The sequence below is a fragment of the Hemiscyllium ocellatum genome, chromosome 35 (genome assembly GCF_020745735.1).
Source record: "Hemiscyllium ocellatum isolate sHemOce1 chromosome 35, sHemOce1.pat.X.cur, whole genome shotgun sequence".
NCBI lineage: Eukaryota > Metazoa > Chordata > Chondrichthyes > Orectolobiformes > Hemiscylliidae > Hemiscyllium > Hemiscyllium ocellatum.
In genome coordinates, this window is record NC_083435.1 from 14,164,124 (window position 1) to 14,296,216 (window position 132,093).

Consider the following 132,093-nt stretch of genomic DNA (forward strand, 5'->3'; position numbering starts at 1 on the left):
AATGGAGACTTGTGGTAGGATCTATCCATCTGGACCAGGAGGCCCGGTTCAAGTCCTACCTGCCTTGGAGGTGTTTCATGCCATGTCCAAACAGGTTGGTTAAAAGAACTTTTCAAGCATCCTTTACATTGCCTTCAAATTGATTACATAATTGATGTTCTTGGCATAATGATAATGTTCCTATCTCTTGGCCAGAAAGCCGTATTCAAGTCCTCCTTACTTCAGAGATGTGTCATAACATGTCAGAGCAGATTACTTAAAAAATGATTATAACTAGCAGGACCCCTTTATACCAGAAGCCCTGGATTTTTAATATACCCTTTTACCATGCACGCATAGAAGAAAGTCATTCAATCAATTATGTCTGTACCAGCTCATGACAGAGCTGTCCAAGAGTCTCACATCTCTTCTGATCTTTCCTCTGCAAAGATTTCCCCTTTAAATGTTTATCTATTTCCTGTCAGAAGATTGTGTTTGAGTGAATCCATATTAAGTGCAGAAAGGCATTCCAGGAGCAGCACCAGGCATAACTCTACATGCGATACCTCATGACGTTACAACACAACTGCTTGCATGGTGAACACTGGTAACAGCATCCATTAGCAGAGCTAACCAATCTCTCAACCAATGGATTTAAAGCTCTGCTGTTCTTCACCCAGTCTTGGTCAGTAATGGACATGCTATAATAGGAGGAGCAATCTTCAAAAATATCCCATCGTCAATGGTATGGGAGCCCAGCAATTTGATGCAAAAGGCAGTACAGATGCATTTGCACTTAGCACCCACTGAATGTATCATGTCGATGATCCATCTCAGCCTCCTCTTGAAGTCTGCAGTATCAGAAATGCCTTAGTGAAAATGAGGACGGCAGATGCTGGAAAGCAGAGTCAAGAGTGTGGTGCTGGAAAAGCACGGCAGCTCAGGCAGCATCCGAGGAGCAGGAGGGTCAACGTTTTGGGCAAAAGGCCTTCATTAGGAATGCACCAAACCAGTCTAATCAGCATCGAGAGCGGTTTATGACGCCTCTGATAAAAAAAAACCAAGGACTCAGTATTCTTGAGAAAAGGACAGCCTTTAGAAAAAAGGGACCAGCTTTGTGACACCTTGTGAACCATCAATACCAAAAGATGGCTTCATTTTTAAAACCTTTCAAAGACCCGATTAGTAACCTAAACACACATATACACTATACTAACTATAAACATGCAAACATACATAACCACATGCAAATTCAGGCCGTGGCATAACCACCATTGAACATCTCCATATCTCATTTGAGCCTCAATAATGCATTGACAAACACGTTTTCGTGACTTGCCACATGCACAATTGTCAAACAACAAGCTACATCTAAACAGTCTGGTATCTTTGTCCTTAAATCTTTCCATTAATGTCAATGGGATATGATCAGTGTATACGATTGTGTTAGATGCATTGCTGGTAATATAGACACTGAAATGTTGTACTGCCACTACCAAGCTTAATATCTCTTTCGCCACCTTTGAATATTTCTGTTGATGAACGTTCAACTTCCTGGGAAAATACCCGATGGGTCTTTCTAGCTCCTTATCATCCTCCTGCAGGAGCACCGCACTGACACTGACATCACTTGCTACGATAGCCACCTTGAAAGGCTTTGTGTAATGCAGTGTGGCTCAGACCGGGGCAGTGGTGAACACAGCCTTCAGGTTGTCAAATGCCTTTTGACAGTCCACTGTCCACTGAAACTTTCTGCCCTTTCTTAACAATTCAGTGAGTGGAGTAGCCTCACTGCTAAAGTTCAGCATAAACTGTCAGTAAAATTTACTCAATCCCAGGAACCGTGGTACTGCTTTTTTCATCAATGGTGTGGGAATTTCCCCAATTACTTTTTGTTTTCGCATCCTGTGGGGCTATCTGTCCATGTCCAATAACATGGCCCAGGAAGTTGACTTGGGCTTTGGGAAATCCACTTTTATCCAGGTTTACCACCAAGCCTGCCTTCCAATCGAACAAGTCCGGGAAATGCTGTAAATGTTCCTTCCATGAGTGACTAAAAATCACCAGGTCATCAATGTAAACAACATAATTGGGTAATCCAGCAATGACCTTATTAGTCAGTCTCTGAAATGTGGCTGGAGCATTTTTTTTACATCAAATGGCATGACTTTGAACTGATATCATCCATTTGGCATTACAGCTCTATTTAATTGTTCTCTAAAATTTGACACATAGTCCAAATGGGTGGTCTCTGAATTTTTATTTATTAATTTCTCCTTCATCAATTTTAACGGCCCTCTTATTTCAAATGGACTGAATTTGATTGATTCTTTTGGTGCATCTTCTGATCGCAAAAAGTACAAATGGAACTCCCTTCTCCCAAGCATCTGGATAATCCTGACCATAAGCTCTCAACATGGTATTTAGTGTTTGGTGCCATCTCTCTAGCGTCCCCTGCGATTCCGGATGGTTCTCAGTCAATTTGAATTGCTTTATCCCAAATTATCCAAAACCTCTTTGAATAGTTTGGATGTGAAGTTTGATCCTTGATCTAACTGGATCTCTATTGGTAATCCGTATCTGATTTTTAAAAAATTAAATAATCCTTCTACAACCCTTTTAGCGGTGATGTTGCTTAATGAGATTGCCTCTAGAAATCTAGTCGACATATTTATTGTTATTTATTTATTGTTAATAAATACTTATTCCCACATTTTGTTTGAGGTAGGGGATCTACGCAATCAATCAAGACTCTTGTGAAAGGTTCCTCAGATGCTGGAATATGTATTAAAGGTGCAGGTTTTATTACTGCCTGCGGCTTTCCAATTAGCTGACATGTATGACACGTCTGGCAAAATTCAAACTACATCCTTTAGTAGTCCCAGCCAGTAAAAATGTCTTTGTATTTTAGCTGGTGTCTTCCTTACCGCAAATGACCTCCAAGTGGTAGCTCACACATCACTTGCAGCACCTCCTTTATATACCCTACTGACAAACAATTTGATGAATCTCTGCCCATTTCTCATCTGCTTGAATGTGTGATGGTCTCCATTTCCTTATTAAGACATCATTTGTTAAGTAATAACACACTGGAATGCATTCACTCTCCTTCTCTGTAAATGCCTTTTGATACAATTGTTTTAAGTTCTCATCTTGCTGCTGTAATTCGATAAGCATTGCAGAGCTAAAGATACTTCCATGTTTATCTAGTTGCCCTGTTCTGTCCCACTTACCTGATCAAAAAAAATCTTGAATGAAGCTATGTCAGTTTCCTTACCTGTGCCTTTTGATCTCTCCTGCTTCAGCTTGTGACTCTGTGATCTCGTGACCTCACAATCAGGGAAAATTCCTGAATAAAGATCCTTCATTTCTTCAGTTGCCTGCGCCTCCCCTGGCGTTTCAACTAGAGTAGGCAGCATGCTATGTCATTTGCAAGGACAAATTGTATTCCTGGAGCTGAGAGTTTGTCCAGTACTCCTGCCACAAATTCTCCACTCTTCTCTGGATTCCCTAGCCTCACTTTACATAACTGAGCACTTCTTGTCTCACCATGAATTTCTGTTACCAGTACCCTTTCTGGCAATAGACCCTCAGGAATACATGTCTCCTCATCCTTCAGCATCACAGAACTGAGAGGATCCTGTGTCTCTTAATATTGTAACTTCTTTACCTGCTCTTCCTGGCCTTTGAGAATAAACTTTACTCTTGCATGTATATTTTTAAGCAAATCTGGCACTTCCTCCTTAATCAATCTCTAATTGTCTTGTACACTCTGAGGCAGTTGTCTAACTTGCCTTGTGCTTTTTGTTACTAGTCCGACAAAACTCCCAGGATCGTCTGGTTTCCTACATCTGACTTTCTCCTAGCCCACCAACACTGTGATTTTGTGTGGCCCACTTTATAACAATGAAAACACCGGAGCTTCTTAACTTCTTTTTCCCCCTCAAGGGTTTCTTTTTTAACTCTGTAGTAAATGATCCTTATGATCTTCACTGAAATCTACCTTTCCCTTTCAATGTGAAGACTTCTCTTTGCCCCAATTTGCATCCCTCATGGACTGAAATTGAATCTGGAAGTCAAACCGTGTTTTATGGACCAGTTCAAAATCATCAGCCACTTCAGCTGCTAACCTTGCTGTTTTAATTCTCTGCTCTTCCACATGAGCTTGTATTACTTCAGGCAATGAATTTTGTGAATTCCTTCAAAATAATCTATGGGCATCATATAGGCTTGCTTGATTTTTAAAGCTCTTATCTATCGATCGAAATTATCCTGTTTGATCCTTTCAAACACAATGTAGGTTTGACCTGGGTCCTTCTAGATTCCTGAAACATTATCTATAGGTTTCTGGTACAAGCTCATTTGCACTTAAAATGGCTTTTTTCACCTCCTCACACTCCCCAGATACCTCCTCTGATAGGGATGCAAATACCTCACTAGCCCTACCTACAAGTTTCGTTTGGATCAACAAAATCCACATTGCTGCTAGCCACTGCATTTGTTTAGCCACCTTTTCAAATGAGATGAAAAAGACTTCCACATCCTTGTCATCAAATTTAAGCAACATTTGATCATATGGGTGCATGGAATGCACTGCCAGCAGTGGTAGTAGAGTCAGAGATATTAGGGGCACTGAAGCGACTGCTGGACAAGCACATGGACGGCAGTAAATTGAAGGGTGTGTAGGTTAGGTTGATCTTAGATTAAGATAAGTGCTTAGCACAACATCATGGGCCAAAGGGCCTGTACCGTTCTATGCTCCTCAACCAAGCTGTGGGCATAAGCTTAATCCAATTTAAACGCTGTGTTTCCCAGTTTAGTCTTAATTTTTCTTCATTTTTGTAAAGACTTGATAGAACAAAGAATTTCTACTTCAAGCATCCATATGCTTAAATCTCAGTGACTTCTTTTCCATTATTAAAAACCTTAGCAACTTCAGTTCTGACATTTCTCAATTGATCCCTCACCCCCCCCCCCCCCCCGCCCCAGTCTCCTCAATCGTTTTTTGTGTCAAGTTCCATATACTCAACAGCCTCCAGTTGAAGAAATATTTTCAGATTTCAGCCCAAAAGGAGCTGGCTGTAAAGTTAACGTATATAAGTTAACTTATTTGCTCTACGAATTCACTATACCTCCCCTGTTCGCCTTTTCAATTATCAGTGAAATGCAAGCTGTAGTCTTTGAAGCCAACTGTTGAAATATTAAAAGACCTAAATGAGGAAGGAAACTCTGAGATGGAAAAAGACTCTTGGCCTAAGCAGCCCACACTTCATTTATCCTCAGGTTTGTCACTGTGTGTGTCTCTTACCGTAAAGCATCAGCCTTCGGAACCTCTCTGATCCTTTATCTTGTGACTCCAGAAGCACAATATAATCGTCACCGTCTTTCACGAAGATCTCCGTCTTCTGATAAGGCCGGCCTCAAATAAGGAGACAAATGGAAAAGATCTGTAAAAATCAAACTGGAACCAATCTAGGGTTTTGACAAGTGTGGAGGCTCTTTCATTGATCTCGTCTAAACCGGTTGCCCTGCACAATCCCAAAGAGGGAAAGGATAGACCCACTGACCCACCCGGTCCTAAAAGGGTTCAGGACACTGTCTGACTCACTGTCCCACCGAATGGTAATGACATTGACCATTGTTTGGGTGTGGTGAGCTGAGATTCTTTGCCATTTTCATGATTTGCCAGCAGGGGTCTCAAATTCACTACCCTATCCCATCCTCTAGGAGGAAAGGACAGTTTCTGATGCACTGTCCTATCCGATTACAGACAGCAAAAGGAGAATAGTTGGCCCATTGCACCACCAAATCCCAGAAGAGGGAAAGGACAATATCTGATGGATTGCACCACCCAGTGCATGGGGGAGTTAAAACCATTAAATATTCATTGGAGGCAGTCATTTGCTTGCATGACACTTTCACAGCATGAATGGTGCTTGCAACTCCTGACTCTAGGTATGACTTTTTTTCCACATCTTGCTACACATGGGTATAGACTGCTTCTGACCTGAACACAGAATCACTGCAGTGTAGTAAGGCTTTTTACCATGGCTAGCCTGCACATTGTTTGAAACTATGGGGCAATTTTTTTTCAAGCATAGTCAATCCACCCAACCTGCACATCTTCGGACTGTGGGAGGAAACCCACCCAGACACGGGGAGAACATGCAAACTCCACAAGCGAGTCACCCAAGGCTAGAATCAAACCTGGGTCCCTAGCGCTGTGAGGTAGCAGTGCTCACCATTGAGTCATCCCAAATATCTGAGGAGTTGTGAATGGTACTGAACACTCAATCACCAATGGACTTCTCTAATGCCAGTTTTATAATGGAAGGAAGGACATTAATGAAGCTGCTGAAGATGATTGGACCTAGGACACAATCACGAGGAGTTCCTGTGGTGCTGGCCTGGGGCTGAGATAGTTAGCTTCCAATAATAATCACCACTGGCTCTAAATATCCTATGTGTATTCTATAACAGTACATTAAGCATGAGAGATTGTGTAAGCTAGTTTTATGTCACAAATATAAAATGTTAAGGATGTCCACTGGTGGATTTAATATGGGTGATGGTCTGTTGCTATTATGGAGAGGGGTTAGGAAATACTTATTCATGTAAAGGATAATAGATTTTAGAAACACCTTTTAAAAAAATGTTAGTTCATTTAGACTGTAAACAACCCCACAATCCCTGACACTTAGAGGGACAAGGGCAGCAGATAAATGGGAATATGACTCCCTGCAAGTTCCCTCCGAAACCACACACTATCCTAACCTGGAAATGAATCACCATTCCTTCTCTTAGGCAAAATCCTGGAACTACTTTCCTAACGGTACTGTGGATGTTTGTGTATCTCAGGGTCTGCAGTGGTTCAAAGAGGCAGCTCAGAACACTTCCTCCAGGGCAATCAGGGATGGGAAATAAATGCTGGCCCAGATTCTCTTGAACAACTGTTTAATAAATAATGTCAAATTGGTAATTTATAGGTTTGTGCAAAGACACAGATTAAGCAATTTGGACCCATAATCATAATCAATGATGGAACAGATTCAAGGAGCTAAATAGCTTCCTCTTGTCTCTGAGTAGAATGCTCCCACGTATTTAAGAGAATAACACAGCACTAATATTGAGAACTTATATGAACAAAGCTTTTGCCTATATAAATCTATGTTCTGTCTATGGCAATGCATCTGCAACTTTTTTTTATTCACTCATGGGACGTGGGCATTGCTGACTGGCCAGCATTTATTGCCCATCTCTCATTGTCCTTGAGAAGGTGGTGGTGGTGGTGAGCTGCCTTCTTGAACCACTGCAGTAGGTTAACCCACAGTGCCCTCAGGGTGGGAATTACAGGATTTTGACCCAGCAACAGGGAAGGAGTAGCAATATGTTTCTGAATCAGGTGAGTGGCCCAGAGGGGAACTTGTAGGTGATGGTTTCTCCATGCATAGGTTGCCCTTGTCCTTTTAGATGGGAGTGATCGTAGGTTTGGAAGGTGCTGCCTGAAGATCTTTGGTGAATTTCTGCTGTGTATCTTGTAGATAGCATACACTGCTGCTACTGAGTGTTGGTGGTGGACAGAGTGGATGTTTATGGATGTGGTGCCTCTCAAGCAGGCTGTTTTGTCGTGGATGGTGTCAAACTTCTTGAGTGTTGGTGGAGTTGCACCCATCCAGGCAAGTGGGGAGTATTCCATCACAATCCCGGCTTGTGCCTTTGAAATGGTGGACATATTTGGGGGAGCCAGGAGGTGAGTACTTGCCGCAGTATTCCAAATCTCTGATCTGCTCTTTTAGGCCACTGTGTTTATGTGGCGAGTCCAGTTGGATTTCTGGTCAATGGTAACAACAAGGATATTGACAGTGGGGAATTCAATGATGGGAACACTATTAAATGTCAAGGGATGGCGATTGGATTCTCTCTTATTAGAGTTGGTCATTACTGACATTTGTATGACATGAATGTTATTCAATATGAAGAGAAGGTTTGAGCTGCGAAGACACTGGTGGAGTTTCCTTTGTTGTATACTTACCTTCCAGGATCATCTCTTGTGTCTTGTTGTTGATGTGATAGATCCACTGTCGAGACAAACACTTCATTGACCTACAAAGCAACATTAAAACGTCATATTCTGTTAATTACGTTCTGTTAACACGCTGTTACCTCGCTCTTGCTCCTCGTCTATTGACAATGCTGAGACTCATTCTCTCCTCTCTAGCAAAGGCAATAATCACTCTCTTTCCTCAGTTAATAGCCTGATCACTATCTACCCCCATTCTCAGGATGAGGGGTTTCAGTTATCGAAATTATTCAAAGCTGAATTTGATTTTTTTTTATATAGACAAAGGATATGGGGAACCGACGAGAAAGTGGAACTGGGACTACAACCAGATCAACTATTATCACATTGAATATTGGAAGAGGCTCAAAGAGCCAAATGGCCTATTACTGGTTCTCAGTCCCATGCCCTATGTTCCTTCATCGAAGACCATGATCACTCTCTCTCTCTCTCTGTTGTCCTCTGCTGAAGACACTTGTCTTTCTTTCCTGTATGGAAGATCATGTTTACTCTTTCTAACTTTGTGGAGATTAACCAAAGCCAATGATACAGGAGGACAGAGTAATCAGTGACATTCTCCTGACTACATATGAACAAGGAATGTAGTCTTGTTTGAGTCTCCTCCGCCATTCAATAAGATCATGTCTGAACTGATTTTAACCTCAAATCAACATTCCTGCATATCCCAGATAATCAATAATCTATCTACCTCTGTCTTAAAAATATTTAAAGATGCTGCACACACTCCTTTTGAGAGAAAAACGTTTTTCATCATCTCTGTCTTACATGGGTGAATTCTTGTTTTAAGCTACGACCCCTAATTCAAGATTCTGACACAAACGGAAGTATCCTTTCCATATCTAACTGGCCAAGTCCTCCTAAGTGAAACCCCCTCATCCCTAGAATCAGCCCAATGAGCCTTCTCAGAGCTACTCCCAATGCAACCTGTCTCCCTTCTTAATTAAGTGACGAGAACTGGACACAGTACTCAAAGTTCAGACTCACCAATGCCACTTGCAATTGTAGCAAGATTTCCTACAATATCTTTATACTTAATTCCTCTTACAATAAAAGACAACATTCCATTTGCCATAATAAGGACCTTTATCAAAAAAGGTAGATGAAGGTAATGTCTTTGCAGTTGCTCTTTAGTTCATCTGGAAAGAACCGCAAAAACTTATGAACAGAATTCAATGAAACTTGGAACACAGAAAGGACCAGGCTCAAGAAAGATTGATTTGTTTTTCGTAAAGACGCAGATCCAGATGCTGGACTTGTTTTTAAAAAGATGATTCATTGACATTGGGAAATAGGGGGAAATGCTTATTTTGTTAAAGGACACGGTTGTTTTAGAATGTTATGGATTGTTTCAGCTTCTGTGCTCGGATTTGTCCTAAGTGTCAAAACGTGAGCAGGTTGTTGGATGTGGATTTGCCAGAGCCTTCCCAATTGAGATGGAGGCACATAACGATTTTTTCCCCCTCTCTTAGCATTCTAGTCACGGAACATCACTTGATCAGTTAAAAGCCTAACATTGAGAGGTACGCCTGCCCAGATGAGCAGCGAGTACGCACTGGCTGAGACGGATCTCTCCTCGGAGGAGCAGCTTCTGCTCTGCCTCCATGGGTGTGAGCTGGAAGATGTTGCTGTCCATGGCCCTGAACTTGAGCAGTGAGGCATCCGAGTCCGCTGCCATCATGATGAAGTACCATTTGCCGGAATACTGCAGAAGGAAAAGGACAAAGGAAAACGCCTTCAGGAAAAAGTCGGTGGTGATTGTAGGAAAATTTGTCTTGGCAACAAACAAAACTCACTAAGTATGACAAAATATCTCCAACCACAGTTTGTTTGGCTCAACAGTTTCCTCTTGCTATCTACGACTCACCCTCACAGACTGGCTTTCTATTAATTCCTTCCTGGTATACTCATCTAGGTTACCCCTAGATGTTTGCAACCATTACTTATCTCAACTATCCCTTGTGGTAGGGAGTTCTACATTCTCAGCACGCTCTGGGTGAAGATATTTCTTCCGAATTTCCTGTTGGATTTATGCGTGCTCCCTTATCTTTACGGTCCTCTCATTCTTGTCACTCCCTACTCCCCACTCCTCGACCTCCTCAAACTTGCCCTCATAAAGTTAAAACACTCTTCTTAGATTACTCCCAACCTTCTTTCTTCTGGAGAAATGAGTGCCGCCCTTTCCTGGGAAGAAGAATCCCTGGGTTGCAGTGTCATTCTATTAAATCCCACATGCACGTCCTCCAATGCCTCTGTCTGAGCAGGGATTCAAGGCCTTTAACAGAGGAGGGCAGGAACACATTTCAGAGGAAGGTTTGGCTAGATAAACTCTGAGACAGCTACTTCAACAACAACAAAAAAAAATGAGAAACACAGAAATGCCATAAAAATATAGGCCTGGAATTTTCATGGCAAACATAAGCAATGATCGAACTAGGGTGAAAGAGATATTCCAATGTCCTAATTTATTCCAGCACATAATCTGTGGCCAAGTATCTGTTACTCTACTATCTACCTACTTGATTAGCTTCCAGCCAAGAGGTCATTGCTGGATATTGTTATGAGAAGATACGAGTGAGGAGTTCTTGTGGTGCTGTGGTAGTGTCCATATCTCTGGTTCATTAGTCCTGGGTTCAGGTTCCACTTTAGAAGAGCAGATTGATTAGAAATAGTGCAATTTTTAAAAAAAAGGTTGAAGAGATGCAATCCAAATTGTAATGAACAATAGGTGGACAAACAGGTTGAGAGCAGAATATTTCAACCGGGAACTATGCATTGCACTTGCTATTATTTACAGGGTGAACTGCTGAAAGCCCAGTTCAGTTGTCCCGGTACAGCAACAGAGATGATTAGCAAGGTGAATTGTCTGTGTGATACCCCGGATGATTAGCCGGCTGTGTCACATCCACACTACCACAGCCCAATGGAGGATACACAAGCAAAGGTCTGCCAGGCAGTAAAGGACAGTGAAAGGTGAAAAGGATAGGGAAGATAAAGCAGGAAGAGGCCCGGACAATTCTCAAATTGAAACTACTACTGTTTGGTTAGTGAACACAACTATTAGAGAGACTAGACACTGTGCTGCCATATTGAGATGTGGTTAAAAATCACCTAACACCAGGTTATAGTCCAACAGGTTTATTTAGAAGTACAATGCTATGTGCTTCCCACCTCAAGTTTGTACCAAATTTCAGCACTACAGTTACTCCATTGTCAGACTTGTTACAGACGAAAACTGATCTACTATGTTCAGGGGAGTGACAAGCACCTTTTGAGAAGTTGAAAGCCAGCTTAGTATATGAACTGGCGTAAGCTGCCCCAAATTTCACAAAGTTTCGATGAGATCTATCCTCATCTTTCTAAACTCCATCATGTATAGATTTGGAGTTCTCAACCACTCCTTATATGACAAGCCCTTCATATCTGGGTCATTCTTATAAATCTCCTCTGGGTCCCCTCCAAGGCCAGCACATCCTTCCTTAGATAAGGGACCCAAAACTGCTCACAATTGTTTGAATGCAGTCTGACCAGAGCCTGAGACAATCTCAGCAATACAGCTCAGCTCTGATATTCTAACCCTCTTGAAATGAATGCTAACATTGCATTTGTTTGCCTACATGTTAACCTGAGGAGAATCCTGAACTAGGAATCATAAGACCTTTTGTGATTCAGACTTCTGAAGCCTCTATTCTTCCTACCAACGTGCATAACCTCACACTTTGCCACATTGTATTCCATCTGCCACTTCTTTGCCCACTCTCCTAGCATTTCAATGTCCTTCTTCAACTTCCTGACCTCCTCAACACGACCTGTCCCTCCACCTATCTTTGTGTAATCTGCAAACTTAGCAACAATGCCCTCAGTTTCTGCATCCGGATTGTTGATGTATAATGTGAATAGTTGTGATCCCAAAACTGACCCCTGCAGTGCTCCACTGGTCACCAGCTGCCATCCTGAAAATGACTCCTACAACCCTACTCTCTGCCTTCTGCCAGTTAGCTAATCCTTTATCCAAGTCAGTGACCTGATAGAGGTTTGTAAAATTATGAGGGGCATGGATAGGATAAATAGACAAAATCTTTTCCCTGGGGTGGGGGAGTCCAGAACTAGAGAGCGTAGGTTTAAGGTGAGAGGAGAAAGATATAAAAGAGAACCTAAGAGGCAGCTTTTTCACTCAGAGGGTGGTACATGTATGGAATGAGCTGCCAGAGGAAGTGGTGGAGGCTGGTACAATTGCAACATTTAAGAGGCATTTGGATGGGTATATGAATAGAAAGGATTTGGAGGGATATGGGCCGGGTGCTGGCAGGTGGGACTAGATTGGGTTGGGATATTTGATCGGTATGGATGGGTTGGACCGAAGGGTTTGTTTCTGTGCTGTACATCTTTATGACTCGATGACTCTATACCCCTAACACCATGAGCTCTTGTGTTTTTTAGCAGCACTCTGTGTGGCACCTTATCAAAGGCCTCCCCAAAATCCAAATAGATCATGTCCACTGGCTCTCCTCGATCCAACGTGCTTGTTACCTTCTCAAAAGATTTTAACAGACTTGCCAGGCATGACCTCACCTTGACAAAGCCATGCTGACTCAGCCCTATTTTACCAAGCACTTCTAAGTAGTCATCGTTAATAATATTACTAAACCTTACCAACAACTGAGGTCAGGCTAACTGACCTATAGTTTTCCATTTTCTGTCTCACTGCCTTTTTAAACAGGGATGCTACATTAGTCATTTTGATGTCATTTGGGACCTTTCTTGACTCCAGTGAGTCCTGAAAGATCACCACCAATGCCTCCACAATCTAGCATTGTTGTGGATTATCTGAACACTAAGATGGACAAGAAACACCACACTGCTCCTTGAAAATGGAGTAACAGGTAGACAGTGTGGTGAAGAAAGCTTTTGGCATGCATTCTTTCATGGGTCAGAGCATCGAGTATAGGAGTTGGGATGTTTTGATGCAGCTTAACAATACATTGGTAAGGCCACATTTGGAGAACTCAGTGCAATTCTGGTCACTCTATAGAAAGGATATTATTAAACCAGAAAGAGTGCAGAAAAGACTTACTAGGATGCTGCTTGATTGGAAGATTTGAGTTACAATGAGAGGTTGGACAGCCTGGGACCTTTTAGCTGGAGTGTAGGAGACTGGCGGGTGACCTTATGGAGGTCTGTCGAATCATGACAGGCACAGATGAGGCAGACAGCAGCTTTTCCTCATGGAAGGGGAGTCTAAAACTAGAGGGCATAGGTTTAAGGTGACAGGGGAGAGTAACAAAAGGGGTGGTGTCTCAAATGAACTGCCAGAGGTAATGGGGGAGCTGAGTACAATTTTGTCATTGAAGAAACATTTAGACAGGTACATGAATCGGATTGTTATGGTGGGATATGGACCAAACACAGGCAAACGAGACTATTTTAAATTGTGAAAACTGAGTGGCAGGGACAAGTTGGGCCAAAGAGCCTGTTTCCATGCTGTAAACCTCAATGACTCGATTAGTTGGACTGAAAGAGTGAATGATTGCACATGTGTTCCTTATTTTGTGTCTTCCCTTATATTTTGACACCTTGCAAATGAAACCTCTAAGCTAGATTGTGTTTCTTCCAAGGGTGAAAGTATGAAAAGGAGATGTTATCCAAATATTATTTTAAAATGTGGACCCATATAAATATGTATTTTACACTCTTAAACTAAAGGTGCTTCACTAAGGAAAGGCACTGGGTACAATAGCAACAATGCTGCATCGGTAAGGGAGTTCACATGGCATCGTGCAGTCTGGGGAACTTCCAGAGAGATGACCCATGGACCAGTTTGTAAGCAGGATCAACCTTTCTGAATGTTACAGTAATATCTGAGACCTACCTGCAAAGTAACAACTCAATATTCCCTTTCTCCGACCTTTGCAAATCCTCTCAGCAAAGTAAGAGAGCTGAAAATTCACTGACAGTCATCTTTACCACTCAGAGAGAGTTCCTGAAGCGAAGTTCCTACCCCACTGCCTGAAGCAAAGACCTTCTAAAACTGTTCTAGGAAAACATGCTTGAGGCAGCAGCTTGGGTATATGCAGAATGAGTTCAGAACCAGAACAACATTCAGGGCATTCCATGACACAACCTTTTTCCCTGAGGATTTGTTAATATTAATTCATGGGAATGAGGACATCACTGGCGAGGCCAGCATTTATTGTCCATCCCTAATTGCCCAGAGAACATTGCTGTCAGTCTGGAATCACATGTCGGCCAGACCACGTAAGGATGGCAGTTTCCTTCCCTGAAGGACATTTATGAACCAGATGAGCTTCTCCTGACAACTGATGATGAATTTGCGGACATCGTTGGACTCTTAATTCCAGATTTTAATTAAATTCAAATTCTACCGTGATGTAGTTTGAAACCCCAAGTTCATGTAATGTTACCTGGGTCTCTGGATTAACAATCCACAATAATACCACTGGGCTGTCATTTACCAATGACTTCACCTTTAAAGTTAACACTGACTAGAGTTTGCATTGTTCATTTTCCTTAAACGTGTGTCTGTGTGATGGTTATTCTTAAAAAGTAGGTATTATTTGCATAATCCAAACTATTAGCCAGCAATATTTGTATTTTATTTAAGTATGTTTGCTTTTGGTAATAAGCTAGTTATTTGTTTTTTTTACTAAAGAAGCCTGCTCCTCATACTGCTCCCCAACACAGTCTAAGAACTACATAATTGTCAAAGACATTGAGTTGATTAAAACTTGAAAACCATTTTGGCTGATAGAGGAGTGGGAATAGAAAGTGAAACATGCCACCTTGGTTGTGGCAATTTGTAGGACACAAATCTAGGAGTGTAGATACATCAGTCCTTGAAGCGGGCAAGGGCAAATTTAGAAGACAGATTCTTAAAAAGTGGGATCCTTGGCTTTATAAACAGAAGTGGTAGGTGTGGACCTTATAAAATTCCTGGAGTCGTATTTGGGATCACAGCCAATGTACATGAACTCTATTTAAGTATCATTTACTCTTTACTGCCACAACCGCGCCATATTGTGGCAACAAAACATTTTTCACTGTATCTCTCAAGATATTTGTGACAATAAATCATTTGTTCATTAAAATACCAAAGCAAGGCAGTCTTTCAAATTTTGTATAAATGAGGCACCCATTGTGACTATTCTGACAAATTCTGGACATTGCATTTTCAGAAGAAGGTGGAAACATTAGAGAGTGTTCAGATCAAATTTCACAATCAACACCTTGGGGAGTAACCATTGACCAAAAAACTGGACCAGTTGTATGAATATCATGGTCTCAGGATCAGATCAAAGACAAGGAATCCTGCAGCAAGTGATTCACCTCTTGACTCCCCAAAGCCTGCCCACTATCTATAAGCCACAAGCCAGATCAGAATGTGATAGAATACTCTCCACTCCTTCATAAATGCAGCACTAACAACACTCAAGAACAAAAACAGGACAAAACACCAACTTGATTGGCACCACGTTCACAAATCTTCATTCCCTCCACATCACCAACACACAGTGACAGGGGTATGTAGAATCTACAAGACGCACTGCAAACATTTACAAGGGCTCCTTCAGCGGCACCTTCTAAACTGATGATCACTACCATCAAGGAGGACACAGAGCGGCAGATACGTGAGGAGACCACTCACCACCCTGAGCTAGAAATATATCGATTGTTCTCTCAGTGTGACGAGATCAAACTACTGTTTGAGGCCAAACAACTGTTTGGGTATCCCTACACAAAATACATTGCAGTGGTTTAGGAAGACAGTTCACCAACTATTCTCAAGGGCAACTAGGGACAGGCGATAGCCATCCAGCCAGTGAAGTGACATACCATGAATAACTAAATAAAGCTACCACAATGACACTGGACATGAAGAACACCAGTTGTGTGGAGAGAAAAGGAAAAATGGGATTGTTCTCCTTAAAGCAGAGGGAGGTACAGTGAGATTTAAAATCTAAATCACAGAAGATTCTTCATAGCGGAAGTAACAGAAACTGTATTCAGTGGCAAAAGGACTGGTAGCTCGCGGACACAGATTTAAGCCCATTGGCAAAGTAAGCAGAAGGGAAAATATTTAATGCAATGGTTTGTTACAATATAGATTTTACTCACCTCACAGAGTGCTAGAAGCAGATTCAATAACAGTCAAAAGGAAATTGGAACAATACCTGAGAGATAGTAATTGGCAGGGATTTGGGAAAATAGCAGATGAGGAGACTAGCTGGACAGACCTTTCTTTGACCTGCGCAGCCACAATCACCTTTACATTATTCAAAAGATAATCATCTGAGCCCCTTGATTAAATTCCAGTCTGTGACCCACTCCCAGTTATCCATTATTCTATATATAAACCATTTGAACCCTCGATTAGATTCCAGTCAGTATCTCTCACACACACACACACACACACACACCGATTCTCTAGTTGTCACAGGTCCATGTAGCAAACCATCTATGACGTTATTTTGCTAGATGATAAAAAGGCATGCTTGCAACTATTGATAGCAACTCCCCCTCTATTTATAAGTAACTTATTGGATTGCTTTCTGTAATCAGCAGCTTAGAACCAGAGGTCACGCCACACTGTTGAAGACTTTGGAAGGTCATTCTGATCTGATTATAGTCTACACTAGTATCTCCTATTCCAAATATAGTCAGTAATTGGATGCTAAAACTAGGAAAACACATGTTTGAATCCCAATTCTGTATTCCAGGTACAGCATTGAAAAATATAATTTGAAGATTTAATGAAACTTCCTCTGGCCCTCCCGATAAGAAAAGTCTATCCTGCATTTATATATTGCCTGACATGACCTGAGAATATACCAGAGAGCTGCACAGTCAACGATTGCAGTGTTCAATGAAAAATAAAACACAGCAGAACACCTGAGGACTGCAAACTGTAACCCAGCACATCTGACAGTACAGCACTCCCTCGGTACTGCACTGGAATGTAAGCCTTGATTTCCCAGTGCATCCTCTCTTGAGTGGGGACCCCTCTGACTCAGAGGGGACAAATACCAGGGGAATGTAACGCTCGGTCCCTTTGCCAACACAGATCCTCCGTGACCTAACAGATGGGCCAGATGGCTCTTCATCAGACATAACATGGTCAACGCTTATCTTTCAATCAAGAAGTAGACCAGCCTTTGTCATCCTACCATCACAACATGAAGCCTTTCGGCCCATCGTTCCTGCAGCAGCTCTTCAAAGGAGCATCACCAAATAATCATCCAAAGGCCTCATGAATGCCTCCAACATTGTTGCTTTCTGCAGAGTGGAACATGGCCAGTGCATTTCCTACGGTTATTACAGTCGGTCTCCCTCCTGTCAGAAAGATGTTGTGAAACTTGAAAGGGTTCAGAAAAGATGTACAAGGATGTTGCCAGGGTTGGAGGGTTTGAGCTATACAGAGAGGCTCAATAGACTGGGGCTGTTTTCCCTGGAGTGTGGGAGGCTGAACATCTCTACGACTGCACTCCGAAGCCAAAGCACCCTACTGGATGTTACTTAGGCTGTGACCTACCGAGAACGTGTAAGTGGCTACACAAATGCAATTTTCGTTTCTGTCTTTCACTTCACCTCCACTCTCCAGACCAATCTCCATCGGTTCCTGATCAAGGGTTTATGCCCAAAGCATGGATTTAGTGGTCCTGCGTAAGGAGTTGGAATTCCCTCTCTCTGTCTCTCCTTTATGCTATTTCTTAAAGCCTACCCCTCAGGTCCCAGTCCTGATACTCGTGTGACTGGGTGTCTGCTTTTTACGAATGTCCAGCAACCTCTCCCCCTCAGGCGCCACACAAACATACAAAGTAGGGGAACAAGACGGCCGTTCGTCCCATTGGACCCAGTTTAAGGGATCATGGCTTTCAACACCACTCTCCCTCTCTCTCTACGCATCCCTTGAAACCTTCAGCCTCTGGAAATCTTATCTACTCTTTTCTCCAACACATTGACCCCCTCCAAGGGAGGATGGGGGAGGAGGGGGGGTAGTGTTGGTAGAGAATTCTGCAGGATATTGCCCCCTCCTGTCACTCAGAAGTGGCTCCCTTCCTGAGAACCAAGGCAATTGGAAAAGCCCATTCGTTCATTCCAGTCCCATCCAAAAAATGCAAGTTTCTGTCACCGTTACAAAACACCCAGACTTGCCCCCAGGTTCAATCCCTACCCTATATTTAATAAAACAAAAACAAAAGAACTGTGGGTGCTGGAAATCAGAAACAAGAACAAAAGTTGCTGGAAAAGCTCAGGTGGTCTGGCAGCAGCTGTGCAGAGAAATCAGAGTTGATGTTTCGGATCAAGTGACCCTCCCTCAGAACTGATGGGAGCTAGGAAAATGTAGGTGTAAATGCAGCAGACAGAGTGGGGATGAGCGACTAAGGACTAAACGAGAGGTGGGATAAAGCTCAAAGAGAGGGACAGCAGTTGGACAGCCAAAGGAGTGGATAATGATCTGGCTAGGAGGGTGAATAGCTACTAATGGGAAACAAGACCAGAAATTGCTGGTAAAGCTCAGCATCTGTGGCGAGAAATCAGAGTTAATGTTTCGGGTCCAGTGACGCTTCCTTAATGGGGACTGTTCGTGGCAAGCAATGGGCTAGCCATGGTCATAGCAGTTAAAAGGTGTGGTGCTGGAAAAGCACGGCTGATCAACATTGACTCTCCTGCTCCTCGGATGCTGCCTGACCTGCTATGCTTTTCCAGAACCGCACTTTCTGACTCTGAGTCTCCAGCATCTGTGGTCCTTACTTTCTCCCTGTATGTAATAGCAGACTGTGATAACAGCAGACCCTGGAGAGTCAGAGTCAAAACGTGTGGTGCTGGAAAAGCACAGCAGGTCAGGCAACTTCCCAGGAGCAGGAGAGTCGACATTTCAGGCATAAGCCCTTCATCAAGAATGTGCATATCATTATGTGATAACAAGGCCTGGTGTGTGTGTGTGTGTGTGTATGTGTGTGTGCGCGCAAGTGTATGAGTGTGCACGTGTATGTATGTGTGTGACTGTGTGTGTATGTCTGTTTTGTGTGTGTGTGTGTGTGTGTGTATATGAATGTGTATGTGTGTATATGTGTGTTTATGTGTGTATGTCTGGTTTGTGTGTGTGTGTGTTTATGTGTGTATGTATGTGTGTGACTGTGTGTGTATGTTTGTTTTGTGTGTGTGTGTTTATGTGTGTGTGTATGTATGTGTGTGACTGTGTGTGTATGTCTGTTTTGTGTGTGTATGTGTATATGTGTTTATGTGTGTATGTATGTGTGTATGTATGTGTGTGACTGTGTGTGTGTGTTTATGTGTGTATGTATGTGTGTGACTGTGTGTGTATGTTTGTTTTTTTTTGTGTGTGTGTATATGTGTCTTGGGGCAGGAGCTGGGGGTTGGGGTAAGGACACGGGAGAAGCTCAAGGCTTGGAGTTATTGAACTCAACATTGAATCCAGAAGGCTTCAGGGTACCCAGGCAGAAAACTGACTTAAGAAACCGCAGTTTCCCCAAGTGCCAGTCAGTTCTGAGGAAGGGGCACTCAGCCCCGGAACGTTAACTCTGACTTCTTCTCCTCAGATGCTGCCAGAGATTCTCCGGCAATTTCTGCTTCCCCCGCCCCTGCTCTGTCCAGAGGAGCGAGATGGGGAGCAGGTTTGCACGGTTTGCCCGCCCCTGATAGCGTCCCGAGTGCATGAGGATACACAGACCTTGCAACTGCAGGCAGAGACAACACACCGTCCCTGCCTCAGCTGCTTGTGCAACCCAGAGGGCTTACCAAATCCTTGGATCAAAAGAGTCAACGCGTGGGCGAGGTGGTGACCTCCGGGAGATAGTGAAGGGGGGGGTGGTGGTGGGCCTCTCTGCCAACTGGAAATGAACAGGGAAGGAGGGCACCCCCCAGCTCTATCCCGGCTGCTATCACCTCGATGTGGTACCTGTTTTAGCAAAGATATGTGGCTCCACTCTTCCCTTGTTTTTTTTCCACCAAATAGACTCTTTTTTTCATCTCTCCCCTCTCACTGACTCCCACTATTTCCACCTCCCCCCCCTCCGCGGGGGGGATCTTTATTTTCTCTCCCCCCCCCCAGGAAGATCTTCCCACTGTCCATTCTCTGATGTTTAGACCTGTCCCGCTAAATGATAGCCTTACCCCCACCTCCCTATCACCACCACCTCCCGACCACCCTGGACCATCTCTCCCCAACTGCTTTCCCCCCGCGCTCCCCTCCCCCTCCCCTGAGAGGGTGGGCTGGGGTCCCAGGCGGTGGCTGCGACTGGGGGCTGGTCGAATGCGGAGGGCATCACCCATGCACCCTCTCTTTTCCAACCCATGACGGACTCAGCCCCGCTCCCTGGGTGACTCCCCAGCAACCCCAGAGGGGGAAATGTCAGGGATCCCAACCTCCCACCCCCTTCCAGGCTCTCCATCCCCCACACCACCCCTGGCACCCCATCCCTAACAGACTTCATTGTTTTCCCCCCCATTTTCTTACCTGGGTCTTGTTAAGGCTTCCAGCAGCCACCTTATCATCATATTCACAATTCCAAAGGACCTGCAGGGTGAGTCCGGAAAGGTACATCATCCACGACCACAGCCTCTGATACATGACTGCAAAACCCAGAGAGAGAGAGAGACTGGGGAGAAAGACCCTTTCCAAAGTTAAAGTTGCTGTTTGTGCCTGATTCCCAGAAGTAGAGCCCTGACAGATCCAAGTGGACTCCCAGGGCTGGACGCTCAGACCTGGTTATTATGTAATCACCAGGCAATTATTAACCATGTTACCCAATCAGTTCCAACATTCAGCAGAACCGGGGGAGGTGGGGGATGACCAGGAGAAAGCAGGCAAGGCCTCTCGACCTGTTCCCCGTTTCCTGTTCCCTCTTTGCTACGTTCTTCATGCTGAAAGCACAGCGAGGGGTGGCTCAGTTGGTAGCGTTGCCACCCCCGCAACCCAGCACCAGGGACCCAGGTTCGATTCCAGCCTTGGGCGACTGTGCAGTTTCCTCCCACGATGTGTGGGTTAGGGCGGACTGGCCGTGCTGAATTGCCCCATACTGCCACATCACAGGGATGTGCAGACTGGGGTGGGTTAGCCATGGGGGAATGTGGTGGGTGCGATACTCTTCAGACCGTTGGTACAGACCCAATGGGTAGAATGCCCTTTCCCGGTGCTGGTTGGGATTCTATGATTCTGCAACCTCATTCTCTGTACCTCACTCCTCATTTCTCAAAAGTCCATACCTTCTGCAAAGCTGCCTTTTGAGTGAATAGGTACTGGTCGAAAGACTGCTTTTTCTTGCAAAAAAATCCACCACAAAATGAGGGCTAAGGTGGCACAGGGTTTACTCTCCATAATCCACCCCCCCCCACCCCACCCCCCGCAATTCAACATCTCCCCCGCCCCCACCGTCAACCTCACCAGCTCCTCTGGATGACAATGGATACAACTCTCCACAAAGAAACAAACACAAATAAAACAGGAGGAAGTCACTCAGCCCCTCAATGGCTGCTATCCCATTCCACATGGTCCTGTCTCTGTGGTTTCCTATCTGTACCAGCCTCAAATATACTGAACGATGAAGAGCCTGCAACATCTTGAGGCTGACAGATACGAAGATTAACAACCCTTTGGGTGAAGACATTTCTCCTTATCCCAGACTGATTGGCCCCTTGTCCTAAGACTGCTGGTTTCACCAGTCGGAGGGGAAAGCTGACATGTTCAGTAAGTGACTGTGTACTGACAGGCACAGAATGTGTGCACAGTGAGTGTGTACTACCAACGAATGACAATAACACAAGGAATGTGTACAGTCGATCGCTGTGTACAGTCAATAAATGTGTACTGACAGTAAATGATTGTGTACAGTGAGTGTGCACAATCAATGAGCTTGTATCCACAGTGAATGACTGTGTACAGCCAATGAATGTGTACAGCAACTGGCTGTGTACAGCTAGTGCATATAGTCTGTGACTGACAGTGTAGAGTGACTGTGTACAGACAGTGACTGTATACAGAAAGTGACTGTGTACAGACAGTGAGTGCATAGAGTCAGACTGTGTACAGACAGACAGAAACTATATATACAGAGTTGAGAGTGTGGTGCTGGAAAAGCACAACAGGTCAGGCAGCTCCAGGGAGCAGGAAAATTGATGTTTCGGGCATAAGCCCTTCCTCAGGAACTCAGAGACTATATACAGTCAGTGAGTGTGACTATGTACAGTAAGGGTGACTGCATACAGGCAGTGAGTGTGTACAGACTGTGTACAGTGAGCATGAATGGATACAGGCAGTATGTATAGACTGACTGTGTATGGTGAGTGTGACTGTGTGCAGAGAGTGACCATGTATAAAAATTGACTGTGTATAATTAGTGAGTATATGCAGACTGTCAGTGGCTGTGTACAGTGAATTGATGAGTGCATACAGAATGTGCACAAAGACAGGGACTGTGTACAGTTAGTGAATGTGACTGTGTTCAGACAGACAGTGAATGTGACTGTACAGACAGTGTGAACAGTCAGCAAGGGTGACTGTGTACAAGCAGACAATAACTGTGTACAGACAACAGTGTGTAGTTATTGTGTACAGAGTGCATTCAGAATATGACCATGAACAGTGTGCACACACAATGAGTGTACAGTGTCAATGTACAGCGAGTATGGCAGCATACAGTTAGTGAGTTTGAAGGATCTGTTTCTGTGCTCTATGACTGTGTACATCCAATGAGTGTGGCTGTGTACAGAGTGAATGTGCAGTCAGTGAGTGTGGCTGTGGACAGACAGTGAATGTGTACAGACAATACTATTGGTTAGGATTACTGTGTACATACAGTGAGTGATATTTTACAGACAGTGATTGTGTACAGCCAGTGAGTTTGTACAGGCAGACAGTGACTATGTTCATTCAAAGCGTAACTATATAAGACAGACAATGACTGTACATTCAGTAAGTGTGTACAGTTAGTGACTGTGTACAGTCAGGTAATATGAATGTGTACAGGCAAGAGAGTATGACTGTGTACAGGCAGTGAGATTGTACAATGACCACGTGACTGTATACAGACAGACAATGACTGCACAATGAATGTGTAAATGCTAACAGTGATTCGACAGTCAGTGAGTGTTCATGAGTACAGTGATTGTGCCTGTATATAGACAGTGAGTACATTGAAACAGTGTGTGTACAGACAGACAGGGATTGTGTACAATCAGTGACTGTGTACAGTGAGTGTGAACTGTGTACCAATAGGGTGGTGCTCGTCAGGCAGCATCCCAGGAGCAGGAAAATCAATGTTTCGGGCGATAGACAGTGACTGTGTGCAGACAGTGACCGTGTACAGACTGACAGTGACTGTGTACAATGAATGTGCCTGTGTACAGTTAGTATGTACAGACAGTGAGTATGTATAGTCAGTGTGTGTACAATCAGGGTACACATTCACTGACTGTACACACTGAGTGTGTACAATGAGTGTGTACAGCCAGTGAATGTATACAGTGAATGAGTAACAGTGTGTATACAGTTAGTAGTTACGTACAGAGCAGATCCGGTGTATGCGTAGGGCTTGTCCATAGGGAATGGCTGTTTTAATATGTTTTGGGTGGAGGCTGGAGAAGTGTATCATTGTGAGGTTGTCTGTGGGTTTGCGGTAGAGTGTGGTGCTGAGGTGTCCATCCTTGATGGAGACGCATGTGTCCAAGAATGAGACAGATCGTCGAGAGTAGTCCATGGTGAGTTTGATGGTGGGATGTTGATGTCACTGTGTAGTTTTATCAGTGACTCCTCGCCATGGGTCCAGAGGAAGAAAATGTCGTCAATGTACCTGGTGTACAATGTTGGTTGGAGATCCTGCATTGAGAAGAAGTCTTGTTCGAATCTGTGCATAAAAATGTTGGCATATTGGGGTGCAAATCTGGTCCCCATGGCTGTTCCATGCGTCTGGATGAAGAACTGGTTGTCAAAGGTGAAGACGTTGCAAAGTCAGTGTGTGTAGTCAGTGAGTGTGTGTGTACAGTAAGTGTGTACAGTCAGTGTATAGTGAGTGTGAACTGTGTGTGTGTGGTCAGTGAGTGTCTACAGTGTGTTAAATCGGTGAGTGTATAGTAAGTGTGTACACTCAGTGAATATGTACAGTCAGCAAGTTTGTGCAGTGGTTATGTACAGTCAGGGAGTGAGTGTGTACAGTCTGTGTGTGCAATGTGTGCGTACAGTGTGTACAGTGACTGTGCCTGTGTACAGTTAGTATGTACAGACAATGAGTATCTATAGTCAGTGTGTGTACAATCAGATCACACATTCACTGACTGTACACTGATTGTACACACTCAGTCAGTGTGTACAGTCAGTGTACAATCAGTGAATGTGTACATACAGCCAGTATGTACAGTTAGTGAATGAGTAATAGTGTATATACAGTCAGTAATTGTGTACTGAAGAAGGGCTCATGCCCGATACGTCGATTCCCCTGCTCTTTGGATGCTGCCTGACCTGCTGCGCTTTTCCAGCAACACATTTTCAGCAGTAATTGTGTACTGTCAGTGTGTGTACAGTGACTGTGTATAACCAGTGTATACAGATTGTGTACAGCCAGTGTGTACAGTGTATTGACTATGTGTGTACAATCGCTGAGTGTATACAATAAGTGTGTAAAGTCAGTGTGTGTACAGTCAGTGAGTGTGTACAGTGTGTGTATACAGTCAGGGTGTACATTCGGTGTATAGTGAATGTGTACAGTCTGTGTGTGTGTGGTCAGTGACTGTGTACAGTGTGTGTATACAGTCAGGGTGTACAATCAGTGTATATTGAGTGTGTACAATCAATGTGCATGCGGTCAGTGAGTGTGTACAGTGTGTTAAATCAGTGAGTGTACAGGAAGTGTGTACACTAAGTGAATGTGTACAGTCAGCATTTGACTATGTACAGTCAGTTAGTGTACACTCAGTGAGTGTGTGTAGTGGTTATGTACACTCAGGGAACGTGTACAGTCTGTGTATACAATGTGTGTGTGTACAGTCAGGGAGTGTGTATGTGTGTGCATACAGTGATTATGCACAGCCAGAGTGTGTACAGTCTGTGTGTACAATGATTATGTACAGTCAGTCTGTGTGTACAGTGAGTGTGTACAGTGCATGCAGTCAGTGTGTACCGTCAGTGAGTATGTACTGAGAGTGTGTACAGTCAGTGAGTGTGTGTAGTCGGTGTGTGTGTACAGTGAATGTGTGCACTGTGAATTTGTACAGAGTGTGGACAGGATGTATACAGTGAGTGTGTATAGTGTTTACAGTCTGTCAGACTGTGTGTACAGTGAGTGTGTACAGTTAATGAGTGTGTAGTGTGTCTACAGTCAGTCAGTGTGTACAGTCAGTGATTATGTACTGAGCATGTAGTGTGTACAGAGTGTGTGTACAGTCAGTGAGTGTGTACAGTCAGTGAGTGCGTAGTGTGTGTGTGTACTGTCAGTCAATGTGTACAGTGATTGTGTAGAGTCAGTGAGTGAATGTGTACAATAAGTGTGTACAGCGAGTATGCATAGTGTGTAGTGTGTACAGTTAGATTAGATTACGTTTTTTAAGATTAAATTACTTACATTGTGGAAGTCTATGTGTACCTGTATCCGTGTGTATGTGTAGGAATATCTCTGTGTGTGTGTGTAGTGTAATGGTGATCACCTGTAATGTGAAGAGTCAGTGAGTGTGTACAGTTAGTGAGAAGGTGAAGAGTCAGTGAGTGTGTACAGTCTGAGTGTGTACAGTTAGTGAGAAGGTGAAGAATCAGCGAGTGTGCACAGTCTGAGTGTGTACAGTTAGTGAGAAGGTGAAGAGTCAGTGAGTGTGAACAGTGAGTGTGTACAGTCAGTGAGAAGGTGAAGAGTCAGTGAGTGTGAACAGTCTGAGTGTGTACAGTTAGTGAGAAGGTGAAGAGTCAGTGAGTGTGAACAGTGAGTGTGTACAGTCAGTGAGGTGAAGAGTCAGTGAGTGTGTACAGTGAGTGTGTACAGTCAGTGAGGTGAAGAGTCAGTGAGTGTGTACAGTCTGAGTGTGAACAGAGAGTGTGGGTATGATCAGGCGGGAGCGGGGCAGCCGCGGTCTCCATGGTGACGGGAGGGGTCCTGGCGGACTGTGCGCATGCGCGCTGCCTCCCGGGACAGGGCCGGACTCGGTGACGGTCCTAGAGACTCAGGGAGAGGGAGAGGGAGCCGCTCGGCGCCGCCAGCAGCAGCAGCTACAACAGCCGGCTGCCGGGGATTTCCGAGACGGCGGAGAGCCCGGGCCAGCAGCGTGATTTACAGTGAGTACGGCACGGACCGCGGGCCGGCCCCGGGACAGGCCTCAGGCAGTAGGCCCCGGGCTCCGAGCGAGGGGGGGGGGCAGGGAGGCCGGTATGGCACCTACCCCCACCCCCACCCCCCCCCCCACCCCCACCCCCACCCCTAAACCCACCCCCACCCCCACCCCAACCCCACCCCCACCCCCCACCCCCACCCCCCCCACTCCCCCCACCCCCACCCCTACCCCCACTCCCGCCACCCCACTCCCCCCCCCACCCCCACCCCCCCCCCCCCCCCCACCCCCACCCCTACCCCCACCCCTACCCCCACCCCCACCCCTACCCCCACCACCCCCACCCCCCCCCCACCCCCCACCCCCACCCCCCACCCCCACCCCTACCCCCACCCCCCACCCCCCACCCCCACCCCCCACCCCCACCCCCCCACCCCCACCCCCCCACTTCCCCCACCCCCACTCCCCCCACCCCCACCCCTACCCCCACTCCCCCCACCCCCACCACCGCCACCCCCACTCCCCCCCACCCCCACCCCCCCACTCCCCCCACCCCCACTCCCCCCACCCCTACCCCCACCCCCACCCCAACCCCCACCACCGCCACCCCCCCCACCCCCACCCACCCCACCCCCCCCTACCCCCCCCCCCCCACCCCCCCCACCCCCCCACCCCCCACCCCCCCACCCCCCCACCCCCCACCCCCCCCACCCCCCCCACCCCCCACCCCCCCCCCCCCCCCCCCCACCCCCCCACTCCCCCCACTCCTACCCCCACCCCCCCACCCCTCCCCCCACCCCACCCCCACACCCCCCACCCCCACCCCCACCCCTACCCCCACCCCTACCCCCACCCCTACCCCCACCCCTACCCCCACCCCTACCCCCACCCCCACCCCTACCCCCCACCCCCTACCCCCACCCCTACCCCCACCCCTACCCCCACCCCCACCCCCACCCCCACACCCCTACCCCCACCCCACCCCTACCCCCACACCCCTACCCTCACCCACACCCCCACCCCGCCTCACCCACACCCCCCACCCCCCTCACCCACACCCCCCACCCCCCTCACCCACACCCCCCCCACACACACACACACCCCGTCACCCTCCCCCTCACCGCCCACCATCCCCCTCACCACTCCCCTCCCCCACCCCCTCCTCCTTCTCCCCCTGTCGCCCATTCCTCCCACTCCCTTTCCCCCCCTCTCTTGCGCCCCTCCCCTCACTCGCCCCCACACCGCACTCGCCCCCTCCCCCCACTCCCACCCCCACTGACCCATCACCCACTCCCACACACTCTCTCCTGCCCCTCACTTAGTCCATTCCTCCCACCTTTCCCACAGCTATCCCCTCCCCTCATGCTGTAATGGGGAAAGTCATTTTTGATTTTCTAAGACATTAGGGTATGTGCTTTCAGGAAGGAGATCTGGTTTGGATACAATTCCAGAGCCTCAGCAACATGGAGGCCTTATGTAATGTGCAAGCTAGCCATTCACTTATATTCAAGAAAGTGGTTCATCATTGCCTTCTTCAGATCAATTAGATATGGGCACCGTCTTCTGCTTGTTTTGAAGGCAGAATTTTAATACACCTTCCTCTTCTCTGCCCTCATTAAAGATGCCAAGGAATGGAAATACTACTTAAATCGAGCCGCCGAGTATGTCAGATCATTGCAGCAGCACCTTCTGAGATAGTACATGGGAGAGGAAAGAAGAACAAGTTGCTTTCAATGTGGCATAAATATGAGGGCAGTGTGTAACTTGAGAAACATTAGTTTAGCGTTTGGTATTCAAAACCATTGATAATGCTGAGTGTTTGGGGATATGGTGGGTTAAAAAGAAATCCTTTGTTTTGGACCAGGTTGGGAAGTTTCCTCATCCAGCATAGAATTCTCTAGCTCAGAAAGTTGTACCTGCTCCAAATGAGGATACTGAAGGTTGAGATTGGTGAAATTTTGGTCATAAAGTACATCAATGTACAAGGGGGTCCGGACTGGAATGTTGAATTTCGACAGAAAAACAGCCAAAAAAACCACTGGCAAAGCAGGCTTGAGGCATTAAAATAACTATCTCGCAGGATGCCAATGTTTGTCGTCTACCTCTGGTTGACCTTAAACTGAGTGGTTTGCTGGGCCATTTCTGAGGACAGTTAAGAGTCAAATGGATTGGATCTGGAATCCTATAGAGGCTAGACCAGGTATGGGTGACGCATTTCCTTCCCTGAACCAGTTGGGTTTTTACATCAATCGAGTGTTCTCATGATCAGCATTATTTCTGCATTTATGTCCGACCAGCTACTGTGGTGAGATTTGAACCCGTCCACCCAGAGTCATCGTTATTGCTAATTTGGTGATGTTATCAATTCAGTACTGCCACCCTGCTAAGAGATAGTATCTCCCCCTTTAATGTCCTGCAGTGGTATACTTATCAGGAAAGGATTGCTAGGTGTCCTGTTTCTTCTTATGGAGAAGAGTATAGCTAGAAATCCTCAAGACAGTCACCAGGAAATCCAACAGGAAAGAAATATTTTTATCCAAAGTGTGATGAGAATATGAATGGTTGAAATGAGCAATATGTAAACTGGACAAGTATTTGAAGGGGAAGGAATTAGTGGGTTACAGTGGGAGATTTAGATGAGGTAAGATGTTGCAATGGGGTATAAACTCTGGCACAAATCAGTCATGTTTCTGTGCTGCATTATCCCATGTAGTTAAAAAGTCTCTCAGCACCAGGTTATAGTCCAACAGGTTTATTTGGAAGTACTAGCTTCCGGAATGCTGCTCTTTCATCAGGTAACGAATGGGGCAGGATCATGAGACTCATCTTTTGTAGCAAAAGATCACAGTGTCATGCAATTAAAATGATATGTTGAACAAACCTAGATTGCTGTTAAGTTTTGATCTTTTAGAATAGGTTGCAGGTCTTGGTTCATTAATATGTAAATCCCAGAAATACTTCTAAGTCGCATTCTTGAGATAACTTGTGGTTTTATATAAAAAAAGTGACATCTCAGCTCAGATAATGCACTAAAAGTGTGAGGTAAGAGTCTGTCTGTATCCCAATCTTGCGTCAGACTGGTGTATATGCCCTACTAGGTGTAGGAAAGAATTAATCTCTGCTGGACCTGAATTGGACAGTGGGTTTCAGGGAATTCTGTACCGAGAACAGCATTCTGGACACCTAATAGCCAGAATTATGTTGAGATTAGTTTGTTCCAATGTGTGGAATTAGGAATGGGTGCCTGCAGCTATGCAGCAGCAGTGTAGGTCAGGCATTCAAAGGTTTGCTTCCGGTAATGATGATAATTCACCAGAAAATTTGGCTTTTGTATTTGAGAGTCACCAAGCCAGCCAACCTCGCGTTTGGGTGGATGTTTTGGTGAACAGCTCTTTCCTGCTTTTTAGATTCAGGAATGCACACAATTAATGTTGATCTTGTTTTGTGCACCCCCTGTTCAGTGTAACCTGTATACCTCACGCTGTCTAAGCATCCAATGATATGTATGTCCTTGCTTACTATGATTTTCGTATAATGCTCGCAAGCAATGCTTTTTGCTGTACTTCGGTACACATGATTACAATATATAAAATTAAGCAATAAATTAAATCAAATACTGCAGTCATGCATTGGTGGGACATCTATTGTTTCGGCTGCAGAATTGGCTGGCCCATAGAATACTAGAGGGTGGTAGTAGATGGAAAGTATTCAGCCTGGAGCTCGGGGACCAGTGATGTTCTGCAGGGATCTGTTCTGGGATCTCTGCTGTTTGTGATTTTTACAAATGACTTGGATTAGGATGTGGGAAGGTGGGTTTGTAAGTTTGCCGATGACACAAAGGTTGGTGGAGTTGTGGGTAGTGTGGAGGGATGTGGAAGGTTGCAATGGGACATTGACAGGATGCAAAGCTGGGCTGAGAAGTGGCAGATGGAGTTCAACATGGAAAAGTAAGAAGTAATTCATTTTGTACAGTGGAAATGCAGATTACAGGGTTAAAGGCAGGATTCTTGCCAGTATGGAGGAACAGAGGGATCTTGGGGTCTACGTCCATAGATCCCTCAAAGTTGCCACCCAGTTTGATAGGGTTGTTACGAAGGCACATGGTATGTTGGCTTTCATTAGCAGGGGGATTGTGTTTTAAGAGCCACAAGATTATGGTGCTCCTTGATTTCACACTAGTTTAAACATAGCCTTAATATCTAGGGCAGCCACTATCACCTGACCTCTGGAGTTCAGCTGTGTTGTCCATATTTAGAACAAGACGGTAACAAGGAGCTGAATGGCTCTGGCAGAACCTAAACTAAACGTGTGTTAACAGGTTATTGGAAAGCAAGTGCTGCTTAATATTACTATTGATGACATCTTTACTGATGATCGAGAATTAATGAGGCAGTAATTGGCTGGTTGGATCTGTCCTCCTTTTTACGTACAGGACATAACTGGCAATTCTCCACATTGTTAGATCGATGCCAATGTTGAAACTGTCCTGCAGCAGCTTGGCTAGGGGCATGACAAGTTCTGGAGCACACGTCTTCAGTCCTGTTGAGGCAGATGCCATATGCTGAAGCATTCATACATATTTGATTCTTGCAGTCAGAGTCAAAACACTCCAGTTTAAACCTCTGATGTCTTTGTCTGTTCTTTCCAGGTCATTTGATTTAGATTTTCTTCCTTAATAACTCTGTCAATGTGCCTATCCTTGTTGAGTTGTGGGAAGTTTGTCATATCAGTAGTTGTCTCATAATTAAAGTGATGCATTAAGTGTTAGCAGGATGCATGTAGCAAAGTTCGCGTTTTTTGAACTATGTTGTATAGGCCCAGTCGTCTCGGACTCAAAGAATTAGCTCTGTTTATCTCTGCATCTGTGCTGCTGAGTTTCTCAAGCAGTTTGTTTTTATCCCAGATCTCCAGCATCCATAGTGCTTTATTTTTACTTATGCTAGATATTTTTGTGTTGTTTTCTGCTCACGTAGCCTGGAGTTTGAGCCTTGGGAAATTGTGCTATGTTTCTGCAAAGAGAGAGGCCCATTGTGTCGACAGGTTATTGGCTTCCATCAATTGTGATCAGTTTTTAGAATGAGTTCTTCAGTATAAGGACCATGTCAATTGTGAACAATCTGTTCTGTTGCAGAGGGAGAGGTAAATGCCAGGCATGGCTACGACAGAAGTTACAGTGAAGACTCTGGACTCCCAGAGCAGAACCTACACAGTTGAAGAAGAGGTAAGTAATAGTTGTTGCTGACGAAGGGCTTTTGCCCGAAACGTTGATTTTCCTGCTCCTTGGATGCTGCTTGACCTGTTGTGCTTTTCCAGCACCACTCTAATCTAGATTCTGATTTCCAGCATCTGCAGTCCTTACTTCTGCCTGTATCTGCAGAAAGTGTTCTTTTGTTACCTGCTTTCTCAGCTCCCCATCTGGTTGTTCTGCGTCTCATTGAGGAGAAGATTTTTTTTTGTGCTGAAGCTTCTACTTTGTGGCTTATTTCTTTCTTTCCCAAAGACCCAACAGAAGCATGAGGGACCGAATGGTTGTCTAATCACACAGACATTATGGTGCAGAGGGAAGGCATTCATCCCACTGATCTCCTCGCCACTGCTTGAAAGAGCAAACCAGTCAGCCTCATTCCCCCTCGCTGTAGCCCTGTAGGTTTATTTCCCTCAAGCACCTATCCAAATTCCTTTGAAATCATTTATTGTCCCCACTTCACCAGTCTCAGGCAGTGATTGTTATCGCTTGCTCAGTAAAGATCTTGTTTATGTCCCACTCGCTCTCATCTCTTGCCTGAAACTTAAACTTGCTCCCCAACCATCAGCTAATGTGACCAGCTTTTCTTTGACAGGCTTAGACTAGGTAGATATAACCTTGTACACCACGGTCATACCTCCTCAATCATCTTCACTTCAAGATAAACAGCCTCAGCTTTTCCAGACTAACCTCGTTAAAATTCCTCATCCCATTCAACCATTGTAGTAAATCTACTGAGTCTTTCGAGGGCCCTCACATCCTTCCTAAAGTATGGTGAGCAGAACTACAAACAAGTTCAGTATAAGTTCCCTGCCTTAGGATTCAATGCCTCTGTCCATGAAACACAAAGTCCCATTTGCTTTGCTGATTGCTCTCTCCATATATTCTATCACCCTGTACTCTGTTTTGTCATCCAAGGAGCCCTGGCTTTGAATTCTTGTCTGATTGTACCTAGCCTGTGCCTTAATCATCACTTTAAAGATTATCCATCTCATTCATTAGAACTTTTTCTGTCAGTCTTTGGATTCATTTTGTCCTGACTATATTCCCTGTCATCCCATCAAAGTTAGCCCTCTTCCAATTGTGCTTTAGATTGGTCTTCACTCCTCTTCGCTGCTAATTTAAACATTAGGATACAATTAGCACTCATACTCATGTGTTCCTCCCCAGACACTTCCCACTGTATTCTCCAGCATCCATTCCAGCAACGAGAGCATGCTAGTAAAGGTAGTTCTTTTGCACACATTCAAGAATTTCTTTCCTCTCCTTACTGTAGCACTATACCGATCAATATATGGATAATTAAAGTCACGCAGTATCACCACCCAGATCTCTGAATTTTTAAATAAATTGCTCTGTATCTCTCTCGCTCTCTGCCTCTCTCTCGCTCGCGCTCTGTCTGTCTCTCTGTCTCTCTCTCTCACTCGCTCTCTGTCTCTTTCTCTCTCTCGCTCGCGCTCTGTCTGTCTCTCTCACTTTTCCTACCCCCCCACCCCCTCTCTTTGGTGATCTGTTGTCATGCCTAACTGGTAATATGCTGTAAAACAAGTCCCAGAGTCATTGCAAAAGTTCAAGACTTCCCCAATTTTGTTGTCTTTTGATTCCAGGTTGACAGAAAGGATGCACCAGGTTTCTGTACTTAACAGGAGTGACTGCCTTAAATTCTAATGACAAATAATTCTGAAACATTGGCATTTAATTCTGCTAGTTAAAGCTTGCGCCTTTATAAACTCCCACTCTTAGCAGAGACCAGACCAAAGTTATGGACATTATGGGCAGAGGGAAAGACTAGAAAGTAGTTCAGTGGTCCCTGTTCACAGGATTTGCTGTGTGATCCTTGTGCTGGGCAGAATGCTGCTCCTCGATCTTCCATCTCCAAAAGCTTTCACAGGTGAACACTCGGCTGGTTCACATTTATAATATGTGTTTTTACAACAATTAGATATGAGGCTAGCTTTTAATTTCTGAATTTTTATTGTCACAGTGAGTTTTGAACCCATGCCCCCAGGATGTAAGTCTGAGGGTCTGGATTGCTCGTCTAATGACATGACCACTATTCCACCATCTCCCATTCAACCTGCAGCTGTGGAAACATCACTGACAATGAGTGTTGGGTTGCTTGCATTCTTAAAATGCAGCATCGAAAGACAATCCTTTGTTTTTTGAGCAGGTCTTTTCCCATTTCAGTCCACAATAAAAGTTATAGAAGGTATGGGTTTAGAGTGAGAGGGGAATGTTATAAAAGAGACCTAAGGGGCAACTTTTTCATGCGTGTATGGAATGAGCTGTGAGAGGAATGGTGGAGGCTGATACAATTGCAGAATTTAAAAGGCATCTGGATTGGTATTTGAATAAGAAAGGTTTAGAGGGATATGTGCCAAGTGCTGGAGGTGGCACTAGATTAGGTTGGGATATCTAGTGGGCATGGACGGGTTGGACCGAAGAGTCTGTTTCTGTGCTGTGCATTTCTATGACTCTAAAAGTAAAAGCAAAAAAGAAATTGAATTTACACAGGGCAATGTTCCCGGAAGTATGATCAATTACTTTTTTTGCTTTTAACTGGAACTGAATGGAATCTGTCACTGCCCTCTAAGGGGTGCCCTCAGTTTCTCACTCTGTAATCCTTTGCAGTGCTGATATGTCACCACCTGTTCCAGTTTTTCTGTACATTCTGAACTATGTCCTGAATCATTTTATGACAATCCAGGCATGGCCTGTCCTTCAGTTTTTTTTTTCCCCTGTGGAAAGCACTGCATTTTTGTTTTTGGCAGATTCCTGTAGTAACATTGGTGAGGTTGAGCACATTAAGATTATTAAAGGATTGGACACTCTGGAGGCAGGAAACATTTTTCCGCTGATGGGTGAGTGCCGAACCAGAGGACACAGCTTAAAAATACGGGGTAGACCATTTAGGACAGAGATGAGGAGAAACTTCTTCACCCAGAGAGTGGTGGCTGTGTGGAATGCTCTGCCCAGAGGGCAGTGGAGCCCCAGTCTCTGGATTCATTTAAGAAAGAGTTGGATAGAGCTCTCAAGGATAGTGGAATCAAGGGTTATGGAGATAAGGCAGGAACAGGATACTGATTAAGGATGATCAGCCTTGATCATATTGAATGGTGCTGCAGGCTCGAAGGGCAGAATGGCCTCCTCCTGCACCTATTGTCTATTGTCTGTCTCAACATAAAGCTGCACCTCTACTGCACTGCTCACATCCTTTCCAGTCTTGCTTTTGTGCTGAATCTGTGAAGGCGTTTTCCTCGAGTTGTCGGGTGTTGCAGCCCATTTTGAGCTGGTGTTTTATTCTCCTTCAGCTTACAGTCAAAGAATTCAAAGAACACATCTCCAGCTCTGTCAACATCCCAGCTGACAAGCAGAGGCTCATTTACCAGGGCCGAGTTCTGCAAGATGACAAGAAACTTAAAGATTATGGTAAGTATTAATTTTGACATTCACCTTCCTTTTAGGTGTTCAACTTTATCTCTGCCCTGTAGAAGCATAAGAGAGACAGAAAGGAGTAAACCATTTGGCCATTTGACCTAATGGTAGTTGGTCTTTTACCTCAACATCACAAGCCCTGCAGTATCTCTGTATCTCCTGTAATCTTCAATATCCAGAAATATGCTGATCTGTATTTTGGATATACTCAGTATCTGACCCTGTAAAGCCCTTTTGAGGAAGAGAATTCTAGAGATTCACCACCCTCCAAGTGAAGAAATTCCTCCTTGTCTCTGTCTTAAATGGCCTGCCCTCTGAGAATATTCTGAGACTGCCCTCTGGTCCAAGACTACCCCAGCCTGAAGAAACATTCTTCCTGCATCCATCAGTCGAACTGTGTAAGAATTTTAAATGCTATAGAGAGATAACCACTTATTTTTTCTGAACTCAAGAGAATGCAGGACCCACCTCCTCAAAACCGTTGAACCATGCTGCCTGGTTATTCTTGTGACCCTTAGTAAATGAAATGTAGGTCTGACATAGGCTCTTTGGTCCACTTCGTCTAAAGTGAGGACTGCAGATGCTGGAGATTAGAGTCAAGACTAGAGTGGTGCTGATGAAAAGTTCCAACATGAAGCATTGACACCACTTCTCCTCTTGTTAAAGTACCTGTTTGACACAGCTCAGGGAATCCCTGATGGACTCGGTCTGTAGCCTCTCTTAGTTCGTCCCAGAGATCGTACTGTGTGATAGTCTGGAACATAAAACTCTTACAGGCGGTTTAGTTTAAATTATTACCTTCATTTACCAATAGCATCAATGTTACACTAATGCACAGATACCTACAAGCCAGGCTTGATCTAAGGTTCTAAAACCACTAGCAGAGTAAGGGCACCAGCTCTTACCTGTAAGAGTTCTCTTAGGCTACTCCCCTTACTGCTGCAAACAGGCTGTCTTTATGCAGAATTTGGTATTAAAATTACAAAAATGCCACATGTCCTTAATCAGATAAACAGCAATAAAATGGCAAAAGGAAGAGAAACTCATTGACAGGTCTGAGTACGGCTGACTAATTAAGCTACATGCACATCCAAGTGGGAACCCTGGATCCAGCCAGGTACCAAATGGCCAATTGCTTTGGCTAGATAACCTTCCCCTTTAACAATACATCACAATGAGGGACTAGTCTAAACTATGTGGAAAGGTCATGAGGTAACTTTGCTCAGCTAACATGTCCAGTATCATTGTCCTACAAAATGGCTTTTTCTTTTCAAATTGTCTTAGATTCCCAGAATGCAAATTAAATTCATAACATCCCCGGATCTTGAGCTCCAGGGAACAACACAAACATTCAGTCTGTGACTAGCGAGTGTTCACTCAAATCGGACCACAAAGAGTTAATCTTTCAACCAGCCTCCATCCTTTCTGTGTGTGTGTGTGTGTGTGTGTGTGTATGTATGTGTTTCTCTCTCTGTCCCTTGAACTCTTTGGTCAGTGTATGTAATTTACAGAAGAATGTTTTCTCTCTCTCACTCACACATGAACATCTTCCAACTTCCTTACAATGTCAGGTTCAGCCTTCGTGTTTTCCCGGCCTGACATTCACACTCCAGACCAGCCAAGACGAGGGAGCTGAGCTTCATAAATTCAAATCAGTTCAGTATGGTATATATGAAAATGTATCAGGATTGTTCTATTATATGCATATTCCACTCAACTTATTAAATTACAACTTATTTCCTGTTGAGTGTGAGTTTTGTTAAGAGTCTTCAATATAACCAGAATTTTAGTTATCTGGCATCCAGCTGTGAAGTATTTGCAATCTTCCAGCCCCTGGCATGAGAAGGAAGTACTGCCACACGTTCCACAATTGAACAAATGGTATCACCTTATTTACACTGATCCACTGACACTAAGGGCAGATGCCCCAGATCCTTCTGAACAAATGTGCCACTCACTCCCCTCCAAGGCCAAATACATCCCAGCGTATCCTGTCACAAATGTGTCATGTGTAAGGCTACAAGCTTTCTCACTCTGCTGCTTGACCTGCTGTGTTTTCCCTAGCTCAACTTTTTATCCAAGGCCAAGCATGTTGACAAGATATCCAATGATGGACGAAATGCTCAGCATCCTGAACTCGTATGAATCATTTTACGACAGCCCAGACATGCCCCCTCCTTTGGGGTTTTTTTTCTCTGTTAACGTTTGCTGGCAAAATTCTAAAAAAAACTACTTGCTTTAAAAGTCAAGAGTTTTGCAGGTGTGTGCCTGCCTGAAGATTAACCTCTCTCTTTGAATTTACTCAGAATAAACAAGGAGTATCTGTTTCCAGTAGCAGACAGTAACCAGAGGGCACAGATTTAAGATAATTAGGAGAAGAGCTGGAGATGACATGAAAAAATATTCAACTCAGTGAGTTGTTGTGATCAGGAATGCTGAGGAACCGCGTTTGTCCGGCATTCAATTATCCCAATATCGGATTATCCGGCAAGATCGCAAGGTCCCGATGTTTGGCTGAACTATGTACTCTTCATTTGATTATACAGAATCCAATTAACCGAACAAAATACTGCCTGCCTGTGTCATTCGGATAATCGAGGTTCCTCTGTACATTGCCTGAAAAGATGGTGCAAGCAGGTTCAAGGGTAATGTGCGAAAAAAAGTTGAATAAGTATTTGGAAAGGCAAGTGCTTGCTAGACTTTGGGAGTGAGGCGAGCTGAATGACTCGTCAGCACAGGCGATAACAGGTGCTATGACCTCCCATACTTTTTTTATCAAGGTAAAGTCATTTGCCTGGAGAGGAGGAAGTGATTACAATGGAATGTGTGCCCCAAGAATACAGGAGACATGTTTTTGGTGAAATCCTGTTCTCCTTTGTAGTCTCCTACTTACTGCCCTACTAGGAGAGAGTGAGGACTGCAGATGCTGGAGTACTAGAGTTGAAAAATGTGGTGCTGGAAAAGCACAACAGGCCAGGCAGCATCCAATGAGCAGGAAAATCGACGTTTCAGGCATAAGCCCAGGGTGAGAGGCCTGTCTGTGCTGAGATGGCTAACAACTGATCCCTCGAAAGCAGTATTAATCATGACACTGCGTTAATAACACCATCAGCAGGTGGTAGTGCTCCACAAGAGCCGCCTTCTGTATGCCTTCATTTCGGCTTGTTGATATTAAAGCTGATATGGTTGGGCAGAGGAATTTATGCACTGTATCTCAATTCTCCACAAACTTTATTTTGATCTTCTATTAAAACTGCGAGTCTGGGTCTTATGAAGAAAGATTTCAATTAGCGAGTGATGTCTGTTGCCTCTGGTTACTGACTGGCTCAGCTATGCATTCCAGGAAATACATTCAGACCCCAGGTTCCGTTTTCTCCACTGTTTGTGCACTGAAGGGTGGTGAATACTGACGATCTACCTGTTATCACCGTAGTACGTTCTCTAAATCAGCAGGGTGTCTGACTCCCTGTATTGCCGCTACATCTTGTCCTACCTTTCCTAAAAGTAAGTTGCTATTCCATCTCTAAACCTTTCCACCCAATCTCCTTCCTCCCCGTTCCCATTCCCGCACCCTCCCATACATACCCTGTCCGCACTCTCGCTCTTTTCATTCTCTCGTGCTCTCTTTTGCTCCGCTCTCTCTCGCTCGCGCTCTCTCGCGCTCTCTCTCCTCCCCCCCGCCACCCAATGACCTCATTGACCCAGCCTTTCTCCACGTGACATCTCCTTCCATAGCTTCGTGTCACATTTGATTTAAAATTTGATATCGATATCAAATTAGTTGTGGATTACATTGAATAAAACGACCTGTGCTGTGTCCGGGCTTGCACTGAAATAACAGCCAGTTTTGTTACCTTAGTCAGCACCTTTGGGACCATACAGTTTCCGGGGAGAAACCTTTTGGGATTTGCGGAGCGTTTCTGTTGTAACAGAGGTATCAATGTTTGCAGTCTTGGCAGAAAAACTTCTGCCACATTTTCTCTCTGGCCCACCTGTACTGAAATTACACAGTGAAGGCAGATATCGTGCGTCACTTGCTGCCGAGTTTTAACTTTCTTCCCTTCCGGCTTCTCCTCAGACGTCCACCACAAAGTCATCCACTTGGTCGAGCGCGCGCCACCACAGGCACAGCCAGCGTCAGGAGGTCCTTCCTCGGCGGGCTCTTCCATACCCCACCCGGGGGGCGGGCGAGGGACTTCAACTGGACCCCACGACAGGAATGCCAACAGTTATGTGATGGTGGGCACCTTCAATTTGCCAGTCAACCTTCTAGACCCTCAGCAGATACAGGTCAGTGGTGGAGAACTTGAGAGTAAAGGCAGTGAGTGGAGCCACCTGTTTGGAGGCAAGGTGACGCCCCCTCCCTTCCCACTATGCTGCCCAGCCATTCCCCCCCCCCCCGCCAAAACCTGCCGCCTTCCTTTCCCTTCCCTACCAAAAAGAAATACCCTTACCTTAAGGTGGCATGTCAGGCTTTATGCTTCCTAATTGTCGTGGACTGTTAGCACGTGTACCTCTTTCCAAAACAATGCAGAGCACCTCCCTGATGCCGACAGCAGGCTGAGTGTATATTGCAGTCCATCTCTCCACCGTTGACCCTTATCGACTAGAGCTATTTGCATTCAGTCAAGTTTCTCTTCGGTGATTCTCTATGAATACGGGGTGTAGCAAAATGAGTGCCCAGTCAGGAAGAGGGAGTCCAGCAGGGATGGTCAAAAATCTGGGCAAAGATTTCGACAGGCCTCTTATTTAAGAGGAGGAGATGGCAAGGCACTATGGGGGTTAAGATTAGAAAGTAGGATAGAAATACCTTAAACATGTCATCGCACAGGATGGATGAAGATGCTTTTTTGGAGGAGGGGTTGTGCAGGCTGTAAGCCCAAGTTCCTAATGAGTTGTGGGCTTTTAATTGGGATGCAGTGTGGGGGGGGTGTGAGTAGAATGTGTGAACAGGAGCAGACGTTCCCTTTTTGGAGTTTTCCCAGACTGCACGTTCCAGCCGTATCATCCCAAGAGAATCTCATTGCTCTGCAGTCATCCTACTCTGGCCTGGGTATACCGGTTGCGAAGCTTTGCTGGTGTAATTGTGTGCATTTTCGTTCCCAAGGTTCAGACTTGCCGCATGTTGTTACGAAGTTAGTTGTGTGTTAGTGGCAGTACGGGAGCCAATCAGCTTTAACGTGCTTCAGTTAACATTGTGTGCAATAGCTTATCTAAGCCTTCAATGTGCCTGTAATTTGCAGCAGTTCAGCCTAGCAAAGTTTCTTGTTGAATATAAGCAGGTTTGAAAGGACAGAATCGGTTCTTGTAACTTAGACATTTTCCCACAACTCAGTTGCATACAATGCACTTTGAGGTGCCACGTGTTTACTGTCAGACTGTATTAATGCTGTTGTCACTCTAAAGGGGTGAGCAGCACTGCACTTGATCATCCAGTAGTATGAAGCCTTGACATGCCCACCAATTCCATCAGGTTTTCATAGAGTGTATGTTGTACATGTCAGATAGTAGCCAAGTCTGCATATTAAATAATCATCTTCTGCAAACTAGCATGGTGGAAGTTATCTCACGTTCATCTAGTAGCCGTGCTTGCTTTTAGGAAGGCTCCCTAGTAACTGCAAATGCATGCACGCCCACAAAGGCGTGTCGGTCTTTTTTTATTTGTTCCACGTGTGCGTGCGTTCCCCGATGACGGACACTGATTTATGGTGTGGGGTACATCCACACGGGTGCTGCACTGTTGTCCCGATGATGTTTCCTTTCCGTATTGTTACAGCAATCAGTGCAGCAGGTGATGGCAGGTTTGGGTGAGGCTGGTCGGAATACACGAGTCACAACTTCCACCGGGGTAAGTGCAAGTGTGTGTCTTTGACTGTACTTACTGAGGTGGGTGTGGGGAGAGGGGCTGTCAGGTACACAGGCTGACTGGCACACGTCCAACCTTTTATACATGTATCCTTTTAGTATTGAAGTGCTTGCCAGGGCTCCCAACCCTACAAAAATCTCAGAAATTACAAACTGCCAGCTCGATTGCAATGTCCAAAGTTTAATTGATTGCCATTTTGGTCTAGGCTGAGTATTTTGTCACGTTTGCACACGGTTATTGCAGGTGGCATGTCTCTTGGAAAGCTGCACACTGCATATCGTTTAAGCTCCGGGGTATTAAACATTTACGTGGCTGGATGGGGTAATAGAATGACCAACTGTGTAAGAATAATGTTTGATGTGATCCCACCTATGAGCCAAGCGACAAGGGTCATAAGTGGCACGAGAGGAATATACCATTCGGATGGTAAGAGAGATGCGTCGCAGGAAGAGTAAAAGTAAAAGGGGGTAGATCAGAGTGATGACGGATAGCATCTATCATGCTACTGTACATATTAACTCTATATGTCTGTGATCAGGGCTTATATCTTGAGGAAGTATAATCTCTATGACTATGACTCGAAGTTGTTGAGAATTGGACTGCGTTGCTAGGAAGCTTGCAAAGCACTTGGGCACAGGCAGACAGGATTTGAAGATCAGATTAAATACGCACTTGAAATATATTACGCTTGGAAGTCATATATTTTAAAAGGAACAGAGAGGGGATTGTTTTCGTCTTGTGGTGATGGTGCAGGTTGAGGTGGAATTCAGAAACTTCGTTGTCGGGGATGGGGGTGGCATCAAAGATGATCTTGTTCCCTATTAGCTTGTTCCCAGCAATTTTGTGAAAGCCATTAGAGAAACAACAGAAGTAGTTCAGAGTACGTTAACATGGTATGTTTTTTGAAACTTCATTCAACTTCGGGCACGCAAGGCGACCTAGTGAAATTTTCAAAATTAGTGAATGATTGATTTGTTTCCTTGCCTTGACGAGCAATGTACACAAGAGGGTACAGATCAAGTAAGTGCATGACTCTTGGGGAAACAACTAAGATCCCTCCATCTGCAGAGTTCCAAAAACCTAAAAGCCTTGCCATGAGCCATTGCCGGAAGGTAATTAGATTGCTGCTTGGTGTGTGGGTCAGGGAAGGTGGTGAAGAAGGAATCTTTGAGGAGGTTTGTGTCAGCGTCCAAGTGGGATTGGGTTCGGAGGCCCCCAGGAAGCAAGAAATGAGCACGGAGCTGAATGGGTACCTCTGTCACGGGATGTTTTAGGAGCAAGTAATAAAAGCTTCAATATTTTCCAACCAATAAGGAAGTTTTTTTTCTTGTGTATTGTGCAGTTAAGTAGCATATTTCCTGTCTTGAAAGAAGTGACCCTCAGTGTAAACTGGTTGTGTGGAAATAGTTGTCTCTGTTCGGCTGTCTATCTCTGTTGACTAATGGGTAGATCTCTGCTTGAGAGGGATGGGATTAAAACAAGAGCTCAAAGACTGAGATGGAATAGGAAGGCAGGCCCCAATTGAGTTGGGTCAAATGGCCTGTATATGTGTGGTGTATTTTCTTCCTCAATGACCATTTGTCATTTGTGAGCTTAGACTGAGAGTGTGATTGAGCTATTCAGTTATGAAAGAAATTTGCAGACCAGGTTGACTCTGAAGGTTCCCATCATCTAAAGAGCTGCAATTTGCAGCAGAGGTCACTTTAAAAAGCAGCTATGGAATCCTTGAAAGTAGTTTTCTTGTTCTGCTGCCCACCAAAATTGATGCTTTCGGTAAATTTTTTTTTGCACATTGTAATCTGTTGGAGAATGATGCACCTTAATCTATTTGTGTCATTGACTTAACGATACAAAGCATTTTCCAGCTTCATTAGTCAATCCATTGCTGCATTAAAATTTCTGCCACTAGGTGACATAGTTTACTCGTTTACTGCAGATGCTCTGTGGTTTAAGATGCAGGGTGTTTGCTCTACGTTGTTGAAAAGAAATTGCCTGCTTATTGTGTCAAGGTGCATGGGCATTACATTGAAAGTGAAATCGTCGTGGTAATCTTTTCATCGACGAAGGTGTTAGGTGTGCATCAAATAATCCTTCTCAGAGGGGCTGCCTTCATAGCGTGCACATTTACCCTAAGCGCCACAGCTTTCAAGAAAGCTGTTGCTTTCATTGGTGCCTCTTCTGAGTGGTTGTGACCACCAGTTGTTTTGGTGCAAGTGAGCCCATAGGAGGTGGAAATCTCTGGCATTGTCAGCCAGTAACCCCCAGATATGTGATAATTGATGACTAGGGCCTTCATGTCATGCTTGCACGCATCTTTGAAGGGAGCTTTGACCAGCCTCCAAGCTGTTTGGCTCTGGTACCTCACCAAGCAGAGTTTGTATGCCTGTATCCTGTGCATCTACCCGAGAGTACACAAAGCCATTTTGATTTGACAAGTGCTTGTGGTCTTGGGGAGTTCTGCATGCAAGAGAACTCCTGCATTCCTGATATTGAGAGACCAAAATTTGCCCGCAACATGCCACAACCAGCAAAGATGGAAACTTACTGAGCTATCTTTTTTGGATGGCTGTCAGTCATCCATGTTTCACAAGCCCTCAATAACATGCTGACATCTAGACCCTAAGGGCTGGATTGATATTTATCCATGCTTTGTAGCTCCTTTTCCTTCTGGCTCCATCAAGGGATAGATTGTCCATCACCATAGCCCAAGGTAACAGAGTTAGTCAACTCCTATTCCATGTGATCGCGATCACCCATCTTCTATGAATATGGATTTCTTTACTCTTTTATAGTCGGGGAGACACAGTAACAGGCGTGAGAGAAACTGCATGCGAGACCTTATAGCCGAGCTAAAGGATTCTGGGTAATCCAAGATGGAGGACGAGAACCATTTTTGGCTGTAACAGGCTACTCCTTTTTTGAGGTATTTTAGATGTTGGAGGTGATTTCCTCGAATTCCAAGGGTAGCAATTACTGTTTTATTTGTTGTTGCATTGTTTTGGAACTTTGGAGGACCAAAAAGTCAAAACAACTGAACTTTTAAAATGGAGAGGGACAGACAAAGACAAGTACATGGTCAGGTCAGTGCAAGAAAGAAGGAGAAAACTGACACTGCTCCCTGACACAGCAGAGAAGCTGCACAGTTACTACCTTGCTGTTTGAATTCATGTATTGCCCGACATCAGAGTGCATCTTGGAATATTACAAACAGTGCAATTCACAACTGACCTTGGAGAAACCTGTTTGACAGAGTTCACAGCACAGAAGCAGGTAAGTGAATAGTTTTAAGTATAGTCTTGCTGTAAATATACAATAGTGAGTAGAGTGGGTTCTTTCTTGTTTATATGTTTTATTGAGATATGTTTCTTGATTAAATTTAAAAATATAAGCCATAAGTATTAAGTTAGCCTGGAGCAGTGTTTTGTAGAGGAATAAGATGGTGCTATTTTCTGGGTCTGTAGATTGGAAGAAGCAAAAATGGTCCTTAGAGTGATATGCTGCTCTTATCAGATGTGGGAGTGGCGGGAGAGTTTACGTGTTACTGAGGATTATATCTGCAATGAAGGCTATTGGTTGTGAATCCTATCAGATCGATTGGACCGGTTGGAGAGACAATTAGAGGCAGTGAGAAATTTACAAGAGCAAGGGGATGTGATTAATGGCAGTTATAGGATGGGAGGAGAAGTTGCAGATACAGTCACATAGAGAGGTTAACTCCAGGAAAGGTAAGAGTGGGAGGCAGGTGTACAGGAGTCTTCTGTGGCTATCCCCATTTCAAATAAGTATACTGTTTTGGAAAATATGATGGATTCTCAGGGGAATGTAGCACCAACAGCCAAGTTTCTGGTATCAAGACTGGCTTCAAAGCAATGAGGGGTACGTCGGGTTCCAAGAGATCAATTATGTTAGGGGACTCTCTCGTCCGAGGCACAGACAGACGTTTCTGAGGCCAGCAGTGAAAAATCAGAATGGTATGTTGCCTCCCTTGTTCCAAGATCAAGGATGTCTCAGAAAGGGTGCAGAATGTTCTCAAAGGGGAGAGGGGCCAACAGGAGGTCATTGTACACATTGGAGCCAATGACATAGGAAGGGAAAAGGATGAGATTCTGAAGGGACAATATCAAGAGTTAGGCAGAAATTTAAAAAGGAGGTCCTCGAGAGTAGTCATATCTGGATTACTCCCGGCGCTGTGAGCTAGTGAGGATAGGAACAGGAGGATAGATCAGATGAATGCATGGCTGAGGAGCTGGTATATGGGAGAAGGATTCACATTTTTGGATCATTAGAATCTCTTCTGGAGTAGAAATGACCTGTACAAGAAGGATGGATTGCACCTGAATTGGAAGGGGGTTAATATACTGGTAGGGAGATTTGCTAGAGATGCTCGTGATGATTTAAACTAGTAAGGTGGGGTTGGGACCCAGGGAGATATTGAGGAAAGAGATCAATCTGAGACTGGTACAGTTGAGAAAAGAAACAAATCAAACAGGGCAGGCAGGGACAAAGCAGAGAATAAGGTAGGACTGATAAATTAAACTGCATTTATTTCAATGCAAGAGGACTAACAGATGAACTCAGGGCATAGTTAGGAAAATGGGACTGGAATATCATAGCAATTACAGAAACATGGCTCAGGGATGGGCAGGACTGACAGCTTAATGTTCCTGGATACAAATGCTACAGGAAGGATAGAAAGGGAGACAGGGGAGGAGGAGGAGTGGTGATTTTTTAGGGATAGCATTACAGCTGTGCTGAGGGAGGAAATTCCCGGAAACACATCCAGGGAAGTTATTTGGGTGGAACTGTGAAATAAGAAAGGAATGATAACCTTATTGGGATTGTATCATAGACCCCCTAAATGTCAGAGAGAAATTGGGAAACAAATATGTAAGGAGATCTCAGCTATCTGTCCAAATAATAGGGTGGTTATGGTAGGGGATTTTAACTTTCCAAACATCGACTGGGACTGCCATAGTGTTAAGGGTTTAGATGGAGAGGAGTTTGTTAAGTGTGTACATGCCAATTTTCTGATTCAGTATGTGGATGTACCTACTAGAGAAGGTGCAAAACTTGACCTACTCTTGGGAAATAAGGCAGGACAGGTGACTGAGGTGTCAGTGAGGGAGCACTTTGGGGCCAGTGACTATAATTCTATTAGATTTAAAATAGTGAAGGAAAAGGATAGACCAGATCTAAATTGGAGAAAGGCTCATTTTGACGGTACTAGGCAAGAACTTTCAGCCATTCACAGGTAAAGGGACGGCTAGAAAATGGGAAGCCTTCAGAAATGAGATAATGAGAGTCCAGAGACAGTGTATTCCTGTCAGGGTGAAAGGAAAGGCTGGTAGGTACAAGGAATGCTGGATGACGAGAGAAATTGAGGGTTTGTTTAAGAAAAAGAAGGAAGCATATGTTAGGTATAGACAGGATAGATCGAGTGACTCCTAAGAAGAGTCTAAAGGCAGGGAAAGCAGTGGGGTGAAAAGGGGACGTGAGATAGCTTTGGTAAATAGAGTTAAGGAGAATCTAAAGGGTTTTTACAAATACATTAAGGACAAAAAGCTAACTGGGGAGGGAATAGGGCCTCCCAAAGATCTGCAAGGTGGTCTTTGAGCTGCAGGAGATGGGGGAGATACTAATTGAGTCTTTTGCATCAGAGTTTACTGTAGAGAAGGACATGGAGGATATTGTATTTTGGGAAATAGATGGTGACATCTTGAAGAATGTCCATGTTGCAGAGGAGGAAGGTGCTGGACGTCTTGAAACGTATAAAAGTGTATAAATCCCTGGGACCTGATCAATTTACAAAATAATACATGGCTTGGAAAGGGTGGACCCTAGGAAATTGTTTCTGTTAGGCGAGGAGACTAGGACCTGTAGACACAGCCTTAGAATTAGAGGGGATAAATACAGAGCAGAAATGCGGAGATATTTCTTCAGCCAGAGAGTGGTGGGCCTGTGGAATTCATTGCCACGGAGTGCAGTGGAGGCCGGGATGCTAAATGTCTTCAAGGCAGAGATTGATAAATTCTTGATGTCATAAGGAATTAAGGGCTACGGGGAGAATGCAGGTAAATGGAGTTGAAATGCCCATCAGCCATGATTGAATGGCAGAGTGGACTTGATGGGCCGAATGGCCTTCCTTCCACTTCTATGTCTTATGGTCTTAATTGTACCCTAGAACTCTGTGGGAAGCTAGAGAAGTGATTGCTGGGCCTCTTACTGAGATATTTGTACCATCGATCGTCACAGGTGAGGTGCTGGAAGACTGGAGGTTGGCTAACGTGGTGCCACTATTTAAGAAAGATGGTAAGGACAAACCAGGGAACTATAGGCCAGTGAGCCTGACATCGGTGGTGGCGGCAAGTTATTGGAGGGAACCCCAAGGGGCAGGATGTAAGTATATTTGGAAAGGCAAGGACTGATTAGGGATAGTCAACGTGGCTTTGTGCGTGGGAAGTCATGTCTCATAAACTTGATTGAGATTTTTGAAGATGTAGCAAATAGGATTGATGAGGGCAGAGCGGTAGATGTGATCTATGTGGACTTCAGTAAGGTGTTCAACAAGGTTCCCCCTGGGAGACTGGTCAGCAAGATTAGATCTCACGGAATACAGGGAGAAGTAGCCATTTGGATACAGAACTGGCTCGAAGGGAGAAGGCAGAGGGTGGTGGTGAAGGGTTGTTTTTCAGACTGGAGCCCTGTGACCAGTGGAGTGCCCCAAGGATCGGTGCTGGGTCCACTACTTTTCATCATTTACATAAATGATTTGGTTGTGAGCATAAGAGGTATAGTTAGTAAGTTTGCAGATGACGGCAAGGAAGGTTACCTCAGATTACAACAGGATCTTGATCCGATCGGCTGAGAATTGGCAGATGGAGTTTAATTCAGATAAATGTGAGGTGCTGCATTTTGGGAAAGCAAATCTTAGCAGGACTTATACACTTAATGGCAATGTTCTCAGGAGTGTTGCTGAACAAGGAGACCTTGGAGTGCAAGTTCATATCTTCTTGAAAATAGTCTCAGATGGTAAGATAGTGAAGAAGGTGTTTGGTATGCTTTTCTTTATTGGTCAGAGTATTGAGTACAGGTGTTGGGAGGACATGTTGTGGCTGTACAGGACATTGGTTAGGCCACTGTTGGAATATTGTGTGCAGGTCTGACTTCCTTCCGACCAGAAAGATGTTGTGAAACCTGAAAGGGTTCAGTCAAGATTTGTAAGAATGTTAGGCCAAAGTGAGTACTGCAGATGCTGGAGATCAGAGTTGAGAGTGTGGTGCTGGAAAAACACAACACATTAGGCAACCAAGGAGCAGGAAAATCGACGTTTTGGGCAAAAGCCCTTCATCAGGAATTTGATATAAGGATGTTGCCAGGGTCGGAGGATTTGAGCTGGAGGGAGAGGTTGAATAGGCTGGGGGTCGGAAGCTGAGGTGTGAACTTAGAGGTTTATACAATCATGAGGATCATGGATAAGGTAAATAGACAAAGTTTTTTCCCTGCGGTGGAGGGGTGTCCACAGCTAGAGAACATAGGTTTAGAGTGAGAGGGGAAAGATACAAAAGACACCTTAGGGGCAACTTTTTCATGCAATGGGTGATACGTATATGGAATGAGCTGCCAGAGAAAGTGATGGAGGCTGGTACAGTCACAGCTTTAAAAAGGCATCTGCATGGGTATATGAATAGGAAGGGTTTAGAGGGATATGATCCAGGTGCTGGCAAATGAGACTAGATTGGGTTGGGATATCTGGTCAGTGTGGGCCAATTGGATCAAAGGGTCTGTTTCCGTGCTGTACATATCTATGATTCCACCCATTGGCTGATTAACTCAACTTTATCGGTGTAGTTTCCTGATCAGGAAGCAGCGTGTTTTTGTCTTCGTGTTTGCTCATGAAAGATGGTCGGACTTTGCGGTCTGGCCTAGCGAGCAAGTCCTTGCTGTCAAGGTGGTGGGCAGCTGAAGAGCCTGAGCAGACAGGCTGCAATAGCTTAGGGCCATGTCTGGCATTAATGTGCTGGGTATTGATGATTGGGAGGGACATGTTGACTGGGCAGAAAAGCTGTTTTCAAGTGGGGCTTTTCTTGAGATGGGAGTCAGAGCTTGCAGGGCCAAGGGAAGTATGTGGATGCATTGGCAGACGAGTCACTGTTTAGAGTTGAGGATGGGGTCGGTTTGCTCCTTGATTTCAGCAATTTGGGGGAGATATTGTCCTCATGCTTAGGGCCCAGTGAGTCTGCTGGGAGGCCTCATGTGCCTGGGGGCGACATTGCTATTTACCTAGTGGCTGCATGATTCCAGCCTGTCTTTTTTTTTAGCATCGAGTGAGGAGCAACTTATGGCATTTTGTGTCATTAGACAAGTCATTCCTATTTGTGGCTCGGCTGTGTTTCACTGGTGGGCACCAGATGACACCGCAAAAGAAGTCAAAGATTGGTACACCTCAAGAGCGAGATCTCAGCCACATTTGTGGTGATGTGGGCCCTGTTTGTCAGATTTTCAACATTATCAAAAAACGCAAGTTTACTGAAGTGAAATCACGTTTTCATATCAAAATAATTCATGTAAAACTGGGCAGGTCAGAGCGATAGGATTGACTGTCTCAAACTTTTGTGGATAGTATTATAGATTCAACATTTTTAAACAATGTGTGGAAAGAAATACCAAGAAGGTCAATGCTGGTTAAAGAGACTAACCACCAAAGGCGATGACAGGCAAGGGACAGAGAGATAGTAACAGGACAAGTGTAGAAACAGTAGCCTGGTCTGGAGCTAAATGGCCACGGCAAAACCCTTACCAAAAGCTATTGCCCTGAAAAGAAAAGTCATGACTTGGAATGTTACAACTTGCTGCTGTGTTCAGAAGGATGTTGAGTGCTTAAGCATTATAGGCAGGAGATTTAAATATGCACATGTTCAGAGTTGTGAATGACAAGCTTAGTCATCATTTCTGTCGACCTTTTTATTGCCAAAACATTTGAGCTCATATCAGAAACCACGAGATGCTGTAATGGAAAGATGGTTGGCTTAATGTTCTAGAAGGTTGAAATTAAAATTGTTGATAGTCCCTTCACTCTTCAACCACATCTTGTGGTTAGTATGATTGTCAGCTTTACCTCAATGGCAGCGCTACTTCCTTTTGAGACTGAAGGTTGTTTATTCAGGCCTCTGTCAAGACCTGGGCCACAACCCAGACTAACGTGTCAGTGCAGTACTGAGGGAGTGTTGGATTATTGTACTCTGTTTTGGATATCTATTAAACTCAGTTCCCACGTACCACCTCAAGTGACTATTGAGTTCCACGGGCATGATTTGACGAGCTGGGAGTTTGCTTAGTGTCCTGACCATTATTCTGCTCTTGAACAGCAAGGTGGACAGACTGGTGCGAAATACAAAATGTTTGTGATATTACCTTTGACTGGCAGCAGTACCACAAAAAAACCCTTGAACTTCAAAATGGCTGCTCGTTCTGTGATTGTTCTTCAGCATGAATGAAAATAACTTTTTAAGAGTTTGCGTCAATTGTACTAAACGAAATAAGGACATGCAGAATAGGAGGAGTAGGTCACCTGGCCCCTTGAGCCTGCTCCACCATTCAATAAGGTCATGGCTGATCTTTTAGTGGAGTACAGAAACTCCACAGGTCTGACAGCATCTTTGGCAAGAGAGAGACAGTTGATCACCTCAAGTTCAGAATGACATTTTCAAAGTTGAAAGATGTTGGGAAGTTTTTTTTCATAGTTTTGACAGAAACAGAGGCACAGGGCAAAGACGAGTTTTGATGCTGGAGAAGGAAATCAGGGAGGAATTGATTGAGTGAGAAAGTGAGAGAATCCTTCATTACACAAACTGAGTTGGAAAGACTAAGAAATTGCATGTGGTTCCTCATCTGTGAAAGGATTAATATGATTGTTTCAGGTTATGCAAAATCTATCTTTGTATCATTAGTTTAAATATAGAATTTTTTGTAGCATTTGAATGTAAAGTAATTTAGTTTGTGTTAGTTCTAATTTATGTTAAAGTAAAAGCTACATGCAATGCAATCCTGTTGGTCTATCTTCATCTGGAAGTCACTCAGTAAATTTGGCCCTTTTGGCTCCTCGTTCCCCAAAGGGGAATCGTAGAAGTCTGCGTCAGTGACTGCCCTTCACAGTAATTCAGAGTGAAGTTAAGCACTGAGTAAAGTGAGTTAAAGGTTTGAGAACCAATGTGGATTTATATCCTGAGAATTTCCTGTCAATTTGAACAATGTCTTTGACATCGATAAGATTGCGGTTTGGGCAGCAGTGATGGGATGAACTTTCTACCGCACATGTCTTGCTGCACTGGAGTTGCTCATTCCAGAAGATGATGATGATGCACCATGTAGTAAGTGTGAAGATGTAACCTCTTCATCCCTGAACTGAAAATGTGTTGCTGGTTAAAGCGCAGCAGGTCAGGCAGCGTCCAAGGAACAGGAAATTCGACGTTTCGGCAAAAGCCCTTCATGAGGCTTTTGCCCGAAACGTCGAATTTCCTGTTCCTTGGATGCTGCCTGACCTGCTGCGCTTTAACCAGCAACACATTTTCAGCTCTGATCTCCAGCATCTGCAGATCTCACTTTTTACCTCTTCATCCCTGTAATGCTCACGCATCAGTCCTGCAGAAAAGGCTAACTGCCCATGCTCATGAAAAGGTTCGTAGTCAAACCTTCGATCAGATTGGAAGGTACAGTTTATTTCCAGCTAAGCTGAAGAGTGAAGGGTGTAATAGAATTGCAAGTACATTTATTGTCTCATGTATGCAAGTTACAAAAGAACAGGAGTACAGTGAGGTGTGTACTATGTTGCCAAGCCACACTGTTATCTGAAGTACAAACCTGAGGTACAAAACCGAGAAAATAAAGAAAAAAGTTACACAACATTACAGATTTACATTGTACAAGTTAGGAAAATAAGAAATAAAGCTAAAAGGTTAGACATTAGTCTTTCTGTAAGAGTTACCTTGTGGTCTGGCCAGGCGCCACCAGTTCTCTACAAGGAGCCATCCCTGCCGCCTCCTCTCTTCCCCCCCTGCTCCCCCCCCCCCAAACAAAGGACACTAACCACTGATCCTGCTCTGGGCCACTGGACACCCACATTCTGCTCCGGGCCGCTGGGCACCCACATTCTCCTCCGGGCCTGCTCCCCGTCCCTGCTCCACTCCGGGCCGCTGGACATCACTCCCACTGCGATCTGCCGGACACCGACCCCACTCTGTGCTGGGCCCACTGAATTGTAGCATGGGAAAGGAGCTCGCTGGTGAACCAAGCAGTATGGAACTTGGATGAATGATCTTTTTTGCCCAATTTTATTTGCCTTGCTCCTGACCTATTGTATCAATTAAACAAAATATTCTCTCAAGTTTAATGGCATGAGTCACTCCTGTACAGATCTCATTCCTTTTTGTAACTGCGAATGCACTCTTATTGGCTAATATTCAGTTAAATGTTAGCAATCGTGCATTTGTTTGCACATGCCTAATTTCCCTTGAACTGAATAACTTGATTGGGGTTTTTTTTTCTGAGGGCAGTTGTTTGAAGGCCAACTCGGTACAGTAGATTTTTTAAAAAATTCACTCCTGGGGTGTGGGTGTCACTGGCTGGCCGGCTTTTATTGCCCTTTCCTGTGATAGATGCCAAGTTGTCCTTGAGAAGGTGGTGGTCAGCTGCCTTCTCGAACTGCTGCAGTCTAGATGCTGGAGGTAGAGTCACAAAATCCAGGATTTTGACCCAGTGGCAGTAAGGAATGGCAACATAACAACACGACGGCTGGAGGAGGAGCGCCTCATCTTCCGCCTGGGAACCCTCCAACCACAAGGAATGAACTCAGATTTCTCCAGTTTCCTCATTTCCCCTCCCCCCCCCACCTTGTCTCAGTCGGTTCCCTCAACTCAGCACCGCCCATCTAACCTGCAATCTTCTTCCTGACCTCTCCGCCCCCACCCCACTCCGGCCTATCACCCTCACCTTGACCTCCTTCCACCTATCACATCTCCATCGCCCCTCCCCCAAGTCCCTCCTCCCTACCTTTTATCTTAGCCTGCCTGGCACACTCTCCTCATTCCTGATGAAGGGCTTATGCCCGAAACGTCGAATTTCCTATTCCTTGGATGCTGCCTGACCTGCTGTGCTTTAACCAGCAACACATTTTCAACTGTGATCTCCAGCATCTGCAGACCTCATTTTTACCCATATTTCACAGTCAGAGTGTTGAGTGGCTTGGAGGCCAGCTTGCATGTTGTGGTGTTCCCATGCATGTGCTGCCCCCGTCCTCCTAGATGGAGGTGATCATGGGTCTGAAAAGTGCTATCTAAGGATCTTCAGTAAATTTCTGCAGTGTATCTTGCACTGAACAGCAGTAGTGCAAGGAATGATATTTGTGGCTATAGTGCTCATCAAGTGGGCTGCTTTGTTCTGGATGGTGTTAAGCTTGTTCAGTGTTGTTGGGGATGCACCCATCCAGGCATGTGGGGAGTATTCCACTGCATTTCTGACTTGCGCCTCATAGGTAGTGAACAAGCTTTAGGGAGTCGGGAGGTGAGTTACTGGCTGCAGTATTCTTAGCTTCTGACCTGCTCTGTGTTTATGTAGCAAATTCAGTAGATTTTCTGGTGAATGGTAACCCCAAGGTGGTTGATAGTAGGGACTCAGTGATAGTAGCACCATTGAATGTCCAGCAGTAGTGATTATGTTGTTACTTAATGGAGACGGTCATTGCCTGGCATTTGTGTGGTATTAATATTGCTTGTCACTTGTCAGCGTGGCTTGGATATTGTTGCATTTGAACATGGATTGCTTCAGTACCTAAAGAGTCACGAATGGTGATCATTGTGCAATCATCAAAAATCCCCACTTCTGACCTTATGGTGGGAAGGTCATTGGTGAAGCAGCTGAAGATGGTTTGCCCTTGGACACTCCCCTGAGGACCTCCTGCAGAGATGTCCTGGAATTGAAATGACTGACCTCCAACAACAGTAATTGGCTATCAGACGTGGAATAGAAAGTCGGAATAAATGGAGTGGAGTGGAAGACAAGTGGTATACCACAGGATCAATGCTGGGGCTCCAGCTCTTCACTGTGTGTGTATGTGGGTGAGAGAATCAAATGTCATATTTGCACATTTTCTGACAACATAAGACTTGGCTGGTTTGAGAGTGGCGAGGTTATAGAGAGGTTTCAGGGCAATTCCATTGAGTCAGTAGTCCTATATGTGGAAGATGTGGTACAAAGTGTATTAGCATCAGTTGACTACTTTGGTAGGAATGCAATTACAGTATTATTTCAATGGTGACAGATTGGGAAATTCTGATGTACAGAAGGGTGTGGGTGTTCTTGTACACTTGTCACGGAAGCAAGCATGCAGGTACAGCAAGTAGATAGGAAGGTAAAAGGTATGTTGATCTTTGTTGCAAGAGGATTTAAGTACAGGAGCAAGGAAGTCTTAGCATTACAGGGCCTCAGTAAGGATGTACCTAGGTTTGGTGCAGGTTTGGTCTCCTTATCTAAGAAAACCTGCTTGCCATACATTGCAGCAGAAGTTGACTAGACTGATTCCTGGGATAGCAGGTTTGTCCTATGAGTTAAGACTGAGTTGTCTGGACCTGTATTCAATGAAGTTTAGAAGAATGAAAGAGGAACTCATAGAAACAGTCTGTATGGTTAGTAAGTTTGTAGATGCCACCAAAATAGGTGGTGTAGTGTGCAGCGAAGATTATCTCAGAGTACAATGTGACCTTGATCAAATGGGCTGAGGAGTTTAATTTACATATATGTGAGGTGTTGCATTTTGGTAAGGCAAACAAAGGCAGGATTGTATAGTTAATGGTGAGTGATGCTGAGCAAAGAGACCGAGGGGTGCAGTTGCATAGTTCCTTGAAAGTGGAAATTCAGGTAGATGGGGTAGAGAAGAAGGCTTTTGGCAGAGTATTGAGTATTGGAGTTGGGATGTCATGTTGTAGCTGTAGAGGACATTGGTGAGACCAGTTGTAGAATACTGCGTACAATTCTGGTTGTCTTTCTATAGGAAAGATGTTGTTAAACTTGAGAGGGTGCAAGAAAGATTTATAAGGCTGCTCTGGAACTGGAGGATTTGTATTGTAGGGACAGGCTGAATAATCCGGGCTTTTTCCCCTGGAGAGTCAGAAGCTGGGCTTATAAAGATTGATAAAAACATGAGGGTTATGGATAGAGTGAATAGCCAAGATCTTTTTCTTAGAATGGGGGAGTCCAAAACTAAAAGGAGTAGATTAAAAGTGAGAGGGGTCAATATTTAAAAGGGGCCTTTGGCAACGTTTTCCATGCAGAGGATGGTGTGTGTATGGAATAAGCTGCCAGGGGAAGTGTTGGAGGCTGGAACAAGAACATTTAAAAGGCATCTGGATGGGTACATGTATAGGAAGGGTTTCGGGGATGGATATGGACCAAATGCTGGCAATTGGGAATCGGTGAGATCGGGATGCCTGTCTGTACAACCAAGGTGAACCAAAAGGTCTGTTTGCGTGCTGTACAACTCTACAAAACGTAACATTCTGGCCAGGCTGATGTTTCTCCTCACTGGGATGGGTACACACAGGGTCATAGCGTTGCATTATGCAGCAGACCATTTTGAACTGAGGTGAGGAACAATTTCTCCATTAGGTGAACCTGTGAAATTCTGTACCACAGAAGGCTGAGGAGGCCGAGTGACTGAAATGTATTTCAGGAAAATAATGAATAAAGTTCCAGATGTATGGGGAGAGAACAGGAGTATGACATTGAAATTAAGGATCAGCCCCGTTGAAAGGCAGGTTAGGAACGATGGAGTGAACGGCCTACTCCTGCCCCTATTTTCTACGCTTCCATGATGCAAGCGTGATAATTTCTTGGGATCTTACCATTGTTTCAAGGTTACTGTAACTTGCATATAGTTTTTGTCAGTCCATCCACTAAAGATAAAATGGCTCTGCTTTTTCCATTTTCTTTCTGCATTATTTGTCAACTCCTGCTTGGCTGGCTTGGATTGAATTCCATATGTGCTAATTCTAAAGTAACAGTTACTGTTGAATATTAAATTATTAAACTCAGGCAAGGCATGTAGAATCCAAATTGCCAAGTTGGATTGAAGTGGTGGCTGAAGTCTTTAATATTTCTTGATGGGATTGTTCCTTGAATTTGATGCACCTCTGCACCTTCACTTTTGATTAGCCCGGTTATGGTATTGCCACAGAGTTAGGTTTCAGTACCCTTGTCCTCTTCTTTCTTCCTAATGAGGTGAAGTAAAGCACCTACAGTGGGGAAACTCTGGAATCCTCAGCACAAGTAACCGCGAGGACACCAGTAATCCTTCGGATTTGGAAATTAGACTTCACCCTCTCTACCTTTCCCTTTGCATGTGGGTAGTGTAATTGCATTTGAGATGAACCATTTAACATACTTGAGCACAAAGCCATATCAGATTGTTCTCAGCGATATGCTGGTTTGATTTTTGGAATGACTCTTCAGAGAAGTATTCTTCGAATTGTTTAATGTAAGCTGTGTATCAGCATCTGTATCTGTCTGTCTTTGGTTCATGCATTTCTGCTCCATTGCAATTCGAGTGTAGCATTCCTATCGCTGTAAGGTATTTCAAGAGAACAGGCGAGCAGTCATTTGGAATGTACAGATAGCTGTCCAGGAACAGTGTGTTCTTTAGTCAGAATTTTAATTGATGTTATCCAGCCTTTTCTAAGAGAAAACAAACTACTGGTTTTAACCTGTAATTTGAATGAGGTAGTCTCGTGTGTAGTTGGCATCGTTTGGTTGGCTGGCCTTGAAAGATTCCTCTGCTTCACCTCAGCAGAAGAATGATATATTGTGAATGACCATCTAACAGTCCTGGAATGGTAGACTGTCACAGCACAAATGGGCTCATCTCCCAACAATTCTCCCTCTTAATCTCTTCATTCTCATCTTCTATACACTTTCCTCTTTTGTTTTAAGAAGCCAGTTTTATTCCCCCTTTAAAAATGTCAGTGGACTCTGTCAGTGGTGCTTTGTGGCAAAACATTCTGTATTTTATCTAAAGATTATATACAAAGATAACAATTCCGATTGCCTTCAATGGGTGCACTTTGTCGAACAGGCGTTTGATCACTGCTTCCTCTTGTAAACCTTCATAAGTGTGGTGGCATGACCTCTGGTTATGTCCCTCATTTGAGCCAGATGTGTTGAGGTGGAAGATTGTGGAACTGATTTTGCCCTTAATGGACATTGTCATCATCCTTGGTGTCTCCATGCTGGGCTGGACAATGTGAAGATGTAGCAATAATTTGTATTAGGGCCAGAGCTTAGTGACAACTGCAGCAAGCATTTGGTGATGGGAGGCTTGGTCTTGCTCTTATTGACTCGGCAGTTGATGACCCTTCCATTTTCACTCATGACTGGAGAAAGGCCATGTGGCGGCCACATCTTCCTCAATACAACGAAAACTGCCACATCTTCCTCACTGCAACAGCAACCTTTTGTTTGTCGAGTGTCATCAAACAAAAGCCTGCTGGCGACAGAAGTGGCGTGCATGTGAGAATGTCATCTATTTTCAGAAGGAGAGTGTGTTCATGAGAGCCAAATGATAGATGCCGGGCAGAACTTCAGAGGAAGCTATTTGGGGAGAGGATGCGAAGACATTAGGAGAGTCTGAGGCTGTGAATGGATGAATGTGAATGGAACAAAGTGAGTGTGGTCCCACCCAGCTGGACAGCGGAGGAGAGATGTATGAGCTGGACCCTGTGATTAACCACAGGCAGATGTAGACTGGTCGAGAGGAATGAGTGGGAAACATTCATATTGGCCAAAACTGCAATATAATTTGAGACTTTGATTTTATAAGGATGTGATACCCCCGCAAGATGTGAATCAATGGAAGGGGGAAATGGGAAAAGAAGGAACAGGCAGCTGCTTTAATAAAAAAGACTTGCCATTTCATGAAACCAGTGGGGAATCTTTTCATTGTTCTGTTGCGAAATTTATTGCCAGTAAAAGGAACTGGGTTGGACTGATTCATGGGAATTGAAGTGCTGCTGATTGGATCCGAGCAAAACTGTGATGAAATTCACAAAGAAATAGTTAGCTTAAAGGCCAAAATCTTGCCTAAGCAAGTAGTCTATCCCCACACAGGCAAACACAATCCATTAGGCAGGCGTCTGCAACTTTTAAAACAAGTTCTGAGATGTAATTAAAATTTGTTTTTTCCACTTAATTATTTCTCCTGCATTGTGAAACCTTCCCACGGGCTAGAGGCACACATTACAAAATGCCACCGAAGATGAGAACAGAAAGGAACAGGGAACAGATGGAACATAAAATCTGAGGCTCCAGAAAAATGTTGGTTTGGTTTTGTAGAGATGAATTAATGGAAATATGGTGGGAAACTGCAGCAGTGGCCTCTAAACTCAAACAGTCGCATTACTGACCAGAGCTGCCTGCTGACTGAAGTTGCAGAAAGCATGGTTGGGCATCTGCTGGTTACAGTACCAGCAGTGTGATGAAACTGAAGACTAATACTCATTAGAAACGCAGGAGTAGACTATTCAGCCCCTTGAGGCTTGTTCCACCGTTCACTGAGGTCATAGCTGATCTGTAGCCTTTGCAGTGCAGGAGAAATGCCTGTCTTCAACCCTTTGCTTAACAAAAAACAAATCTCAGATTTAAAGTTAACAACTGATCTTGCATCCAATTTCGTTTGTGGGAGTGAGTTCCAAGCATCTTCCGCCTTGTGTATAGAAATGCTGCTAACATTTCTCTTGAATGGTCTGACCGTATTCTCAGAGTATGGCCCTAGTCCTAGAAACCTCACTAATGGAAATAGCTTGTCATGCCAATGCCTTGAAGAACTTGATCCCATTGCTCCTTATCCTTCTAAATTCTAGAGAAAGCTGGGCGAATTTATATAATTTCTCCTCATAACTTAACCCCTGAAGTCCAGGTCTCATTCTTGTACACGTAACAGTGTAGTCCTTCCGAGCCCAGTGTATCCTTCCTGAGCTGTGGTGCTCAGATCTGTTCCCAGTACTCCAGGGTTTTGTAGATTGCAGCATAACTTCTGTGACCATGTACTCCAGTCCTCTAGACATCAAGGCCAACGTTCCATTAGCTTTCTTGATTGCTTTCTATACCTGTTCATGACATTGTAAAGATCCACACACCTGAGCCCCCAAGTCTCTTTGGATATCCACTGATACTGTTGAACATCGCTTTGGGGGTATGTAACAGAGGTGTTCAAAATCATGAAGGGTTTGGTCAAATAAGCAACGTGAAAAAAGACTTGAACAGAGCTGAGGGTAAAACCAAAGTGCTTCACAGGCAATTTGAACTGTGATAATATGGAGCCCCACCCACAGAATAGAAATAATAATGACAAGATGGTTGGTAACCAGAGGACACAATGGCCATTTCTTTACTGTGTTCATTCCCAACACAAGAGCTGTAGTAATTCAGGAGGATGGCTCACCATCATTTTCTTGAGTGTAGTTACGGATGAGCAACAAATGCTTGCCTTGCCATTGTTGTTTATATCTTAAAATAAAATGAATTAAAAAAAATAGAACCAGCCATGAAATGAAGACTTTTCCTTTTGTATTTAAGTTTACAACCTGAAATAAGGGACCTGAAAGGAGGGTAGAAGCAGATTGAAAGGCAAAATTCTAAAGACTTTTTGACTGTATGTTTGATTGGGAAGTGTTTGCAGGGCAATGGAAAAAGAGCCAGTACATGGGAGTAATAGGATAACACTTTCACCAAACATGTGCAGTGAGCTATATGAAGAAAGACAGCTTTGATGCCTATTTTGGATGAATCAGCAATATATTTTAGGGATAAAAGCAAAATATTGCAGATGCTGGAAGCCATAAATCAAATAAAATGTGCTGGAGGAACTCAGCAGGTCTGGCAGCATCTGTGAAGAGGAAAGTAAGAGATAAAGTTTCGACTCCAGGATGACGACTTCTGAACTAAAAGGAGGTGGAAAATTGTAGTTTTTAATACTGTGGTCTAAAGGGGAGGAACAGCAACAACAGATTCTGAAGTGCCCAGTGCAAAAGGCGAAGGCTGTTATACTGGAGGTCAGGGAAGATGCCGCACCAAGCAGTCAGGGGTATGGCCCAAGTGCCAGAAGATGGGATTAGAGCAGTTAGGTGTTTGCTTTTGACCAGTGCAGAGTTGATAGGCTTCAGGGCCGTTTTTCTGTGCTGTAGACTTCCTCTGGCTGTACGAGGAGTTCATTTGTAAGACCGGTGTAAATGTTAGCTGTGAAAAAAAAATGAGGTTGGAGTTTTGTTTGAGTGAAAAGGAGAACCCATTAGAGAACCCCAGTGGAAGAAATCTGGCCGATGGGGTGGGGAAACTGGGAAAGTGGAACAGACTTTTAGTAGGAAGCAAGGTGTGGGAAAGTGTATTTAAGGTAGTTAGGAGTGGGAGTTAGCTGTGGGAGTTAGGAGACTTGGAATGAGTATCAGTGGAAAGCCTGTCCTCAGAATTTGTAGGTTATTAGCCTCTGTAAAAAATTGACCTTGTAATATAGCACCAAATTATGAAAAGGTAAAAGAAAGGCTTGTATTTAAGCAATGTTTTATTTTGACTATTGGACCTGTCAGAATGTTTTGCTGCCAATGTGATGTGGTCACAGTTGTTGTGAAATCTCATGGCCATCCTGTGCACCAGCCATGTGATAATTGTTGGTTGATTTTATTTTGTGACGTTGATTGTGGGATAAATATTGACTGGGACTGAGGAGACTTCCCAGCTCTTGCTGAAATTAATGTCCTGAGATTTTTTGAAAAACCACCATGAGAACAGCTGAACAGGGCCCAGGTTTAACCTTTGGCCAGAAAGACGGTTGTATCTAACTCTGTGCAGCGCAGGACAGCAATGGAGCGTCAGTCATGCAAGCTCAGCTCTTTGAGTGGGACTCTAACACATAGCTTTGTGATTCATGAGGAAGAGTGCCACCAACTGGGGCATGGCTGATGCCTTTATTAGTGTGGGAGCCCCCCTTCTAGGGGTTAAAGGGAGTGAGTTGATTGATTCTGGGATACAATTCTGGGGGAGCCTTGTGGTCACAGGCAAGGGATCTGGATCTACAACTACTTTTGAGTCAGCTATCAGTATCACAGAATACTGATCCTGCAGCCAGCTAACAGATTCACAAGGAGAGGCGGGAGATGAGAGCCCATGGTCGGCAGATTTTAAGATATACATCCTGGATATAGGACATAGAAAAATACAGCGCAGTACAGGCCCTTTAGCCCTCGATGTTGCGCCGATCCAAGCCCACCTAACCTACACTAGCCCACTATCCTCCATATGTCTATCCAATGCCCGTTTAAATGCCCATAAAGAGGGAGAGTCTACCACTGCTGCTGGCAGGGCATTCCATGAACTCACGACTCACTGAGTAAAGAATCTGCCCCTAACATCTGTCCTATACCTACCACCCCTTAATTTAAAGCTATGCCCCCTCATAATAGCGGATACTTTCCCCACTTCTTATCGGGGCCACACAATTTTCAATTAACTGCAGTTAATTCCCGGGTGAACTGGCCCGGCGCCACTGTGTCACATTAAATGGCATAGAAGGGTGCCAAGAATAACAGCTACTGCCAGCATAGAATCCAGCCAAAAGTAAAAGATCTCAATCTGCACATTCTGCATTTACCACAGAGAGAGAGACATTCTGAAGCAATTTCAGGGCAGAATCTTAATCTTGTTAGCAGTCGACAACTCGGCACTTGGCATAACTTTGCTTGTTTGTATTATCTGAACTCTTGACTGCAGATTTGTGCCAGATAGTCATTACTCAATATGTAAGGCAAATTCCTTTATTAAAACCCAGTCTATAATTCATTCTCCAGAATCCATTTGTAAAGTATCTGAATACCCTTGATTAATGTCAGTCTTCCTTTGGCAGTTTTGAAACACAAATGTTTGCAAACCCATTCTCTCAAAATTCTGAAATTGCACAGTGCAAAGAATTGAGTCAGTAGATGTGAAGTACAGTGCTACTGTGATGTAGTACAGTTGCCTGCAGTGTCCTTTACAATTATTTTGCTGTATTTGACAAGAGAGTGAGCCTTAAAAATCAATTTAATTTCAGGGATATATGCCATCACTGGAGTGCACACATGGCTTGCATTTGCATCTTGCAGCACAGGAGATCATTCAGCCTATTATGCCTATTCCAGCTCTCTGAAAATAGTACCTAACAGCCCCATAATCCCCTGCTGTTTCTCCATACATCTGCACATGTCACCTTTCCTTTTTTTAAAAAATATATATTGATTTGCTTATCAACAGATTATGACTGGAGTCTCGAGAACAATGAAGCACATGTCTCTTGGCTGGATTTCCTTCTCCCCTCATTTATCAATCCCTTTTCATTCCACAGACATTGAGAGCCTGAGCTGATATAGTTTCACTGAGGCCAGTATCCTGTTGCCCTTCATTTACACATGGAGAGTCCTTGACACTGATCCAGCTCCCTCAGAGCTCTGAGTGAACAGGACCTCTGACACTCTTGTTTATATCTGTCCGACAGGGCTCCCTGATTAGACCAGATTAACAAGCCCAGTCAGGGAACTCATTCTGTAAGGTACACACAGCTGAACTTGTTACAATCACTACATCCCTCTCTGCTAAGTCCACAGCCGTATCTTTTTGTGGCTCCTCCTGGAGCGTTTTAGTATCGGGTCAGGTTCCTCCAACTCTGCCTTGGGATACAAACACAGTAACTCACCTGTTGCACCGAGAGCATCTCCGAAGAAATTCATTCTCCTTGTTAGATGGCAAAGATGTCGAGGCAGTGACACCCGCTGTGTCCATCTCAGACTCTGAGGTTACTTCTACACTTGACGGAAAGGTAGAACCCACAGGTTCCAGAACAATCAAAGGTAGTCAAGGGCCAAAGCACATTTTGCTCTTGCAAGGTTTGTGAGTTTGCAGCATCTCTGGACCTGACCTCATGTCGGCCATACCTCTTCCCCATGCAGGCCCATTCCCATGGTTCCGACACCAAACTTTGCTCCCTGAAGTAAACTGTGTCTCTCACTTAGCAGAGCCTTGTGTCTGCCATTGACCTTCCTGACGCTGTCTGTCCCTTCCCAGTCTGGCAAGGGTGTCCTCTTGCATGAGAGTACCCTGTAACTCATATACTATGTTTACTGCATTTTCCAATGATAAAGCCAGTTGTAGTGCCTGGTTAAAGTCCAGTTGGGCTTCAGCTAGTAGGAGCTTTTGATCATTAATCCCACATACTAAATGGTGCCTCAGCATCTCATTAAGGGTTGAACCAAAGTCACATGCTTCTGCCAGTCATCTTAACCTAGTCAAAAGTCTCAACAGGGATTCCAATTCTTGAATAGCCTTGTGAAGCTGGTAGCATCACAGAGTTAGAGACGGCATGGGGTCATAATTTTTTTTGACTAAATCTGTCAGCTCTTGAAAAATATCTGGTGCGAGTGGGAAAATTGGGCTCCTAATAACCAAAAAAGCTGCCAGTTCATGAGTTATCAGGAGAATCACTCAATGCTTTTTGTCAGCCCGAATGTCTCAATGCCCAGAAAAAATAATGCATTCCCTTGGATCCCAGTTTTCAAGAACAAACAAGTCGAACTTCCCAGATCACTGCATGATGCCACAAACGCTTAACCCAGCTCAAAGTTGCAACTGTTACAAGCGAATTTCTTCAGGTGCGTGCTTTTCTGTCGTTGCCACTGAAGAAGCTCCATGGAGGCCGACATCCTGTGTCACCAAATTGCCCTTACCTACATACGGGGAATCCATGACACTGGTCCACCTTCCTCAGAGCTGGCCCTCATTGTGAGCGGGGATGTCTGACACTCCTGTCAGCCAGGGCTCCCTGATTGGAGCAGGTTAACGGCCCCAGTCAGGGAACTCATTCTTTGGGCCCCATCTGGCTGACTTCATTCCAATCACGACATCAGCTACTGCCTTGCTTCAGAACACATGGTGAATTATGGAAGACCATTCTACCCAGTATTGCTGATGCATCCATATGGCCTTTATTTCATTGGAGCAATATATCTCAGCAAATGTATTTTGGAAGGTACAATATAGAATGTTCTAAACTGAGCTCTCCTTACTAAATGAACAATTCATTGAACCTTAAGCAGTGTAATACTCCTTGTCAACCCCCCCCCCCCCCCCCCCCCACCGCACCCCACTCCCGTTTTGTGGTCTGTTTTCATTACAGTTTCAGAAAGATAGGTGATGTACGAGGCTCAAGACAAAATGTCAAAATGTATGAATACCCTACAAGGCGTTGGTCAGACTCTATTCACTGCATTTGTAGCATTTCTGGTCACCTCATACAAGTGTGTTCCAGCTATTGAGGATAAAATGCATTTTTTTAAAAATCCAGTAACTTGCACCTCTGAAAATAATGCCTTCCTTGGGGTATGGTTTCACAGATTCTCTCTAACAGAGTATTGAATACAGGAGTTGGCAGGTCATGTTGCAGTTGTACAGGACATTGGTTAGACCACTGTTGGAATATTGCGTGCAATTCTTGTCTTCTTCCTATCGGAAAGATGTTGTGAGGCTTGAAAGGGTTCAGTAAAGATTTACAAGGATGTTGCCAGTGTTGGAGGATTTGAGCTATAGGGAGAGGTTGAATAGGCTAGGGCTGTTTTCCCTGGAGCGTCAGAGGCTGAGGGGTGACCTTATAGCGGTTTATAAAATCATGAGAGGCATGGATAGGGTAAATAGGCGAAGTCTTTTCCCTGGGGTCGGAGATTCCAGAACTAGAAGGCATAGGTTTAGGGTGAGAGGGGAAAGATCTAAGAGACCTAAGGGGCAACTTTTTCATTCAGAGAGTGGTACATATATGGAATGCGCTGCCAGAGGGAAGTGGTGGAGGCTGGTACAATTGCAACAATTAAGAGGCATTTGGATGGGTATATGAATAGGAAGGGTTTGGAGGGATATGGTCCAGGTGCTGGCAGGTAGGACTAGATTGTGTTGGGATATGTGGTCGGCATGGACGAGTTGGACCAAAGGGTCTGTTTCCGTGCTGTACGTCTCTATGACTCTGTCTTGCTGCAAGGGGCCATTGTTCATGCCTCAGTGTGAAGAGTGAGCATCACATCGTTCCATCATATTGGCCAGTTCTCTAGATTCTGATAGTTATCCTCGATTACTCATGCCTCCAGAAGGAATCACCATATAGTGATGATTGGGGAGCTTTTACCAAGTTCCTCACATGCAGGCCAGCGATTCTGAGAAAGCATCTTGTGCTCGGCTTAACATCGCCGTGGTGTTGCAATCTAGGAGCTCCCTGTGCTGAATGGGATTTAATGAACCCAGGACCAAAAAAGGTTAAGACGACATCATGATGTCTTCTGTGGAGTAGAGCAGTGCAATGCTGTGATGGAATGGAAACGTGCAGGATGATTCACAGCATTTCTTTGAGGAAACTTGCGGGTCACCTGTCAGGGTTGCCAGTTCTGAAGCAGTAAGTTTAGAATTAGAACATTTTCACTGAAAGAACAAGATAAATTTTGCGATAATTTAGAACTTGGCTTGTGCGAACGTTATCACCTGCAAGTTCTCCAAGCCATGCACCATTGTGACTTGGAAATATATGGCCATTCATTCACTGTTGTTGAGTCAACATCCTGGAATTCTATTTCAGTCAGCACTCAAACAGCCTCCACCACATGGACTGTAGCAGTTCAAGTCAACATCCCAACACTGAATTAAAGAAAGGAAGATTTTTTTTTCCTTAAGAAGGGACATGAAGATGTAATTAAATGTGATTGCTATTTGAAAGGAAGGAGAACTTGTTAAATCTAATCTATCATTTCTGGTTCTGAAACATTGATGAACTCCTTGAGATGTTTATCAAGTAATCTTTGTATTCTTTACAAACATGAAAACAAATTGGCCAAACTGCTTAAAACACATTCTGCTGGATTCCATGAATCATTCTGAATTCACCTTCCACTAATTTAAGCAAAAGTATTCCAAGAATGCACAATGTTGACCATTCTGTAAAAGAGAGCTTTGCTGTGACAAAGTATGTTGTTTGAAACCTTAAACCTTTCGAGATGATAGCTGGCCTGTGCACAAGCAGAATTGTCAGTGGTGTTTTAGTTGATATTTCAGCCTCACTTTTTCTCTTTGATTCATTCATTCAGCTCTGTCAGTTGTCATTTCTCACTGCCTTCTGTAAGTTTCCTTTCTGAATTTTCTCTCTCCTAATCCAACCTTTAGATCAGAAGGCAGCGTCCATGTGATGTTAGTTCTGCACTCCTTTTTTCTTTTTACACCTACTTCACATATCTAATTCCTCTTTACCATTATTGTTCACCACCTTGGTCTTTTGCTCTGGGCATGTTCACAGTCCGTTCCACTTCCTCCTCCTCGTCCCGCTCTATCTGCTGCGTTAAAAAACACCATTTTCCAGCTCCTTTCAGTTCAGATGAAGTCAAACTGCACTTGAAGTTTTCAGTCTGTTTTTCATTTGAAGGCATTACCTTCACTATTTCTGTATTTGTTGTTGAATATATTGTGCTTTTTTTTCACACTCACTGTTCTATATGTGGTTGAATTAGGTATGCAGGCTGAAGCATCATTCCAAAGACTTGAATGAATAATCTATGTGCGCATTCCTAGTGCAGTGCTTGAGTTAGTCATCTTTGGATCAGATGTTAAATTGCAATTCTTCCCTATCAGGTGGATATAAAAGATCTCAAGGTAGAGGATATGTCCTGGTGTCCTGACATACATTCATCCCTCAAACATCTCCTAAAGCAGATAATCTGGATCTAACTTGATGCTATTTGTAGGAAGTGGCACTACGCAAGTTGTTAGCTGCATGTTTCCACATTACAGCAGTAACTACACCTCCAGAAGTGCATCAGTGGCTGTTGGACACTTTGTAAGATGTCCTGAGGATGTGAAATGCACCACATAAATCTTTGTGGCAGTTTATAAGGCAAAATAATCCCAGGCAGTCTTTATTGGGAAGGGAGGGTCACAACAATCTCAAGCAGTCAGCAGTTGGCTGTTGCTGCCTTTGTAAGGACAAAGATACTACCGTTAAATGTGGAATTGAAGGAATTAACTAACCTTGGCCAGTCCAAAACTATGCCTTGGCTAGAGCTGGGTGATATAGAAAAGCATGCATGTGCCGTTGGGCAATGAATTGATTCAGCTGCCTTGTTATCAATGCTGCTGTTTCAAATACAACAGCAATAGCAAACACTCCATACCTCACTGAAAACCTGATGACAATGGAATTGTCTCCTTTGACAGAATTGTCTCCTTTCACTTCATACCTGATGGTGCAGTCAGAATGTGAGGTAAACATACATTTATACAGTGACCTTTCACTTTTCCCAGATGTGTCTGAAATTGCAGTCAGTTTTAAAGCTCATTCACCATTGTCCATGCACGTGTAAGAGAAATTGTATGTTCTTTTGATAAGGCAGTATTGTGCAGGGGCTTCAGGTAAAATTGTAGCTTTTTCATAACTGCGTTGACCAGCTGCACGCTTCAACTAAAAGTCTGAGGTGACTTATTCCCTATTCCTGGAGAGGAATGTTGATAGTGCCTGAGAGAGTGCTCACTGCACAGTACATGTGCGGCTGCCTCATGCTCTTTTCTGACTGCGCAGGAAGCCCTGAGCTGTGAGCCATGCTAACGTGTGTCTATTGTGCTGTGTACAGTTTTGATCTCCTTACCTAAGGGAAAATAACCTTGACTTAAAAGTGGTTTACTTGACTGACTCTGAATTAGCGCATTACCTTGCGAGGAAGATCAAGTCAGTTAGGCCTCATTCTTCTGCAGTTTGGAAACGTGAAAGGTGATCTTGTTGAATCATGTAAAATTCTTTTGGGCTTGATAACGTAGATGCTGGGGGGGCATTTCATCTAAGCTAGGGACACTCTCACCGCTTTGGTAAGTGGTTGGACGTTCAGGGCAGATGGGAAGAAAAATTTTCTCAGTTGAAAGGTGGTGAGTTTTTGAATTCTAACCAAGAGATCTGTGAATTCTCAATTCTTGAGCATGTTCAGGTCAGGTTTCGTTGATTCCCTTTGTTTCTAAAATAATGGAGATAGTATGAGAAGGTGGAGTTGAGGTGGAAGATCCAGCCTGTTTTTTCATTCTTGTATGTGATAGAGTCCCTCTTGCTAGCTGTACCAGTAACCTAGGCTGAGATTCACAGGTAGGGTGCTCCTTAAGCGCATCGAGGCTGGGAGTAGCTGCTTATTTTGTGATTGGTGCTTTTTTCCTTCCTTCCTTCCTTCCTTCCCTCCCCCTTGCACTCCTGAAGAGTGATGGATCGTCGATGGATGTGCACATCAATGTGGAACAGAGTCCCATCCAGGTAACTTTGTGTTCTGTCTTTTCTTTGCCCTCTATGTTTCACTGTGTCTTTTCTCCTTCCTGTGCCATCTTGTTAATCCTACCATTGACCCATGCTGCTGCTGCTTAATTCATCCATGCTGTTTGTAGTTAGCATGTAGGCTGAGGATGTACAATTCTTAGAGAAAGTACAGTGCAGCAAAATGTAACTGAGCTCAGTAGGCATGTATGTCATTCCCTGGCTGCAGCTCTCTAAAGGAAATGGGGTGGAGAATCAGTTCGGGCAATGATTTGCTGAGGGGTTGGGAAACAGAAATCGTTCACCATGTATTTAACGTTGAAATCATTTGTGCTGTGGCTGCGCCTTGCCTTGTGCATTTCCAGCAACTTAACATGGACGCTGATCAATATGTTTTGAGTTGAGTGCTTCAGGTACTTTCATTGTGTGTCTAATCTGGAATATATTGTAGTTACAAACCTGCACTTGTCATATTTGTGCACCCCATTGGCACATCTATCACTAATATTGAGGTTACTCTGAATATTTTTTCTCCTGCTCCGCTTCGGAAATTACTTTGTTCTTTATAAGTCTTCTGAATTATGGGAGGAAATTCTAACAAGTGTCTAGCTTAAAAGCATGAGGCAGTGTGGACGATGAGAAGCTCAGACATCAAACCAAGGTTCTGATCAAGATTTCTCTCCCTAAAATTATCACTTCAAAACAAAATAGGTCAACTAGGCTTGATTTCACTGCTGTTTGTGTGCTGTTGTGCACAAATCAGCTGTCATCTTTCTTGCTTTTCGGTGGTGACTATAATTGAAGTGTTCTTAATTGGCTGCAAAGCATTCTGAAGTTGTGAACTTGTGAAAAGTGCTATATAAACAAGTCTTTGGTACTTTATTAAGCTTTTTAATACAAGTGTTGGATTCTGGGGTGCTTAATATTTGGTGCAAGTGGAACTCAAATATTTCCTCTGCAAGTCACTTAATTCACTCTTTCAGATAATACTCTCTCAAACAAAACACTCTCTTGTGCCTTCTGAAAGGCAATGTTACTCTCTCCACGATGGAAAGAAACTTACTTGAGGTGTGCAGCAATATAATGTGTGAACAAGCCAACAGAGATGCTACAGAAATCTGGTGGCCTTGCTGACTTCCCCAAGATGTTGGATTTACACACAGGTAGACACTATTTGCTTTGAGTTGAGTTTGGGTAGGTGAGCAACAATTATCTTGATGCTTCTGGGTTAGCGAGGAGGAAAGGGACCAACATCACTGCCTGATTGCGTTCTGCTTTTCGTGGTATCTCGCTCAAAAACGTGTGTGCAGGTGCGCATCAGATTTTTTTTTGGGATAGCTTTGCAAGGTCTGCTGATGCATGACAAACTTTGTAAGGGGGCAGTTGAGGGAGCTATGCGTTAGAGCAGAGTAGAACATCGAACATAGAACAATACAGCACAGAACAGGCCCTTCGGCCCACGATGTTGTGCCGAACATTTGCCATTTGAGAGGAGAACAATATGACATTGGAGGAGAGGAGAGAAACCACAGTTGAATTTGGGCGTTACTTACAATTGTCGGTTGTAAGTAACTTCTCGTTTAATTCACTGGTGGATATGGGCCGGCAAGTCATCCCCTGGATACAACTGAGTGGCTTGCTAGGTCATTTCAGTGGGGGGGGTGAGGAGGTTGAGAGTCGGCCACATTACTGTGGATCATGAGTCACATGTCGACCAGACTGGATAGTTTCCTTCCCTAAAAGACTTTCATGAATCAGATGGGTTTTTCTTAAGAACAATCAACAATGATTTTATGATCATCATTAGATTTTTCATTTGAGGCTTTTGTTGAATTTGATCAGTGGGATTTGAACCTGAAATCCCATAACTTTACCTGGATCTCTGGATGACAAGTCTAGCAACAATACCACTGAGCCATTTCCTCCCCTTGACTGAAACGTTGCTTTCTCATGACAGCTAGGTTTGTTTGTCAGTGGTTCTGCTAATTGTCATTTGCAGGCTGGTGTATTTCTACCTTTTTATAATTCCATTGGACAGAGAGGTCGTGTCACCTCTGACTATCAACACATGATGCTGGGGCGTTTAAAGCTTTCAAGTCATCCTGTGGTGGTGGTGGTGGTGGTGTTTTGAGAACTGATTAAAGGAAATGAGCATTTCACTGGTGTGATGGTTGATATTGTCACATTGAGTAAAAAGTGAGGTCTGCAGATGCTGGAGATCACAGCTGAAAATGTGTTGCTGGTTAAAGCACAGCAGGTCAGGCAGCATCCAAGGAACAGGAAATTCGACGTTTCAGGCAAAAGCCTCATGAAGGGCTCTGGCCCGAAACAAAGAATTTCCTGTTCCTTGGATGCTGCCTGACCTGCTGTGCTTTAACCAGCAACACATTTTCAGATATTGTCACATTGTCAAACTTTCATCTTTCATCAAAACTTGCAATCTTTCATTTGATTCCCTTCTCACCCAAATTGTACAGAGAGAGGGAACGAGTGCAAGGGAGCCCTGGTTTCCTCTGTAACCTTGCCCATTCTTGCATTAGCAGGAAGATGAGTACAACCTGTCTGGTAGGCGGTAGTGAGGCAAGTCCAGAATCGGTGGAGGAATAGCTGGCCTTTCCTTGCAGGATGAGGTGCAATTTGCTGCTATTGTCTCTGTCTTGTGTCTTGCACACTTCAAAATGGAGAAAATACTCAGTGCCCTCCAATGCCATGGCTAATTTCATTGTAGAACCATTACATAATGTTGTATAATTAAATTAATGTGGAGTAGGAGGACGTTGTGTGTTTGTCCATTTGAAAGAGATGCAGGAGGCATCTCTGTGAGAAGCAGCAACATTATTTTAGCCACTCCTCAGTAATAATGGAGGCATTAGACAAGGTGCACAAAAGCTTTACAGGATGGTACCAGATGTTGCAAGTTATGACCATTTAAGGAAATTCAGGGAAAGTTAAAGTGTGACCTGAATGACACAGTTAAAACACGCAATTGATTGATAAAGCAGATGTACTTGCTCTTGTGGGGGAAGTTTAGAACTAGAAATACGAAATGGAGAAGCAGCTTTACCCACAGAGTGATTAAGACATGGAAATTACTACCGCAAGGAGTGCATGGGACCAGTAGCACAGAAGGGGTAGAAGAATACATACGTGAGGTTCCACAGATGAGAAGAAGCAGGATGGTGGTTCATGTAGTACGTAAATAAGCACATAAACACAGGGTCAAATGGTCTGTCTCTGCTGTAATTCTTAAGTAATTGGGTTGATTGGTGATCCTGACACTGTACTAGTTTTCCCCACAGTTTTATGCAGGCTGTTATTCTGCATTTGGTGTAACAATGCATTTTCATCCCAATGACTGCGTGCCTCCCTCCACAAACCCCTGCCCCCAAAGAAAAACCAGCACCACCTTTTACCAACAAATGGGAGCCTTTCTCCTTTCACTCTGGGAGGCAAACTTGCAAGTGGATCAGCACCAGTAGCCATTTCTACTTGGGTACCCACGGCACAGCTCCTGGCCAGTTTGTCTCTGCAAACGCACTCCGTTCTCCCTTTGTCTTTGCTGAGATTCACAGACATCACTGATATGCTCAGGGAATGGGCTGAGTCCAGACCAGACTATTCTGGAGACAACCATTTCACGTGTGTGATCTCGCTCCCCTCATGGCTACGTCACCGAGTCAGCCTCGTTGTCTTTTCTCTGTGGTGCTTTCAGTTGCAATTGGTTTGTGACCAGAGGAGCGTGGAATGATGAACTGTCAGTGAACCATTTTGATTCAGCAATACTGGGGTTTGCTGCCTTGAAATCAGGACTGGCTTATCTTTCAGCTGGTGGGCCACAGCTTCTCTCGTTCTTTGAATACTTAATGAGTAAGATGAAAATCAGTCGGCTGTGCTATGGTGATCAGAACTCTGCTCGATCTTGTGCTTATGGAGAATTTGATTAGAGTACATTGAATCCCAGGTGCAATAGTCCAGCATCATTCTGTACTGGTGGCAAGATGTGTTAGCAGAGAATCTAGCCCCCACTGACGTGGGGTTCCAGGCTCACCAGGGCATTCTTCACTGATGGAACTTGTCTTTTCTGTTTTCACAGAGTGAGCCGAGAGTTCGCCTGGTACTGGCACAGCATATGCTGAGAGACATTCAGGGGATCTTGAACAGGCTGGAGGTGAGGAGCACGCTTCTGTTTCGGGAAATACCGTTTGACATGCCGCCCTTTATCGATGCAGGGGTGTTGCCGTTGGGAGTTCAGTAAAACGAAATGAGTGAAGCGTCCACTGCGAGAGTCAGCTGTGAGGGAGTGCGTTGAGGCACGTGTGGTTTTAAAAAAACAAATAGCATGGGTGAGAGGATTGGATAGAGGGTCATGAGTAGGGAAGATGAGAGAGTTCTTGGATTGGCAAAAGTGTAGCTTCCAAGGATGTGTGTTGAGCTGTCTATTTGAAAAGACATAAAAGGAATGGTATTATGGTCTGATGAACTTAGAAGCGAGACCAACCAGAAGGAGAATTGATGTTGCCGGAACGTGTTTGTCCAGTGAGCAAGTATCAAACAATAGAGGTTCAGAGTGGACAAATGAAAAGGATAATATTTCTGTGAAAAACATCAGAATGGATAGATCTGTGTGCTAAACCTTGTTCAATTATTAATTGAATAGAGAAATGGGGTGCATCTGCACAGGTTCTTAAAAGTGTAGTTGTGAACATTTTTGAACAGGCAATTAGGCTTTATGGTTGGCGATATTAAACATGAAAGCAAGGATGTGATCAGTCTGTACAACGACATGGTGTCAGTTGTGGCGTTCCTGGCATTTATTGCACACAGGATATTGGAGCTATGATACAACAGATTTATTAGGATTTATAGGAGTGATGAAAGGCTTGTGGTTCAGCTGACAGAATGCTGCCTAAGCTTTCACATGCTCTGTCAACACCAAGCTTTACATCACCACCGCCTCCCTTACCACTTCCACTGTTGATAAATTATCAGTACTTGTATATTCAGACATCTCCACTAATTAAGTTGAGGAAGGCTGAAGCCGCTAGTTTCCTTTCCCTCCCTGTTCCCTATAGTAACCGTTCCCATCCTTATACCTGAGACTGAGTCAGTGTTTGCAATATTGGTCTCATATCTGAGCCTCCCAGTCTCCCTTGCCACATCTCTACATTCACTTATTCCCACTCTAACTTTGCTTGGTTTAGCTCAGTACTGTTGAAACCCTTGTCCAGGCCTTTTGTTACCTCCTAGATTTGATTTTTCCATGCACACTCGGCTCCAACATTCTGTCATAAAGCACGGAGGTAGCCCTTTAACTCATCAGGTCAACACCGATCTATCTACACTAAACCCATTTCCAGCTCTTGATCCATAGTCTTGAATGGTATGACACTTTACCTGCTCATCCCTGTACTTGATAAATATTGCGAGGTTTCCTGTCTCTGCTACCTTCTCAGTCAGTGTGGCACAGATTACCACCGTACTCTGGTTGAAACGATTTTTTTTCTCAAGTCTTTTTTTAACCTCCTGTCCTTCACCTGGAAATGATGTTCCCCTTGTTATTGATCTCAAGGGGAACAACCGCTTCCGATCTACTGTGTCCCTGCCCCTCATAATCTTGTGCACCTTAGTCAGGTTCTTCCTCACCTTTGTCTGCTCTAAAGAAAACAACCCAAGCCTATCTAGACTGTCTTAGTAGCCAAAGTGCTCTAACCCAGGCAACAGCATCTCTTCCAGCATGATCACATATTTCCCTTAAACCTTAGGGTGTCCAAGTCTCACAGCAAGACTGATTCCTCTGCCATACTTGTGTTCACTGACCTACATCAGGTCCTGGTCAAATACTGTCTTGAATTTTGAATTCTCCTCCTTGCTTTAAACCCCTCTGTGGCCTTCTCCCTCAATTTTTGTGATTTCTGCCCTCCTCTCCTGTAATTTACAATCATCCAAAGTGCCTTCACTGCTCCAACTCCAACCTCCATCCCAATTTTAATGGCTTCCATCATTGGTGAATGCATCTTCAGTTGCCTTGATCCTCCACTCTGGAATTCCCTCCATGCTGCTCCACCGAAACACATTTCTTTAAAGCATGCTTCTTTGATCAAGCTGTTGAGCCATTTGACACAACAACACAGGTCTGATTCCAGCCTCAGGTGACTGTCAGTGTGGAGTTTGCACACTCTCCCAGTGTCTGCGTGGGTTTCCTCCGGGTGCTCCAGTTTCCTCCCACAATCCAAAGTTGTGGAGGTCAGGTGAATTGGCCACCCTAAATTGCCCATAGTGTTAGGTATATTAGTCAGATGGAAATGGGGACCGGGTGGGTTACTCTTCGGAGGGTTGGTGTGGACTCGTTGGGCCGAAGGACTTGTTTCCACATTGTTGGGAATCTAATCTAAAACTTGTGTACTTAATTCAGTGTCACACTTTGCATAATGCCACTACCAAGTGCCATGGGGGCTCTTACAGTTTCATAAAGGTGTGATAGATGTGTAGGTTATTTTTGTTGTGGGACTGAACAGACTCTGGCTTTATTCACTGAGCAAGGCAAGGTAAAATAGGATCTGCTAGAGGCATCAAATTTACGAAGTGCTTAGGTGGAGGAAGATTGGTTCTGCTGATTAGTAAGTCTAGCGAGAGCTAGATGATATGTACAAGGTGGGAAGCAGCCAGCTGACATGATAGGGAGGCAGCTTCCATCTAGAATTGCTTGCACAGTTTCATTGACAGCACTGTAGTTACAGATACTATTCCTCCAAGCTTAGTTTATGCCTGGGAAGGATGCTATGGATTGCATGACGCATGAAAGCTGTCACTGATCATAGGAGAAAGTCTAAGGAGTTTAAACCACCATGCAAGGTGTTAAAAGAGTTTAGATGTTGACTTTTACTTTCCCTGTAGTTTACAGGTGCTGATGAGTACAGCAAGTAATGGGTGAAAGTGAGCTTCCACCCAGGAAACATGCTGTCTACTGCCTTCTGACTTTTGGCAAGCTTTTGTTGTGCTCTGGAGAGAATCCTGTATCCTTGCCAGCGTGAAAAGGCAGGTCTCCAAACAGTTGACAAGTTTCACAAACGTTTTCCCTGATGTCAAATGGGGAGGCTGTGACGTTCACGCACACTCAGATTTTGTTTGCTCAAAACTATTTTGCATTAGATTGTGTGAATGCAGGAAATGCATTCAAAAGTCAGCCACCTGGCATTTCAAGCCTGTCATGCCATTTAGTAAGATCATGGCCAATCTATCCCTTTGGAAATATGGTAGCATCTTCAGTCCCCACTTTCTCCTAGTTGATTTTAACCTTACTGCGAATCCTCTTCCAAGTATACCGAGCTTGAAGAAGTTCTCCTCCTCTCTTACAAAGATCTCAGTGAGTCCCTCTCTCACTATACCTCCCTCCTTTACCAAGTCCTCTCCTTTGCCCTGAACATTTCTGATGAAGGGCTTATGCCCGAAATGTCGATTCTCTTCATCAGATGCTGCCTGACCTGTGCTTTCCCAGCAACGCACACGCGACTCTGATCTCCAGCAGTCCTCACTTTGTCCTAGAAATAATTATCTCTGTTGTTACATTGGCTGAAAGCTTCATTTCATTTCTGGATCATGATTCTTCCACGGTCAAAAGCTGAAGTTCAGTACCATCAGCCTCAAGATTACATAGTTGCTGCTTTTCAGCCAGTTGCTTGGAGTGATCTGACACTGAACCTCTGTCACTACCTCACTGGAGACCATCACTGCTTCTTTTGGGTCTGCCTTTTATGGGCGGATCAGGAAATTAGAGGCCATCAAAATCATGCAGGTAGGAGGTGAATTTAATATTTTGTTTGGGGTGGGGTAAGATTGCCCCACACCAAACAATTATAGGGGCAGCATCAGAGGAAATGGCCAACACAGAAAAGAATACTGGGAGCAAAAGGCAAATGCTATAAATCCAAAATCACATCATAGATTGGAACAGTGTAGGAAGAGGCTATTCAGTCCATTGTACTTTGGACAATAGGACACTCCAGTTAATTCCAATCCTCTGATTTCTATTCAGAACCCTGTAGCTTATTTTCCTTTGAAGTTGGCAGAGCAGTAGATGTGATCTATATGGACTTCTGTAAAGCGTTCGACAAGGTTCCCCATGGGAGACTGACTACCAAGATTAGATCTCATGGAATACAGGAGAACTAGCCATTTGGAAACAGAACTGGCTCAAAGTTAGAAGACAAAGGGTGGTGTGGAGGGTTGTTTTTTAGACTGGAGGCCTGTGACCAGTGGAGTGCCACAAGGATCGGTGCTGGGCCCTCTACTTTTTACATAAATGATTTGGATGCGAGCATAAGAGGTACAGTTAGTAAGTTTGTAGATGGCACCAAAATTGGAGGTGTGGTGGACAGCGAAGAAGGTTACCTCAGATTACAACAGGATCTGGACCAGATGGGCCAATGGGCTGAGAAGTGGCAGGTGGAGTTTAATTCAGATAAATGCGAGGTGCTGCATTTTGGGAAAGCAAATCTTAGCAGGACTTAAACACTAAATGCAAAGGTCCTAGGGAGTGTTGCTGAACAAAGAGACCTTGGAGTGCAGGTTCATAGCTCCTTGAAAATGGAGTCGCAGGTAAATAGGATAGTGAAGAAGGTATTTGGTATGCTTTCCTTTATTGGTCAGAGTATTGAGTACAAGAGTTGGGAGGTCATGTTGAGGCTGTACAGGACATTGGTTAGGCCACTGTTGGAATATTGCATGCAATTCTGGTCTCCTTCCTACTGGAAAGGTGTTGTGAAACTTGAAAGGGTTCAGAAAAGATTTACAAGGATGTTGCCAGGGTTGGAGGATCTGAGCTACAGGGAGAGGCTGAACAGACTGGGGCTGTTTTCCTGGAGTGTCGGAGGTTGAGGAGTGACCTTATAGAGGTTTACAAAATTATGAGGGGCATGGATAGGATAAATAGACAAAGTCTTTTCCCTGGTGTCAGGGAGTCCAGAACTAGAGGTCATAGGTTTAGGGCGAGAGGGGAAAGATATAAAAGAGACCTAAGGGGCAGCTTTTTCACGGAGGGTGGTACGTGTATGGAATGAGCTGCCAGAGGATGTGGTGGAGGCTGGTACAATTGCAACATTTAAGAGGCATTTGGATGGGTATATGAATAGGAAGGGTTTGGAGGGATGTGGGCCGGGTGCTGGCAGGTGGGACGAGATTGGGTTGGAATATCTGGTCGGCATGGACAGGTTGGACCGAAGAGTCTGTTTTCATGCTGTACACCTCTCTGACTCTATTTAGCAAATTCACCTTTGAAAATGACAAATGAATCTGTTTTGACTATGCTTTCAGTCACGTGTTCCTCTTGATGATCTGAGGAACTGGTCACCTTTCGGACATTGCCTTCCACTCTGCCATATTCTTTTACTGCTTGCCTTAAGTTGATATTCTCTAACCGTTCTGCCACAAACATCTTTTCCCTTATTTGTTCTATCACAACCCCACCCCCCAGCATCTCAAACCTCTCTTTTGTAAGGAGAACCGTCCCCAGCTTCTCCATTGAACTGGTGTCCTTTGATCCCTGGTGCCATGCTAGTAAACAGAAGCAGAAATTGCTGAGATACAGATTTGCTCAGGCTACATCTGTAGGTAGAGTGAGAAACTGAGTTGGCATATTCCGTCTTTGAGCTTTTATTGCGAAGTGAGGATCTGGAACCAAGTTCGTTGTGAAGGATAACTGATGAGTTGAATAAGAATGGCTGACCATTCATACAGTTTGAAGCAGTTTAGAGCAAGCCAGCGGTCAAGCATTGCATGTTTTCCGTAAGTAACGCTCCATTCTTGAAAACCTTTCTCAGGGTCATACGAATGGCACTCCGCAGGAGACAGCTGCTCAGAGCCCAGTGGGTGCCGTGGGCCTGTCGGCAGAAGCTGCAGCACCTGCCACACCGGTAGCAGGAGAAAGCATGGAGACGTCCAATTCAGAGCCTCCACCAGCAACGACGGCCCAGCCTCCAGAACCAGCAGCTGAGAGCGTCTCCCATGAGAGCACAAGCACGTCAACAGCCACTGACCATAATGTGGGCTCCTCCTCAGCTACCACACAGACCGAAGAAGCTCCGCCCGGGCCCAAGTAAGTGTTGACTGCAAAAGTATGGGTGGGTCTGCTTGCCGGCTTCATTTGGGACATCTCCCTCTAGTTGTGTTGCATATTAATGTCAAATGGAAAGGGTAAGAGGTGGAGGGGCGTCTCATCAGAAGGTTGGTAACATCTCCCAAGTCAGAAAGTCGTGGGTCCAAGTCTGAGCTCAGGGACTTGAACAAAGTTCAATCCTTGATTGTTGGAAGTCTGAGAGAGTGCTGCATTGTTAGTGGCACCATCTTTAATCTGTTAAACATATCTACTCCCTTGGGTGGATACGAGGGATTGCAGTGTTCTGTTACAAAAGGGGCCACAGCAATTCGCTAAATGGTGTCCAGGCCAGTTGCCAAGAAGTCTGGAGGAAATCACCTCATCCGTTATCCTATGTCGAGTTAAGTCCGCCTTCTGTTTTAAATGTCCTCTCTCTTTTGTTCCCTGCACCGCCACTTAAAAATTCTAATTCTGTTCTTTTTGGGATCCAAGGTCATCATTCTTTTTGCTGCCCATTAATTTATTAACAGTGTCAAACGGGCGAATGAATTATATCTTTGTTGATTTTGGCATTAATGGGACAGGGGGTGCTGTTTGAACCTGTGTGGGAACATGCAGGGCTTGGTCATTGAGCTTCTCAAGTCTGCTCCGCCATTCGCTTAGATCACGACTGGGGTGATTGTCACGTCAAATCCGCTTTTCCACCCATCAATGGTAGCCTTTCATTTACACAACCTCCCCAGCTTAACAGGAATCTGTCCTGAAAATATTCAATGATCCTGCTTCCACCACCCTTTCTGGTGAAGTGTTATAAACACTTCTGGCAGATTAAGATTCATCTCATCTCTGTTTTAAATAGGTGATGCCTGATTTCTAAGCAGTAACCTCTAGTTCTAGATTTCCGTCATAAGAGGAGATATCCTCTCTATATCAACCCTGTCAAGACCACTCAGGACCTTGTTTTTCTCAATCGAGTGCCTCCTACTCTCCTAAACTCCAACTGATGTGATCTCGTCAGTGCTTTGTATAATCGAAGCTGAACCTCCCTTCTTTTGTATTCCCTTCACAAAGAATGGTAGCATTTTGTTAGTGTTTCTAATTACAGTACGTTCTGCTATAACGCGGCAGTTGCGTTCCTCTGCAACTTCGCGCTATAGAAGATTTCAACAGAAATTGCTTTACCCATTCGGTCGAAAGTTCACATTATTCAAACGGCGCCCACAATTCATCAATCGTGTTATAGCCAATTTGTGTGAACGAAATGAGCATTATACCAGAGCGACCTGTACTCTATACTAACCAATTCAATCCTGAATCAAGAGAGTTCAAGATAATTAAAACCAATTCAGTAACAATCTCATTGGGCACTCTTAGACCTTGGGATGAAGTTAGCCAGGACTGGGCTATGTGTCTGCTGGTAGCTCCAAACAGTTTACTCAGTGCCACATCTCTGTTGATTGTAATTTTTTTGAGTTCCTCCCTTCCATTATCAATGCTCCTGTTACCTGTAAAGTGAAGGCCAATGCAAAGTAACCGCCACTTATTTTCCATTTCAAATTCACTAGACTCACTTTCTATAAAATCCATGGTCACTCTGTTAGCTCTTTTCTCTTTGAAATATACATAGAAACCATTACCATAGGTTTGGGTGGAGAGCTATGCAGCCCTCCAAGTGTCGTCTTGCTTTTATCATTTCTACCTAAACTGTTTCCATGTCCCTGTCTATAGTAGTAACACCGTAATTAGTTAACAGAGCCGCCCCTCCACCATTTCCTATTTTTCTGTCATTTATAAATGAAGTGCACCCTTCAAGATTCAAGTCCCAATCCATGTCATCCTGCATTCATGTCTCTGTAATAGGTACCAGAATATATGTATATATTTCTATTAGCTGATTCAGTTCACCTGTTTTGTTTTTAATGATGTGGAAGTGCTGGTGTTGGACTGGGGTGAGCCAGGTCAGAAGTCACAGAACACCAGGTTATAGTCTAACAGGCTTATTTAAAATCACAAGCTTTCGGTGCATAGTCCCTTCATCGGGCTACTCTCCGAAAGCTTGTGATTTTAAATAAACCTGTTGGGCTATAACCTGGTGTCGTTGGACGTCTGACTTTGTTTTAAATGGCATGTGCATTCAGGTGTAGGGATTTTACTTCTATCATTTTGCTCTTTTTGGTAATTTTAAGTCTTATTTGTTCGTATCTCTTCCTATCACAGTCTGTTTATCATTTCCCACATTAATACTTTTCTCCTTGGTATTGACTCTATTCTTATATTCATTTCCCAAATTTGCTCCCTTGTCCTTATTATTATGGGTGAAATCTTCTCTACTTTCCTAGTTGTAGAGTTGATGTGAGTAACAATTCAGTAAATGTAGGTGGGAAACATTTGATAAATGAAGATCCCACTTTTCCCAGCATCGGTGCTACTGCTTCAAGAACCAGAACCCACTTCTCTCAAACCATTCTTAGAACCACTCATTGGTGTCTGTAAACTGATCTGCGCGATGTCAATTTGTGCATGACTCTGGTAACTGTGCAGGGATTGTGACCTTTGAAATTTTGCTTAATTTAGTGTTACGGTTGATTCATGTATGGAGTGCAGTGACTCTTCACCTGGTTCTGATGAAGAGTCACCAGACTCAAGTTGTCAATTATGCTTTTCTTTCCCACAAATGCTGCCAGACCTGCCGAGGTTCACTAGCAATTTCTGTTTTTGTACTTTTTTACCTCTAACTTGCTTAAATATCTAATTCCTCATTCTATGCCAGATTTGTGGGCGGCACGGTGGCACAGTGGTTAGCACTGCTGCCTCACAGCGCCAGAGACCCGGGTTCAATTCCCGACTCAGGCGACTGTGTGGAGTTTGCACATTCTCCCCGTGTCTGTGTGGGTTTCCTCCGAGTGCTCCGGTTTCCTCCCACAGTCCAAAGATGTGCAGGTCAGGTGAATTGGCCATGCTAAATTGCCCGTAGTGTTAGGTAAGGGGTAAATGTAGGGGTATGGGTGGGTTGCACTTCGGCGGGTCGGTGTGGACTTGTTGGGCCGAAGGGCCTGTTTCCACACTGTAAGTAATCTAATTTTGACACCAAACCAGTTAGATATGTTATGATATACTCCTGGAGATGGTGAATTTGAACCCAGGCTTTCTAACCCAGTACTCTACCACTGAGCACTTTTATTTTAAGTGCTCTGTTGCACTAAACTGCTCAGTGGTTAGCACTGCTGCCTCACAACATCGGGGTCTCAGGTTCAATTCCAGCCTTGGGTAACTGTCTGTGAGGTGTTTGCATGTTCTCCCCGTGTCTGTGTGGGTTTTCTCCGGGTGCTCCGCTTTCCTTCCACAGTCCAAAGATGTGCAGGTCAGGTGAATTGGCCATGCTAAATTGCCCATAGAGTTAGGTCCATCAGTCAGAGAAATGGGTCTGGGTGGGTTACTCTTTGGAGAGTCAGTGTGGACTGTTTCCACACTGTAGGGAATCTAATCTAAACTAGCTAGTTTTATTTGCTCCTAATGTGAATGACCCTTTAGTGGGAAACTGGTTGGGGCTGCTTTAATTAAGTTCAGCTGCTCTTCACTAAGGCAGGGAACTATAGCATTTTACAGGTTAGATTTCAGTTAAATACAAACACAATCAGAATTGTACCCACCAACTACAAACATGAACATCAAAAACATCAAAGTTAGAATAACTGTCAAAGCATCTTGTTCATACAGACATAGCTGCACTCTGAATAGGGTATTGCAGGCTAAAGCCAAGGTGGTGTTTACTGTACAGTTGCCATGCTGCCTGTATTTTGGGGTCTGTCATTATGAATGAGCTATTGTAGATGGCTCTTTTTTAACCAGTATTTACCATACAAGTGTGAAATGTTCTGGTGGCTCTAAACTCTCACCAGTGATCAGATGGCTTGGAAAAAAATAGCAGAGGAGGTGGTCTCTGCATGGTGTATCCAACAGGGCAGGAAAACTCTGCCCATTGCTAATGGTAAGGCGAATGTGCAACAAGTCTGCTTCCTTCCTGTGCTTTTCATTTCCTAAGTCTTTTGTGGTTGCATTTGATTTTTGAAAAGAGAAATCAGTGAATGTTTCTTGCTGGATGTTGAGAATAACATGGTTAACATGAATTGCTTGTTAGAGCTCTTTCTGAACGAAGTTCTGGGGTCACCAGAGTTTGGTAGTAGGTTAGCTGGGGCCATCCCTTGTGTGCCTGCTCATGGCCGTCACAGTCACGTTGTGTTTCACTCAGTCACCATTTATTGCCTGTTCCTAAATTGCCTTTTGAGAAGATGGTGTTGGTCAGCCACCACCTGGAATCGTGACACTCGGTGTGGTTTATGCATTCTTAGTGGTTTTTCTTTTGTGGTTTGATGCAACTGAGTTTACATATTCTTTGTCTGAAAAGAACAATACCCTCTGTATTGTTATAAGTAACTTTTAAGTACACACAACTGCAAGCATGACTGACCATCCACTGTCAGTAGTCAGTGTAAGTCTTCACACAGGGTTATTTAGCAAATGGTGTTCCAAACACGGGTACACGTCTGGTATGTGTAATATCCAGTATATAATGCGCTGCATTGTGAATTTTGAAAGGGCGGGCCAGTTGGAGAGCAGCTGAAGGGGCTATGCTGTTACTTGCTGGACATTTCGGGGAAGAGGCACGGTCCTGTTCTTTGTGGACAGAAAGGTCATGCACATGTAGTGCCTGTTTCAACTCAACAAAGTGGTGACAGCCATGCTCTGCTTAATTTCTCTAGGCAGTTCCTTGGCTAATCAGTTGACCTGCTTGGTTTATCATTTAACATAGTTAACTATCAGTCATGTTCTAACTGCAGCATTTTCCAAGATAGTATGTCTACCAGTCGGTGTCACTTGCTAAACAATCAGTCCTTTTCCCCTTTTTACTTTGGTATTTCAGGTGATTTCTCTGGATGAGTACGAGATAGCGAGTTTTGAGAGGGTTTGTAGCTCAGGTTGAGGTTCTGCATGTAGGTTTGCTCGCTGAACTGGAAGGTTCGTTTTCAGACGTTTCGTCACCATACTAGGTAACATCATCAGTGACCCTCCGGATGAAGGACTGAAGATGTTATCTCGTGTGGTAATGAAACGTCTGAAAACAAACCTTCCAGTTCAGTGAGCAAACGTACAACCAGAATGAGTACAAGGTGAAATGCTTTGTGAAAGTTGTGGTTCTGTTCACCGAGCTGGAAGTTTTTGCTGCAAACGTTTCGTTCCCTAGCTAGGGAACATCATCAGTGCTATTGGAGCCTCCTGTGAAGCACTGCTTTGATGTTTCTTCCGGTATTTATAGTGGTTTGTTCTTGCCGTTTCCGGTGTCAGTTTCAGCTGTAGTGGTTTGTATATGGGGTCCAGGTCTATGTGTCTGTTAATGGAGTTTGTGGATGAACTACCATCATAGGACAAGCCAGACAGAGAACAGCCAGGGAATTCCTAGAGGCATGGCATTCATCCACAAACTCCATTAACAGACACATAGACCTGGACCCCATATACAAACCACTACAGCTGAAACTGACACCCGGAAGCGGCAAGAACAAACCACTATAAATACCGGAAGAAACATCAAAGCAGCGCTTCACAGGAGGCTCCAATAGCACTGATGATGTTCCCTAGCCAGGGAACGAAACGTTTGCAGCAAAAACTTCCAGCTCGGCAAACAGAACCACAACAACGGACGCCCGAGCTACAAATCTTCAACCATGCTTTGTGAAAATTTATTATCGTCAGTAATGCTTAAAGTATATTCTACCAAAAGACTACAGTTGAATTTCTTAAAAAAAAAAGTAATCTTTACAAAGTGCAAAATTTAGAGGTGAGTAAAAAAGACTGTAGCATCCACTTGGCATTTGTTCATGACCATTGGATGACCTTCATAGCTAATTAAGTACTTATCAGTTTAGTCACTGTTGAAGATACAGCAGCCAGTTTTCACTCAGCAAGCTCTTAATCAGCAATGTGACAATAACTAGATTATCTGTTGGCTTTCGTGATGTTGGTTGAGGGATCTGTATTGGTCACTGGGGCTGACTTCCCTGTCTTCCATTGAAGTTGCGCCAAGGGATCTTCTGCATCCACCTGAGCAGATGATGGGACCTTGATCTCGCACCTGATTCAACTGTAAAGATGGCACATCAGCAGTGCAGCATTTCCTCAGTACTGCGTTAGGCTGTCAAAAGTTGATTTTAGTGCTTGCGTCTTACTGTGGGATCTGGACCCCTTGTGACTCAGAGGCAAAAGTGCTCAGTATTATAATCTAAACTATAATCTGTTCAGTCAGAAAATAAGTTGGTTACTGGTTCAATCGTTCAAATCCTAGTGGCCACTAATTGAAAGGTATGAACTTTGGGTTAAGAATGGAACATATTAATCTGAAAGGAAATAATTAATGAATGAGTAGGATGGAAAGAATATGGCAGTAGACCATTTCAATGGTGAAGGGTTTTTCTTTCAGAAAGAGGAAACCAGGAAATGCAGTGAGAAAGTCAAGCTGGTAAAACGGCCAGTTCATCGTTCAGAACTTACACAGATTTTGTTTTTGACTCCTTGCTCTCTTTCCCAGCCACCCATCCCCCACAGAGTACCTCGAGGTTCTGACTGAGCTCCAGAGGGTAGAAGCGAGACTGCAACCATTTGTTCAGCGGTACCAGGAAATCCTGAGCACGGCCACAACCGCGGATTACAACAACAACGTATGCCACCAAGTTTGTGTGTGTGTGTGTGTGTGCGCGCGCGCGCGCTTGTGTCTGTGTTTCCTGTTCTGCTGGTGAAAGGTATCCAACTTCCAAACTTTACCTCAGGGTGAGTGCCATTTAGGCCAGAGAACAATTTCTTCAGTGGCAAATCTTTGCAATTACCCATCCCATGGAGTTGTGTGAACGCTTGGTGCATTTAAAACTGAGATCAATAAACTCTTGGACCATGAGGGAACCAAGGCATCTGAGGATGGGGGGGTGGCGGCATTGGTTGACAGTCTATCTGTTGTGCTATTCACCATCATTCTTGTGCTCAGCTTCCATACAGCCTCGGCTCCATTTCCCAGGCTATCAGAAATCTGTTCTTGAGTTAAAAGTTCTTGGTTGAGTTAGCAGCTTGTGCTTTGTTGTGAGACGTTTCATCTATCCTTGATGTAGCGAAACATTTCCTGACTTTTGAACCAAACTCTTGATTCTGCATTTACAGTCATTTGGCTCATTGTGTCTATGGCAGGTCTGTGGAAAAGGAACCCACCTGGTTTCCACTGTTCCGCCCTTTCCTAGTCAAGCTGTCAATTTTCCCTCTGTACATTATTAGCCCATTTTCTTTTGCATCGAATCCACCTCTCCCCCACACTCAAGGCGGTGCATTCCACATCCTAATCACTTGTTAAAAGATTTTCCTTGTGTCGCTGTTGTTTCTTAAGCTAATTGCCTTAAGCTGGTGACTTTTATTTCCTGACCCTTCTGCCAGTATGAACTGTTCCTCTCTATCTACTCTGTCCAGACCCATCATGATATTGAGCACTGAAGATAATGTAGTCCTGTCCTGGCTATCCCCCCGCCTGCAGGGAATGTTCACTTTTCAACAACCCTGTGTTAAGCAAAATCCTAAAGACCTCATTGAAACTGTCCCTTAACCTGCTGCATCCCAATGAAAGTAGCTTTCACAAAACAATTAAGTGGCTGGAAACAAATTCCCCTCCCCCTGTCCTGTGCCTTCCCCTCTGCTGTGTTGCTGAATTTGTACGTAGGCAGAAATGATGCTGGTAATCTTAAACAAAAACAGAAAATGCTGGAGGAACTTGGGTCTGGCAGCATTGCAGGAGAGAGACAGAGTTAACATTTCAAGTTCAGCAACCCTCCAATTCTGATGAAGTTCTCTTCACAGAAGCTACCACACCTGCTGAGTTCCTCCAGCGCTTCCAGTTTTTGTTTGACTCCAGGCTGTCTGGGAATGGTCAGTGGTGAGTTGCATCAGTTGACTGTATAAGTGCCCCATGTAGCCTATTGTACAGAAGCACAAGCTGATATTGCATCACAGCTCTTAGTAGTGCTACATTGAATCCCCAGCCTGCTTTAAGTGGTTGGTAATTAAAAGTACTGTATTTGGATTTAAATCACCTGAAATCGTGTAAGCCTTGCTTACTATCTAGGCTCATATTTGAAGTATACTCACCTGGGCTGGGATGTCAAATGACAATTGCTTCTGCATGGAATTGTACCACCTCCAGAATGGTCAGCACCTTTCAGAAGAATTAGAAACGCAAACTGGGCACTGGGAGAAATCAGATGAGTGTGTGTGTTGTGCGATATTTCTGGTAACCTTCCTTTCTCACCCGCCCTTCCCACAGACTGAAGGCAGAGAAGAAGACCAGAGGATCATCAACCTTGTCGGCGAAGCCCTTCGTTTCTTGGGCAACACCTTCGTGGCTCTGTCTGACCTCAGGTGCAACTTGGCAGCTAACACTCCCCGTCACCTCCATGTGGTGAGGCCGATGTCCCATTACGCTTCACCTGTAGTGCTGCAGCAGGCTGTGCCCATTCAGGTGAGTTCCTGCACACTGGTTCTTTGGGTATGCAGGAGTGCAGGTGAGTCTGTCAGTGATGGGTCTTGGAAGCATTTTGGTCTGTGAGTTCTCCCGTCATTTACAACCGCTGTTGGAAAGCGTCGCAAACAGCAGTTGTCTCTCTGCAGAGAATTCCAACAATTCTGAGCCCTCTTGGCTAAAGATTAGATTAGATTAGACTTACAGTGTGGAAACAGGCCCTTCGGCCCAACAAGTCCACACCGACCCGCCAAAGTGCAACCCACCCATACCCCTACATTTACCCCTTACCTAACACTACGGGCAATTTAGCATGGCCAATTCACCTGACCCGCACATCTTTGGACTGTGGGAGGAAACCGGAGCACCCGGAGGAAACCCACGCAGACACGGGGAGAACGTGCAAACTCCACACAGTCTGTCGCCTGAGTCGGGAATTGAACCCGGGTCTCAGGCGCTGTGAGGCAGCAGTGCTAACCACTGTGCCACCGTGCCGCCCATATTCTTTCGTGTCTCGGATACAAGTGGCCAACATTTTATCTGAAGGTAAGAGTTAAAGTAGCATGCCCAGCCACTGGTGCGGGACAAGGGGAATGCTTCTGTCAGTGGTGGATCTCTTTCAAAGCGTGTACATAGCCTAAAACCATGCCACCGTATGTGCATGTCCCACCTCCCGGATACTAAAATAGCAATTTCTCGCCATTTCAGCAGATCAATGTCGGAACGACAGTCACCATGACGACCAACGGCAACCGGACACAGCACACGGCTGAGGGTCAGGCAGCGGCCTCCCCCACTGCCAATGCCACTCCTGCTGCCCAGTCACAGGGCCCGGAGTCACGGGAAGCGCCGGAGACTCAGGGCTCGCAGGCTCAGACCCAGACTCCACATCCCCGGGTCATTCGCATTACACATCAAACCATGGAACCCGTTGTCATGATGCAGATGAATCTTCAAGGAGGTATGGTCGGGCTGTGATGGCAAGAAGATGTCCATACTGGATTTCTAGTTGCTTTTGTCTAGGACTTGAATTTAAAAATATATACGCGAGGGATATGCATGAGTGAGATGTTCTTTAACTCTTGCCCCCATTGTGTTGTTGGCAATCCCTTGATGTCCTGATCTCTAAGTTAAAGGAGTTCTCTACCCCCCACCATGAGACACAATTGGCACGAGTGTTTCTCATTCACTTAACATTAACTCACATCACATCTGAGGCTGAAGCAGTGCACTGTCTTTATATAGTCCCACTACTACACAGTTACAACATACATTTAACTGGTCATAAGGGCAACTGGTTAAAACAACCATACACTTTCTCTACATTAGACTTAGAATACAAAAAAAATCCATCCAGACATCCAATTCTTTAATAAAATCAAAATTATTGATTTTTTAAAAACAATTTATTCAATGAGACTGTAAAATTGATTAACATCCTTAGTTTGTAATATGAAAGTAAAAATATTTACTCTTCTAACATCACTCTTGCACATGCGTGCGCACACCAGGTAAAAGTAAAAAAAAGTCTTGCAGAGATTCATTTTGTAGGGGTGAAAACACCCATGGCCAACAGGGGTTTCTGCTATCAAGAACTGCTAAGATTCAAAATGTTCAGATAGCTGTTGGTATAATGTTCTGTAACATGTCACCAAACATGGGCAATTGTCTCTGGCAGCTTGGCAGATGCCGCTTGCTCAGGAATCACATCAGTCAGACTGAACTCTTGTCAGTCGCTTGCTCTTCAAGCGGTCAGTCGGGTTTTGCGCTGAATTAACCATCAAGTTGTTTCAGAACCAGGAGTAATGGATGGCTTATTCTGTAATAGTTTTGAGTTCAATCGAGAGAAGCCTATCTCCAAGCCTGCAAAACATAAGTCAAACAAAACAGATGCAAACCCCAGTCACAAAATTAGTCATATGTTTTCCCTTTCGTTGGATCTCTTTTTTTAAAAAATAAAGAAATCTAGGTCTCTACAATCTTTGAGTTCACAAAAAAATATTAACCATGAAACCATCATAGCACACAGCTATATCATAATGTGTTCCTAAAGATGTTTTGTTTTCTCTCTCTCACTGTGTAGATTCTGCTACACCAGGGAATGCTTCTGCAACTGCTTCATCAACAACAGGAAATTCTGGTCCAGGTAAGTGCCTAGCTAGTGCAGCAGCACCACCATAAAGCATTCATTCCACTTCCCAAAAGCATTGGATAAAACTGGAACGTACTGCAGACTGAAAATATGTCTGTCAGCAACTGAGGCAAAAGTTTTCTATAAAGACTCTTTCTGAGTTGAAGGTAAACTCAGTGCCTCAATACTTTTGATAATCAATTAAAATACTACTTGCAAATTCTTGTCTTTGAGACAAGGTTGACAGTGTTCACCATGCACTACCTTTGGTAGAGTTTCAGTGGGTATGTATCTACTCAGACATTTGCGTCCAGAAGTTCTGTCGCTAATAAGACAGGATATCACAGACATCTGAATTTGAGATGAAATGCTTGTTCACTGTTTTGTTTTCCCTGTCCCTAGGATATGTGCGCCTCTCAAAGGAGGCTGTACCAATGTCTCTGAAATACTGACTGTGTGAACTTTGATGCCGAACTGAGTGCAGTTACATGTTTTCAAAAAGAAAAATCCTGCACTTGGCTTTTGCTGCTGTTAATATCCTATGATGTCTAATCTCAAAAGTATTGTATTTTACCGAATCTTCCTTTCTTGATATTTTGTCGAATCTGTTGCCTTTTCCTGTAGTGCACAATTGAAACTGTATGTCCTCAATGCTGTTTGGGTTGGGTCTCTGTTTTCTGATCTTGTTCCTTTCTCAGAGGTAATAACCACTGTTGGCTGCAGCTGCATTGGAAGTGTAACTGAGTCCTGCCGTCAGGCACTAATTCTGCTCAGTCAACACCTTCTATTGCTATCTGCACTGATGATCCAATTTGAGATGCAGTGGTGTTTATTCATTCTTCCCTGTCAGCACCTTTTTTGAATGTTAGTCTTTGCTCCCTGAATTTGGCAACTGAAAAGAAGAAGAAAAAAACAAAATTATCTGCTTCATCTGAATTCTTTTTATCGTTTTCTTATAATATTCACTACTGTTCCAGTATGGCGACAAAATGGACGCCTACCTGGCAGTGTGGAAAATTTCCCAGGTGTGTCCTCTCCACAAGCAATGGAACAAATCCAATCTGGACTAATTTTGTTCTCAATCGTCAGAAAAGTAATGGAAGGTGTAACTGACCACGTTAATGGGCAGCACTTAAATAGGACAAAGCTGCTTACCATTAAGCAGTTTGACTCGTACTGAGGGCATTGGGCTCCAAGTGTTATGGCAGCCTAGGTTCACAAATGGACAAAAGAGCTGAATTCACCGGGTGACGACTTGTCCTTGTTGACTGTATGTGGCATCAGAAAGCTCAGCAAAACAGAAGGCAGTAGGAAGAAGTGCAGAGGAAAATGGTTGTGGAGATCTGTCATCGTGGCCCCAGGGCATTATTGCAAGAATTCCTTAGAATAGATATTTTCTAATGAACCTGTTCAGAGATGCTATTAAACACCTCCCAAGTCTCTGGTTAATGCACACTTTCAGCTGACTCATTGATGGGTCTTCTGTCCAGTCTTCCGTAAGGTTGAGGAGGAAATGTGGTGTTTGCTAATTAGTAAAATTTGTGCTGCACGACTGCCAGGCAATTGCTCTCTAACCTGACACTGACAGCTTTCTTTAACAGTGAAGTTATCATCACTAAGTCCAATACCATCAACATCTTGAGATGGGGTTGTGGGTTACCATTGGTGAGAAACTTAATCGCGCATGCCTTGTCAGTCCTGACTGCACGAGCCGGCCAGAGGGTGGGAGTTGTGCAGAAAATAACTGACCACCCTATCTCCATAAAAGCCTGTCCATCAAGGCTGGCATACTGCCTGCTTGCCTGGGTGAGCGCAGCTCCAACAAAACTGAAGAAGTTCAGCGAGTTTTGAGAAGATTTGTGGCTCAGGTTGAGGTTCTGGATGTAGGTTTGCTCGCTGAGCTGGAAGGTTCATTTCCAGAAGTTTCGTCACCCTACTAGGCAACATCTTCAGTGGGCCTCCGGGTGAAGCATCATTCACCATCATCAATGGAAAATCTGTTGGATCAGCATCCTGTCTTACCACCTTCAGCATTTATTGTCCTCTACCGCCACCACATAATGGCAGTAGTGTGCACATACATAAAATGCATTGCAGCAACTTCATCAAGTTGGCACCTTTCAAACCAGTGACCTCTACTAGCTAAAATGACAAAGGTAGTAAAACATAGCAACATAGTACCTTTTTCGAATCAGCATACATTTCAGTTTGGATAAATGCCGCTCTTTGGACAATATCTTTGGTTGAAAATCCTGGAACTCTCTGGTGAGTAACACTGTGGGTATACCTGCACCCTGAGAACTGCAGGGGTAAAAGGCCAATCACCACCACCTTCTCCAGGTCCATTACACATGCTGGCCTCCCCAGAACACCCACATCCCATGAAAGAATTTTTTTTTTAAAAATCGCAATAAAACTGATAAATGACCTCAGCCCTTATTCAACCTTAACCTTCACAAAATTTTCTGTATAGGCATTAGAAATAAGCGAGAAAAGCCTTTTTTTTTTCACCTGTATGGAAAGTAGGTCTAAGCTCTTTTAAAATAATTCTGCCCCTTCCTCCGTCACGCCAAAATAACAATTATAAGGATCCCTCTGACAGAGAAGGGCAAATTTGCCAGTTAAAGTTGAGTAATTGCCACTACACCCACTCCTCAACTCCACATTCAGATGGCTAATTATCATCACGTTCAGAGTCTTATTGTAGTTGTGGGTTAGGTTCACCAAGCTGGGAGGTTGATTTGCCGACATTTTATTCCCTATCCAGATGACATCCTCCGTGCTTTGGAGCCTTCTATGAAGCGCTGCTGTACTGTCCCTTCGGGAATGTATTTGGTTCCGTTCCTGCTGCTTCCGATTGCCAGTTCTGGTTGTTCGTTGCAGTGGCCGGTATATTGGGGTCTATGCATTGAGACACACAGATCTAGTCCCCAATATACCGGTCAGTACAACGAGCAAACGAAAGCAGCAGAAACGGGACCAAATACATTCCAGAAGAGACAGTACAGCAGTGCTTTACCAGAGGCTCCAAAGCACAGAGGATGTCACCGAGACAGGGGATGAAATGTCTGCAATTCAACCTCCCAGGTTGGTGAACATACCTACAACTGCTGCAACCAGCATCCGAGTGACAAATCTTTACACAAACCTTGAACCCAGAGTCTTCCTCTCACCTCTTTAAATGTGTCTTGCTTACTGAATTTAAGGAGAAAGTGAGGTCTGCAGATGCTGGAGTATCAGAGCTGAAAATGTGTTGCTGGAAAAGTGCAGCAGGTCAGGCAGCAACCAAGGAAAAGTAAATTCGACGTTTCGGGCATAAACCCTTCATCAGGAAATTCCTGATGAAGGGCTTATGTCCGAAACGTCGAATTTCCTGACCTCCTGCGTTTTTCCAGCAACACATTTTCAGCTCGTTACTGAATTTAAGCCTAATTTCATCGCCCCCCCCCCCCAAAAAAAAAACCTATCCCAAGCTTTCAAGGTCACTGCCCACCCACCCCCCCAAAAAACCACCTGATTCTGACCCTCTGGCATCCTAGATTTTAATCTCAGCACCACATACTGTGTTCAGTTCTGGTCTCCCTGCTATAGAAAAGATGTTGTGAAACTTGAAAGGATTCAGAAAAGATTAAATAGGATGTCGCCAGGGTTGGAGGGCTTGTGCTGTAGGGAGAGGCTGAGGGGTGACCTTATAGAGGTTTATAAAATTGAGGAGCATGGATAGGGTAAATAGACAAGGTCTTTTCCCTGGGGTGGGGGAGTCCAGACTAGAGGGCTTAGGTTTAGGGTGAGAAGGGAAAGATTTAAAAAGGGACCAGTGGGGCATCTTGTTCACGCAGAGGGTGGTGTGCTTATGGAATGAGCTACTAGAGGAGGTGATGGATGCTGGTACAATTATAGCATTTAAAAGGCATCTGGATGGGTACATGAATAGGAAGGGTTTAGAGGGATATGGGCCAAATGTTGGCAAATGGGACTAGATTAATTTGAGATATCTCGTCAGCACGGACAAGTTGGACTGAAGAGCCTGTTTAACGTGGGTCTTGCCTTGACCTTCCTGGGGCCGGCACGTTCTGAACTCTAGACCCCTCGCAACCACACACACCCCTTGAAAATGCTCCTATTTCTTCGACCCAGCTTTTCTTCATTTGTCCTGGTACCTCATTTCAAGTTGCATCCAAGGAGCAGGAGAGTCGACGTTTCGGGCATGAGCCATTCTTCAGGAATGAAGAAGGGCTCATGCCCGAAAAGTCGATTCTCCTGCTCCTTGGATGCTGCCTGACCTGCGCTTTTCCAGCAACACATTTTCAGCTCTGATCTCCAGCATCTGCAGTCCTCACTTTCTCCTACCTCATTTCAAGTGTTGTGTGACAATTGTTTTACAAGTTAAAAGACGCCCTGCAGATCTATGTGCATTGTTTGCTGATGTGCAAATGTTGCATCTGCGTATAACCACTAATTTTTCTTATTCAGGTGCCATGCCTCACATTCAGGTCCCGGGAATAACACCTGAATTCATGCAGACTATCATGCACCAGATTACCCAGCAGGCTATGGCAGCAGCTAGCGCGGGCTCAGGTATGGTGACAGAATGCTTTTCTCAACTCAAACGTAGTACTTGATTTTGTAAGTGGGGCATTGAGCAGAATTGCAAGGAAATCATACTAAACCTTGCAGTTCTCTGGTTGGGCTTAAATTGACGTGTGGATCTAATTCTGGGAAGGATGACAAGGCCCTGAGAATAGCACATTTACCAGGACAATACCTGTGACAGGAGAATTTAGTTCTCTGGAGAGAATGGAGAGGCTAGAGACGGTTGAGGGCTGATCAAGAAGTGATAACCATAACTATGAGGGATTTTGATAAAATCAGGCAAAGCAGTTTTTTCTGCATGCAGGGGAGTTGTAGATTTAAAATGATTAGAAGTGAAATGCAGAGACATTTCTAATCACACGAGATCTGAAACAGAACCTGAGGGATTGATTAAATTAGATTCTAAAGTAGTTTTCAAAAGACAATTAGACATGTTCATGAAGGGAAACTTTGCTGGGAAATTGGGGTCAGTTGCTCCCTTAAAGAACAAGCACATACATCTTAGGCCAAATGTCTTTGTCACTGGAAAGAGTCTTGTGATACAGAATGGATGCATTAAACCGCACTGTGAACGGTTAATGCAGGTAGCCCCAGGGCTCTGTCGAGCGTGTGTGTGGGAAAGAAGCTTGAATCAGTACACATTTCGCAATCCTTTATAATGGGCTAGGAAACAGTTGCATGATCATTGTGAAGTAATTGTTTTCTTCTCGGTCAGTTTGAGGGTTTGGAGGAGGAGTGTCTTAGACAGTAATATTGCTGCTGACAATGACTAGAAACATGCCTGTCATGTTTGTGGATCGTCTTTTGCACCCGGTCAGTTGCCTCAGCCATGTCACTCGACTCGCCTGTCACATGGGTCAGCGTAGAATCCACTTATGCAGCTTCTAGAAACCCCACTCGGTGTGTCGGTGAATGGCCTCTGCTTCTGAAAGCTACTGCCCTTCACGGATTCCAGGGGTCTGAGAGGCAGCATATAAAGAATTCCCTTGTCCCAGGAACGTATCGAGTGAAATTAAAATGGAAAGTAATGGAAATGAGTAGCAGGTTCGGAGAGATCTGTGCAAAGACAAAAAGTATTCATGATTTTGGTTGATGACGTTTTGCAGCACTTTCTGTTTATAATCTCAGATTTCCAGCATTTGCAATATTTAGGTTTTGTATGTAACCTCTCCAGTCATCTATGAGGCTGACATTTACTTCAGCTAATCTACTTATACTGACAAAAAATCTTATAATTTATTTTTATTGGCTGATTTATTCCCATTCCATATTCTTTTAATCATTTTTTGCAGGGAACCCTTTCCTAAATTTCAAACCTCCAAATCCTTCCTTTGCAGCATTGAGATCTTCTAAGTCTTTTAATGTAATGCTGTCCTACATTTCTTCAAATTACTGCCTCATTTTTGATTTCTTTTGTTGTTTATTGCAATGTGTTTTTGATGGACATTTTTTTGTTATTAGCTCATCTTGATTCCCATGGTTTATATATGCTGCCTTAATGTTGCCTGTTGGCCTAATCAGACTTGGCTCGCTCTCCAGTTCTACCTTCATGGGTTTTTAAAAGAACTATTACTGGAAGATGCATGTGTTAATTGTGTAGGGCCTTGTACTTTGCAGACAGAAAGAACACCTACGCGTGTGCCAGATTCAACTCAACAAAACAGGCGATAGCTATTTGTTGGTTCATTTTTCAGGACAGTACCTTGACCAATCACTATCAACTTATTTGGATTAAAATTTAAACCAGCACTGGCAGTTAACTGTCAGTTGTCATTGACTGGTGTATTTTCCAAGGCAATTTCTACCAATCAGAGTCCACTTGGCAACCAGTCAACACTCTTCTCTTGTGCAATATAAACATTTTTCCCCCTTAAAGTGGTATTCTTGCGAATTGTCAAGATGAGTACAAGATGAAATGATTTGATGAAGTGTTTCAGCAGTATGTAATTGGTTTTGTTGTAGCTCTGATTGTTGTTTGGTACTAGATTATGGAGTTTAATTGGGTGATCTCTGTTCCCAAAGGGTCACTTACAGAGAGAGTGCTAATTAATCCTACTTTATTTCACACTAATAGATGTAAAGTGACTTTGTTCTTGATATATGTCACAGGCAACTGGTGAAAAGGTATTCTATAAAACCATCTTCTACACCACCATTGCTAATTTCATTTGCCCAGTTGATATGGAGATTAACGTTTTCCATGAGTACTACTTTAGTTTTGTTGAAGCTACAAAATATTTCTTGCTAAACATGATGGCTCACAAGATAACCAGGAGTCTCTTAACCAGTGTTTTCTGATCCTTGTAATTCTTGATCATCTTAATTCCATTTCCTGATCTTCAGACTGAAAATCGTTTCTCATTTCTGATTATATAATTCTTTACTGTCAAGGCTGCGGTGTTTTAATTCTGCCTGAATATTTGGAATATTTTATGGAGTGAAATATTTATTTCCCAGACTTAGTCACCTTGTAACAATGTTTGAAACCAATTATTGCTATTTGTGCTATGAGTTAATCAACCTTAGTGTAAATAATTCTTCTTTTAGTTAAAGGACAGAATTTTACTACTCTATCCCTGTTCTTTGCATGGACCTTGTTTACGGATGCACCATTATCATTAAACTCTGTTCTTCCCTGACCCTTTCTGCTTGCTTTTAGTCAAATCACTACACTGCTGAATTGCCTGAATTTTATCTCTTTGGATTTCTGAATCTCTTTCACCTGATCCATATCCTCCCATTTTAGATTACCTATCTGCATCTCTAGCTATACAATTTGCCAGGGCACAGATCCCAGCTCAGTTTAATTGGTGTACCCCGGCAGAAGTGACGTCTTTCCCCAGTGACTCAGATGGTTGTGCATTGAAGCCCTTGTTCCCATACCAATCCTTGAGGCACATGCTTAATTCCGTCATGAGCATGACTCTTAACCAATTGGTGTGTGGTTTAGGTAACAATCCAGCGATCAATACCTTTTGAAATTCTGCATTTTAATTTGTACCCTAGCCCCAGCAGAACATCAATTCAGGTTTCAGCTTCCTATGTGACTATGTTAACTGGTTCCAACACCTCCCACTAGATCTTCCTCTCCAGCTACAAGGAGATTTTCTTAACCTTACTGTAATGAAGGAAGTATAAACTTTAGAGCTCCTGGTCACAGCATCTAGCCCTGTAGCTAAAATAAGTCCTGTCATTACCATGTTCCTTTAGACTCTCCCCTACTTGAGAAGCCTCCTACACCATGGTCAGCTTACTGATCCACCCTGCAATCCATGTTCTTGAGTGCGTCATAACTGTAGGTCAAAGTTAAGATCTCCCACACCTCCCATTACACCCTGAATCACTGTGCCTGTCTGTATCACAGTCGTGTCCTCCTGCCTTTGACCTAAGGACCTACACTACACTTGACTGTCTTGCTAAAACAAAGTGCCACAGGTTATCTCTTCCACTCCCTGATATCCTTTCATTGCATTTCAGACTTCAGTTTGGAGTTCTTACCACAGACGTAATTGTTGGGGATGCAACACATTCTGCAAACACCTTCGCTGCAATCATGGCATGCCACTAGTCCTGTCATGCATGTTTCATCTTACGTATTTAAATTGATAATTAGCTATTAACTTAATGAAGCAACCGCAGTTTGAGAAGCTACAAATTCTGTATCTCGTGATCCAGCCCCATTAGTTGCCTGATGAAGGAGCGGCACTCCGAAAGCTAGTGCTTCCAAATAAACCTGTTGGACTATAACCTGGTGTTGTGTGATTTGTAACTTTGGTTACGCCCCAGTCCAACACTGGCATCTCCAACTCATAGAGATTGGCAGTAAATCAAACTTTGTTAAAAGCAGGATCCAAACCCCGCCCCCCTGCTTACCACATTCCCATTTGTCCTACTCTGTTTATGAAGTAGTCTGTTTGCTAATGGCTCCATGCTCGGCACTTTTGAGTGCAGGAAGAACTTAGAGCAGCCATGCAGTTGAGCAGTGAACGCCTTCACTTTTGGGTGCAAGGCAGTCAATTAGGGCATTGGAAAGGATGCTTCTGGCCTGCAGCGGGAGCTCAGAACTCAATGTATCGACCCTCGTGTGGACACTGCCAGCTAAGCAAGGCAGATAGTATGCCTTTTGTGAAAGCGCTGCCTCGTAAGAATATGACCGTTGATGAGAGTAACCAGTTCCAATCGCTGCTTAATCCTCTCGACTTGACAGAGTAGCAGTGGGAGGAGCACTGAGCGGGCCTGATACCGCGAAGGTCACGCACGGCTCCGAGTGGCGAGAGCAAAATCCCGCTGGAAAGCTGAAATCAAGTCTGAAAATGCCCGAAATGTTCAGAATGGTGGGCGAGGAGCAAAACAGGATTAACGTTGCAGGTCCGTGACCTTCCTTCAGAATCATGAGTAGCTGAAGTAGGATCACAGAAACTCTGTCTGTGCAGCAACTGACAGACTTGCTGAGAGTTTCCAGCGTTTTTGGCTTTATTTCAGCAAGAACTGACCCACGTAAGGCAGTCCTGTAAAAGGAAATTAGTCCCAGTTCCATATAATGAATTAATTGCTTCCTGATAATTTTTTTCTCTTTAATTCCGCGAGCGTTTGACAGTAGCTTATGTGGCAGGCACAGCCGACTGGTGGCCTAATCTGATTGCAGACCATGGTGGAGTGGGGCTGGGAGAGGTCACCATTTGAGCAGCTTTTCTGAAGGTGATCAGTGTTACACATGAGGCAGCGTACATGTTCTTCTCTCGGTGTTTCATCCTGTCTTTTCTTCTGCCCCTTTCTCCAGCAGGGCAGCAGGTTCCTGGGTTTCAGCCTTCACCTGCCCGAGTGGTGATTACCCGGCCTCCACCCCCTCCTCCACGGCAGACCCAGTCAGCATCAGGACCACAACCTGGCCCACAGGTAACTCACAAGAGATAGATCGCAGTATGAGGGATGTGATAAAATCACTCTGTTACTGCGGATAGAGGCACACAGGCACTTCAGTCCAACTAGTCCATGTGGATCCAGTTTCCCAAACCAAACGAGGCCCCCCTTTGCATGCGTATCCCTCTAAACCTTTCCTATTCATGTACCTGTCTAAATGTTGTAACTGTACCTGCACCTACCACTTCCTCTGGCAAGTCATTCCACATACAAGCTATCCTCTCTGTGAAAAAATTGCCCCTCAGGTCTCTTTTTTTTAAATCTTTGTCCTTTCATCCGAAGAATATGCCCTCCAGTTTTGAATTCCCCTTCCCAAGAGAAAAGACCATGAAATTCACGTTATTTATGCCCCTCATGATTTTATGATCCTCTACAAGGTCAGCCCTCAGTCTCCCTGTGCTCCTGGGTTAAAAAAAAGCCTATCCAGCCCCCCTCTCTAACTCAAAGACTCCAGTCTCAGTAACATCCTTGTAAATCTATTCTGCACCTTCTCCAATGTAATAATATCTTTCCTACAGCAGGGCAACCAGAACTGTACACCTATTAAATCATTTTGTTTTATTGAGAATGTAGCAAAATAAAAGGACTTTTGGGACTGGTGTCAAATTTCATGTAATATCATGGGTCCCAGTGATGTTCTTGCACTCTTACCTAACTCGCTGTGGTGCTGTGCAGCAACCTTTGTCAAGCCTCAGGTGTAAGGATTGGGAAAACAGCTGGCAGGCTGTGAAAGAGCCATCAGTGAGCAGAAAGCACACAAGATGGTGTCCAAGCAGAGAGAAAGGATTTTAGATTACATTAGATTAGATTCCCTACAGTGTGGAAACAGGCCCTTCAGCCCAACCAGTCTACACCGACCCTCCGAAGCGTAACCCACCCAAACCCATTTCCCTCTGACTAATGCACCTAACACTGTGGGCAATTTAGCATGGCCAATTCACCTGTCTTGCACATCTTTGGACTGTGGGAGGAAACCAGAGCACCCGGAGGAAACCCACGCAGACGCTGCGGTAATGTGCAAACTCCACACAGACAGTTGCCCGAGACTGGAATCAAACCTGGGACTCTGGTGCTGTGAGGCAGCAGCGCTAGCCACTGTGCCGCCCAGTGTTCCCAGGACTGTTTGCTGCTCAAATAAGCAGCACAGGGCGTGGCTATGTTTAAGTTTAGTTTTGTAGTTCAAGGGCCTTCTTTGTAAAAGTGCGGTTCATTTTCTGTGCCTGCTCTTTTCACTCCAGGTTCCTCCTGGCTCTACTCCTGCCCCTGATCCTGGCACTGGCCCCAGTCCCACCCCGGGTCCTGCCACTCTTGCTCAGATGATCACCGGACTGGTAGGGCAACTTCTGATGCAGCCCGTCGTCTTTGGTAAGTGTCTGATTGGCTCACGGTGCCCCTTTTTGCTCTGCGCTCTCCGCTGTTTACTATCACTTCACAATCCAGGTGTCAGCTCCAGTAAGTCTGTCGGTACACTCCCATCCTCTGGAGCTGGACTCAGTGTTTCAGTGCAGTCCTGAGAGGAAACGGTGGCACTGAAGGTGCTGCCCTTCAGATGAAGCGTTCAGCTCGATGTTACCGCTGTAACAGTGCTTCCTCCCCTTTGTAACATCCCCGACTGAACATAGCACTAGAGCAAGTAGCTGGGTGGCCTCTGTGGAAATGCCACAGAGTGGGTATGTTGACAGGGCCTGGCGAAGACACTGAGATAAAAGGCTAGCACAAACCTGTTGGGATGAATGGCCTGTGAATTCTACATCGTGTGGTGTTTTGTGCGATCACGTAAGCAGTGAGAGATGCTGGATCTTGGCAAGACAGGTCGATTTGTGAGCTCATTCTGCAGGATTTAGTGTCTCTGACTGACTGACTCTCTAAGAGTTAGGTTTGGCGTTTGCAGCTTATCCAAATGCTTGAGTACTAGTGCTTTCAAAGCCATTTATTAAGGAGCTCCAATTCTGTGCTGGCAGAGTCAGGTGGGAGTGGTTATTATCCCAAAAGGAGGGGTTAAAGCAATTCTTTCAGTCTGAGGCTGATGTCTGCTTCTGAACTGAAATGTTAGGAAGTTTTTTTAAAAAAATCATTCATGGGATGAGAGCGTCCCAGTATTTATTGCCCATTTATAATCGCCTGGCGATCAGCCGAAAGTCAACCATATCGCTGCACGTCCGGAGTCACATATTGGCCAGACGAAATAAAGACGGCAGCTTCCCTCCCTGAAGGGCATCAGTGAACCAGATGGGTCCTGCCGCCAATCGGCAACAGATGCAGGGCCATAATTAAACGCTTATTGAAACCAAATTCCACCATCTGCCATGGCGGGATTCAAGCCTGAGCGTGACCTGGATCCATTGAGAATACCGCTCGGGCGTCGCCTCCCAGTCCCTCTGCAGTTGTCTTCCGTCGGATGAAGGCTGTGACAGGCGTGGAGCACTTCAATAAACTCTCTGTGTGGTCTTCAAAAGACAAATTGGCTCCTGAGACCCTGCCTCTCTCAAAATTATGAGGGGCATGGATAGGATAAATAGACAAAGTAATTTCTGTGGGGTGGGGGAGTCTGGAACTAAAGGGCATAGGTTTAGGGTGAGGGGGGAAAGATATGAGAGATCTAAGGGGCAACATTTTCACTGAGGGGGTACATGTATGAGCTGCCAGAGGAAGTGGTGGAGGCTGGTACAATTGCAACGTTTAAAAGGCATCTGGATGGGCATATGAATAGGAAGGGTTTGGAGGGATATGGGCCGGGTGCTGGCAGGTGAGACTAGATTGGGTTGGGATATCTGGTCAGCATGGACGGGTTGGACCAAAGGGTCTGTTTCTGTTCTGTATATCTCTATGACTCTGTTCTCTCCGATGGTTGGTGGACAAGCAGGTCACAAAGTCCATTCTCCCCGGGATTGCGAGGGTTCAGAGACAAGCCGGTGAGACAGACACAAAAGGCCTATCCTGCCCTTTCCCTGTCGCATCTCTGCAACACTCCAAAGGGTTTGCCGGGTGGTCTCATGCTCACCACCCCCCCCCCCCTCCGCCCCTCCCACCTCACCTCCTCTGCCGTCTGTGTTTCTTGCAGCCCAGCCCCCGACCAGTGACAGTGGCTCCTCGGCAGCTACCGGCACCAGCACCACAGCCGCCTCGTCCACCACCACGTCAGCCACGGCCGGCCAAGCCCCCACCTCCACCACCAACTCGACCGGGACCACCGCCTCGGCCACGGCGGACGGTGGCGGCCAGCCGCAGCAGCAGCAGCAGCACCCGGCTCCCCCCGACGTCCAGTTCTCACAGCTCCTCGGCAACCTGTTGGGGGCAGCGGGCACCGGCGGCGTGGGCTCGCCGACCATCACTGTCACCTTGCCGGGGATGCCGGCTTTCGTCCAGGGCATGACCGAGTTCCTGCAGGTGAGGCCGCCACTCTCTCGCGGGTAAGGGTGACTGGATCGCGGTCCGGGGGGAAAGGAGCGGGGTGGCGGCCGGAGGGCAGGGATGGGCGTGGAGTTTGGGATTGTTCGCTGTGTTTTGCAGGGAGTCAGAGCAAGCGTATGGGGGGAGCGCGGTGATGGGAAAGGGAGAGGAGCAGCGGGCCGGAGGGCAGCGGTGGTGGGGGGTATGGAGTTTGGGATTGTTCGCTATGGTTTGCAGAGAGTCACAGTGGTACCCGGGAGCGTGGTCCTGGGAAAGGGAGAGGAACGTGGGCAGGTGGGCGTGGAGTTTGGGAGCGTTCGGTATGTTTTGCAGAGAGCCAGCGTGAGCAGAGGAATCGCGTTCGTACGGCGCAGAAAAGGCACTGACGCAGCTACCAGCAAAGGCGCTCTAATCCCAACTTTCCTGCCCCTGTCCCAAATACTTTGAGTCCAGAGAGCCTCCTGCGCTGTATAACTTGTCTCACTGCTGCAGCAACAGCACACCCAAGGAGTGAACCATGGAGCCTGTTACCTGTGGTTCAAGCCCGTCCTCCCTGTTTCTCAAAGAGTCCAGTTACCCTCAACCATTAAGACGTGATCGACTTAAAACTCGAGCTAAATTCTCTGCGCGAACAGCGACCCTCTAAGCCCTTACCAGCAAACCCATTGCTGACTGTTTTTCCCCATGTCGGTCGAAACCGGGCATTGAGCACTCGAAGCAGGCACGGAAACCGAAGTTGCCGGAGAAACTCGACAAGTTCTGGCTGCATCTGCTGGAGAGAAGAGGAATCCTGCCGGACTTGAAATGTTAACCCTGCTTTCTCTCCAGTGATGCTGCCGGCCATGCCGAGTTTCTGCAGCAGTTTCTGTTCCTGTTTGTTTCAGGGCTGCAGCGCGCGCAGATTTTTACTTTGCATGAGGACATAAGAGTAGGCCACCTGGCCCCTGGAACCAATTCTGCCATTCGGTGGCTGCAGTCAATGTGGCCCCTCACCCTGCACAAAGGTGAGGCCACACCCTGCAGTACTGTGTACAGTCTCAGTCTCCACACTTGAGAAGGGATCTATTGGCACTGGAGAGGGCGCAGAGGGGGTTCACTGGGTATGGCTAATGAGCCGGGATTGAGTAGCCTGGGATTATGCTCATAGCAATTTCAAAGAATGGTGGGGGGAAATCTTGCAGAGACGTGTAAAATTATGAAGGGAACAGATAAGAGAAGCAGGGAGATCGTTTCCACTGGGGGTTGAAACTAGAACTGGGGACATAGCCTCAAAATAAGGTGGAGCACGTTTCACACTGAGCTGAGGAGGAAATTCTGCACCCAAAGAGTTTTGAATCCCTGCCCAGTGAAACCGTTGAGGCAGCTTGTTGAATGTTTTTAAGGCAAAGGTAGATTTTTGAACAGTAAAACGGATTAAGGGGTGGTAAGTGGAGCTGAACGTGCATGCAAGCATCAGCCACGGTCTTGTGGAGTGGCGGAGCAGGCTCGAGGGGCCGAATGGCCTGCTTCTGCTCCTGCTCCTGTTTCTTATAAACCTCGACACTATCGCCCACCAAAAAGCTCCATGCCTCAGCCTTGAGTCTGTGGGGTGTCCCAGGCTCCGCTGTGTGAACAGCCAGGGAGGTCCAACGGCTGACAACCCTCAGAAGAAATTCCTCCTCCTTCTCCCCTCCCCCACCCCCTTTTTTTAAGCTGTGTCCAGTTTGTTTCTAGATGCCCCTGTGAGAGGTAATGTTCTCCCCAAACCACCTTTGTTTCTGTCCGTCCACTAAACTCCAGTGATTAAAGGCACGGGCTTGTGCTGTCCTCCAAAAAGCATCCCAGGAATTGCCTGGTAGTGAGCTTCCTCTGGACTGGGTGATGCAGTTGAAGCGCTCGCCATTTATTACACCTAGACCATGTACGCAGATTTGTTCAACTCTCGGGCGTGTGATGGAAGCGATCCCTCCCACTTTGCGTCCCCTGTCCAATCTCGCGCCTACTGTCCCTGGCCAAGAGTTGAGCTATAAGGAGAGGCTGAATAGGCAGGGGCTATTTTCCTTGGACTGTCAGAAGCTGAGGGGTGACCTGATTAGAGGTTTATAAAATCATGATGGGCATGGGTAAGGGTGGGGGAGTCCAGAACTAGAGGGCATAGGTTTAGGGTGTGAGGGGAAAAATATAAAAGAGATTGAAGGGGCAACTTTATCACACAGAGGGTGGTAGGTGTACGGAATGGGCTGTCAGAGGGAGTGGTGGAGGCTGGTACAATTACAGCATTTAAAAGGCATCTGAATGGGTATATTATTAGGAAGGGTTTGGAGGGATATGGGCCAAGTGCTGGCAAGTGGGACTAGATTAAGTTAGTATATCTGGTTGGCATGGATGAGATGGACCGAAGGGTCTGTATCTATGCTGTACATCTCTGTGACTGTGTGGTGTAAGGGCCCCAGGGAGTCAATGGCTCACTGGACAGAGCTGCATGTCTCTCGGGTCAGCCACTCGCTCGGCTTCACCCTCTCTTCTCTTCTCTCCTTCCTCAGGCGGCGCAGGGAGCTGTGACGGTTCCCCAGGCGGCCCCAGCAGCCTCCCAGCCGACGGCTCAGGGGGCTCCCACTGCCCCCGCTACTCCTCAGTCGCAGCCGCAGCCGGGTCAGGACCGGGCCGGTGGCAGGCAGCAGCAGCAGCAGCAGCAGGCGGGAGCGGACACCCTGACTCCGGAGTTCTTCACCAGCGTGGTGCAGGGGGTGCTCTCCTCCATGATGGGCTCGCTCAACGCGCAGCAGGGCAGCACCGAGAGCATCGCTGACTTCATCCAGCGGCTGAGCGGCACCAGCAACATCTTCGAGCCGGGAGCAGACGGCGCTCTCGGTGCGTTGGCCCCTCTTCCCGCATTCAGGTTTGACAAACGGAGCGGAGGGTTTGTCGTTCGGTCACCCTGAACGCACGACTCTCTGGGCTTCAATGCATTCCTCCCCTGGAGGAACGGGATGCCATAGAAAGGGGTTCCGAATGTGAACATGCTTTTTTGGCGTGTTATGTGTCTTATGACTTTGTTGTGCTTTTTATTTTTTTAAAAGTCAAGGCTTTCCGGGAATGACAAATGGTACACTTGCTGTGTTTACCAAGTTTGCATCACCCCCTTCAGTGATTGCCTTTGAGAAAGCATCTCCATGATTTCTTAGTCTCGTTTGTTCACTTGGCGTTTCCTGGTGAACTGCCCCACCCTCCCAGTTTCTGATGTAGATGTTCTGTCCTGCCTCCCCGCCCTTTGCCCAGCCTTCACGTCTTGAGCTGCCGTTCTTGTCCCTCGCAGGGTTCTTCGGAGACCTGCTGTCCCTGATTTGCCAGAACTTCTCCATGGTGGACATGATCATGTTGCTGCACGGCCAGTTCCAGCCCCTGCAACGCATCCAACCTCAGCTCAACAGCTTCTTCCGGGAGCAGTACCTCAACAACCAGGAGCCAACAGAACAGAACATCCGGGTAAGCAGAGACACCGCTCTGCCGGTTTGTTTACCTGTCCCTCCCTCCCATTGTGCATCCCTCTCTCTCACACCTTTGTTTTTTTTCCCAACTGATATTCCCACTCGCTCTATCGCCTCGATCTCTCCTTGTCCCCATGCTCCCCTTTCCTCTCCCACCTCTCTCGCCCTCCTTTCCTTCTCACTAACGCCCTCCTCCCCCCCCATCCCCTTCCCCTCTCGCCCCCTGTCTCCCTCTCTCACCCAGTGTCTCCCCCTCCCCTCTCAGACCCCGCACTTCTGTGCAGACTGGAATTTCCTCAAAGGGTTTTGGCTCAGATGTTCAATACGGTATTTGACCAGGGCTGATCTAACCAGGTTGCTTCCAGGCCCAGATCTATGAGCCGTTGCTGTGTTCATCTGTTACACAGTGGGTTTTGGCTTTATATTGGTTTGTGCACTACAGCAACCAATAACAGCAAAACTAATTTTCACAGAAGCAGTGATTAGCAGGCTGAGGTGACGACACAGTGTGATGGATGCAGATAGTAACTCGGGTTTGTGCTGGAATTGATTTCAGACCTTTAACATCAGGCGATACCCAAATGCATGTTCCTTTCATTCTAGGCATCAACAGACGTCTTGATAAATGGTCTGGAGGAGTACATCCGAGAAAGTTTTGTAAGTGTGCTGTAAACTCCTTGGCATGATGCGATTGCAGGGGTAGAGTGGGGTAATTTTCTGCACTGCACTGTACGATCCTCCCACAATTCCAGACGAATGTGTTCCAGATCGCCATGGTAACATTGAGGCTGCAGTTTAAACTCCCACCTCAGTATCTGTGTGTTTGCTTGGGACTTGAACCAGTAGGGCCGCAGGAAATAACTGGCGAGATGGTCTTTCGTCATCTTCAAACGTCTCTGGGGCACCTGCTTCTGACTGGACAGCAGGTTCTGCCAATTTCAGTTTCAAACTTGGTCACCAGAAGCTGCTGCTTATTAACCCTTACCAAGCCATAACACACGGGACAATCAGTGAAGTTATTACAATTCTGCTTAACACAGACAAGGGAAGCTCAAGGATGCGTGACCTGACTGTGTTTGGCTCCTGAGGGTCATAGACATTGGCTAGTGCCACCTCTGGAGTGAATTATACAGTAAACGGAAGAGCCTTGAGAAAAGTTGACGAGCAGAGAGATCTGGGAGTTCAGGTCCATTGTACCCTGAAGGTTGCTGCACAGGTGAAAAGTGTGGTCAAGAAGGCATATAGTATGGTTGCTTTCATCAGACAGGGTATAGAGTATAAGAGCTGGCAAGTCATGTTAAAATTGTACATGACATTGATTCGGCCACATTTAGAATACTGTGTACAGTTCTGGGCGCCACATTACCAGAAGGATGTGGACACTTTGAAGAGGGTGCAGAGAAGGTTTATGAGGATGTTGCCTGGTATGGAAGGTGCTAGCTATGAAGAGAGGTTGAGTAGGTTAGGTTTGTTTTCATGTGAAGCATATAGACAGGTAGATAAAGATAAGCTTTTTCCCAGAGTGAAAGATTCAGTAACGAGAGGTCACGTTTTCAAGGTGAGAGATGGAATGTTTGAGGGGGATACACGCGACAAGTAGTTCACACACAGGGTGGTGGGCGTCTGCAACGCGTTGCCAGCAGAGGTGGTAGAGGCAGGCACGGTAGATTCATTTAAGATGAGTCTGGACAGATGCATGAATAGGTGGGGAGCAGAGGGATACAGATGCTTAGGAATTGGGTGACAGGTTTGGAAAGTGGATTTAGATCGGCTCAGGTTTGGAGAGCCAAAGGGCCTGTTCCTGGGTTGTAAATTTTCTTTGTTCTTTGTTCTCTGGCTAACTCCCGATCATAACTGGACTCGTCATAAGATAGCCATAGATTCCCCTCTGGTCCTGTACCACCTTGCCGTGCCAACAAGAAATGTGGTCTCATTCAGACCAGTGCTCATGAGTCGTTGTCCCAGGTCTTCAGTCCCTCCGTGGCTCTTGAGGCTTGCAGGTTTTGTGGCTGAGGTCGCGGTTCAGGCTGCAAGTTTTCTCGCTGAGCTAGAAGGTTTGTTTTCAGACATTTTGTCACCATGCTAGTTAATGCCATCAGTGAGCCTCTGGTGAAGCGCTGGTGTTCTGTCCCACTTTATGGGGCAGCACGGTGGCACAGTGGTTAGCACTGCTGCCTCACAGCGCCAGGGACCTGGGTTCAATTCCCGCCTCAGGCGACTGACTGTGTGGAGTTTGCACATTCTCCCCGTGTCTGTGTGGGTTTACTCCGGGTGCTCCGGTTTCCTCCCACAGTCCAAAGATGTGCGGGTCAGGTGAATTGGCCGTGCTAAATTGCCCGTAGTGTTAGGTAAGGGGTATATGTAGGGGTATGGGTGGGTTGCGCTTCGGCGGGTCGGTGTGCACTTGTTGGGCCGAAGGGCCTGTTTCCACACTGTAAGTAATCTAATCTTTATACTTGTGTGTCGTGGTCTCAGAAAGCAGGACGTAACACCAGCGCTTCACCAGAGGCTCACTGATGATGTTACCGAGCATGGTGAGGAACCGTCTAAAAACAACCCTTCCAGTTCAGTGAGCAAACTGGCAACCTGAGCTCTCGGGGCTGTTAAAGCTTTGCTTCTGTAATGGGAACTAGGCAGTTGGCAGCAAGTTGCATGCTCAGCAGTTGGTGCTGAGCTGGTACAGGGCAGGGTGGAAGGAGACTCGAGAGAGATGCCCTGGCCTGGGGTGCATTCCAACTGTCCTCACCCAGGCCCTGAAAAAAGAAAGAAGACAGTGGTGGTTGATGGGAAACGTTCATCCTGGAGTTCAGTTACTAGTGGTTACTGCAAGGATCTGTTTTGGGGCCACTACTGTTAGTCATTTTCATAAACGACCTGGATGAGGGCGTAGCAGGATGGGTTAGTAAATTTGCAGATGAAATAAAGGCGGTACAGTTGTGGGTGTTGCTGAAGGATGTTGTAGGTTACAGAGCGACATAGATAAGCCGCAGAGCTGGGCTGAGAGGTGGTGAATGGAGTTTAGTGTGGAAAAGTGTGAGACATTTCACTTGGAAGGTGGAACAGCAATACTGGGCTAGTGGTAAGATTCTTGGTCATGTAGATGAGTAGAGGGATCTCTGTGTCTGTGCACATTGATCCCTAAAAGTTGCTACCCAGGTTGATAGGGTTGTTAAGAAGGCGTACTGTATGTTAGTTTTTATTAGTAGAGGGATTGAGTTTTGAAACCACAAGGTCATGCTGCAGCTGTACAAAACTCTGGTGTGGCCACACTTGGAGTATTGCGTACAGTTCTGGTCACTGCATTATAGGAAAGATATGGAAGATCTGGAATGGATTCAGAGGAGATTTACTTCTATGTTGCCTGGTATGGAAAAAAGACTGAGGGACTTGAGGCTGTTTTTGTTAAAAGAAAATTGAGAGGTGACTTAATTGAGACATTTAAGATAATCAGAGGGTTAGATTGAATGAACAGTGAGAGCCTTTCTCCTCGGATGGTGATGGCTTGCATCAGGGGGCATAGCTTTAAATTGAGGTTTGCTAGATATAGGAAGATGTCAGAGGTAGGTTCTTTACTCAGAGTAGTAGGGGCATGGAAGACACTGCCTGCAGCAGTAGTTGACTCGCCACCTTTAAGGGCATTTAAATGGTCATTGGATAGACATATGGACAAGAATGGAATAGTGTAGGTTAGATAGGCTTCAGATTGGTTCCACATGTTGGCGCAACATCGAGGGCTGAAGGACCTATACTGCACTGTAATGTTTTATGTTCTATAAATTGCCTGAGGCCTGATAGAGACCTGATTTTGATGGTAATGAATTGCCTGATATAAAGCGGTGCTGCTTGCTAATGTTGTTTGTTTTCTCTCGAGGCGTCTGTGGTTGCGCGAGATGAAGTAGACATCACCAGTACAAATTTGGAATTCTTGAGGGAGCAGTTCAATCGGATTGCTACGCACATCCTCCAGTGCACGGGTAGTGTGTGTTTGCCTTGCTGCTGTCCTTGTTTATTTGTTCTCTTTTGCTGACCCCTCTCTACTTCCATCTCTTGCTCCTCCCTCTCCACTACACTAGCTTTCTGCTGGCCTTCAGTTCACACAGGAGCTTGAGTCGCTCCGGGATTGTCGGTCGAGTGTGGGTTGGGGTCTGCACAATTGTTTCATCTGATTCGCAAACCTCATCTCATCCTCCCCAGGGTGATGCATCTGCCAGTTCCTTGGAAGTCCAGGGATGACTAATGGGGGAAGAAATCCTGTGAAGTTTTCCTCGCGCCCTCAAACTGCAGGGGTTTCTGAGGCCAGTTGGTTGAGATCAGCCAATGCCTGTGAACCCACTGAGCTGTCAGGGAGCAGGAGAGAAACTCTTTGCTCATTCAGTCACTCTTTCGTTTGTCTGCTGTTGCCCTCTTTGTCACACCTGACCTGGCTTTGTGTCCTCTCTGATGTCTCTCTCTTCCCACAGACGCTAGTTTTGGTCACCGACTTCTGGAGCTGTGTAATCAGGCTCTGTTTGAGTGCTTAGCGCTGAACCTCTACAGTCTACGAGGAGAGCAGAGTGCGTTGACTACAGTCATCAATGATCGGATTGTAAGTGAACCTTTGCGTTCGGGGGTGGAACAAAATCTCTGTAAATGGCAGCAGGTAGTGATGGTGGCACAAGGGCAGCATCACTGGGGAGGTCCCGGCTAATGCCTTTGGATTATGAGGTCAAATTCCATCGTAGCAGCTCGTAAATCTGAAATATACATCTGAACCTAATTCCACTTGTTCCTCATCCCAATGTAGACAGTAGAGCGGTAGTGAAGTCACTGGTGTAGTCATCCTGAGGCCTGAGCACCTGTTCTGACAACATAGATTCAAATCCACCAGTGTCTGGTGGAATTTAAATTCAATAATTAATTAATTAATCTAATTAATAATCTGGACGTATAAAGTTAACAGTGACCACGAAGCAATTTTTGATGGTTGTTGAAAATCTCTTTTGGTTTATTGATGTCCTTCAGAGAATTGAATCTTACCCCCGTTACCTGGACTGAGCGAGATGACCCCAGGCCCCCTCAGCGTTGTGGTTAACTGTACGCCGAAAAGTCGTCCTAGCATGCCGCTGAGTCTAAGGGACGGTTAGGGATGAACAACCAATTTTGCTCTTGCAATCCCATTAAAGATTCCAAAACAAATCTGAGTTCCTGACAGTCTGACCGCACGCTGATATCACAGCCTGAAACGACTGCTGTATTTAAGCTAAAGAGCAAAGAAACTTTACAGCCCAGGAGCAGGCCCTTCGGCACTCCAAGCTTGAGCTGATCCAAACGTTCTGTCTAAACCTGTCGGTCAATTCCTGAGCATCTGTATCCCTCTGCTCCCCACCTACACATGCATCTGTCCAAGAGCATCTTAAATGAATGTACCATGCCTGCCTCTGCCACCTCTGCTGGCGACGTGTTCCAAGTGCCCACCACTATTATGTAAATGTAGCTAACCATGCTTTGTGCCCCTTCCTTTCTATTTCTCTCCTTTCTCTTTCGCTTCCTTTTCCCTCCTTTTTCTCCAGTTCTTTGGTTTGGTTTGTTTTACCTGTAACTCCTCCCCATCCCCCCAACCCCCCAACCTTGCAACAGCGCATCAGATCAATGGTGTTGACCGATTAGAATTTGTTTGTTAACCCCCACGCTCTGATGTTCCAAAGTGGGTTTAGGCTGGGAGCACTGCATTCTAACTGCCTTTCCTTCCTGTTTTGCTCTTCTCAAACGCCACCTCAGCGGCGTATGTCAGTGGATGTTAACCCCTCGCTGGTGAACTGGCTGACCACTATGATGGCAATGAGGCTACAAGTGATCATGGAGCACATGCCAGTGACAGAGGAGCAGATTCTGCAGTACGTCAGGAGGAGGCAACCTTCGGCCCAGGAGCCAGAAACACAGCAGGTAATCCACTAGCAAGTCAGGTAAAGAGGTAAAACATCTCTGCGTCCCGGAGTTAGGTACCCGAGTGTGTGTGTGTGTGTGTGTGTGTGTGTGTGTGTGTGTTCGGAGTGTTGCCTCTGAGGCATTGCTGCATAAACTTTGGGGATGCTAAATCCATGAATCTTGTTTACAGTCGGTGGATTGTGTTGAGCACGTAGTGGCTGTTCTGTACCAGAAAATGCAGCAATAAGACAATAGGTGCAGGAGTAGGCCATTCATTATGATCATGGCTGATCATCCTCAATCAGTATCCTGTTCCTGCCTTATTCCCATAATCCTTGATTCCACTATCCTTAAGAGCTCTATCCAACTCTTTCTTGGAAGTATCCAGCGACTTGGCCTCCACACCTTCTGGGGCAGAGCATTCCACACACCCACCATTCTCTGAGATCCCCCAGCCAACACTGCGACAAAGACCAGAAAAGCTGCTTTGAGGTATGAACATAAATGACTGGAACGAATCAGAAGGGGAGAGGACCTGGTGAGGGAGACCGTCGATCTGAAAGATAACTCTGAAACAAAAACAGAAATTCATGGTGGGAAAAGCAGGTTGTTTGTTTAGGTGCTGGCTGAAGATAAATATTCTGAGGACACTACAGAAATCTCCCACTTACATGAAAAAAATCAGCAACACTCTCTTCCTCCCAAGGACTTTTATAGATCTGAGCTGGAGGTTGCTTACAAGTTAATCCTTCCTGCACTAGTTCCTTCTTTCCTTCCTTTGGCTGGTATTCAGATGCAGAGCTAGTCATGTCCTTTATTAGACTCCTTGGGCTGAATCCTCACGTGACCGTGTGTGACAGTTTGGTTGCTAACTCCTCTGTTTGCAGATGATTGCACACGTACTGGCAAGTAACATTTGTACCCACTAGTGCCAGGCAATGACCTTCTCCTGGTCAGAGAATGTAAACATGGTTCCTCAGTGATTTTATCATCGCTGAATCCCTCCACTAGCCACATTCTGTGGGAGTTTACTGTTGAGCAGTAACGACTGGACTAGCTATCATAAATGCTGTGCCAATAACAACGGGCCGAAGGCTGGGAATCCTGAGAGAGCTACTCTTTGAAGCCTGTCCACCATCGACAAGACACAAGTCAGGAGTGTGACGGAATAGTCCCCGCTTGCCTGGATGAGTTCAGAGTCGAGAGTGTGTTGTTGGAAAAGCACAGCAGGCCAGGCAGCATCCGAGGAGCTGGAGAATCGATGTTTTGGGCAAAAGCCCTTCATCGTGAAGCCGTGCGCTGCCATCGACTCTACCTGCAGTCAGTCCCGCCCCAGCTCAGTCACACTTTCCCAGACTTGCAGCAGGCCTCTGTATTTCTACGTACCTTTATCCACCTATTACTTTCCCGCCCCCCCCCCCCCCCCCCACCCCCCACCCCCAACCTGTCTCTCAGCCCCGGCCCACAAGCCTCAATCCTGATGAAGGGCCTGCGCCCGAAACATCGACTCTCCTGTTCCTCAGATGCTGCCTGACCTGCTGTGCTTTCCTAGCACCACACTCTCGACTCTGATCTCCCTGCTGTCCACGCTTGCTCCTGGATGAGTTCAGCTCCAACAACACTCGAGATGCTTAACACCATCCAGGGCAGAGCAGCCCTCTTGATTGCCACTAGCATTCTGTCTCTCCACAGTGATGCAGAGGAGTAACAGTGAGTACCATCTACAAGACACACTGTAACAAATCACCCAAGGCCTTTGAGACAGCACCTTCTAAACCCATGTTTGCTGTCAACCACAAGGACCAGGGTAGCAAGTAAATGGGAGCACCACCTATAAGGTCCCCATCAAGTCGCTCATTATTCTGACTTGGAAATGTGTCACTGGGCCAAGATCCTGCAATTCCCCTCCCTGACTGCGTCAACCTACAACAAATAAACAGCATGGCAGCTCACCACCACATTGTCAAGGGCAAGTAAGGATGGACAGTAAATGCTGGCCCAGCCTAGAGGGGCCCACATCCCTCTGATGCATTTAAAAATAAATTAAAGTTCTTGATGGGGTGACACGTTGGTTCAGTGGTTAGCACTGCTGCCTCACAGCACCAGGGACCTGGGTTTGATTCCAACCGACTCTGTGTGGAGTTTGCACATTCTCCCCGTGTCTGCATGGGTTTCCTCTGGAGCTCTGGTTTCCTCCCACAGTCCAAAGATGTGCTGGTCACATGTATTAGCGATGCTAAATTGCTCCACAGTGTCCAGGTATGTGTAAGTGAGGTAAATGTAGGGGAATGGGTATGGGTGGGTTACTCTTCAGAGAGTCGGTGTGGACTTGTTAGGCCGAAGGGCCTGTTTCCACACTGTAGGGATTCTGTTGTTCTATGTGCAACTCTAACAGTGCCCCCTTTAATACAGAACATGTCTGAGGACCGTGTGGAGAAACATCCAACAGAGTCTGAAGAGGCTGTGCAGGAAGCACCCCAGGTAACATGAGAAAGCCCCCCAGTGTTTTAAAAACAATGGGCTGATCAGAAATGCACGCAATTCTTAAAGGGCAGTCTTCCAACCTGACCACGCTCGGTGAATACTGCACAGCAATGTGTTACTCTGACAAGGTAATTGGTGGGGACTTCCCACCGTCATCTTTGAAAGTCCTTGGCATCCTCTTGAGGCACAGTGATAACGTCCCTTCCCCCGTACCAGACAGCCCATGTTCAAGCCCCACTGTGTAAGTGTGTAATTACATGTCTGAATGGGTTCATTAGAAAAATAGATTTTTTTAAAAAAAAATTCAAGGTCTGGAGTAGTTGGCAGAGGTTATGTGGTAGAGCCAACTCTTGTCAGAAGGCAAGCACAGGCAGGTACTGACAGGGCCCCACACAGCTCCTCCTGCTTTAAGACAGTTTTGGATGGGGAGATGAGAGTACAGCTGAGAATCCACAGGATTACCAAGCTGCAATCAGTATACCTTGTGGCTTTGATTCACCAAGCACTGTGCAGCGACAGTCTGGGGATGGTTGAAATCCTATAATGGCAGCGACACCTTCTCCGGTGCAGTCAGGGCAACTTGCAGCTCATGGTTAGCGGAGGGGGAGGACGTGAGAAACCATCAGTGATTTTGAAGGGAAATTTGGCTTCGATGGAAATAAACATGCAGGGCATTTTTCAAATACTGCGTTCAGTTCTGGTCTCCCTGCTGTAGGAAAGATGTTGTGAAAGTTGAAAGGGTTCGTAAAAGATTCACAAGGATGTTACCAGGGTTGGAGGATTTGAGCTGTAGGGAGAGGCTGAATAGGCTGGGACAAACGGGGCTGAGGGGTGAGCTTTATAGATGTTTAAAAAACTATGAGGGACATGGATAAGGTGAATAGGTATGGTCTTATAACCAGGGGTGGGGGGAGTCAAAAGCGAGAGAGTTTAAAGTGAGAAGCGGAAAGGTTTAAAAGGAATCTGAGGGGCAACTTTCTCACACAGCATGGTGTGTGTATGGAATGAGCTGCCAGAGGAAGTGGTGGCGGCTGGTACAATTACAGCATTTAAAAGGCATGTGGATGGGTATATGAATAGGAAGGGTCTAGAGGGATGTGGGCCATGTGCTGGCAAATGGGACTAGATCGGTTTAGGGTATCTGGTCGGCATGGACAAGTTGGACCGAAAGGTCTGTATCTGTGCTGTACGTCTCTATGGCTACGGGGACCACTTAGAGACAGTGGGTCAGGCTGGATTGCTGTGCGAGGTGGGGGGGGCAACCTGGACTTGATGGGCCAAGTGGCTTCCTTGTATGGTCGTGAAGCCCCATTGTGTTGAGACCCTGGTCACTGTTTGGCTTTTGCCACCTGCCTCTTTGGTATTGAGTCGGAATTCCGATTTCCTCATCCCGAAGCTCTTATGGGATCGCGGCCCGTGTTCCTCACCAGCTAAATCAAAATCCTGCCCGGGGGCTGTCATCTCGAACAGGACCTGTCATTTTCTTCCCTCTTGTTTGCTGATGCGTCTGCGCCCTCTGTTTTATTTCCTGTTTAATTGAGAGTTGACGTAGGCGGCAGTTGCTTTTCGCTCATGACCTCCTGTAGCTCCCCCTTGCCGCCCCGTCTCTGGACACTCTAACCCCAGTGATTTAGGGTGTTTTTTTTTTTGTCTCCCCTGTTGGCCAACAGAGGAAGGACTCGACTGCGTCTCCTGCTCCCGCCACCACTGCAGAGGAGGTGATGTCAACAGAGCCTGCCGTATCGATGGGAGCGGACGCTGCGCAGAGGGAAGGCTCCGAGGCAGAGCCCTGGGTAGCCGCTGTGCCGCCAGTAAGTTTTGCCGTGTGTGCAGGGCAGGAGCGGGTCACCTGTCTGCACTGGTCCACCGTGGCTTCTGTTGCTCCCCTCAGCCCCGCCCCCTTCTCAGCTCTCCTGTATTTACCTGGCCGTTCCTTCGGCACAGTCACGCTGCTCAACTTTAACCATCCCGTTCCACATTCTCACCGAGCTCCGAGGAGTAAACTCTCTCTTGAATTCACTGGATTTTGCTGATGACTGTTTTCTGTTTGTGACCTCTGGTTTCGCTCTACCCCCATCCCCTCTCCCCCACCCACCTGCCAGCTGTGGAAACCTTTCCTTCACTGTTCCCCCACCAATCCCTTTGTAATTTTAAAGCCCTGCGTGAAATTATCCCATGGCTTTCTGTAGGAAGAGCCCCCAGCCTGGAAAACAAAAGGCCTGCGTTTTGTTTGTCACCCCTGGGAGGGTGTTAACTTGCAGGTGGTGCAGTTCAGTGGGTGCAAATTGCCCCCAGTCGCCAAAGTCAGACGCTGCCCTGCCCTGGGACAGGGTAGGGCCAGTGGGTCCGATACTGCCCTTGTAGATCACCCGCTGCTCATTTGCCCTGTGGCACTGGGTGGGTCAGGCACTCTGCCCTTCGGGTTCTGAGGCCTCTCTGGGACTGGGCAGGACAATGGGTCAGATTCTGTCGTTTCCCCCACCTTTGGCACTGGTTGGGGCAGTGGGTCAGACTTTGTCTTTCCCCCTGTGAGACTGGGCAGGGCAGTTGGTCAGACTCTGATGTCTTCCCTTTGGCTCTGTGTGGGGCATTGGGTCAGATATTCTTTCCCCCTTTGGCACTGAGGGTCGGGGGAGGGGGCGGGGTGGTGGCGCGGTGGTTCAGCCTTTGTCTTTCTCCCCGCCTCCCCCCTCCCAACATTTGGCACTGGGTGGGGGCACTAGGTGAGACACACTGCCCCTCTGGAACAGGGCGGGGCAGTGGGTTCAGAGTGCCAGTCTGTGACCTGTTGTTTTCCGTCTCAGGAGTGGGTGCCCGTAATCCGACAGGACATCCAGAACCAGAGGAAGATGAAGCCACAGCCTCCTCTCAGTGATGCCTACCTCAGCGGCATGCCAGCTAAACGGCGTAAGGTAATGCACCTTCCCTTTGAGCTTATGCGTGTGTGTGTGTGTCCCTTTAACCAGTGAGTGAAGCATTCAGGAAATGTACCGGGAGAACAATGAAAGTGAGCTAGCTCAAGTTGATTCTATCCAAATACGTACACAGTTCCCTGGATTTAACAGAGATCTCAAACCAGTGGGTTGTACTCATCTGGGATATCTTACCTCACCCTCGACTTGCACTTCAGAAAAAAAAATCATCAAGGTTTTGAGCAGGACACCAAACAGATTTGTCAAAAGGATGGGAGTTGTGTGGAGAAGTTGAGATTACCCTCGGGGAGCAGATTAAGTCATGAATCTGCGTCCCGACAGAGAAAATGATTACCATTCAGTGACCACAAAAGGAAACGAATGTAGAAGACTTGGCTCGGAAAGCAGCAGGAGAGAGAGTGATAGCTAGCAAGTCAGGATCTGCAATGCACTTCCCGGGCAAGGGTGGTGGAAACAGCAGCTTGTTTGCGGAGGGATTGTATGCAATACTTGGAAAGGACAGTTTGCGGGGTCTGTCACCACTGGCAGAGGATTAAGATTGTGTAACTCTTTTTGACAAAGAGAGAGCCGAGTGGCCTCACCGTGTGCTGTACGTTGCTTTAAAGCAGGTCCAAATCAGTCAAGGTTTTACTTGGTTCTGTGGCATCCTGTTTTTCGGGATGCACTGTCCTCGATGTGCTGCAGCCAGTGACCAATCATTTGCTGACGTTTAAATTTGTTTAATGAAATCTGGGATAGAAAGCTGCTCTCGGGGATGGTGACTATGGAGCTGGCTTCAATTGTCATTTTAAAAAAAAACCCATCTGATTGTCAAACGTCCTCTAGGAAGGAAAATCTGCCGCCCTTACCTGGTTAGGCTTACACGTGACTACAAGCCCACAGCAGTAAGCTTGACCATCATCTGAAATGACCCAGAAAGTCCATGCAGTCAGGGACAGACAACAAAATAATGGCCTTTTTGGTTCTTCTCCTGAAACTATATTTTAAAAATAGGCCCGCTGTTGTACAAAACCTTGGGGACACGCAAATATCCTGTCACTTTTACATCAGTGTTTACTATTGGATCTGGTTAAGTAAACATTTGGGCTGCAAATGTATATGTGAGCCAGTTTCCTGTTGTATTCACTGTAACATCAGTTTACTGATGGTGCAACAACGAGCTTCATGAATTATCTTGGCCAGCACCTCTGCAGTCTGTACGTTTTATTAAACCACAATTTTCCCGTTGCTCTGGAACAGTTTGCCAGTATTCCTGAGGAAAAGCTTTATGCCTGCTGCCTGGACTAGGCAGTAAGTCAGTCAGGTTGACAGGAATGCTAACACTTTAGGTGTCCTTCCATTCAGTGAGGTCAGAGCTGATGTATTTCATGTAACTCCATCTATCTGCCTTGGTTCTGGGGTCATTCATACTGTTACCCGACAGACGCAAGCAGAGGCCGACTATTTTAAGTGAGAGAATTTTAAGTTTCCGCCATAATTTGCATAAGTGCTTCCTGGCACTACCTCGAATGACCTAGCTCTAATTTTGCATCAAGAGGGAATAGGTTTTCTTGATCAACCTGGTTAAATCCTTTAGTCCTGGTGACTGCTGTCAGTGTTTTTCTATCACCCCTCCCTTGACACTCCATGGTGCTGGCCAGAAATGGAGATGTGGATCGGACCAACGCAGTCCTTCACTGCTGTGATACCCTGATCCTACTTCCTCTGCCCCAACATTGTTGGATTGCAACACACGCTATTCTGTTCTATGTTGTATAAAAGACCTTCAAATGTTTAAACAGAAGGTCAGCAGTGGTGCGATGTGCCAGTGGTAGTGAGCTCTCTCCTGGCCGTTGCTGTGTTGAGTGAGAGGTTCCTTCTCTCTCTGTTGCAGACGATGCAGGGCGAAGGGCCACAGCTCTCTCTGGCGGATGCCGTGGGTAAAGCTGCCAAAGCGGTCGGTGTCAAGCCGGTCACCAGCGTGGAGAGTCTGGCTCGGGACCTGGAGAAAACAGAGGCCCAAGAAGCCTACAGGCAACAGGTAAAATTTCCCAAAGTGATGCTGAACGGGTGAGTGATGGAAACTGGGTTAGCTCAGATCTGGGGTGCGGAGATTGTCGGAGAACTCAGGTTGGGGAGGGGGGAGAAGGGAGAATTCTGAAACTTTCGGAGCAAAGAATGAGGAGACGCCGACAAACCTCGCTTCAGCGCTGCTTGGGAGGCCTAAAGGAGCAACAGCAAGTGCCAACACTAGTGGAATGTTGAAGGCTGGAGGTGGGAAATGTTCCCTCCATCAGGCAGTGACCTTTCTCTTGAGTTCCTGTGACAGATCTGTTCGAGGGGGCAGTCTCCCCAGATATTGGGAACGCTCTCGCTGATTTTTAATTGTTCTGTCAACTCAGGTGGGGCTGGCTAGGAGAGGGGGTGTGTGCCTTCAGCTGTCCAGGCCCTCTTCATTCCTCCTGCCCTTTGACAGTACGGCTTACAATCCCTGTCCAACTTGTGGGTCATCACACCTCACATCTTGCAGAGCTGACCGCGGTTAGAGAGGCAGGAAAGGTGGAGCAACAGGATTTGACCATGAGGATGGAAGCTTTAAAACTGAGGCATTGGTTGATTCTTCATCTTAAACATTAAAAAAAGGGGCATTTATATTTTTATGATTATTCATTCACGGGATTTGGGCTTGACTGGCCAGGCCAGCATTTACTGCCTGTCCCTAGTTGCCCAGTGGGAAACTGAAACCCTATTGCTTTGGGTCTGTGAAGTCATACGTAGGCCAGAACAGGTGAAGACGGAGATTTCTGTCCCTCAAGGAAATCAGTGAACCAGCTGGATCTTTCTGACAATCAGCAATGTTCTCATGGCCACCACTAATTCAAATTTTACCATCTGCAATGATGAGATTTGATCTGGATTCCAAGAATATTACCTGGGTTTATAGTCTTAGCAGTAATACCACTCCGCCATCTCCTCACCCTGCATTCCACACCAAAGAGCGAGGTACACTCAGAGTTGAACAGCACGGAAACAGACCCTTCGGTCCAACTCAACCAGAAGCGTTAATCTAGTCCCATTTGCCAGCAATTGGCCCATATCTCTCTCAACCCTTCCTATTCATGTACCCATCCAGGTGCCTTTTAAATGCTGTAATTATACCAACCTCTTCCAACTTCATCTGGCAGCTCGTTCCACAAACGCACCATCCTCCGTGTGAAAAAATTGCCCCTTGAGTCCTGTTTACATCTTTCCCCTCTCACCTTAAACCTATGCCCTCCAGCTTTTGGACTCCCCTACCCTGGGGAAAAGACTTTGCCTCTTCACCCATCCATGCCCCTCATGATTTTATAAACCTTTTATAAGATCACGCCTTAGTCTCCAACAGTCCCTCTCCCTATAGCTCAAACCTTCCAACCCTGGTAACATCCTCATCTATCTTTTCTGCGCAGTTTCAAGTCTAATGGCATCTTTCCTATAGCAGGGAGACAAGAACTGAACACAGCATTCCAAAGATAGCTTCACCAATGTCCTGCAAACACTCAATATCACCTCCCAACTCCTATACTCGATACACCGATGAATAAAGCCACCCTGTCTATCCGAGTGATCAGTAGCAGCAATATCTTGTGGTGGATGAAGACATGTTTGGACTAAGCTGTTGATACCTCCCAAGGGGTAGCCTTACCGTGTTTGATAAATGCACCTTGGGCAGTCAAACCAGCGAGCTGTTGTTTTGACAACGGTGGGAACCGAAAGTGGCAGTCCCGCGCATAGCACTGACATGGGGAAAAGAGCACAGGAGTGGAACTTCACGGTGTTCAGAAGGAGCCAGTGTGAATTTGATGGGCCCAGTGGCCGCTCCCTGGGCTGCCCTGATCCTGGGAAAGGGGGGGGGGGAGTTGGTGAGCGTTTGGCGAGGGAAGGACTCGAAGTGATCGTGTTGATTTTTCCCTCTTTTCCCGCCTCTCCTTTCAGATCCAGTCCGACATCCAGAAGAGGATAAGGGAAGACCCGGAATACAGCGCAGAGAGATTTCCAAACACACACACTGCCTTTGAAGAGCCCTCATAGTGCAGCCTCCGTTCTCTCCCCAAACCCCCACCGTCGTCTGGACTTGTCCAGTTTCTGACCAGGGAGTGAGTGCAAGGTTCCCATGTTGTGTGGTCCCCATCGTGAGTCCACTCACTGTCCACACACTGTTCAATTATTCTCCTCCCACCGCGGAACTCCGCGTTGCACTCTTTTTTTTTGTTGTTTGTTCTTAATCTTGAATAAAGTACAACAGCTCTGTGCTGCAGTGAAACCTGATCACACCAACAAGCCTTTTTTTTTGCAGTTTTTCACTTCAAGGAAGGAAAGTGGACTCCTTGCTATCTCTCCCCCATTCCCCCCCCGTCCCCTCTCTCTCCCCCTTCTCTCTCTCCCTCCCCCCTCCCAAGCCCTGATTTCACCCCCTTATCCCTAACACCATTCTGCACAGCCCCCTCAGTGATGGTTCCACTGTAGGGACAGGCAGTTCAATCGCAGCTGTGATGGTCCCACTGCCCCCAGGATACCAGGAGCCAAGGGACACTGAACGAAGTGTTAGACAATTGTATAAATGGCTGTAGCGTGGATGGAGGCCATTCGATCCATCCTGTCAGAGTCCAGCTGTCTGTGTGCACAACCCAAACCAGTTTCTCGCACCCTTTCCCCTTCGCCCTGCAGCTTGAACATGCTTTTAAACAGAAAGAGGCCAGACCACATGCACACTGTTTAAGTCTATTTGAGTGTGTGTTGCTGGAAAAGCGCAGCGGGTCAGGCAGTATCCGAGGAGCAGGAAAATCAACATTTCGGGCCAGAGCCCTTCATCAGGATTCCCAATGAATGGCTCCGGCCCGAAACGTTGATTCTCCTGCTCCTTGGATGCTGTCTGACCCGCTGCGCTTTTCCAGCAACACACACTCGACTCTGATCTCCAGCATCTGCAGACCTCGCTGTCTCCCTCTGTTGAAGCCTATTTGCCTAGCTTGCATTGCTCTGCGTGCTGGTTAAACGCTCCCATTAGCCAACGTTTTGTCTTGCAGTGACAAAAGTATGGTTTATTTTTTTTCTTTGAAAAATGCGATAGTTTTGTTGGCTTCCAGGGAGTGTGCGTCTTGTATCCTGTGCCAAGACATTTGATCGGAAATGGGTAGAGAGCCACTTCAGACCTCTTTGGAAGCACTGAGGTGGCCACCACTTAGAAATTTTATTTATTTTTAACGTGCTGGAGGGAGAAAGAAATGTCAGTATCGAAAAGAATTCCTTTTTGTTGAATGGCGGGGTTTGTGGTGTTGGCAGAATGCGTGGCCAGAGGATGTTTGAACCAAAATGTTCTTCGGATTGTTGACGTGACACTCAATCATTGGAACCATGGAAGTAAACACCAAGGTGGTGCCTTGGGTTCGAGCCAGAGAATTTTCCCCCAAAACCCAACTCTTAGGACAGCTTGGTGGGAAAATATCATCCCTTTGCATAAACACAATTTGTTTTTGCTGGGAAAACAATCAAAGGCTCTTGCACGCAATGTATATAGTTGAGTACCAAGTAGGCGCTGAGCTCATGATGCTGAGTAAACCATCGTGCAGACCACGAGCATTTGTTGGAGCAGTTCGTTTTGCACTCAGTGGGACATTCCCAAGATTGCAGGGGCACCCCCCTGAATGGGGGGGCAATTGCTGATTTTCCAGCAAGTAGATCTTCATTGGCAGAGACATTGCTGGTCAGTACACTTCTCTGTTAGGGCACAAGGTCCCAGATTTAATATTTGCTCAGGATGCTCACGAGAAAATGGGAGCGTACAGTATAAACATTGCTTTTCCTTTACATTGGTGTTTCTTGCACATTGTCCTGATGAATGCAGGGTGAGGAGCTGAGACAAAAATTGTATTTTTCCCACAAGACCAGAGGCCTGAAAGAACATTGTTAATACAGCTGATTTAAAGGAATGTGTCTGTGCCTGCATGACTATGTGCATTCAGAGTTCTGACTCCAGAGGAGCAGGTTTATTTGAAACAAGCTGCGAACAAATATTGAGAAACAGTGAGCCAAATAGAAAAGTTGTTGTATTTTTGGCCCACCTTGCTTTATTTTGCAAATGACCATTTACACACTCCTATGGGCCAGATAGCTTCGACCTGTGCTGTAATAACTTGCATCTCCTTTAATAAGTAAGGTCTGTGTGACCTGAAGGAGGTAATCCACCTTGTGGTGATAAGGGAAGGGAGTGAGCTAGGATCTCAAACCCATTCTGAAATGCACTAGGATAGATTGAAGATTAGGTTAGATTAGATTCCCTACCAGCGTGGAAACAGGCCCTTCGGCCCAACCAGTTCACACCGACCCATTTCCCTTTGACTGATGCACCTAACACTATGGGCAATTTAACAAGGCCAATTCACCTAACCTGCACATCTTTGTCCTGTGGGAGGAAAGCGGAGTACCCGGAGGAAACCCACGCAGACACTGAGAGAATGTGCAAACTGCACACAGGCAGTCCCCTAAGGCTGGAATTGAACCTGGGACCCTGGTGCTGTGAGGCAGCAGCGCTAGCCACTGTGCCACCGTGCTGCCCCCTGACATCACACTCGCCACCCCTAGCCCTTCCGCCAGGCTCAAGGACAGATTCAGGTCCTTTTTCAAAGTTGCTTTGGATCCAATTTAACAGCCGTTTCGGACAATGGAATGGAGGGTCACTGTATTGTTAAAAACAAACCCCTTCTTATCACTATTGAAACTCAAGAATAGTCCAAGAGTATGCAGGAGGTGCTACCGTTGGCGAAATGAGGTGAGAATGTTTTTTTTTAAATCATAGAATCCCTACAGTGTGGAAGCAGGCCATTCGGCCCAACTTGTCCTTCAAAAAATAATCCAAAAGGAACAAAGAATAGTGCTGTCTTTGAGGAGGGGTCGGGGAGATGGGATGGGAAACTGCTGAATCTAGTACTGGATTTAACATAAGAACATAAATCCTAAAGGCTCATTAGAAAGAGAGAGACAAGTGGTAGTTTAATCTGAGGGTTTCTACACTTCAGGCAAAGGGAAATGCTGAGGAGAGTCCTTCATGGTAACCTCAACAAGTGAGGGAATTGAACCTACGCTGTCGACATCAGTATCACAAACCAGCTGTCCAGCCAAACTACCACCTTGCTCACTGGAGCAGAAAAAAGGTGGGACTCAGCCCTGAGTTTTTGCAATCCCTCAATGTATGAGACTGACTAGTCTTGAAACTCCAAAGCACGTAGCAGCAAGATCAGGCTGCTGCTAGTTGATTTGTTTTTTTTTAGATGTCCCTCAACCTTCTGTATTAGAGTTTCCAGACACTTGATACTTTCAAGGGAACATGTGACACACCTGAGAGAGAGAGAGAGAGACAGGAGTATAAACGAAGGATGAAGAAGAGCAATTGGAGGCTGTTGTGGAACATATAACAGCAGAGTGGAAATGTTGAGACAAATAGACTTGGTTTAAAGGTGTGCAAACTTGGGAAAGTTGGTGTCTGTTTTCGTAATGTTCAAAACTTGTTGCTCAATTCAGCCCTGCCCCTGTATCTCCATTTCATCCCTGCTTGCAGTAAATGGTAACTTAGTGGTGTCCCACCCTTCCTCTGTCATTTTGACACTTTGTGTACGAGATGTGTGCAGGATCATGTCACCCAACCAGATATACAGGTTCATGTTCACAATCGCCTTCCTTTATCCTGCATCTTCGTAGTGTTGAAATCGAGCCTTTTTGCAACATTTCCTGTTACAGACATCCTGGCCTGATCACTTGGCTGTTTGCGCAGCCCAGCAGATGGGAATTAGCGGTGCCCAGCTTCCTCAGTCATGTTGATGCTACTTTCTCCTCTGTGGGAACAGCTAGAATCCTGACTCTCTATGAGGCTGGGAATTCTCTCGGTCGTTATGAATAGGATTCCAACGTTGGAACCATACCTTGAAGTATCTCCTGGTGTTCAGTCCAGGAGCAAGCAGAAACTGATTCCACTTTAAAGAAAGGATTGAAAATGAGACGGGGGCTGGTCAAAAGTAATTTACAAAAGAAGCAAATGTGATGTGAGAGAAAAAAAAACGTTTTTGTACAACTAGTTAGCATCTAGAATGCCCTGCCTGGGAGGGTGATGGAGGCAGGTTCGAGTGAGGCATGGTTGTTTCGATATAAAAAGTGCATCACTGGAGGGAAAAGGTGGGAGATTATCACCAAGTCAAATGGCTCGTTTAGAAAGACTGTAGATATGATGGGCTGCACGAGCTTTTCCTGTATTATATCAATTCAGTGATATATATAGTCAGTCCTGGACTTTGTGCACATCTCCCTCCCTGTTGATGAATTATTATTTAGGGAGGATACTGTAAATGAAGCCTGTCAAGGCTGGAGCTGCAGGCCCCAGAACTGTTTCAGGAGACCACAACCTTGCATCAGTGTAGCACTTTACATCAGTATAGGACCTCGCATCCATGAAGGACCTTTCACCACCTCGTGGTGTCCAAAAACACTTTCCAACATTTCCTCAAGAACTACTTCACTTGCTGTGAATAAAATACTCTCTGACCTGACTGCCGAACATAGTTGACCCTGCCACCCTACTCCTTTATTGCCCAGCTCAGTGGGACTGCCACTTCTTTGTTCTACCTTTAGCTGCATTAGCAGAGCCAAAGTCTCTTAGCATCTCTTTCTGCATGCCCCACACCACCACTGCCACTTTCCAATGGAGCTCTTTCCCACTCCCACCAACGATCCATCCTTTGCCCCTTCCTCATCTACCTGCTGCTCTTTGGTAGAAACATTGTCTGACATGAGGGTGAGGGGGAATGATAGCTTTCGCCTTCCTGGAAACAACAGTCTGGCTCTACCCAAGCCACAACCCATCCCCATTTGGTGACTATCCCTCCAGCTACTTAGGCCTGAATCTCTGGAATACCCTCCCTCGATCTCTCTCTCTCCTGTTCTGGAGCTGGTCATTCACTTTCCTGAGTCGGTCTGACTTATGCAACCTTTTACTGGCACTTTATACTTCAGCAAAAATCCCAGTCTGCAGCTGTTTTACACAAGGTCCCGAGCTCCAGTACTTTGTGGAGGACGACTGTGCCCCACAACAGGCAGACATATTTACAGACTTCTCAGCCTCACTTAGAGTCATAGAGATGGACAGCACAGAAACAGACTCTTTGGTCCAACTCATCCACATGCCAACCAGATATTCCAACCTCATCTTGTCCCACCTGCCATCACCCAGCCCATATACCTCCAAACCCTTCCTATCCCTCCATATACCCATATGCCTTTTAAATGCTGTAATTGTACTATCCTCCACCACCTCCTCTGGCAGCTCATTCCATACACTCACCACCCTCTGCATGAAAAAGTTGCCCTTTAGGTTTTTTTTATATCTTTCCCCTCTTACCACAAACCTCTGCTTTCCGTTTCTGGACTCCCCCACTCCAGGGAAAAGACTTAGTCTATTTATCCTATCCATGCCCCTCATGATTTTATAAGCCTCTATATGGTCACCCCTCAGCCGCTGATGCTCCAGGGAAAACAGCCCCAGCCTGTTCAGCCTCTCCCTATAGCTCAAACCCTCCAACTCTGACAACATCTTGTAACTCTTTTCTGAACCCTTTCAAGTTTCACAACATCCAATAGGAAGGAGACCAGAATTGTACGCAATATTCCAACAGTGGCCTAACCAGTGTCCTGTACAGCCGCAACATGACCTCCCAACTCCTGTACTCAATCCTGGAATCAATTTGCTAATCATCATCACCAACATCTCTAGCTCCTCTCGTTAAATTCCACCTCCCTGACCAAGACTTCTAGCTAACCCTTCCTTGTAGCTCCTGTATTCTCACTCTTCAGCATCTGTTTCAAGTTTGGTTCTGTCTCCTGTCTTGTTACATCACAAGAACTGTATACACATGTTACTGATGATGCCTGTGCATCTAAGTTGGCAAAAATTACATTTCATGTGGATGATTCACTGTCTGTTTAAAGGCGACAAGGAAGCCTGTTTATAGTGGACTTTGCGCATTTTTCTTTTGTGGGGAGAGGGTTTATTCAAGCTTTTTTAATGACTTGCCAACCAGATATCCCAACCTGGCCCCCATTCTGGTGTGCATTGTCTGAGTCACCTTGTCGGCGTTTTGAGCTCACTGTCTGTGGCCCCTTTAGGAAGAACATCAGTGCTCATTGTGGCTGGCGCTTGGTTCAGTCACAGACAGAGTGTGGCTCCCGACGAGAGTGCAACATGTGATTTTAACACACGGACGGCCCAAAGATCCTGAAGCAGGGATTCTCATTTCTGCTGATGTCAGGTCACGACAAAGACGAAGGGAAATTAAGGTGAAGCACAGAAAGTGCCGTATTCACCTGGAATTGCGCCTGTGATTTCCATTTGGTCTGATCCTCCTATCCACGGAGGATCTTACCGTGCCCCTCCCAACACTCAAAAACCCCTTTCCTAAAGAGAGGTGTCCCTTCCTGTTCCCCCTCACCCTCCTTTGCTATAGATTTGTAGTCGTTTTTCAGGATTACACTCCTCACGAACCACCCCCACCCTGGAAGTGTACCAAACCCTGGAATGACAGCACCAAGAAAAACAGAAAAATCTGAAGGAAAAAGTGTGGAAGCAATGAGCTAACTCCCGCAAGAGGGGAGGGGTTTAATCCACCACAGTTTGTTCAAGCTGCCTGGAGGCACTGTGAATGTGGGGAAGGTAGGTAAGGGTTTAACCTCAAACCCACACTGTGTACAAACTGACAGTGAATGGGGGAGAGCTGAGTGAATGGATTAATCCACCACAGTTTACTCAGACTGCCCGGAGTCACTGGGAGTGGGGGAAGAGTGAGTGAGTGAGGGGCTGAGTGTAAGTACCCGAAAGTCTGACAGAGGCAAAGACAGAGACCAGGGTAATACAGTGTCTGACAGCTATTGTAAAAGATATGGTTCCAGAACCTCAAACAGAATGCAACCAACACGACATGGAATAAACGTTCTGTACGTTTCTTTCTGTTCATTCATGCTGGTCTTCCAGCCACTAGCTTACCCTCCATGACCTCTCTTGGTGGGGGAGGGGGGAGCGGTGAGGTGGAGGAGGGAGAGGGGCTTCGGCCAGTGATAACCTGGAAGCTTCCCTGACAGTCAGCTATTCAGCTGTGGAAGGACCACATAGCACATACCCATTCCTTGAGCATGACCCTCTTCCAGCAGAAATGATGAATAAAAATGAGAGAAAGGTTACTTTCGCCGCTTGCCAGCTGAACCCACACTCGCCTACGTTGAGCTGTTGAGAGTCCAAGAGCAATTAAAGCTGATACGTTAGTGCAGTATTCCAGGGGATACTACCCTGTTGGAGGTACTGCCTTGATATCCCAGAGTGACCTCCCCAACGCACTGACACATACTAAACCAGGTGATCTGGTCATCTGTTACTTCACTGTTTGGGAGATCTTTGCTGCTATTGGCTGCTATGTTGTAGTTGTAGATAAATAGCACAGAATCAGATCCTTCAGTGCAACTCATCTATGCCGACCAGATATCCTAAATTAATCATTTGGCCCATATTCCCCTGAACCCTTCCTAGTCATATACCCATCCAGATGTCTTTTTAAATGTTATAAATGTATCAGCCTCTACCAGGTTTTTCTGATGCTGATTCCGTACACGTACCATCCTCTGCATGAAAAGGTTGGCCCTTTTAAACATTTCCCCCCTCACCTTAAACCTCCCCCCCCCACTAGTTTTGGACTCCCCTACCCTGGAAAAAAGACCTTGGCTATTCCATTTCTCCATGATTTCATAAATCTCTTATCAGATCACTGATGCTCCAGGGAAAACAGCCCCAGCCTATTCAGCCTCTCCATGTAACCCTTAAACCCTGGCAACATCCTTGTAAATCTTTTCTGAACCCTTTCAAGTTTCATGGTGGCCCAGTGGTTAGCACTGCTCCCTCATGGCACCAGGAACCTGCTTTCAATCCCAGCCTCACTGTGTGGAGTTTGCACATTCTCCCTGTGTCTGTGTGGATTCCCTCCAGGTGCTCCAGTTTCCTCCCACAATCCAAAGATGTGCAGGTTATGGTGGATTGGCCGTGCGAAATTGCCCCATCGTATTCGGGGATGTGTAGGCTAGCCGCGTTAGTCAGGGGTAAATGTAGAATAATAGGGTAAGGAAATGGGTCTGGATGGTTACTCTTCGGAGGGTTGGTGTGGACTTGTTGGGCTGAATGGCCCACTTCTATCCCCATACTGAGGGGATTCCAAGAACATCTTTCCGAGAGCAGGGAGACCAGACTTGAATGCAGTGTTGCCGAAGTGGCTTATCCAGTATCCTATGCAGCTGCAACATGACCTCCCAGCTCCTATATTGTCTTAATTACAGCTGTCCCTGCACTTCAGAGGCACGTGGTTGCCCTGTAAAACTCTCCGGGATGTTCTGAGGCCTTGGAAGCTGCTACCTAAATGCAGTTTTCTTCACCTGCCTGTGTCTCATCAAACGGCTTGCCCAGTGTTCTCGAGTGAGCAGCTCTCCTGCACACAGCAGCTGGAACTTGTGCAGGTCTCTCCTCTGAACAAACAGACAGGCCATAAAAAGGAACTGGAATTTGTAAACTATTCAATGAAGTGCAGTTTTAACTATAAATGGAGTGAAGTGAGGTCTCTCTCTCTCTCTTTGTCTCTGTCTCCCCCTCACTCCTTCCATTCCTCCTGGCAATGAGATGTCCCAGTACTCAACATCAACTCAAACGGCCTCAAGTCCCATCTGCATAGACCTCGGCTACTTGAGTATAGGGTGGGATTTCTGCTTTTGATCAAAGCCTGTACCAGAAAGTGTTTGTGATGAATAAAAGGAGAGGGAAGTATAACACTGGATTGTAACGACACAGTGAATCATACAATGAGCTAGCACAGAATGACTGTTCCTCCATGGTGATCTCATTTTGATGTCTCTACCAGAGACGGGAACATACAAAATTATGAAGGGAATGGATAAGATAGAAGCAGGGAGGTTGTTTCCACTGGGGGTGAAACAAGAAGTGTTAGAGCCTCAAATTAATTGGGAGTGGATTTGGGACTGAGCTGAGGAGGAAATTCTTCACCCAAAGGGTTGTGAATCTGTGGAATTCTCTGCTCAGTGAAGCAGTTGAGGCTGCCTCATTGAATGCTTTTGAGGCAAAGATAGATTTTTGAACAGTGAAGGGATTAAGGGTTCGGGTGAACGGGCGGGTAAGTGGAGTCGAATCCACGATAAAGATCAGCATGATCTTATTGAATAGCAGAGCAGGCTCGATGGGCTGAGTGGCCTACTGCTCCTCCTAGTACTAATGTTGTGATCACTATTCTGTGTCCTCTGGATATGGACACGCCCAGAGATTGAACAGCTCTTTTCCTGATTTACTCTGTTAACCTGTTAACTCTAATTTTATCTCTAAATTCGAGCATTTATTTGGCAGTTTAAATGTAATTGTAGTTGATAAATTCTAGAACCAAATAATTTCGTTCATAGTTGAAACTATCAAAATGAACATCATCTCTGTTGAAGTGGGTGGTTATGGGAGATTGAGTTCTTAAAAAAAAAATCAGTGGTGGACTCTCCCTCTTTATGGGCATTTAAATGGGCATTGGATAGGCATATGGAGGATAGTGGGCTAGTGTAGGTTAGGTGGGCTTGGATCGGCGCAACATCGAGGGCCAAAGGGCCTGTACTGCGCTGTATTTTTCTATGTTCTATGTTCTAACCTGACCAATGTGAACACCTCAATGATACCCCTTCTCAAGTTTCTCAGACCCAGAGAGAATGGGAGATGGCATCTCTTCAACAACCATAAATTTTCACTTCTTCCATTCAACCCAATTTTCAGTTTGCTCTCCCTTCCTTCCTAACTGACTTCTTTTTAACGAGAGGATTGGTGGACCAGGTTGTATACTTTTAAATTAAAAAGTACCAAATCATCAAAACACCCAATTAATCACGTTACAAACTCTGCTCAACAGGGCTGTGCCAAAACCAACCCTGTGTCACATGACCAACCAACAGCTTTAAAAGGGGAAAAGCAGTCTGGAATCAGGGCAGGACATGTACACTCAATGGTGAGGTCCTAAGGGAGTGTTGCTGAACAAAGAGACCTTGGAGTGTAGGTGCATAGTTTCTTGCAAGTGGAGTCACAGGTAGACAGGACAGTGAAGGAGGTGTTTGGTATGCTTTCCTTTATTGGCCGGTGCGTTGAGTCTCGGAGTTGAGAGGTCATGTTGCGGCTCTACAGGCTCAGATGACCTTTGGAACACTGCATTGAATTCTGGTCTCAGGAAAGATTTTGTGAAACTTGAAAGGGTTTGGAAAAGATTTACAAGGATGTTGCCGGGTTGGAGGGTTTGAGCTGCAGGGCAAGGCTGTAATAAGCTGGGGCTGTTTTCCCTGGAGCTGAGGGGTGACCTTATAGAGGTTTATAAAATCATGAGGGGCATGGACAGGGTGAAGAGCCAATGTCTTTTTGCCAGGGTTCAGGGAATCCAAAACTAAAGGGCAGAGTTTTAAAGAGAGAGGGGAGAGATTTAAGAGACCTGAGGGGCCATGTTTTCATGCAGAGTGTAGTGTGTGTATGGAATGAGCTGCCAGAGGAAGTGGTGGAGGCTGGTACAATTACAGCATTTAAAAGACATCTGATATATGAATAGGAAGGGTTTAGAGGGATATGGGCCAAATGCTGGCAAATGGGACTTCAAATACCCATCCAGATGCCTTTCAAATCCTGTAATTGTACCAGCTTCCACCATTTCCTCTGGCAGCTCATTCCATACACGCGTCAGCCTCTGTGGGGAAAAAGTTACCCCTCCGATCCCGTTTAAATCTTTTCCCCTCTCACCTTTAAACCTCTGCCCTCCAGTTTTGGATTCCCCCTACCCCAGGGAAAATACCTTGTCTATTTACCCTACCCACGTATTTTCAAAAACTTCTATAAAGTCACCCCTCAGCCCTTTTGAAGTCAGAGAAGAGGAAGTGTTTGAACACGTGCCTGGTATGCCGCCACCTCTGGCTGATGTTTGTGACAGAGCTGAGAGGGAAGAAACGCCGGGAAACCCCATTCTGAGCACCTCCCGGGGTCTGACCGTGATCAGCTGCAAATGTGTTGCTGGTCAAAGCACAGCAGGCCAGGCAGCATCTCAGGAATAGAGAATTCGACAAACCAAGACCACAGTGCTCCATTTTCCAATCGGCGCTCCCCAGAGTTCGGTAAAAGCCAACCAGTAGCACCCCTCAGCAGGCTGAGGAAAGCTGAGACCATTGTTCACGCCGCGGGGGGAAGGAACCAGGAGCTCACCGGTCTGCAACTCCACATTGCCCCATCTTCCACTGTGACTCAGCACCCCTGGCTTTACAAAAC

At 45.5% G+C, this 132,093-nt stretch overlaps 1 protein-coding gene across 5 annotated transcripts; it reads left to right on the forward strand.

Moving 5' to 3' along the window:
- The first annotated feature begins 26,193 nt into the window (after positions 1 to 26,193).
- On the forward strand, positions 26,194 to 121,004 carry LOC132832824 (large proline-rich protein BAG6-like). 5 transcript variants are annotated; one of them, XM_060850991.1, is made up of 26 exons: positions 26,194 to 26,348; positions 31,473 to 31,562; positions 34,898 to 35,015; positions 39,100 to 39,311; positions 40,798 to 40,869; positions 72,354 to 72,428; positions 78,076 to 78,350; positions 84,934 to 85,063; positions 86,701 to 86,895; positions 87,604 to 87,856; positions 88,979 to 89,041; positions 93,500 to 93,604; positions 98,400 to 98,515; positions 99,778 to 99,904; positions 101,601 to 101,926; positions 104,452 to 104,779; positions 105,225 to 105,394; positions 106,000 to 106,053; positions 109,268 to 109,370; positions 109,857 to 109,981; positions 111,154 to 111,318; positions 113,713 to 113,781; positions 115,455 to 115,595; positions 116,589 to 116,696; positions 118,591 to 118,737; positions 120,672 to 121,004. In XM_060850991.1, exons 2-26 carry the CDS (start codon positions 31,485 to 31,487, stop codon positions 120,765 to 120,767), a joined length of 3,651 nt encoding a protein of 1,216 aa, XP_060706974.1. In that variant the 5' UTR covers positions 26,194 to 26,348; positions 31,473 to 31,484; the 3' UTR covers positions 120,768 to 121,004. The 5 variants fall into 5 exon arrangements, with proteins under 5 accessions (XP_060706974.1, XP_060706976.1, XP_060706975.1 ...); XM_060850993.1 differs by having other exon boundaries at positions 98,403 to 98,515; XM_060850992.1 differs by having other exon boundaries at positions 87,607 to 87,856.
- Positions 121,005 to 132,093: the final 11,089 nt, after the last annotated feature.

Coding starts and splice junctions, on each gene's coding strand:
- LOC132832824 (XM_060850991.1), top strand. CDS start 31,485: ATGCCAGGCATGGCTACGACAGAAGTTACAGTGAAGACTCTGGACTCC. Junction 72,429..78,075: donor GGATCTTGAACAGGCTGGAG/GTGAGGAGCACG, acceptor AACCTTTCTCAG/GGTCATACGAATGGCACTCC. Junction 98,516..99,777: donor GACCACAACCTGGCCCACAG/GTAACTCACAAG, acceptor TTTTCACTCCAG/GTTCCTCCTGGCTCTACTCC.